Below are 109,187 nucleotides of genomic sequence, written 5' to 3' on the forward strand. Positions count from 1 at the left end.
GGCCAATCCAGCTATGGTCGTGCCATCAGTTAACCCGTCCCCAGGGTTGCTGACCCCTGTTGTAAACCTGCCATTTCACTCTTTCTTCTATTCTTCTGTTACGAATCACCCCTGACACTCATCTCCACCCACTCCACCCAGCCTGTATTCTCTGTCCGTTGTTTTTGGATGGTTGACCCCAGGTATTTCATTTCATCCACCTTCACTCTACTCCAGCGTCACCATTACAACAGCCCTGAATGAGCTGAAACACAGTCAGTGTAACAGTGTGGAAAGGTTCCCACTTCGTAACACTTCTGTTTGATCCTGTTATTTTCAGAAACTCTTTTTTAAAATTACAAATCTTATAAAAGGTTAAAAAGTATAGCAAAAAAATAGTTTGGGAATATAAGCAGAAAATTAAATTAATTACATTTTGAAGCATTTAATGTATTTTTATTTCATTTTTGTAATTAATTTATTGACTCCTTTTTCACCCTTATTTTATACCACGGCATCTTCGGTCTTCCATACTTGTCCACCTCCTGAGCCAAGACCACCTCCCAGTGGTTCAATATGAATTTACAGCTTTATTTAACTGGGCGGAACACGTCTCTTTGGCCCCTCCCTTGGATAGTGAGGGCCCTGACGTAGGCTTTTGAGGGTAGCAACAGTTGCCTCGAGACCCCGTCGCGCTATAGTGACTGTAGCCGTGGAGACAGTTACTTACCAACGGGCGCAACACTCAGCAACAGCGGCTGCAGCATCTGGAAGTCACCGAGCGAGAGGGAGAGAGTGGAAAGAGAGAGGGCACAACTTTTCTCAAGGCAAAGGTGACTATACGTTTGTAGAATTTAGAAACTAAATGAATCCTAAGTTCGAGGTCGAACGTGTTAGCAGGGGTCTGGATTATTTACAACACAACTTTCCCTTCTTTTGTGGTATCCGCCCCAAGTTGAGAACGGTTTTCCACTCTTCATTTGACTGACATTTACCAGTTGCAGGCGACAGCCTTTAGCCCGGGATCCGTTCCTTTTATCCTACTTAATTTGTTTTACACTCTGCCTTTAACATTATACTCCGTGTCATCGTTACTTCAACTCCAAATCGATTCAGCATCACTTTACACTTGTTGCTACGTTGTACCGTGTGCTGCGAGGTTTGAACGCACTTCCAGCTCAGTATCAGCGGGATGGATGGTGAAGCTACCGCTCAAAGCTACAGCTAATGCTAATTTGGACGACCAGCAGCCATGAGTGCAAGTTCTCTCGTTAGTTCGTGTGGCGTTGTTGACGGCGGCTGTGTGTTGTTCGCCACAGCACGGGCAAACTTCGTCGTTCCCAGAATCGGATTCAAGCAGGTGGAAAGGCTAGCTAGCTAGCCTTTAGCACGAGCGGCAGTTATGTTATGTTGCTCTAACCGTAACCAACGTCCGCTGCGTGCATCTTCTCACCGTGACAACTTTTATTTCTTCCGGGAGCTTGGCAGCTCTTTCGTAGCACTTTTCACTCGCAAGTTTTCTCTTAAAAGCAATGAAAAATATCGAACATTTAACCACTGATCAACTTCTGCCGGCGGGGTTACTACACCAAATTCTGACGCTTCCCCTGGTTTTTCCCACTACTAAATCACGTCATGAATCAAACTCTGTGACCTCTGATACCAAAATATAACTTCAGTAGAAAAAGTTGTGATGTTTGAGAAATGGCTTGAATAAGGGGGTATATTACAGCTAGGTGGTGCTATGATGGTTCTTTTATGTAGCTGTCTTGGATGAGAAACTAAGCGTTGAATTTGCTGTTTTCTGCGTGCTTTTAAAGCAGTGCATGCGATATACCGCTATGCATTTTATAATGACTAGATTTATGTAGTCGACCTATTCCCCACTCTTAAATTTGGAGTACACCCCCCCCCCCCCCCCCCCGTTTTGACAATGCCTTATTTACTGATCAGATTCAGAAGCAAATTGTGTGCTAATGGCCAAGGTGTTCCTAGTGCCACTGCCTCTTTGTTCAAGCAGAAGGTCTCACTAGGGTTGCTGTTTGATCCCTCTGCAGAGCCGAAGGTGCATATCAATCTGTGCTGTAGCATTTAAAGGAAACAAAGGAAGCAAGAGATTTTCAGTAGTTTTAGACTGTGTCTGTAACTGGTTTTCCAGGTCTTTGCACACCAAAGACGTCCCCCCGCTTTTGGGATTGTGTTTCTTCCTGTCCCACGAGGTACATTAATTCTAACGAACTGTCTTTTCCGAGACAGTTGTCAGGTGCTCGGTCATTTGTAGTGTTTGCTATTGAAGCATCAGGAAGCATCTTTGCACCATGAAAATTTCACTAATTGATGCCCTCTTTGCAATGATCCATAAACTTGGCAACACACACACAAAATCCTTGGATGAAGAATTCATTTTGGAAAGTTGAGCTGAATGATTGAGTGACTAACCAATATCTTGTTTCTTTAGGTCAAAAAGAGGTATGTTAAAATATAATGTTCATGAACCACGTGTGCATGAACTTGTTTCGGACTGTGTGTCAGAGAGGGAAGCTTATGTTTGATTGGTCAGACAACTTCCCACAACTACAATGAAAATAAATAAATGACTGCGCTGAAACCGTGCGTGTCCCCCCCAATTGAGCATGACACTGTTATGTTTACATGGCAACTTGATATACAAATACACCCAAGTCGTGGAAAGAAAGGGGTTGGAGCATGCCAGGGGAGGGGGGTGAAGTGTTATTCTTTTAAAAGTCAGTGTTTTTAATCGGGTTATTTTCATCCCCCTCTTTGTGGTAGGAGTGCATAGCTTCAGCCTACAGAGGCAGGTCAGCAAAGAGAATTAAAGTGGAGAGCAGCTGGGGGTTAGAGAGCTATTTGGGAATTGTTTACTGCACAGCTTGTAAAGTGTGGAAATTATTAATTAGCATGTTGCTTTAATTTCTGATGTAGTTTACTTTGCCATCTGTCTTTATCCTGAATTTCAGTGACCACACTTGGCTTTATTGACATTGCCTTCACCCTGAGATCGCTAACCGTAAGTGTTACATTGGGGTGTGATTTAGAGATATTAATGTTTCTTTTTTAGGCTTTCCTTCGTCTCTCATAGCCTTAATTTAAGCCATGTCCGGACTTGCGTGTATGATTTATTTATTTTTTTGCAGTGTCCACTGTTGCCTGTGTGCCATTTTGAGTGTTTGTAGTACAGTTCAGCTATCAATAGGACAGCTGCAGTGGTCTCTTGAGCAGGGGGGTGACCTGACACAGCTTTAAGTCACATGTTCTTTCTCTCCCTGTGTATGTGGTGTGTGCGTGTGCTTGCTCATGCTGTATTTAGCCCATCTTAATGAGGCCCCAATGCTGCCCCAGGGAGGAGTTCTCAATCCAATAGCTAGCTTCAGATACAGACACTGACCCGACCACTACTGTGAGTTTTGCTGGTGCTGTTTACAGTTGATCGTATTCCTGCAGACTTACATTTACCTCCCAGTGTGATAAGTGAACTGTTTGGCTTTCGAAACCTATCACTGTCTGATTTTTTTCCCCCCTGTTTTTAACACCACTTTTAATGGCTTGTCCCATAACTGCAGTCAAAAGCATGTCAGGATATCACAGAGCGAAGCAGAAGAACTAAGAAACAAATGCCTCGCGGGGCTTGTTAAGTGGAAATTAATAGTGCCATTTGTACACATGAAATGTTTTAATTTCATAAGCGCCATAATTCATTTATTTGTTAAGGGCTTTTCATTTTAACTGATGTGCTGCCATTACTGTTTTATAAGATTTGTTGATAGGAAAATTGTTTTAAGTATCCTCTTGACTTGCATCAAGTCTTCCAGCTGTAAAGATGTTGGAAATCAGTGGAGACTTGTGCTGCTAGGATACGAAGAAACAAATCCCACACTGAAAAATGCTGCCACTGATTGGCCCTCGTGTGGTGACAACAAGTTGAAACTCGTTGTGAAATGAAATGTTTTTCTGTGTGTGTGTGTGTGTGTGTGTGTGTGTCATCAGCGGCATTCTTAGCATTCCACCTGTTTGTATCGTAGCTACAACACTGGTAATTAAATTTCCTGCCGCAAACAGCAGACAAGGCAGTCACATTTGCATTACAAAGACTGCCCCCCCCCCTTCCTTTGAGTCAGAATAGTAGCAGACACACACCCCCCCCCCCCCCCCCCCCCCCCCCCCCATTCACTCCCCACTTTTCCTGTTTTTTTTTTTTTGGTTTTTTTTTGGGTTTTTTTTGGTTTTTTTAGTGCTAATTTGTTAAGGGATATTTATTTGAATAAAAGAGAACATGTTCTGTTAGTGCAAACCTGCTACAAAGTAACAACCAGAACCAAGACTAACGGTAGTCTTTTTGATTGAGAGGCCTTCAAACAGTATTTTTAGGCAGAAATGCTTTTTAGAAGCATTTACATGATAAGATTTAATGGGCAACGATTGCAGAGCATTCATTGGTGGAAGCATTCTTGATTCTGTTAAGTGGTAGATGTTTTTTTACAGTGAGATCTCATTATTTATCTTAGAAGACCCTTTTCTACTCTTTATCTTAAATGGAGAGCAAATGTTAGTCTTGGATTTTTCAGTGCTGGTGGTATCGTGTTTTCTGACAGAAGAGCGCTGCAGATTGTAAGGTAGGGCAGCAGGCCTAGCAGTGTGTTAGTTTGACTGTTTGTTCTGTGTTTACCATACAATTTAAGTAAGTTGTCCAGTGTTGATGGACAAGCAGTTTAAATTAATTTACATTGAAATCATTTAATTATATTGGTATGTGGCAACTGTACCGTTACAAAACTGATTATTATCTGTAACCAGTAGTCTGGCACAAACTGTTGCATGCAAAGTACACCTGTCTACATATGCTGTATGTATAGTACTTATACCAAAGAGCTGACAAATGAAAGGAAAAACCCTTAGCGTGAGGGGCTTCGGTGGCTTTATTTTGTTGTTGTGTGTGGAAGTAACCCGGCACAGGTTGGTTTCACTCCACCTCTGAGTCACTGTGAGTCAATACAAAGCTGTTCTGAGTGATCACCTTTATCCTGTGATGAAACATTTTTGTCCTGTGGGGGAGTGTTCTCCACCAGGATAACAATGACCCTATTCGTAGGACACTAAGAGTCACTGAATGGTGAGTATAGAAAATATAGTGAATGAAATGACCACCTCAATCTGCCGATCTCTGCCCAGATTAAACCTGGGGCATTCTGGAGCCGTTTGGAAGACTGGCGAGACAGGTCACGACCTGGAGAATCGAGGGCCAAAGTGCACTGAAATTGTTCTTGTTTGTTTGCCATGTGTTAGTCATGTGTAGATGTGTAGAAGGCAAAGGATGCGTTAAACACTTAAATCTGTGTTTTGATGGCAAGCACTCAGCCTGGTGTAGTATTCACTACATAAACAACAGACACTTGGATCTGTCTCAGATTTAAAGCATTAACTGATGACTCATTATTTCGTATCAAGTAGTGCCCCGCGTACATACAGTACGATGATTCTTGGTGTCAGATCTCTATGGCGCAAACGCTTGCCAAGAAGGTAGACTGCTCAAGTGAAACATGAGGCTTATCTCAGGTTCATCGGTCAAGATTGAGAAAGCTTGCTGCCAGCACCTGAGGTAATCTTCAGAGAATGTGCTTCCCTGAAGGAAAAAAAGGAAGTGCACGGGTTTGAAACACACCTGTTATAACAGAATACCTAAAACCAGATTTGTGTATTTTAGTGTAGCTACAGAGAAGGTGAAAATCCACGACCAACTTAAGCATTAGGATATGTCACCTTTTTCCAGTTCCTCCTTAAAAAACCAGAACTGAAAACATGAATCGATTTTTGTAGTGTATCTATAGATTTTTAATATTGCATCTCAATGACAAAATGGCATTATAATAAAAAAAGCTTCTAAAATACAGCTGTAGCTTCTCATGTTTTCTATAATTTGACAAAATGAAAGCATTTTGCAGGCCTGACAGGAGGATGTGATTTAAGTCTTGCTGTTACATGAGTGAAACTGGTATTATTGAAGATTCTACTCTGTAGTCATTAGCCTCCTTTGCTCTTAAGCAGCCAGGTGACTCGAGTAAACTTCCCTTCTTTGTGTTATCGGTGTGGCAGCCTTGAAACACATTAGCTAAATTCTCTCGAAGGAAAGAGGCGCCCACACACGAGAGGGTACTCTGATTACATTTCCCAGTTGTGACTGTCTCGCTCCGCTTCCCTGTCTTGTGTTGCTTTCTTTCAGTTGAACTTTTGTTGAAAATGTGCCATTTTCAGATCCTCAGCCTTAATCTTCAGATGTTAAATGGCAAGGATAAAAGGCTCGGGCGGGGGCATGGAAATCTGGAAAGGGTTAGAAGAGGTATGGCGTCGGGGAGGAAGTTGTGAGTGTAATGCATAGGCGAACACACACAGTCTCCATGGCAACAGTTTGATCTTTCTCTCTGTGGCTGTCATGCCTGCAGCACACATGGTGACGGAGTGGACAGGTTGCACTGATGACCAGAGGCGGGGAGGTGCGAGCTAGGGAGGGGAGGAGTGTGCTTGCATCAGAGATAGTGGCCGGTGCCTCCTTTTTTCTTTTCCTTCCCTCTCTCACTCGGTCTCTCGTTCTCTTTCGCCCACCCGCCCCCTCCCAGCTCTCCCTAAACTCTGCCATCTGCAGACCCCAAGAGCTGCTTTGATTGGATTAGCCATGAATTAATGAGACAGGCTTGAAGAACAGCCTCTGTTGTGGAAATCTCTTATCATATCTTAATTCGCTCTTTGTGCGAGCGCGTGTGCCTGTGTGATCTTATAAGTTCTTTTAATGAAATCAAAGAAAAGCTCAATGCTTTCTTTTTCAAAGCCACAGATTGTAATGAATTTGCTTGAAATGATGTCGCTGACTAAATGAGTCCCCAAATTGGGGGAGTGTATGTTAAAAGCCCTGAGAGAGACCTGTTGCTCATTCTGGAGAGATGTAGAGAGGTAATGCAGGGTTGTACAAATATCCTCCGTTTCAAACACAACAAGTGTTACTTATGCTGTATTTTCTCTTCCACCGAGTTGGAAAAAGTTTTGCTCGGTTCAAGCTGTTTACTGTCATCTGCCTGGACAAAGACTGAGCGTGGTTTGGATGTGTTGTTTTTGGGTGGCATGAGTGTAAAGCTAACCCTGACGAATGGACTCCTGTCTCCTCGACGGCCTAAACATGCCCTCCTCCTTTTGACCACCGAGTGTTTTCAGAAAACAGCACTTTGTCATGTCGCAGTCAACCTAATCCTAACCAGCATAAAGTCTGTACATTTTTCTATGACTGCAGCACAGAAATAACTCTGCCTCCATGTCCCCTGCCGTCTGAAATTAATAGCATACACACTATTTATTGTTGTAAGTTTCTACTTAGCGTGAGATAGAAGGATCAGGTGGGGGATGGCATTGTTTGGTTTGGGAAGTATTCTGTTGGTTGCGTAGCAACAGGCTCCTGGAAACGGGAGTGGACGGTGTTGCCACTAGCAACCGTTGTTGCTCTGCAAACAATGTGGGCCAGTGCAAACATGAGCCAAGACTGCGGGCTCCTGCTTTTAATTGAACATCTGTATGTGTTTTTCTCTGATTGAGCCCTGTGTAAGTTAGATCTGTCACTGACAGATGTTTACATTTTGTTGGCAATATAGGCCTGATTATTAATGACAGTTTGGGAGGCCTCCAGGGTTCCTAACATGTGACTTTTGTTATTTCTGTATAGCTTTTAAAACTCTGGTATCTCCTGAAAGCAGGGATTCTTTGTGTAATGTTGTAAAGTGCTTATCTGGGCTTTGCTTGAAATAAACCAGGCTTGCAGACCTGACATGAAAACAGACTTTTTGTGTGAAGTTGTCTCTGAGTAGGAGGCATAAAGATCTGACCGTAGCCCATCATAAGTAGTGGGTTTGCAGCAGCGAGCTGGCCCTCCTGCTGGGCTCTACCTTTGTGCCTTTCAGAGCTGCTGGTGGGGATTTTGTGTGGCTTTTAACCTTCTTCGAACGCTAAACAGACTCCTCTGAGCCACAGACTTTCTCCTTTCCCACCAACTCAGTGATTTTTTTCTTTTCTTTTTAATTTTTAAAAAAAATATTTGAGCGCAGTTTACCTTATCTAATTTAAGTCAGCACCTTCATAGACAAAAACACGCAGGTCAATGATCCTTTTCTTGTTTTGCTCACCACCTTGCTGTGCCGTCCACTCATTAATGGCATAAAGAAGCTCCTGAGGTTTGTCTTGCTTCCCGTTGGTGCTCTTTAATAATAGATTCTTGTCATTTGTTCACATTTGGTCCTTTTACATGTTTCAAATATTTTAAAGGACAATGTCTCTGTCTGAGTCAGAAGCATGCCCCCAAAAGAAAGACTCATACAACACTTAGGATTAGGTTGGTGTTTCAGTTGTGATTGACACACATCAGGAATTTCAACATAGGCCTCCTACGCTTAGTCTGTTAGTCATGTAAGCAGAACACTGTCTTTGCCTCTGGCACACATGGAAGTTGTCACTAGTGGCACACCCATATCTGTTATCATAAAGGTATTCTATCCCCCAAACTCTACATGTTGCCAAGTTACATTCGGTGTCCAAAACCTGAGAAGTAACAGTTAAAAAGTCTATTTTTGTTTATGATGGATTTTTGTGTTTGTTTTCTGGGGTTTTTGTGTGTTATTAATAAGTGTTGCATCTTAAACAAAGTTATGTTTCCTTCATGGTTTTTAAAAGTGCATTAAAATAGCTTACAGAGTGAAAGAACCGTAAGCTCTAAATGCTGTAATTAACATTTGATCAAGTACTTATGAGGGACAGTGCCAGGCGTTGTGCGATACAGTCCTTAGCTGGTCTGCTGGAGATTTACTGTTTCTAGTTATCATTTTGTAGTGAAGCATTTATCCTTATGGTCTGTGTTTTTAATGTCACGGCTTTGCGTGGTGGAGATTGTGTATCTGTGATATTCATGTTTTTTTTTTAGTTAAATGTATTTGTTCCTCGTTGCCATCAACAGTGTCACTGATCCAGGTTTTTGCTCTCGCGTTGCTAGTTTTTCCAAATGTTTTTTTTCTTTGGCACGTCCACAGAAAAGTTCAAGTTTGGTTTTGAAGTTTGTGTTTAATCTCTAAGGCACACTTACAACCCCTTAGTTACTAGTCGAAGTCTTTTGACTTACCTGAAAGTTAAGCGTTGAGAAAGCCAAGACACGTGTGTGGCTGCACTAATGACTCAGTGTGCAGATTACTGCAGACAGAGTGGTTTTTGTCAGGTCTCTTCAAGTGAATTAAAATAACGTTGTTGCGCACGCTGTGTGTTATGACTAATCGCAGCATGTCTAGAGCAGGTTGTGTCTTGCGGCCCTTGGCTATAACACTCTATCTGAACACTACCTACTTGTTCCCCTACTGACTTTTCCTGCTACCCCACATTTTCTGCCTTTTAAATTAAAGCCTGCTCTTCAGTTCAGCCCCCCCGTATCTCCCTCTCCTTTATTCAAATCATCCTCCCCCTACTCTCTTTGTGGTTGTACTCGAAAGTTCCTGTGCAGAAGCTTTATAAGGGGGCTAAAATAGAGGAGTGAACATGAAGGCGTGGGGGTGGGAGTCAGGGTGAGTTTGTGGGGAGGGAGCTGAGGGGGGGCACAGATTCCTCACCATAGCAACCGACAAACGTTTACAAAGCATTGAGGAATTTCCTCATATCAGCTGGATTATTGGAGCCCTCAGAGATCAGCTCTTGCTTGAAACAAACACTGGATATCATCAGGACCCTGGCAGGGGCTCGAACCCCACTGCTATTTTCATCTTTTCCCCCCATCATTTTTCTCTTTTGGGGCTTTTTTTTTTACCCCCCCCCCCCCCCCCCCCCCCCTCCCATTCTTCTCTTGTCCCTGCCTTGTTGCTCCCGCTCTTGCTCTGTCCTTTTTTTTTTTTTTTTTTTTTTTTTTTTTTTTTTAAAGAGAGCCTTTGTGTCACTCCATTTTTAGCTCCCCTTTGCTATGCTGTGCACATTGTCACCCAGTCGAAAGCAGAGTAGTGGCAATGGGTTTGGTCCCCACGAAGCACTTCAGTCCTGTTGGTAACTTCAACTCCTCTACTGTAATTTTTCCTCCTGGGTCTCCTCTGTCAGCAGGACGATGTGTGTCAGTAATACTGTTGGCCTATTGATCTTGTCTTTGATTAAAACTAAAGGTGGGCAGCCTCTAGGGTTCTGAGTGCTGTAGTGACTCAGCTTGATTTGGTAAAGCTAGAAACCCCCCCCCCCCGGGTGGCTCCACAAGAGTAGGGATGGGATGTAAGAGTGTTTATTTACTAAGGTGCTCATATTATATTCTTTCAAAGTTCTTTTTTTAAATTTTACCTGGAAGGGTATTTCTTCAGTCTGGTAGAAAATGACTTCTGGTGATGTCTTTTCTGATTCTCCTTAATGCTTCCCAGCATGCAGAACTCCGAGGGAGGGTCAGAAACCACGACCAGCGTGGCAGCGCTGCGGACGTCATCATCAGCCCAGGCTCCGGTGGTACAGCCTGTCCCAGCCTCTCAGCAGGTAGGATAATATATCTACCCTGCTGCTACTGTGATGATAGGACAAAGTCTGTCATGACTTAACTGTTCCGTGCCATCTCTTTCCAAATGTTAAGTATAAGGGAGAAGTTATTTTGGAAACCAGGCCAAGCCAGGAGCTAACGTTACATGGAATGCCAATGGAAATATAGCATAGAAGATCCCTTTTATAACTTCTGATTGGGTGTGCAGCGCCGAGAGCTGCAGCAGGCAGACCTGTCTGCTCGCGCACACGGTTACACTGCCCATGAAAAATCACACACTCGGACAAATAACTTGCTCTAACTGGTGCACAGAAAGGAGGAGTTTAGTGCTCTAAATGCTATTTTAACTTAAGTGCTTTAAGCTCATTTCATCAGGAATTGTATGACAAAAATCTGATGAGGACTGGCACGGTTTGTCTCTTGACTGAGACTACAGCGACGTCCTGCTTTGCCCACGTATTATTTCTAAAAGCCCACCCTAACACAGCAGGTTAAACCCTGCCCTGTCCAGCAGCACCGGCAATAAATAAGAATGTATTTTTAAATTGTGGTTCCAATTTGTAACTTGTCAGCAAATAAAGCCGCTACCGTCCACTCTGCCAACAGATGCCTCTCATATCAATTTACATTATTAGCTTCTGCCATGAGTTCTCTCTGTCTTGCCAGACCAGTACATCAAATTTGCTAATGTTTCGAGGCTGCAGATAAATGAGAATTATCAGCGCAAGCGCAAATGACAGTCGAAATTTCTGTCGTGTTGTTTTTATGTCTGTCTATTGCTATCGTTGCTACTTTATATTCAAAACCTGTATTAAAAAGAGATGTAAACCTGACATTTATAGATGAAGATGTTTGTTATTGTGTTGACTGTTGCATGTTTAGAATAATGCGTTTGTATGAATTTTAAATGCCCATCTATGTAATTCAGTTATGTCTCGTATTCACACAGAGAGTGCTGGTTCAAGCCACAGGCTCAGCTCAGAAGGGAGGACAAGTACAGCAGCTTTCAGTACCCAGGGCTCAACAGGTCCCTCAGCAGGTACACAGTACTGTACTTACTTGTACTGTGCTCTGACATTATGTACACCGCTTGACTTGACGGCTGAAGACCTGTGGAGTCTTACAATAAAGTAGGAAGAAGATTACATTTTAAATGACTCGCACATCCAGAATACCAGACTGGTAACGCGACCGTGTCCCCTGTTTGACCACGGCTTAGTTTTGTCGTTTACAAATACTAGTTATTCGTCAGGTCCTGTTCAGGTGACAGTTTATGTTTATAATAATGAAATTTAGTCCGAAGAGCTTCAGCTTTGGTCTTCAGTTAACAAACTAGGAAGTACACAACCAAATTGGTAACAGATCCACCTTTGTGTATTTAAACGCTCTCTAGCATGGCAGCCCGTTTTTTTGTTTTTAAGCACATTTCTCCTCTTGCTGTGCTCCTCATGGGTGTGTGAAAGTTTCTTTCTCTGGCTGAGCCTGGTCCACTGGCTGTATACATGAATAACATGTGTATACCTATAAAATGTCTCTTGGCGGCTTTTAAAATGAAAATGTTATTTTAAACTGTTATTTGTCCTGCTGGATAAAAGAACAAGTTTTGAATGTGTGTGTGTGGTGATGACAGTGTTTTTCTTGGCTTTTCTGTTGCCTATGTATGCTTACATTGTGCTTACGTGTAGCTCTGGATCCTAGACTATAATGTGATTTGTCCATTGGTCATCTGATCGCAAATAGGACTCTTCATCTTTATCATTCAGTGCATCATTCATTAGCACTCAAAACCTCAGGGTCACTTAGAAATGTTCTCATTCTTGGAAGAAAAGTTTCTTAATTTACGTGACTTTAAAATTAGAAGCATTGTAAATGGGATGTAATCAGTAATTAGTTTTTTGTTTTAAACTATGTCTGTCTAATTTTCTGCAGCTGTGTCTCCTGTGTTCCACTGTACAGAGTGAGCTCTAATGCAAAAACCTTATTAATCTTTAGATTAGAATTTCAAATTTGTTTGAGTTGAGATGAAAATCTTTGTGCTGGCTTTCGAGAAAGTGAAGTAGGAGGCTGTAGTGGACATCTGGCCAAGAAGACAAGTATCAGAGTCTCTAGTTAAAGAAATGGGCAAACTGCAGGTCCTCGACTGACAGCTTCATTAAACGAAACCCACAAAACAGCCTTCTCACTGTCAACAGAGGGAAGGCGACATTTAGAGCAGAGTCAGAGAGGAAAAGCAATATATGAAAGGACAAGATTAAGATGGGCATAAGAACATGCCGGACAGAAAATTGGAAAAATGCTTGATGTGCTTGGCCCAAAGATTTTCTACATCTGTGAGATGTAGAATAAACGAAAAGATGATGGAGCGCGGCTTACCATCTGTCAAGAGTGGTGGAGTGCTTTGGTAGAGGTAAAGTGGGAGATTTGCACAAGATAAACAAAGACTTGAAGGAGGAACGCTATCATTCCATTTTGCAACATCGTGGCTCACTCTGTGCGAAACCACATGTGCGATATGTCTTCATTGGTTCGAGCTGAAATCCGCTCGTACTGTTTCACCGAATGCAAAGTGTATGTTTTAATCTACTCTGTCTGTATGCCTGCAACAGCTGTCAGCGGCACGGTGCTTTTTGTGAATATGTCTTGAATGCCTTGAGGGAATTTCCACAAATTTGGCACAAGTCTTTACTCCACGAAGAACTGATTTGATTTTAGCAGTCAGGTATCAATGTCACTGTGATTTAATTTTCTTCCATTCTTGCAAAAGCGATAGGATCACCTTTAGTTTCTGGCACAGACGTTCACTTAAACTCAAGGATGGAACTGATTAAAAATTGGTAGTCAAAGGTCATTTAATGCTCTTCAGTTCATGCAGTTTACTATGTGTGTGGACAGACATGGATGTAAGTTGTGTTGATGCATTCTCCCATGGGTTTGTGGGAGACTGCATCAATGAGAGAATTATGCCGTTATCTTATTTTTTCCTGTTGCCCACTTGATTGCAGCTGGTTCTGATAAATAAATAAGAAATCTTCTCAGGCCTGTTTCCACTGATCGCTGCTTTCATTGTACTGTGATCTCCATGTAGGTGCAGCAGGTGCAGCATGTCTACCCGTCACAGGTCCAGTATGTTGGAGACAGTGGAGATGCGGTTTATACCAATGGAACAATGTGAGTCGTGCTGCATTTTTTTTCAAATGGGGAATAAAAAAATTTTTTTTTTAAAAATGCAGACAAAGATTTATTGTGAAACTGAAACACATTTACTACAATGACTCTGTCAGTGAAAGAACCCGGAGGACTGCTTTCTAAATCACACAGACACAGCGCTGCACGTATTTGGCTCCATCTCAAACGTGGAGTCATCTTGGATTATGGGGGGGGCTGGATAAAAGGAATAAGACAAATAATTCAATTCAATTTTATTTATATAGCGCCAAATCACAACATAAGTCATCTCAAGGCGCTTCATAGATACAGAGAAAAAAACCCAACAATCATATGACCCCCTATGAGCAGCACTTTGGCGACAGTGGGAAGGAAAAACTCCCTTTTAACAGGAAGAAACCTCCAGCTCAACCAGGCTCAGGGAGGGGCGGGGCCATCTGCTGCGACCGGTTGGGGTGAGAGAAGGAAGACAGGATAAAGACATGCTGTGGAAGAGAGACAGAGGTTAATAACAGATATGATTCAATGCAGAGAGGTCTATTAATACATAGTGAGTGAGAAAGGTGACTGGAAAGGAAAAACTCAATGCATCATGGGAATCCCCCGGCAGCCTACGTCTATTGCAGCATAACTAAGGGAGGATTCAGGGTCACCTGGTCCAGCCCTAACTATATGCTTTAGCAAAAAGGAAAGTTTGAAGCCTAATCTTGAAAGTAGAGATAGTGTCTGTCTCCTGAATCCAAACTGGAAGCTGGTTCCACAGAAGAGGGGCCTGAAAAATACAAATAATTGTCCAGACTACTTTATAACAAATATCTCTCAGATCAAAGTGCCATTAAAGGTAACTGATGCCTAAACGACTTTTATCCCACACTTTGATATTTAATGACTCTAGCAAAGCGAAATATTTGCACGACCTCGGTAATTTTTGCCGATGTCAACACAATTATGTAGTATATTAACAATACTGTTGTTGTTGTTGTTGTTGTTTCCCCGTGCGTTTGCATAAAGATTCCTCTTTGCAGGCAGAGCTGAAAATCAAATGTTCTTTAATTTCTGTGGCCTCTCTGCAGCCGAACAGCCTACTCCTACAACCCCGAGGCACAGTTGTACGGGCAAAGCAGTGGCGGGCCCTACTTTGACTCTCAGGCCGGTGGAGGTCATGTTACCACGGTGGTCTCCTCTGCCAGCGGCGGCGTGCCCACTCATGGCATGGTAGGCATCACCATGGACGTGGGCAGCAGCCACATCATCTCCAGCGGCAGCACCTACCTGATCCACGGCGGAAATATGGAGGGAAGCCGCAACCACATATCGCACTCGTCGCGTTCCTCCTCGGCTATGGTGAGCAACAGCCATCCCGCTGTGCTGTCATTCTGGTGCACGTTTACCAACTCGAACAGGATTAATAACAAAGCAAAAATGAATACTTAATGACTGAAAGAGTCTGGGGGGGGTCTAAATAATAGTTTTGGTAGGTTTCATCACTACCTGAGATAGACTGTGTCCTAACTCACCACCCAGTTTCCCAGGAACCTGCAGCCTGAGTCGGGGCCTCCTAGCTCTGTAGTAACGCACAGAGTGGTGCAGGCCAGTGAGCCCGCAGAACCGGGACATTGGCTTAAATAATTCAGCACTGCCTTGTTTCAGAGGTTTTCACAGGCACTTGAGCGCCCTACGAAACAAAGCAACCCTTGGGGCTCATTACCATTTGGCCAAGAGCCCTCGGGAGCCTTCTTAAGGCTTGGACCGCTGCCTGTTTCTTTTTCCTTTTATTCTGTCTCCAGTTTGGCTGCACTACCAAGTCTTTTTTGACTTGATTTTTCTTCTACAGCTCAACAGAATGTCCCTGGTTTTGTCGTTCACTTTGCCCGCCAGTTGGACTCCATTATTTTTCGTTGTCTAGTGAGAGACTAATATGTCAGCGTATTTTTCTACACTGACGGTTTTGCTTAAGTCGTAGTCACAGCTTACTCTGTCTGCCATTTAGCTCTTCAAATATTTTTCAGCTACATCGTTTGATAAACTGCGGGGTGGTAGGCATTGTTGACCTGTTGCTGAAAACCTTAAGCTGACCTGCGACCCCTGTTTGTGGTTCCTATTTGCATACATTAGAGTGTCTGACTGCAAACCTTCACTGAGCAGCTTAACCCTATGAGTCCCTTGATTTGCATGCTTTTGTCAGCCAGTAATAGATTTGGCTACAACACTGACTGATTTTAATAGAAATGCAGAGATCTGGCTGCTCGCTAACAGTCTTATTACCTTTATCTTTTTGTGTGTGTGTTTGTTTTTTTTCTTCATATACCCCTGCTTATTTCTGTTCCCTTTTTCTGTCTCTCAATCTCTTCTTGCCTCCTCCCCCTTCTGTGTCCACTTCTTTCTTTTTTTCTCTTTTTTGCATGCTTCTTCTTTCTTTAGCTTGAAATGGCGATTGAAAACCTCCAAAAGTCTGAAGGAATTGCAAGTCACAAAAGCAGCCTGCTCAACAGCCATGTAAGTCAACCAGGAACTTTCTTTGAAAAGGACGTGAGGGGGAAAAAAAGGAAAGAAAGCCGTGGCTGAATCTGTGGGCTGTGTGCTCTTCGTGTGCTGAGATGAACGCACTGCTACTTAATCTGCTTCTGCACTGTCTCAATGACACGCACACTTAATGTTCTTTATCTGAACTTGCATTTGCTATCACTCTTTCCTCAGTTATGTATCTTGTACATGTGCATTAATGCTCTGCGTCTGCATGTACTTAAGTCGACTGATGTTTCCAAATATTTCTGTTATTTTCACTTCTAAGTACAGCGAGACACACACTCAGATTTTATTACAGTGCAGCTTTCGTCCTGCCCGTCAGGTGTAATAAGGCTTAAGAATGAGATTCACATAATATCTCTGGGTAGGTTTTTATCTGCATGAGGACATTTGTGGTGTAGATTCCTTCACTCTTAACATAATTTTTTTTTTTTTTTTGCTATATTGTTTGCATAAATTTACTTTGATGTATTTTATTGGATTGCATATTGCAAATCATAATTTTGCTGATTATTTCTTCAGTTTCAGCCATTCTCCTTAGTTACTGTTCGTCATGCTGTAGTCGCTTATGTTCTCTGAAGAATACAGTTAGACGGGGGGGGGGGGCTGCAGTGGTGTCTCTGGTATTTATATCACTAAACTAAAACAGGCTACCGTGTGCGTGTTGTCTGTTTTGTGACGTGTCTTCACCAGGTGACTATAGCGCTAATTTTTATTTTTATTTTTTGTGACTTGTCTTCTGTGTATTTTTAGCTGCAATGGCTTCTGGACAACTACGAGACAGCGGAGGGAGTTAGCCTGCCCCGGTCCTCCCTCTATAACCACTACTTGCGGCACTGTCAGGAGCAGAAACTGGACCCAGTTAACGCAGCCTCCTTCGGCAAACTCATCCGTTCAGTCTTTATGGGCCTGAGGACCCGCCGCCTCGGCACCAGGTAGGAAGAGGTTGTTGCAGATGCTGATGATGGTAATCACATGACCATTATAGATTTGATGATGCTTAATGCTTATAGGCACTGGTAACCTGCTGATGGACCGGGCTAATGATAGTGATTACACTGATGGCAAGGCTTCTCATGACTGGTTTCTGGCTTTTCTCACTCTATCCACCAGAGGCAACTCTAAGTATCATTACTACGGCATCCGGGTGAAGCCAGACTCGCCGCTCAACCGACTGCAGGAGGACACCCAGTACATGGCCATGAGGCAGCAGCCAGTCCACCAGAAACAGAGGTCAGGTTTTTCTCCCTGTCTGCCTGCTGTAGCGTCCTTTCTTTACATCTCTGTGGCTCTGTGATGACTTTTACTAGTTTCTGAATAAACCTTCACTGACATCAGTCCTGTGACAGTTGGCTATGTTCATTTCCCTTTTGCTTAACCAAAAACAAGAACAGCGCTGCTGCTAGTGTGTGCATAATGCACCGTGTGTCCTGGAAACCCATGAGCCTCTTTTAGTGAAACTCACTCAGGAATAAACTCTTTAATGCCGCACATAATAGATCACTGCACGTCTTGGTTATCTGACACACCCACTGAACTTAGAAAACATATTTCAAAAACAAAAATGTCGTTGCCGCTGTTATCAAGTGGTGGAAGGAACACTTCGAGGACCTCCTAAATGCTGCTGTCGTGTCTTGTGTAGAGGAAGCAGAGACTGGGGACGACGCACTGAGGCAGCTAAACAACTACAGGGCCACTGGGGTGGATGAGGGTCGCCCTGAGTTCCTGAAGGCTTTGGATGTTGTCGGGGTGTCTTGGTTGACACGCCTCTATAATGTTGTGTGAAGATCAGGATTGGCAGACCGGGGTGGTGGTTCCCATCTTTAACAAGGGGATAGGAGGGTGGTCTTCAGCATTAGGGGGATCACACTCCTCAGCCTTCCTGGGAAAGTCTATGCCAGGATGCTGGAAAGAAGAGTCCGTCCAGTAGCTGAACACCGACTACAGAAGGAACAATGTAGTTTTTGTCCTGGTCGCAGAACGCTGGACTAACTATTTTTACACTTGAGGGTGCGTGGGAGTTTAGTCTACATGTGCTTTGTGGACTTGGAGAATGCATTCGACCGTGTCCCTCGGAGTGTCCTGTGGGAGGTGCTTCGGGAGCATGGGTTGCCAGGCCTGTTGCTATGAGCCATTCGATCCTTATAAAACTGTTGCCAGAGCTTGGTCCGTATAGCCGGGAATACGTCGGACTCGTTTCCGGTGGGTGTTGGACTCTGCCTGGCCTGCCCTTTGTCACAGGCTGCAGGGTTGTGAAGGCTGTACCGGTCCGTCGTGGTGAAGAGAGAGCTGAGTGTAAAAGCGAAGCTCTCGATTTACGTCCCTACCCTCACCTGTGGTCACGAGCTGTGGGTAGTGACCAAAAGAACGAGATTGTGGATACAAGCGGCAGAAATGGGCTTTCTGTGAAGGGTGACTGGCCTCTCACTTACAGATAGGGTGACAAGTTTGGCCACCTGGGAGGAGCTCACACTAGTGCTGCTACTCCTCCACATTGAAAGGAGCCAGGTTGGCTCCAGGGATGGCTCATGGGTGCCTCCTGCGCGAAGTGTTCTGGGAGGAGGCCCCAGGGCAGACCCTGGAGAGATTATATCTCTCATCTGGCCTGGGAACGCCTTGGTGTTCCCCTTGACAAGCTGGTGGAGATGGCCAAGTAGAGGAAGGTCGGGGCTTCTCTGCATAGGCTGCTGCCCCCACAACCTGGCGCTGGATAAATGGAAGAGAATGGATGGATAGTTGCCGCTTAAATCAGAAATAAACCCGCATAAATCAGTCTCGGTTTTGTACCGAATGCGATGTGTGCGTGTGCTCCTCAGTGTCCGATTCTTTCATTGTGCTTCCCCAGACCTTCAAAAATCACTAATGTACACGTTCCACCCTCTTGTGTCTACACAGGTTCAAGCCTCTGCAGAAGGTGGACAGCATGTCTGACAGTCTGTGTGGGAGCTCGCAGCACTGCAGCAGCACTCCAGAGCAGTCTGTGGCTGCTCAGAGCCAACACCACCAGCAGTACATAGGTAAGCACAGGCGCTCCCACTGAAACTGCTTAAGGTGGTTTAACTCTTATCTTCTCTTTCCAGATACAGTCTTTAATGCTAGCACTAGCTATTTTTATTTCACTAGCTGGGTCCACGTCCTCATTTTAGGTTTGACAGTGTTTTAGTAGGTAAAGGTGATGCTTGGACATGAATTGAGCTGCGGTTTGGGGACTGGTGACAGTCTAGCAGATCCCCATGCACTAAATAGAAATTAAGTTAAAGAATTGAGAACAAGGAGGGAGGGAGGGTCACGTAAACGAGAATGAACAGCTTGCAGAACTGAGGGAACCTATATAGATGACAACCGGAAAGAGCGTGTTTGGAGGCGTGGTCCCGCTCCTGAAATTCCGATACATAATCTCCAATAACAATACGTCATAGCTTCGTCTTGGCTTTATTAGAACATAGATTTTAAACTTGGGTGATAAATGTCAGACACTGTGACGCAGACCATATGAGCTGCACGTATCCATAAAGCAGTTGATGTCATATGTGTCATTACTCCTTGTTGCTGTGTGAGTGAAATGAGTGACGCCTGTCTACATTTATGCAGATATGTCTCACAGCCTGCCTCCGTTTCCAACTCCTGACTTGGGCACCCAGCCTCTGCCTGAGCGCATCAACATGAATGATATTAAGAAGTTGCAGACGCTCTACAGAGACCACTGCGAGGTGGGTCACAGTGAAGCCGTATTCTTTTCTGGATTTGTCTTACACGTGAACCTTTGTTCTTCAGTTTTGTAGCATCCCATTCCCAGTTACAGTACACTCTGCCCTCGCCTCGCCGCTTCAATTTCTCACATAGTTAAATGTTAAACAAACAATGAAAACCTTGTTATATATAAATACTGTACTGTAACTGAAATGGAAAAAAAACATGACTTTTCATCTATTACTTCTTTATCAGTAGGAAAAACTGTAAAACTCGTGGAAATATAGTTAAAAGTGCAAAATTTGTCCTCCTTCACTTTTATCATAGCTGTCCAGCGGGCCAATTTTGGCCCCCGGGCTTTATGTTTGACACCTCTCCACCAGAGTGTTCTGCACTTTACTTTCAGTGGATTAAGTGCCATGTTTGTGACACCTTCAGAGATCTGTGAATATACATAACAGACAGCGATGATGAATTTTTAATAAGCAGATGCATTTTGACAGTGAAAAAAGGTGTGTGTGTGTGTGTGTGTGTGTGTGTGTGTGTGTGTGTGTGTGTGTGTGTGTGTGTGTGTGGGGGGGGGGGGGTCTTTCATCTGCAGAAACAATTAATGCGTCCTGTGTAGTTTTGGTTTTAATCGTGTTATTTTGGTCTTTTGCACATCAAACACATGAACAACACATTTGAGTGGAGCCTATTACTGCACTGTTATAAATTCCAGCTTTGATATTTATTACCTGCTAAACAGGATGAAGCTGAAACAATGGAAGCCTGCAGTTTAATTAGTGGCATTATAAGCTGTAATGACTCATTCTTATGTCACAAACTCTTACGCATCAGTCAGCAGTTGAGTGTGAGATATCATATCAGCGAGCAGTGAGTTTCCTGCTGTTCGTTTTGAGTCGATCCCACAAACCTCCTGCCTTCATAAATAGTGATCACCTCGTCAGACTGACACCCATGTCAGCCCTCTACTCCGAGGTCAGGCGTCGCCCGGCTGCGGTGACCTGGTGTTGCTTTCGAGAATAAGAATCAATTCGACACCACTGACATTTAAATATCATTTAACTGATGTGCAGAGAAAGAGGAGGAAGACAGAGAGGTGCGACGGGAACCTTACGGGGTGAAATTTAGCATCGCCCTCAGCAACCTGTATCGAACCACATTGCAGAAGAGCAGAAATAATTCTGGACATTAAAGCGTGGGTCTTTACAGACAGGCGAGCGGCTGTGATTAAAAGCAGCAAAGCTTTGGCTTTATCGTATTATCCCTGCCCTCCCCTTGTCCAGCCTCACCACGCTCCCTTTGTTCCAGCCGTCTTTTCATCTCCGTGCAGCTTTCAAGACATGCCAATTAACCTTTCAGTGCACTGGGTGGACATCTTGGTGTCTTTGTGGTGGCCTCCCCTTGGGCCTTTGTGCAGCCTTGTCGGCGGACAGGCACACGGGCTCCTGGCTTTGGCAGCCGGCACATTTCTGTCAGTCTCGCTGCCTCTGCGTCTTTAATGTTCAAGCACTCGACATTTTATCCTGTTTTGTTATTTAAAAAAAAAAAAAAGTGTGTGTGTGTGTGTGAGAACACTGACCTATTAACACATTAGCCAAGGGTTTTACTGATATCATTTAATGTTACAACACAAATAATGATTATTTTAGCTAAAAATAATATTTTACTCTAAAGTGTAAAGAGTCTCTTTTCAAGTGGGCTGTAAAGTATCCAGTGTGGGGCATGTATTTATTAATGTCATGGTAACAGCCAAATCCAGGCGTCAGCCAAGCCTTTGGATGAACGTTTGAGAATAAATGATTAGTTTTCAGTAAACCTTGCAGGGTAATAAATCACAGGATCTTTTTGTGCGAGTGCACAGAAACAAGCAGTTAAGATTCAGGAAGCTCCACCGGAGGCCTGCTTGTCTGTCTGAGCTCTGCACATGAACACGTTGTTTTTTTTGTTTTTTTTCTCCTACACTTTAAATGTTTTTTATATTTGTGTGTGTGTGTGTGTGTGTGTGTGTGTGTGTGTGTGTGTGTGTGTGTGTGTGTGTGTGTGTGTGTGTGTGTGGGGGGGGGGGCGGCACATAAAACTGGACGCGAAAAGCTCCTGTTTAAGAGGGGATGGGAAATTCTCCTTTTTGTTTTGGAGTTCTGTGTTTGACCTGTTGCTGGGGGCAACTGTAAACACGGTTGCCATGGCGATGGCTGGAGAGGAAGCAAAAACATATCATGTGATTTGAGCCTACGCTGCTGTGTAACAAGATCCAGCAGCAAGTGCGTGTCCTGCCAGATAGAGAAAGCAGAGAATTTCACAGTGCAAATCAAACTTTTCAGTTCAGCAGAGGCTCGGCGTGGACAGTTTCAGATTGTCAGGTTGACCTTTTGCTTCAGGTGGAGTCCAGACTCTCACCTCCTCTGACCTGATGAACGGCCCCAAAAAATCTGCGCAGCGCTGGATTCGAGGGGGCGGGGGGTTATGTGCTGACTCTAGTTATAGAAGCGGCAAATCATTTTAGGTTTGAACCCTGCCACTGCTTCCTTTGTGCTCGAGTGTTCACTTGTATGCAGCATGCTCTCCTTTCAAAGGGGTTTCTGAACAGGAAAAAGGAAGTCACATGGGTTAGCGCAGGTCACTAAAAGTAGGCAGATGGAAGCATAAATCTATGTGAAATAAAATGCAAAAAGCATAAAACGACCCGTCCAGATGAAGCCCGAGCGTGGCCTTTAAGATTCTGCTGGTGATTAATGTGCAGGGAGCTGTGTTTGAGCTGGCTCATTGTCTAACCAGGAGGACCTGCAGTGAGAGAGAGAGGCAGCCCGCCTGGCTGTAGAAACTTTGTTGTGTGTCTGGTTGCCATGGTTCAGCTCTGTGTGTTTTGTCCCCTTCTTCCTCCCTCTCTTTTTCCCTCCTCTGTTCCCTCCCCCTCAATTCCCTCCCCTGCTTCCCCTCCTGCAGGCTACTTTGGATGTGGTGATGAACCTCCAGTTCCACTACATTGAGAAACTCTGGCAGACGTTTTGGTATTCAACACCGCCACCTAGTGATGGAAGCACAACCCTTCCCAGCAGGTCAGAAAGAAAAAGGGGGAAAAAGGCTTCAGTGTTTGACGCCAGGGCATTAAATGACCCTGTGATGTCATGTCTGTGATTACTGCTTTTTCACTCGAATTACGAGCAACAGTTTTGTTTGTGAGGCGGACGTTATTTTTAAAAGTGTGTGTGTGCGTGTGCGCGTGTGCGTGTGTGTGTGTGTGCGTGTGTGTAGTGATGATGAACCGGAAGGTGTGATTCCCACAGAGAAGCTGGTGGCTCTGTGTAAATATGAGCCTGTCAGGCTGTGGATGAGGAGCTGCGATCACATCCTCTACCAGGCCCTGGTGGAGATCCTGATCCCCGACGTGCTGCGACCTGTTCCCAGTCAGTACTGCTGAGGATTTCATTCAAATGATTAAAAAAAAAAAAAATTAAACAAGTAAAGCAATATATTGAGAGTTAAGACTGATGAGTGACAACAGGATGAATTTAGGACCAGGGGCTCGCTGTGTTGACGTACATGCTGACACATTAGAGGCATTTCTTTGTTTTCAGCGTACGGCGTTTACACTCTCGCTGAAAGGCTTTCTGCAGAGTGGGGACAGTAATGATAATCCAGGCTGCTCTCTTTCTTCAGGCACTCTCACTCAGGCCATCCGTAACTTTGCCAAGAGTCTGGAGGGCTGGCTGACTAATGCCATGACCAGCTTTCCACAAGAGATCATCCGCACTAAGGTATCAGCAGAAGTCTTTTTCAGATTGTCTGCATGCATGCACATGATTTATGTGAGCTATAAAACCCAGCAACTCTCCAAGTAGGCTTTTAAAATCATATTTCCACAAATGTTCAGCTGTGAACTTTTCAAACTCTCGTGTGATCAGTGTTTCATTCAACACTACAGTGATCTGTTTTTTATGAATGCACCTGCCCACTACCTACAGAGGTTGGATACAGTCTACTATTGTGCTTTATGTGTTATTACTGGCTGTGAAAGTCATGTACATCACTGTTCTTTATACGCTGCTGCTAAATGTCCATCTGTGTATCACTGCATGGTGATATGACCTTAAAAGTTTACCCAAAAATTCTTTTCTGAAGATTTCTTCAGTGAATTATCAGAAAACTGTGGAATCTTGTTTATCCATCCATCCACTTATTGGACACTGGGTTGTGGGGGCAGCAGCCCTCCCTCTCCTCCACCTTATCTGGGGGTAACACAGAGGCTTTCCATATAATCTCTCCCGTGTTTTCTGGGTCTACCCCGAGGCCCGAGGTATCACGTGGCGGAAACAGCTGCCCGAGCTGCCCATTAAGCATCCTCGTCAGATGCCCAAACCACCTCAGCTGTCTCCGTGTGATGTAGGTGACCAAGATGGCGAATGCAGCTACAGCCAGATTGGCGTCTCAGAATAGGCTGTGTGATTAATTCTAAGTCGAATATATTTTGCCTGAAACAAAACACAAACAAACAAAAAGGAAAAAATGGCAAAGATGAGAAAAATTGAAGAAGATTTGGAGGAAATTAAGCTGTCGCTTAACAGACGTCGAAAGAATAGTTAAGCAACGAGGAATGTTAACGACTTTAATGCACCAAATCAAAGCATTAAAAAGCTTGATTAAGGAAAAGGATAAAACAATCCAGCTCTTAGGAAGGAGAGTGGAGGAACAGCATGCACGACTGGAGGACGTGATTATTACCGGTTTGGAAACCAAACACAGGAGCTATGCAAGAGTTACTGAGACTCAAACATTAGAGCGTCAGGTAGTGGAGTTTTTGCGAGTAAAAAAACTTCCCCTGCATAGCAACAACATCGCGGCGTGTTACACCCTCCCCAGAAAGAATGCCAGGACACCTCGAGCAATCGTAGTAAAATTTGTGAATCGAAAACACAAAATTGAACTACTGAGGCAGTCCGGACAACTGAAAGGGAGTGGAGTATATGTGAATGAACATCTCACAAAAAAGAACACCGATATTGCCAGACAAGCCCGTGTCATGCGTAAAGAAAAGAAAATCCAAGCAACATGGACGAGAAATTGCAAAGTGATGATAAAGCTCAACGGAACACCAGAAGAAGCCAAGGTTGTAATGATCAGGGATCTTCATGATCAGGACAACTACGGGGGATGATTGCACTGCTGCGGTCGGACGGCAGAAGGTCTGTGATGTGTTTGCTAACAACTAGCCGAACTTATTCAATGAAAGACGCTATTTCCGACTGTCGGAGGGGGAAAATGGCAAAGTATGAGACAGTAGACTGGAAGAGTATTAGTGTGAAGCTGCAGGTGGATATGGAACTGGGATGGGAACTGGGCAGAGACGAGATATCGATCTGAGCCGCAGTTATTTATGGATCAGAAAGAACTGTATAGGTATGAGTGGTTTCTCAAAATATGTGGTGAAATACTTGTACGGATGTTAATGAGTATTTCATAAGGATAACAGACATTTAAAGAATACTCAATCACAATGACTGAAGATTCAATACATTTTCATTAATTCATTTCACCTGTTGAAGCCTCTATAAAAGTTTTGTTCTGATCAATGATTTTTTGAATAATCTGAAAGGCAAGTTTAAAGAGACAGCACTGTCAGAAACATGGATGGATGAGGAAAGGCGTTGGGACTTTCACATTGATGGGTATGAATTATATTAAATAGATCTAATAAGAAGGCAGGAGGTCCGGCACTTTTTGTTGATAGTGATTTGAAATGTAAACGGGTTGAGTATATGTCTGTGGCTATTGCTGATTTAATGGAGTGTGTGACAGTAGAAATAGAAATGGAAAGAAAGAGGAATCTAATTGTTACTTGTATGTATGGGAGGCCTGGGACACTGATGGAAACATTCACAGATGTAGTAGAAGATTTATTGAGCAAGGTAAAGGGAAATAAGACATTCTGTATTTGCGGTGATAATAATATTGATTTTTTTTAAAACGTCCAATCATAAGGCATCATCAGATTTTTTTGAGTTATTATTTGGAAGAGGGTTCTACCCTCTGATTACTAAACCTAGTGGAATAACTGAAAAGTCAGCTACTTCAATTGATCACATTTTCATGAATTGCTTGGAAAGTAACATAAGTGATCATTTACCTGTTTTTTTTTTTTTTTTTTGTTACTTTAGATTATAAAATGACATGAAAGGAGGACGTGTGTGTGGACAGATATATAAGAATTAGAAATGATGATGCAATAAATGAGTTCAGGCAAGACCTTATGAAAGAAGATTGGAATGAGGTTTATGTAAATGACGCCAATGCTGCATACGAGTCATTCTTAAATACTTATTTGGTTTTGTATGAAAATCACTGTCCACTGGTATTATATAAGCAAAAGAAAACTACTGGTAAACCATGGACAACAAAAGGACTAGAAAATGCATGTACAAAGAAAAATAACCTGTATAGAGATTATATAAAACTTAGAACAAAGCCTGCTGAAATATAAAGTTGATAAAAATAAGTTGGTATTAATTATGAGAGAGGCTAAGGAAGAGTATTATAATAAATTATTTTACAAAACCAAAAATAATATTAAGGGTACGTGGAATATCTTAAAAAAACTTATTGGGTAATAAATATACATCTTTAAATTTACCTACTTACTTTAATAAGAAAAATAAGGTCGCACGTGATATGAATGAAGTGTTGAATGAATTTATTTATTTTTTGTAAATATTGGGCCTAACCTGGCAAACTTAATTAGAAAACAGGATGATTCAGAATGGAGAGCAGAGTGGTACAGTCTGTGTTTTTAGAGGAAATCACTGAAAAGGAAATCATAGCTATTATAGCAGAATCTAAAAACGACATCCACTGACTGTGATGGGCGAGACGTGGTCATCGTAAAAAAGACCTTGGATTGTATAATCAAACCTCTCTGTTATATTTTTAATCTCATTTTATGCGGGTGTATTTCCTGACCGAATGAAAGTGGCAAAAGTTATCCCTCTTTATAAATCAGGAGACAGACAGTTTTAATAATTACAGACCAGTATCGTTGCTATCACAGTTTTCTAAAGTGCTTGAAAAACTCTTTGCACAAAGATTTGATAGTTTCATTGAAAAACATCAGCTGTTAAGTGAAAGTCAGTAGGGCTTTCGACGGAACAGATCAACAGCAGAAGTATTAATGGAAGCAACACATAATAAATATACTGTAGGGGTCTTCATTGATTTAAAAAAAGCTTTTGACTCTGCAACACTACATCTTGATTTCTAAGTTAAGAACTTATGATGTGAGAGGAATAGTGTTGATCTGGTTAAGCAGCTATTTAGATAATAGGTTTCAGTATGTGCAGTGTTTAGCCGACTCATCTGATGGAATGAAAAGAGACTGTGGGGTCCCTCAAGGTTCTGTTTTAGGACCAAAACCTTTTAATTTCTATATAAACAAAATTTGTGATGTGTCAGAAATGTTACACTTTGTTTTGTTCGCAGACGATACAAATTTCTATTGTTCTGGAGAAAACTTGAAAGAATTGGTTAAAATTATGGTTATTGAAATAAAAAAATAAAACAATGATTTGATGTAATGGTATTCGGAAACCATGTAAAGGAGGAAGCGATGGTATTATCTATAGAGGGAGTGATAATTGAAAGAGTGACAGAAATCTGTTTTCTGGGTGTAATGGTGGACGAGTTACCATGGAAACCTCATATTGAACATGTTAAAAAGTTGGCTAAAAGTATTTATATCCTGGGTAATGTTAGATATATTAGATTACAAGACAATGAGAATAATATATTTTTCATTGTTTCTACCTTATCTGAGCTATTGTGTTGAAGTATGGGGGAATACATACGTGACTAATATGAAACCATTATATTTATTACAGAAGCTTCGAGTTATGCATAATGTTAAATATGAAGAACACACTAATAGTTTGTTTATAAAATCAAAATGATTAAAATTACAGACATTAATTATTATGTTTAAGGCAAAAAATAAAACCTTAAGTTACAAAGTTTATTTGTATTGTGCGGCAGAAGGAAGTTTTATTTTAAGCATCAGTTTGTCGAACCACACAAAGGCAAATGTGTCCAACAGTCACAGGCATAAGAACAAATGTTTCTCCATTTAAAATCTGCTATAAGGATAAAATGATAAAGCAATATGAAGAAGTTGAAAATAACAGAATTTAATTGTTGAAAAAATGATCCTTTTAGTTTGAGATTTAGTGGTGTTGCTCATTGTTGAGTATATTGTTCTGTTTGTTTTGTTATGTGCAGAATATTGTCAGAGTGTAATTTTGGTTGCCTACTTGTATTGTCACAGACATCACAGGCAGGTGTCAGTAAGAATTTCTTCTTCTTCCTTTTCATGCATGGAAACAGTGTGACTTTAACTGAAAGGAAGGTTGTGTATGGGAAATGAATTATTGCTGTACCATGTGTGAAATAAATAAATAAATGTTGAAGCATCGCTGTGACATTTAAAATAGCCGTGCTTTTTATTTTTGGTGCAGATTTTCAGCCTGAAAACAAACGGTTCATCTGTTCGGTCTCATTCCAGTCAGACGGGCTCACGGTGTATTTTCTGTGCGCAGGTGGCCGTGGTCAGCGCGTTTGCTCAGACTTTGAGACGATACACCAGTTTGAACCACTTGGCCCAGGCGGCGCGTGCCGTCCTCCAGAACACCTCCCAGATCAACCAGATGCTCTCCGACCTCAACAGGGTGGACTTTGCCAACGTCCAGGTGAGCGGAAAACCTCACATCGAAAAGACAAATATTTGCGTTGCACACGGGAAGGGAATGTGTCGACACCGTGTTTGGGGTTTTGTTGCTGAATGTGGCGTGTTTGTTGTGTCTAACAGGAGCAGGCGTCGTGGGTGTGTCAGTGCGACGAAAGTGTGGTTCAGCGTCTGGAGCAGGACTTTAAGGTCACCCTGCAGCAGCAGAGCTCTCTGGACCAGTGGGCCACCTGGCTGGATAACGTGGTCTCTCAGGTTCTGAAGCCTCACCAGGGCAGCCCCAGTTTCCCCAAAGCTGCACGCCAGTTCCTGCTCAAATGGTCTTTCTACAGGTCGGTGTGGTTGACTCGTCTCCGTTCACACTTCCAGTATAAGCCGCCGACTGCGTGGTGTTTTTAGAAACGTTCTTTAGCTTGTAAAGCTCCCTGTAGCTCCTTGACGTGACATCTTTCCTTCTCTTGTAGCTCCATGGTGATCAGAGATCTGACTCTGCGCAGTGCAGCCAGCTTCGGCTCCTTCCACCTTATTCGCCTTCTTTACGACGAGTACATGTTTTACCTGGTGGAGCACCGCGTGGCTCAGGCCACTGGAGAAACTCCTATTGCTGTCATGGGAGAGGTGAGAGTGTTTAAAGAGCGAGGAAGGAATAGTTTAAGTTATGCAGCGACTGACAGTTTCTCATCTAAATTACAGTTCAGTGACCTGACCTCTATGATGCCTTCACTCATGGAAAAAGGTTCATCTTCATTTTTCATTTGATACAATTCAGTTTAAGTCCAGATGAACAGCATTAACCTTCTGGGTGCTGTTAGGAATGCATTTCACTGTATTGTAGTTTTACTGGTCACTGCTTTCACACTGACAGTCGCCGTGTGCGTCTCTGCAGATGCGTCTTTCTCAGATGAGATGAGTGATTTGGGCAGCGACGCCGATGCATCCAGAGGACCGACTGAACCGGCCGTGAAGAGAGAGAGGATCGAAATGAGCCACCCTCTGCAGGAGATGTGAGTCTGGTGTGAACGGGGTCAGACTGAGAGCCACACCGACCAGCATCTCACTCGTTTGTTTTTGTTTTTTTTAGGCCTTTCGGGTCGCCGCTCTTGGCCCCTGGGCCGAGCATCCTCCTGCAGTCAGTGTGTGCAATGTACATAGACAAGAGTGTAGCAATGTCAGCTCTCCGCCTCACTAGCATTTATAAATACGAGAAGCTCACGGGTTGTTTCTTTTTACGCCACTCTGCAACAGGTCTGAGCATCTTTGTTTTTGCGGCAACTGTCAATGAGTGTGTGCAGTACTTTTCCTTTTTTACTGGATGTGTGGTGTTGGTGATTCATCCTCCCTCTTTTTGTTTTTAAGACTAACTAGCTGTGCCATAGTGTCATTTGAGTGCCTTAGATTGCTAACTTTGAGATGTCTGTCCCTCAGCTGTGCCTCTACCGCAGTATGAATGTATCGTCTCCAAACCTCAAACATTCGAAGCACCTTTAACAGTGATTATGTGTAGGTGTGCTCTCCTCGTTGCCTTTGCCGCAGCTCGTAGCGAACGCTGGGCAGGCGGGGGGGGGGGTAATAACAAGAACATGCAACCTGTAGACCCAAAGGACCTTTCTCCTCAGTTGCTCCCACCGGCCGAGCCTCAGCTCCGGCTCCGTGTGTCAGGCAGGACCTCGTAATGTCGCAGTAGTCGGTAAGGCAGGAAGCTCCTGCTGTTAGCTTGGCTGTGTAACACGTTGACCCGTTTACCTCAGTAGATTTCTATGCTGTGCCTCATTTGGCTCACGCGATGAGGCAACTATTTAAAAAACAAAAAATGAAAGTAAAAAATGAAAAGTAGCCACTGTTTCGTGTCCCTCACCCGGTTCTTTTATAAAATGTAAATAGTTCTCCTCGTTCCTCCTCACGGTTTGAGTGTCGCGACGGCTCTGTGGCAGTTTACTCAGCTGCCACGCAGTCAGAACAAATCCACAGTAATCAGCTTTACGGAGACGGGACGTTAACCCCTGAACTGGAATCTGGACTCGCTCATTTCAAGACGAATCAAACGCCTCGAAACCAAAAACGATCTCGTGGGCGTCCCAGCCGACGCGCACTCCCCGAATCCTTTGACCTCACGCTGTTACCGAGTTCAAGTCTTACGTTTTGTTTGAAATAGAAAAATCCAGTGCGTTATTTGGGGAATTAATCCATAAATTATATATATATATCTATCTTTCTATGATGTAGACAGTGTGTGCTTCGTGGCCTTTGGTCTTTGCCTAATCTTTGTTCATGCTGTTACCTGGTTGGTCACATTGTATCAGAAAGAAATGCTTTGATGTGTAACGGATTAGACTGGCGTGTGTGATGAATCTGTATCCAATCTCAACTGTTCAATGTAATGAAATTTAATTATTACTGCAGCGCTGAAGCTCTCCGTAAGCTATTAAACTGACGTAAGGAAAAAAACTATAAAATCTATTTATATGGACTAATCTGATTTAATGGAGTTTTGTGTTGAAATTGGTTCTTTTTTTTTCCCTCCTCGTTTCCCTCACAGAGGATTTTGTTGTAGCAATGGGAATCTTTGAATTTGAGTTTAAGGCTTTTTGTAACTTGTGCCTGTCACAGTAATTTGCCTTAAAGTGCTTTGGGAAGAATAATTTCTATGTGTACTTTGTAATGTTTTGTAAGGCTGTTTTAGATTTTTTGACGGAGGATTATTTTTTATTGAACTAGGTTCTTACAAGTATACTGAACCCTTATTTTTGTGTATTTTTAAACCTGTTCTTGACTACACTTTAACTAGCTTAAGGACAGATGACGGTCTGTAATAAACTGCATAGTTCAGCTGTATTTTGTACCTGGTCACAGTGTAATAAATCGATGTAAACCAAAAAAAACCAAACGTTCCAGCACTTCTTTTATTTTTATCAAATCTCATCACAAACATCAGATTTACAAACAAGTTTTTTTTATAAGGTTTTGTACAAGATGTTTGCTCATAACTGACTCGATGCTGTAGAGATTTCATGGACAGTAAAGTTTTATTTTATTCACACTTTTCTCTAATTCAAGAAAAGTCATCAACAGCATATCTCAGTCTGCAGTCTTTTGACACAAAGGCGTACAGAACAACACGGACACAGATTTAATAGGAAAAAAGTTTTCTTCCTGGACGAGGAGGACAGCTGAACGTACGACGGCACACGGGATAAATTAGAGAAAAGAATTGGTCCGAGAGCAGCAGGACACTGACGGGAGGAAGCGAGTTCCTCGACTCAGGCGCTGAAAGTGCAAAGTTCTCTGAACCTTCAGCGATCCCCGTTCAGAAACCTGACGGTCCTTTAGTTTGATTCACAAGGAGCAGCCCGCCATGTACTTCCCTGTCAGAGACATGAACATAAATGAATAATCAGAAGGCAGAAAGGAAGCCACACATGCAAAATGTTTAGATTAAGAAATCAAACTATTGAGGGGAAAAGAAAAAAAAGAATAGATCCTATTTTGTTATGCTATCCATAAACACAAAGTGGACTCGAACTGGAGCTTCTCTATGATATCAGTCTCTTATTCAAGCATGGAGCTGGAGCCAGAAATCACCCGGCTTAGCACCAAGTGTTAGCCTAACTCTAGAGATTGCTAAAAATGATGTTGTTATCAGTATAAAGACTAAGTGTAAAAGCGTACAGCTGCTGTTGGCAGCCATCGTGCTAAACTGAGCTGCTTTCGATTTAAAGTATGAGAACGGCGTTAGAAAGGAAATGCTTAACTGTCCTGCACCTGTATATCATCGGCCACAAAATAATATCAAAATGACAGGAATACTAATACTCGCATTATTTCCATTACAGATAAAAAGAAAATCTTAAAAATAAGTTGAATGGTTCTCAGGTCAGTGCTGGGGGCTTTAAACACAAAGACATTCCTCTGAAAACAGCTGGACTGGACTGAAAGTGAAGGGGCTAAACAGCCAACGTCCATGGAGGTTTAAAAAAATTACAACAAAGTCTGTCTCCTTGAAGCAAAATATAAAGAAGAGTGTTTAACGACTAACACAGCACTGTAAAGTGTGTAAAATAAGATGAAATGCCACCACCTCCGGTTTTATTAGTAAAAAGAAACCTCGTGAGTGTGTTCAGAGTCACCTGTGGCGAATCTCTTCTTGACCAGCGACATGCGGTAGCGACTGCCCACCAACTCCACGTCCATGCCCGACAGCGAGGCCCCAGAGCCCACAAACTGAACAGCCAGGCTGGGTGGAGGGCCGCGAGGGACCTCCAGGCACTGCCAGCTGGCACACAGAGTCCCCGAGCCTGGAATCACATCAACACACGGCAGTGATAAAGAGCAGGAAAGACCTGACCCTTTGAAGTCGGTGACTCTCAAGGTCCGTTTACCTCACTGAGACACACACACACATTCTCGTTTTGCTATCTTAGTGAGGACATCTAATTGACATGTTTTCCCTGACAAGGAAAAATGAAGTCGAACCCTAACCTAACTGTAGTAGTAAACCTCCAATTATTGGTCCTCACAAAGATGTCTGAACAGGACGGACACACACACACACGCTTTGAGTTCAGGTGAAGAGCAGAATCATTTTGGGGCATCTGTCAGATATAAAGTACAAAGAAGGGGCGGAGTTTCTTAAAACACGACACCTAAATGTTTACATTTGTTTTCCATGTAACAAAAGAAGCCACATTTATAAATGAAAAACGTGGTTTTACAAAGAAGAGGGAAAACACCAAAGAAGCCTGGAAGTTGAAAGTAACCATGGAGCTCCAGAGTTTTGCTGACATCTCCTCATATCCACACGAGATCCACATTCAGCCGCTCAGATGTCTGCTTCGTTTGTGCCGAGCCTCTGGAAACGGGGGGACTGTTACCAGAGCTAAGGAGCAGTTAAGCGGCTCACCTGTTTGACTCGCAAACAAACAAATAAGCGAGAGTCGCAGAGGTGTGCGCGTTCACGTATGACGAAGCGTTCGAAGACGTACAAGAAGAAATGCTAGTTGAGCAACACCTGTTTATAAGACAGTCGGTGAAGCTAACTGATGACAGACTGTCAGGCAGCATTTATGCAAAGCTGCACTTTTACAATTGAACTCGTAAAGAAACAAAAAGGATTCGAAGGAGCAGGAAGGAGTTAAAGCAGCCTTTCAGTGCTTTGTCACCACCTCGCACAACTTTAACTATCAATGCTTTGTCCTGTGAAGTTTCCTTATCGGTGTCTGTGAAGCCCTTTGCTTCACATAGAGGTAATAATATATGATTAGAAGAATTAGGTACGCGACACAGAGGAGAGCTCTGGGTGTCGGGTACAAAGACGCACACGGGTGAAGAAAACCTTCAGCTTAAATGACTTAAATGTTCGACTTTCCCAGCTGAAATTAGAGCCGCCTCTCATTGTGTACCATTAATGTCATGCAATCAGTCGGCTCAGTATTCAGAAGCAGCTTCGCTCTCATTTTGTTCATCTCCACCAGACGGAGAAGCTGCCACGCACACCTCCGGGAGGAGGACACGGATGTTTGTGAAGTCACCGAGAGCAACGACTGTCAGTGATGCAGAGAGGAGAAAACGAATCGGTTAATGGTGTCGAGCATCAACTAATCGAGGTTTCTTGGTTTGATGGGGGTTAAAAACAGAGACGAAGGAAAGGTCAGAGCCCTGACCTTTGCTGTGGTTGGTCGGGGAAAGGTTGGGCAGTTTCCAGAGCAGCCGGCGTTCATCGGCGTTCCTGCGGAGGCAGAAAAAAGTCAGTGAGGCCAAAAACACTCTGAACCTCCAACCTTTAAACATCCTCCAAATGTCTCGGGTTATCGACCTCAGCCAGCCTATTAAACATCTTTAATACAGAAGACAACGACGATAACCGTTAATCTGGACGATGGATTTGGCGCCACCTGTGGCTGCAGGCTGTAAAAGCAAATGTGGTTTAATATCAAAGGTCACAGAAGTTAAACCAGCAGAGAAGTTGGCAGATGACTACACTCTGACGCTTTTGAGCCACTTTATCAGATTTTCTGCTGCTGTCTGCAAACAGCCTGAACAGTGAGACTCTTGGTAATTTTACTGAGAGGATTACATGTTATTTATGTAATGAACACATTTTGAACTCTTAAAGAAATATAACCAAAGGAAAGACGCCCAGCTGAACTAAAATGATCCAGCAAACAAAAACTGCTGTGAGTCGCCACCCTTATATCTCCTTTGGGCTTTTGGAGCCTTGACCTGACTTTTAAAAAAATAACTGGGGAAAAAAAGCTCGAAGCTGCTGAAAGAGGAAAAATAGATATTTGCAAAATTCTGCCTAAATATGTATTTTACCTGGTTACTGTGTGTGGCGGGGCGTGGTCTGCAGCGCTGCTGCAGGGGTGGCGGACGCACCTGAGCGGCACCCGCAATCACGCCTCGCCGCCTTTACGTCTGTGCTCTCTATGCTGTTGTGTTGGTGTGTCGGGCTGTGAGCTGCAAAGCTACAGCCGGCTGTGTGCGAACAGCAGCCGTGTGTGAAAAGTGGTCAATAAAGAGGCATGAAGCGTGTTCATGCAAACATCGTCGGGTCTGCCGTGGTATGTTTACAACGGGACTTCTGCTCCTGAACCTCTGCACACAGCGTCTGCAGGTCGGGGCTTTCATCTTTACGCAGGACTGTAAGCTGTCGTCTGTGAGGCGTGAGCGGCGTTTGTTTTTAACATAGTTCACGGTGGAGCTGCTGACATAATGTGGATCAGAAGATCCATAATTGGCCTACCTGGGGTCGAAAGTCTCGATAAATGCACGGCGTTTCGGGGGGTACACCGGCTTTCGCCAGTGTGACGCTTATTTTGAGCGATCAAAAAATAATAGAATATAATTTTATTTTTATATTTCAAAATCACAATAATCTTCCAATTTAGAACTACAAGTTAAAAAAGAACTAACATAAATAAAATACACTAAAGATAATTACTTAAAAAAAAACTAATTTATTTTCCCAAACCACGCGGCGCCGCACTAAAAGGTCTAAAGAGCCGCAGGTTGCCGACCCCTGCCCTCGGACCTGCCGTCCACATATGTGGACATCACATTTTGGGTTGTTTAGACCAAATTCTGCTCTACAACAGCCTGACATCTACTTACGAGGACATAGTGCCACTGTTCTATCGACAGTTTAAACAAATATCCTCATAAGTGGCGCTCAAGCAAAAAAATAATTCTTTGTTTTTACATTCATCATGTTCAGGTCTTAATGAGTTAATGAGGAAAATATGCTCTAATTGAGAAGCTGCAGTAGAAGCACAAGAAAGGAACATCCTGACATTATGGGGCTGTGTCTGACAATATTAGGATAATCCTGCACCTGTGTCACTGCACGGTATTTCAAAATCCCAGAAAATTTCAGAATCCATTGAAACCACTTTAAGTCATCTATAGATTGTATGGTTTGTGCGGAGTTGTCAGAAAAATGCTTGAGAGATGAAAAGTAGAACATCAGAGTGCATCATGCAAACTCCACACAGAGGAGCACTTCCTGTGAGGAGACAAAGACTATCGCTGCACCACGGCGGCGTCCTGATAATAAAATGACTAAAAACACAGAATAAACCATGATGTGTCACATTCGATACAAAAAGTGACTCGACATTAACAGGAAATATGGAGAGACTGGGTACAACTCCTAATGAAGCTCCGCCATTATTTCATTGGAGCGTAAGCCGGACGACGTTAAACTGACCTCCTGCCACGCTGAAGCAGTGGGAACGTTTAAGATTCGGCATCAACTACAATCATTTTTAGTTAGATACCAACCAGCCTACTGTTACAAAACCTGAATGCAGAACTATGAAACCTTAAAGACGGAGTCGCGTTACAGGACATGATCGTGTTGAGGGCCTAAAACAGCAGCACAGCGATGAGATTAAAAACAAAATCCATTTAAGAGGATTTCAGGGCTTTTCATGAGTAAATGTGTAACTCAGGACATTTTATGCATCCAGAGTCCTCCAGACATTTCTGTTTTCCTTCTTGTAGGGAGATCCAGCAGTAGTAGTGAAGTCTGCTAACCATGCACATATCTTTACCCATGATGCATAGTTCCCATACATTTATTACTTATAGCAGCTCTCAGGAAGTGTATATGCAGCATCTTTTCACTGTCCTGTCTTCAAACAGTCACAGGGCTACAGTGTGACTGAGCATCACCAGCATCATCGTATTGTTGGTGGTTGGTACTGCTCCAGCCTGCAGCACCAACCACTGAGCATCAGCGGTGCTGCAGGAGACCGCGAGCAGCAGCAGCAAGTTCCCACAGGAACTCTGAGGACGTCTCCTGGGCTCCGACTCGCCTCTGCTTCCTCTGCAAATCGATGAGAAGCACGAGTCCCGCCTCTAATCACGTTCTCCTTCAGCCAGGGCATCACAGAGCGCGTCCTTCCTGGCTGCATCACCGCGTGCTACGGAGGCTTCACAACCTCCTTCTCAAAGACCCGTAAACGTAGAACCTCGCCGCCCTCCCTCGTGGACAACATTTTCAACATTCGCCTCGCCCCCGCCACCCTTCATGCTCCATTTTCAGCCTCCGGAGCCTTTGGGGAGGAGGTACCGAAGCATTCGGGCAAGACTGCTGAACAGCTTCATCCACCAGACTGTCAGAAGACTGAGCTCTGACCTCCCCCCCTCTGACTGTAGCACGCTCTCACACAAGTTACTGCTGCTTTACTGCAACCACGTGCACCTCTGTCATACCTGCTGCATCTCACAAGCTGCTCTATTTATGTCATTATTTGGATGTCAACGTTTCGCTCTTTCTTTGTCTCCCTTGGGAGAAATTTGCTTTGGACGGAGGGGTCACACCGCTCCCTATAATCACACCGACACTGTCGTTCTGTGGCCTTCATGAGGCGTTCTGGATGTTAAAGTAGAACAAAATTAGGATAAATTAAAATACGCCAAAGAAGTCACGTCTGCTCACCAGGAGGCGGGCGGCTGGCACTGCAGGTCTGTGGCAGTGTGGTCCAACGGCAGCAGCACCTGGACGGCAGTGAGTTGGGTGGAGGGCGCGGTGGCGGGGCAGCAGTGGTAATCCAGGGAGACCCTGGTCACCGTGCCGCTCCGCTGACACTCGGCTGAGAGCAAAAGAGGCGCCCGACCCGGGTCCTGAGAAGACACCTGAGAAAACGAGGCAAAGTTATTTTCTGGGTGTCACGGAGAAGCGGCATCCTCGGTTTCTATCCTGACCTGATACTTGAACAGCCCGACGTTGTAGTACGAAGCCTGCGGGTTGACTTCGGCCTCTCGCTGCAGGTGCAGCTGCAGAGCCTGCATATTGAACCAGAAGTCTCTGGCGTCGGGGTCGCTCTGAGACGGGTCGCTGAGGAGCATCGAAGACAGCGACGATAAAGACACGAGAGCCGAGACTTAAAAAGCAACAAAAAGATGGCTGACCTGTAGAGAAGCTTTTGATTGGGCAGAAAGTGATCGATCTTTGAGATGTTGACCAGTCTGAAGCTGAGCACGGGAACGTTGGGATTGGCAGTGAAAATACGAGTGATGCCTGCTGGGAAGGACATCGTGAGGTCACCTGTGATCTTCACCAGACAGCTGAGGACGGAAGACGAGGCAAGTTAATAAGTAAGCGCACCGTCTGCAGTTAGATAACAAAATGAAGAAATAAAGAGCGCCACGCTGACCGATTGTGCTGTCCACCTTTGAAGTAGGCGTTGATGTATTCAGTAATGGCTGCTGCTACTGGCCACGCCTCCTGTGTGCTGAGCGATATGGGACTGGGGCCTCTGGACAGATGCACTGTAGAGAAACATTGCTCACATCTCTCGCTCTCACTGCGAGGTTTTAACTGACATTTTTAGACGTGCCCGTGTGGCTTACACTGTCTCTGTTGGTGGTCCTGGTGCTGGAAGGCCTGTCCCACCCCGGCAGGGCTCTGAGCTCGGTTCTGACCCCCCCACTCACTGGGACTGGAAGAGGAGGAGGAGGTGAGGGAAGGGCTGGGCTCTGGCAGTGGAGAGGAACACAGGGACCGCGACTGAAACGCACAGCCGGGTCTGAGTTAGTGCTGCTAATGACAGTCTTGCTTCTGACATTGAACGGTTAAGCCGTGACCGATACTCACTCTCTCACAGCCACCGAGTCGACCCGAAGACCTCTTGGCTCGGGTCGCTCTCGCAGGAGCGGCCGTGACGCCTTCGGCTGTGTCCTGTCTGAAGTTATGTTTGGAGCCTTAAAAAAGAAACACACACAAAGTGGATGAAAGCGGATCTAAAGGATGAGACACGCTCAAAACACCACGCTGACAAAATCTTATTTGCACTGCTTCAACAAAGACTTGCTGAACACGAGTTTGTGTTAAGACGAGCACGAGTGATTGACGAGCTGGAAAAGTGTTTGTTTTTCTCTGGGATGCCGAGAGCTTTGTTTGTTTTGTAGCTCATGTGAGAAAAATTATTTTCACATTTGAATAAATTGCAATCGACTACAATCCCGACAAAAAATATAAGTCAGGCTGAAAAGTTCTAGCTTTGCATATCTTTGGTAAACGTTCACACAAAGCAACAACAAAACAGCAATTTAAAAACATAAAACCACATGGCTGGAACCCTATGTTTCATACATAAGGCACATTAATCAAAACAAAACAGTCAGATAAGTCAAACTTTACTCAGCTCATTCTTCTTGCTTCCTCCACTTCAGTACCATTGATTCATTAATGTTGAATTCTCTTGCAGCTGCTCTATTCCCATGTTGTTGCAGTATATTAATGACTAACCTCGTATTGTGGATGGATTATCTCAGTTGTTCTCCTGACTGAAGTTTGGTCCGTTTACAGCATCCTGCCATGCGATTGCATTTGTCCCTAACCATCGGGAACCCTCATGTTAACTTTTATCAAGTGGAAAAAAGTTAGCGTTCAACCTCCAGCTTCACTGTTTATGCTAACATAGCTGTGTCGCTAGCAATCACGTAGCACATCATTATATACCAGCTAGCCCAACTTCAGTAACCCTACAAATAGAGAAGGGCGATATGGCCAAAAATATTTATCACGATATATATTTGAAAATTTGCGATAACGATATAACCGACGATATAATTGATGCGAGACAAAATACAACTCCACAACATTACTAGCGCAAAAAGACAACCTTCCATTTATTTTCATTTAAACAAGAAGCTGGTTTTTATGTACATTAAAGCTTTATAAAAATGTAACAGTGCAAATGCAAATTCCTTACTGACAGCTTAACCAAAGGCATTTCCAGTAGAAATGGGCTGACATATCCTGAGCATAACCATGTATAATATCCACTGAAGTTAAAAAGAGGTGCTTTGCAACATTAAACTGCAGTGTGCAGTACACATTTTTCGGACCATAAGGTGCACGGGATTATAACGCACATTAAGTGAAACAAAGCAGTCAGATAAATCAAACTTTATTAAACTCATTCTTCTTGCTTCCTCCACTTCTGTACCATTGATTCATTAATGTTGAATTCTCTGGCAGCTGCTCTATTCCCATGTTGTTGCACTATATTAATGACTAACCTCTTATTGTGGATGGATTATCTCAGTTGTTCTCCTGACTGAAGTTTGGTCCGTTTACAACATCCTGCCATGCGATTGCATTTGTCTCTAACCATGAAGAACCTTCACGTTCACTTTTATAAGTGGAAAACTGTTAGTGTTCGTCCTCCAGCTTCACTGTTTATGTTATGCTAACATAGCTGTGTCGCTAGCGATCACGTAGCACATCATTATATACCAGCTAGCCCAACTTCAGTAACCCTACAAACGTCACTGCTGTTTAGTTTCCTGTCTTCATTTATGTTGGAAGTGATAGCAGAGCTGTACGTTTGAACAGCTGTATAAATGTGGCAGCCTCTGGCGTGCGCACTCACAACAATGGCTGAGCTTAAATGGAGTCATGTGTGGACGTATTTTACCTCCACAAACAGCCGAGGCGTGGTTTGCGATACATGTGGCAAGAAATGTATCGCAAACCTCGTCAAACACCTCAGAGTAAATCATATCACAGAACATGACGAGCGTATGTTAAGATGAACTGAAGAGGAGGACAGGGACAGGTGCTGCTAGGGCGAGACAGACGTCTCTCACGGAGTCCTTTAGTGCTGCAGGCAGGCAAGGTGTTCAAATAGCCACAACTTCAGTTTTTTTTATTTCTATATGATGAATTCTACATTGTTAAGCGATAAGAACAAGTAATCTGATGTCCAGTAATCATTATGAAGCTATAATTTATAAGAAATAAAATGTTTTTGTGCAAAGTATCGGTCTCGGATCAGTATCGTCGACTCCACCCTGAATCTTACTTGGAAATCAGTGGTATCGCACATCACTACCTGAAACAGACGGAGTTTAGGACCCAGATGACTCCGCCAGGCTCCTGACTCCGACGATCCATCCGACCAAAGTCGGACTAAAACATTTGTGACGGATGTCTGAGCGCCGTGTAGCACGTAAAATCGGTCGAGGTCAGTAAGCACAACCAGAATTCACACATAAGGCGCGCTGTTGATTTTTGAAAAAATTAAAGGAGTTTAAGTGCGCCTTATAGGTATGGTATTTCAAAAAAGGCCCTAGATCAAAAGTACCTGCTGGTTAACTTTGTAGTATTGTCTACTTGGTTAAATGTGTTTTATCTCAGTCCTTCCGCTTAGCGTTTATTTTTCCCTGTTTTAATCAGACGCAGCCACCCTGCAGCCTCTAATGACCAATCAGGAAGGCATAACGTGCTATTAAATAATCAGACTGCATAACCTTCAACGTGAAATAAAAGAGCTAGCCCACCTAGAAGGGCCAATCACAGCGAGAGTCTGTGAAGCACTTTTCTTTCCAAGTGGAAAACAGCTGACTCTTTAATCTGTGAGCCAGAAAACAGCACAGGTGACACGAAGGTGTTACTAAATCCAGCATATGTGCATATTCATGCTTCATTTCTCTGACTACTCTGAGAAGAAACTGATTGCTACCTTTGTGACTAATTAAGGAGCGCCACAGACTGAGGCTGGAGGACAGCACGACTCTCGGCGTTTACTTTTATAATTAGAACTGGAAATGTTTTTAATACAGTCAGTAGAAACTTAAAAGAATAAAGCAGTACCCTTACGAGAGCTGACACTGCAGGACATCTGTGTGCTGAGATCCAGACAGTCTTGATCTTTGTCTGTTGAAAAGCAGAGATCCTCCTGGGGCCCCGAATGCCTCGTGAGGGGAGGGGCGTTCCTGCGCGGCTCACCTTCCGATGATCGGTGTTTTCTCCTCTCTCCGCCGCCACCTTCCCCTTTTCCGCTTGCTTCTTGTGATTTGGAGCCGTTGCCTTCACTAAATGGGTTGTGGAGCGAGTTCCAGTGCGTTAGCTCCTTCTTTGGCTGAGCTGACGGTAAAGTGTTCGAATTGGCATCGAATCCAAGTCTGGTGGCGCCGGCGGCGCCGCCGCTGCCGCCGCCACTGCCGCCGCCGCTGCCGCCGCCGCGTGGAGGGATCCCCCCAACAGCTGCCGCCAGCGACGACTGATGCGTCGGGCTGCCGATCATTGTGATTGCAAATGGGTCATCGGAAGAAATGGGAGGCGGGAGGCTGCGATCCCGCTTCCTCTCCCTCTCTTTCCGATTGCACGAGGAGGATGAAGAGGAAGAGGAAGTGCTTGGAAGTGTCTTGGTGTCGTTTAAGGTAACGGAGAAGGGGTCCCCTCGCAGATCCATTCCTCTGCCCTCCTGAGCAGTGCGAGGCGGAGGGCGCGCCCAGGCGTCCGACAGGTTTAACGTCTCCTGGGTGACGGTCCTCTCAAAGGCGGCGAGGAAGGGATCCTCGGGTGGGATGTGTTTGCAGTTCCACACTGATGACTCCATCTCTGGTGGGGCGAGGGACTGAGAGAAGGCGGGGAACCGCACCGACGAGGGGTCCTTATCAGGGGGAACTCGCGAGGGGCGCGACGGAGCGACAGACCAGACGGCGGTAGGGTCATCCTGCGGGTGAGGACTGCGTCCGGGGGAGTGGTCACGGAAAGCGGAAAGGAAAGGGTCCGACGGTCGACCCCGTGTTTGCTCTTTACTCTGCGATGCAGGAGGCCAGGCCGCCCAGCCTGCTGGTTCGGGGGAGGGTCCGAGGGGCTGATGGGAGGGTGAGTCGAGGCCAGAGTCCTCAACATTCTCCGGAGACGAGGAGTCGGAGGAGAAAGCAGCATCTGCCACACACAATCAACACATTAGTCGTGGGAACGGCGCCGAGACAGAATTTAGAGCTTTTATGTTCAGGTCGTCCAACAGTCCCGTCTCTCTGTAAGAAACAAAACACAAGCAACAGTTAAATGAAAGTAACCTTACATTCAGACGCTCCAAACGCGCTCCGCTCTCTGAGTTGGTCCCGGCTGTCGAAGCTTTTGGACTTGAAGGCCGATTCCAGCGGCGGTCCAAACAGACTGTCCGAGCCCGACGCTGTCGAGCTCAACCTGATGTAGCGAAGAAACGATAAAGAAAATCAGAGCGAGTGGCAGAGGGAGGTTCTCTGTCCGCGTACTTCAACTTCCTGCCAGAGGCTAAAGAGTAGCGTGTCGGGGAACTGGTCTAATCTGGCGAGCGTGTGCATGCGAGCACGAGTGGCTGTCTGTGATGAGACTGGTGGCCTGTCCAGTGTGTAGCCCCGCCTCTTGCCCTGTGACAGCTACCCTGACTGGGTAAGCAGTTAAGCAGCATATCGAGATTTCCACAGCGTAAAGGTGTGGGCCCAGTGCCACCCGGTCACGCGTATCATTCGCGCCCCTGTTTGAACTAAAACCTGCATCACAGTGACGCTATTGTGCTGTCACATCTGTCCACAATCATATAAACACCGGCCTAACGCTACTACATTTTGCCATGGTAACAAGGTAGAAACAATACGGGCCACACTACCACCGAGAAAAACAGTCGTTTCATCTGAGCGACGGAGGCGAAAGGACGAGGTAATTAGACGAATGAGCCTCACATTTAAACGAGCTTGCAAAGGTAAAATGAGATGGAAGAGGGTGAAAGCTTCAAAGCGCTGCACAGGCCGTTGATGATGCTGATGATGCCATTTAACCTCCAAAACAGTGTCCCCACCCTGCTCACAGCCAGATTTAAAGCAGGTAGAAGATGATGTGAAGGGCAAAGGTAGCTTACCTACTGTGATCGGGGCTGGAGGTGGACCTGCGAAGGCCCTCCTGCTCTCCATCTGTACAGACACACACGTCATTACGAGACATCGGGACTAATCAGCAGCACGCTGTCCTTCGTCAGAGCTTCTCAGAGGCTGGGACGAGCTGGGACGAGCTGACATGAGACTACATGAGACCCCCCCCCCCTCCCCCGCCAATATCTTCTCTGTAATAAATACCAGCAATTAGCCGGGTCTCACTGAGCTCCAGCCAGTGCTGCTGTCACTGCAGAGTAACGGCTTTAATCAGATGCTGATCATTAATCCTGCTGCCTGTGGATTTAAGAGGGAGATTCCCCACTGGTGGAGTGCAGCAGGTTGTAGACTCCCACTTGAGCCTAACCTCTGACAAAATAATGAACCAGTCTGCAATAAAACATGCTTCGGAGCACGAGCAGACTAACGACTGGTATGTGCAAGGTCAACCAAAGAAGAGATTTTCTGCCTAGATCAGATTTCTGATGATGAGTGCATCTAAAGTTTCCTCAGAGGTCAGTGTGCCATATGATTGCATTAGCAATAAATGTAATAAGGCTCTATATCAACAGTTACACACTACATAGAACCACTTTATAGAATCATATTTGTTTGCAGATGTTGGCAGCTGTCAGCAAATAGTTATCAGCTATTTTGAAACAAAAAAAGACTTTTTATCCATAACAGCAAATGAACTGAACAACAGAAAATGCCAATGCTATTTATGGCCTCCTCACAACAATGATAAGAAAAATAAACTGGGCCAACATGGCATGTTTGTTAATACAGAGACACACATGTTACTGTGATCTCTGGTCTCCCACTCAGAGACACAGGTCTCCGAGTGTCCAGCATTCAGAGGCTGCCTGAGGACTCATGTGAGAGAAAACCTGCTCACACAGACATGTAGAGCCAAACACTGTCAATAAGGCCTCTGCAATGTTCTGAAGACAGTTAAACCTGTCAGGTAGTGACGTCCAGCAGGTGAACATGCAGCTCCATGAACACGCACAGCTGTGGATTCCAGCTGCGCTCGTAGTTCTGCAAACTTTGACCCCACAGAGTCGAGCTGTTCAGTTCAATCAGCTGCGTTTCGATGTTGCATTAACTGGCATTAACTCAGCCAGTTAATGTGAGACAACCAGCTGCTCATTAAAGCTTCTGGTTTGATCAGAGAAGAAAACATTGGTCCAAACGCCTGAAAGTCCTGAAAACACATTGTGAATTCTGCCTCGAGTCTACGGATGTATCCGTGTGTTTCAGCGGTGCTGATGCTGCGCTGAGCCGACAGATGCTGAAGCATTTGAAGTGTTGGAATGTGGAAATTTCAACATCGCTTGAAAAAACTGCCAGCTAGCAACGTCCCTCTCACCGGTAGGCGAAGTGATTTTTAGCCAATTACAAGTTGAGTCTGGTAGTTGGGGTTGTTAGCTAAGATGCCGTCATTAAGAAGCGGCACAACTAATGTGTGTATGTGAGCTAATCTGCGATGTGCACCGCTGGCCCGGCCATTTATTTTTTAATGCACCTTCTCAGATTAACTCACTGTGTGTCGTGCCCAGGGCTGGACTGGGACAAAACATCTGCCCGGGCATTTTGACTAGAGACCGGCCCCCCAGGTATTAAAGCCATAAAGCCTTTGAATGAAAACAGACGCTGCTGTGACAGTGATGTACAGTCTTGTTGGTATATGTATGATTTCTATACATTTTACATCAGATAAAAACTTTGGTTGTGAGATTCAGATAATTATTTATTAAAAGCGAGAAATTTTAAATGAGAATAAGAAAGAAAAGTATTTCTTTGTGCCCCCCTCTCCCTGTTAATCGACCAGCATCTGGCCAATCCACCACCTTTCATTGTTTATACCACTACAAAATAATAATAATAATAATAATAATAATAAAAATCGGCCCATAAAAACGAAAGATCACCATCCGGCATTTGCCCGGTAGCCGGTGCGCGTCCAGGGTTGCCGACCCCTGACCTTAGACAGAAACACAGAGAGATGCTGCAGATACACAGATGATTCTGACTCGCAAAAACGAAGGACACCAACCTGAAAACACTCTTACAGATGTAAACAGAGACAGAACTGAAAACTATCAAGTGCCTTCACTACTCATTAATCTGTCCATTATTTTTCCCCAATAAGAAATTTATCTTTAGATCTTTATTGTTTATTCTGTGTAAATAAAGGACTGGACTGGATGTCTGGATACTGAAAGACTCACCCCTGCGGGAGGCAGCGTCCCCGTCTTCTGATCGGCCTCCTGCGGTACTCGAGTTTCCTGGAAACAAAGTTAAGAAATGGCACTTTAAACATTTCCCACTGCCTTATGTTACAAGCAGAGGTATTACTGCACACCAGCAAGGACTGGAAATGTTTTATTATTTATTTTTTAAAGCAGTTTAAATGCCAACATTCAAACTTACGGGAGAGATGTCGCTTGACCTGAAAGTCGAGACAGAGAGTGAGAAATATTCAATATATTGAGCTATGAAAAGGGTAGGAGCTGACATTCTGCTGGGTGTTTTTATTATTGTCAATAAATCCCATGAATATACCCAAAGGAACAAAGCTTTAGCTTCTTAATAACTTTGTGCTGATAAACAAAGTAGTCGTTTCCAAAACATGCTGAGGTTTTTTGTTCAAAGTTAAATGTGTTTGTCATCATATTGTCTCTTTGTGGAATTTACTAAGAGTACGTCTTCAGACTGTTTTGAGGAGGGTTAACGTGCACATCTCAAATATATCCTCATTTAAAGGAAATCAAAGCCAACCTGCTGCTTCGGCCCTCTGTTGGGTGGCAGCGTAAGCGCCCCCACAGTAGCTTTGAGCTCCTTCTCTGTGGCAACGGAGCTGCTGCGGTTGCTGCTGGCCACCGGTCGGATCTGAATGTGGAACTTCTTGGGCTCTTCGTCATCAAAGTCTGAATCGCTGGAGTAAAAGTTGGTCTCCTTCTCCTTGGAGCAGCGTGGAGGAGGGTCAAGGAAGAAACTACGTGATGGTTAAATGACACAAAGACTCTGCTGTTTTTAATTTCAGTTAAAATGATCCACCTGAGACTTGAGATTTCAGAAACACAAACAGGAAAATATAATTAAACCGGGAAACATTTCATTTCATTAAAATCTGAACAAAAACACAACCAGCAGCAACGAGGGGCCGACAGACGGACATGATGAACATAAGCAGGACCGCCGCTTCCTGCAGGTAAGTGGTGCAGAACTGTCAAACTGCCACTTCCTGCCACATCATTACCCACAAGAAAAGCCACACCCCCTTCCTCCTCTCCCCGGACTTCAATCTGCATATGAAAATGTTACGTGCACCTTCAGACTCTGATTAGTGTCTGCGGGGAGCTTAGTGGAGAGATGGCACAGGCAGGGAGAGCAGCCTCCTCACATCCACTCACACTGCCACCAAACATGAACGCAGCCGAGCCGAGGGGCGCGTCTGCGTCTACGGTTAATTTGAAAACGTCGCAGACGCGTTGGTTAAACTCCATCTCTCACCTTCTGACTACAAACCATTTAAAGATCACCGTAATCCTTCTCAGCTAAGGGGTCTCCCAGACTTCATGCAGTGATCTCAGGGGTTATAATTTGTCGTCACGCAACTTGAGTCAAGCTTTCCTTCGGTCACAGCAACGAAAGAGACGTGAATCATTTGGAGCAGCGATTGTTCTTCCAGTTTTCATCCAACAGATGGTCCTCGTTATATTTGTGCTCGTTCACATTTAGACCCAAGACTCAACAGGAAGTTTATCGAGATTTAGTTGATCAAAATCGCCGTCGTTTACTCTTTTGGAGAGTTTCTGAGCGGTGCTCAGACTAAGTTGGAAATACTAACGGGGAGGGCGGGAATAAGACCCCCGCTAGACTTGAACTGTGGACACTCTGGGTCATGGTTATTACCGGGCTGCTAAATAAAGACTTTTATGACATATGGTGGACATTCATCGATTAAATACGGGCATGAAATTGATGAAATAGTGCAGACATAAAAAAGACAATAGAGCGGCTGTAAGAAGCACTCAGCCTCTTGGGTTGGGAGTGTTCGTGTGCTGAAACTGTTACATTAAATCAAAAACGTTGATGTTCCAGAGAGAACAGATTGCTACAAAATGATCTGAATAAACCAAAAACTAAATAAAAACTCCTGAGAGGGCGAGACACCGCAGACAGGTGACGGAAAAAAGATTACAGACGATTCTTTAGGACACAAGTTATTAAAAGTTACTCTGAGCTGGTGCCATCGACTCCCAGTAAGGTCACGTGTTACAGAAGAGTCGCCTCCACGTTTTCAGCTCATTTCAAAACAGTTTCGTGAACACTGAGGCTTTTCTGTGGCGTCTTCTTTGTTTGCCACGCATCTGGATCCTCAGTTATTCTTTATTACAGGTTCAAAACAGAAATATTCCTTAATGGTCTTTCCTGGCCCTGAATGCAGGAGGAGCAAAAGGATATCATTCTGAGTGCTGTCAGCTCGGATGACGAATCCTTCGTCGTCTACTTCCAGGGGGGAATTCTGCGGGAATGAATGGGAACATACGCGCACAGAGGAGGGAGAGAGGGAGGCAGACAGCAGCTGGATCAGAGACAAGCGGCTGATATCTGACACAAAGAAGGGTTTTGTCACACGGTGTAACTGAGCACTCCGACCTGCGCGCACTGAGAGCTTTCCATTAGTGGGAATAATACAGCTGAAAAATATGACACACTGTTTGGTAGTCGGTGACTAACTGCTGCAGCTGCTGTGCATTAAACACATTCTTGCCAGCAGCTCGCTGAAGCAGCAAGAGCACTTCCAAGTTTGACGGAAATCGTTTAAGCAAGGCAGGACGTCTGGGAGTGAAAGCACGATAAAGACGAGAGGAAATCCAAACTAATACCTCGCCGACATGGGAGCAGTTATTTTTAGAGCGCGGGCTTATTAAGATGATATTTCATTACACGCGGTTTCAACAAACAGACCTCCGTGGGTCTGAGATGACGAGTGTAACCGAGACCGCCGACGTGTTTTTGAACAGGATCGCAGGGAAAGACGATAATTAAGGAGCAGGCGAGTGATCTAGTTAATATGACGAGGTTATAAAAGTCACATTAATAAGACAAATGCAGCTGCAGCTGCTGCTTAACTGCAGTAAGCCACGTGCTGTAGATGTAAAGATCAATGATTTTACATTAGCACTCAGTGATTACACGTCGCAGTCTGACAATAACGGCCTGCTGTTGGGCTCCGCGTCACCCGCTCAGCATCAAACATAAAATCAGTGATAAACTCTAGAAAGTTATACATGAAAAATGAGCCGTTTTTCTCGTTTCTTTGAGCTCTGCGTCAATGAGGTCGTGTTTGCGGCGGCGCTGGGATGTGTCGTCCAGTCTGTGAAAGCTCGGAAAGCTTTGAATGAGTCATTCAAAGGTCTCGTGTTTACAGGCAGAACCGATAAAACGTTGTAGAGCTGCAGAGTGGGGTCATCTTATCATCTGGCCTGCACCGAGGTGTTCAAGGTTAAATGAAAGATTTATGTGTTAAAAAAAAGCCTTAGAAACTGATTATTACAACAAAGTACTGTGTAACATTTTTGACCTCTGACCTTTCCTTTAAGGGAAATGTGTTGATCTGAAGGTCAAAGTGTTAATACTGTTATATAAAACACAACATACAGGGAATGATGCACGGGGATTCCTCAGATCATGTTACTTTGAACCTTTGACCTTTTCTTAAAGGTCAAATAAGGTCAAAGGTTCATAAATTGTCTCTTATCCTTAAAACATTCTGCTGCCTTTGTTTGTATTGGAAGCATTCAGGTAATAATCCAGGTATACGGGGATTCTAAATATAACATTTGACCTCTGACCTCACTTGTACATTTAAGATCTTATTTCTTCATCTCTAACGAAAATCTGGTCAAGAGAAAGAGAATAAACTGATCAGCTAGTTAGACTTAGTTATTCACGGCCAGTTACCTACAGATAACCACTGCAAACTTCTTAAAGTTCATTTAACCTCCTAGGACCTGCGTCCACATGTGTGGACATCTCATTCTGGGTCATTTAGACCAAAATACTCAATTTTGCTTTACATGGGCCTGATATCCACTTACGAGGACGTTATGCTGCTGCTGTTCTATCAAAATTTTAAACAAATATCCTCATACGTGGCTCTCATTTTTCTTAAAAACAAAAATAAGGTAAAAAAATAAAAAATAAATCTGGTAATTTGTTTTTTCATTCTTGGGCCCCAATCAGCCCAAATATCAAAGAGAAATTTAAGATGCTGTGGAAGAGTTCAGGTCTTAGGAGGTTAAAGATAACAAAACAAAATGAAAATATACAAAAAAAATTAAATAAAAAATAAACAGTTTACTGTTTGTTTACTTATTAATCTAATCATAACCTAATCTAACCTTTAAATAAAACACAATTTCATATCTAAACTTTAAGCAGCCACTGATTTAATTAAAGTCCATTGATCAAGAAACCAAACCTGTGTAATTAGATTACTCTCCGTCTCAGTCTGCTGGATGACACTGTGGCAGCGACCACAGGCCGAAGCTACACACCTCTGTTTACAGCACTTTGCGTATCCACCGAGTTGTGTACGCAAACACGTGCCCTCACGTGGAGCGCTGCACTTCCCCTCTGGCACAAGTTTGTTCCCAGAAGTACCGAAATAGACCGAGGAAACCCCACACCGTCAGGCACATTGTAAACACACACGCACACACACGCACGCGCACACACACACACACACGCACACACACGCACGCACACACACGCACGCGCGCGCACACACACACACACACACACACACACACACACACACACGCACACACACACACGCACACGCACACACACACACACGCACACGCACACGCACACACACACGCGCGCGCACACACACACACACACACACACACGCACACACGCACGCGCACACACAGGCCTTTAAACCTTTTGTGAAATACTCACCAGAGCCTCGGTCACAGCCGAATCGCTGCAAATAAGACGAACACGCAGGTGAATCAGAAAATCCCTCAGACACTCGATGTGTATTATTAGGAGCATTGATGCGCACACTCACGCAGAGTCTGGCTCTTTGTCCCTCTTGCCCAGACCGGGTATCCTGAAGGCCTTCGCCCGACTCTTTTTCCCTCCTTCGGGCGCCAAAGCTGTCATGTATTCCTCAAATCCAACCGCAGCTGCATGAAAATCACACACACATCCATCCATTTAAGCCAGTCACAGTTTGCTTCTGTGAATCAGCTTCCACGCTGCTGTTATGAATGTGGGCGTCTTCATATTTTGTTATGCAACTTCTGCAGCTGAATGTTTCCTCCTAACTGGACGAGCCAGCTCACAGTACCTGGACGATCTTTGCCCGTGCCCTTCTGCTCAGCAAATTTCTGAATGAGGTTATCGATGCCGATGTTCTCCACGTTCTGCTTGAATTCTTCGTGAACCTGCAGTTGAGAACAGCAGAAGGATTTATTTGGTTACTGACCCAGACCCAGGACACGCCGGAGAGATGTAATCTCTCCCAGAACACCTCACCCAGGAGGCGTCCGTGTCAGATGCCCGAACCACCCCAGCTGGCTCCCTTCGATGTGGAGGAGCAGCGGCTCTACTCTGAGCCCCTCACTGATGGCTGAACTCCTCACTCCGTCTCTAAGGGAGAGGCCAGCCACCCGTCAGAGGAAGCTCATTTCTGTCACTTTTATTCGTGATCTCGTTCTTTCGGTCACTACCCACAGCTCGTGACCACAGGTGAGGGTAGGGACGTAGATTGGCCGGTAAATCAAGCGCTCTCTCTTCACCACGACGCACCGCTACAGCGTCTGTGTGCTGATGTGTCAGTTCCTGGCTCTAATTTACCCACAAACACTGTTTGTTTAATATAAACTGCACATAAACCCCCCCCCCCAGCAGGAAACAGAGCACACGCTGTTTATGGTCATACTGGGAAACACTGGAATCACCATTCCACCTCTGACACATCTGCAAGGAGCGTGTGCGGTCCACTACCATCGGCTGTCACCACAAATCCTGAACCAGATTTGTGGCTCTGCTCGGCTCTCCCACCGAGCTTTAAACAAACGTAACTCCAGGAGGAAACGATGAAAGACGGCATGAAAAGAACGAGGCGAAATATATGAGAGCAGGATTTCACATGAACTCCAGCGTACCTGTCCCACCTGGACGTGGGTGTCTTCTATGGAGTGGGAGTAACCTTTGATGAGCTGTTTCATCTGCCGCAGATGAGCCTCCTCGATTTCCTGAAACTTCTGCTCGAACACACAGACAAAGATGGTGAGACAAGAAAAGCCTTTGCTTTACGGCGCCAAAACCCTCGTGTGGGGTTTGAGATTTAAGAGCTACTTACTGTGGGGCTTGGTTTTTTTCTGCATTTCGAGCAGCCACCACACTCTTCAAACTCGACCTTTATTCAATAAAATGGAAATAGCCTTTGAAAAAGAGCCGCGCTGCAGCTGGGCGGTCAGCCAGCTACGGAGGCACCGGCTCGCCAGGTCGTTAAACCTGCGATAATTCGAGAAGATTTAGCATTTGAGTTTGATCTGGCTCTTTATTCAGCCAGCTCATTTGTCGCTGTCTGCTTCAGGGGAATTGTCTTGATATAGGGGAAATTGGCTTTCGGTGGAGAAGCAAGCTTATGAGCAAGCTTGTGCCAGCTCCTTTACTCCAATTATACATGCAAGATCTGGGCTTGGAGAGCAAATATAAAATACTGCTGCTGTCAGCCTCAGGCAGACTCCTCATTTCCATCTGCACTGTGACACGGCTCAAGGTTTCACTGCAACGCTTCTGTGTATGCAACTGGTTTCTCCCTGAAACATCACAACAAACTGCTCTGGGTCTGAACCATCTCTGGTGCATTTGGTTTAGTTTGGCAGTGAGTTTGTAGATAACTAGCTTCAACAGTTAGTCGAATAATCGTTTAGGATGGCTGTTGCCAAAGCGGTCCAATCAATAACTCATGCCTCACCGCTGACTTTGTATCGTGTGAAGGTGCCCGTCTGTCAACTGCATCAACAAGCAAAATGCACCTTTACGCTTCTCCCTAAAGCCGGTGTTGTTTTTGGTGTACGGCACGCTGCCCTCGGCTTCTCTGGGGTTTCATATTTACAGTTCCTGCAGGAGGAATGTGCGTGAACACACACCGCGTGCGTTTTCTTCTTCTCTTGGTCGAATTAAAGGATTTTGATCTTATAAAAGCAGCCTTCCTCCACCCGGACGACCGTCTCCTGACACGTTGTTCTTCCAAGTACTTCCTCATAATTACTACCAGACCTTTTCCTTCAGAGCTATTACAACAGATAATTGGTCGCTGAGATTCTTGTCGCCATCTCAAATCTAAAACACAAAGCCGCTCAACGGGGTTTGTTGAAGATTTCCATGGTAACAGCAGCAGTAACCATGGAAGTGCAGAGCCGGTGATTAAAGGTAACGAGCAGGGTTGCGGGATGTGTGCACAGGTCGGTGGGTGTTTAGGAGTCGGGGGCAGAGGTTTCCTTTTTTGGGCAAAGCAGGATGTAGGATGACAAACGAACCGATAAGAGCGAGTTCTCGTGTGGTGGGAGGATACGGAGAGACAAATCCAGCCCGAGAGAAGCAGAAATGCATAAATCAGTAAATCAGAGGGTGGGAGAGAGAGATAAAAGTGGCTTTAGGCCCAGCTGGAGTCGGAGCTGACCTGGGCGGACTCGCTCATCTTCTGCTCAAACTCTCCTCCCACGCGGTTGTACTTCTCGATGCACAGCGCGAACGACTCGGCTGCTTTCTTTGACTTCAGCTCCGCCTAGTGAGGGGAAAAAGGAAAAAAGACAACGGCCCTTAAATACTGACCCTCGATCACAAGACGGACAAAAGTAAATGACTCCACAAGAGAACGAGACAGATTTGTTAAAAAATGTCTGCAGCAACACTGGAACACATCACATATACTCAGATTATGTAACCAGTCATCAGCTGGCTGTCCTGAAATAAGAACGACTTTGGTAAATGGTAAATGGCCTGTATTTATATAGCGCTTTTCTAGTCCCTAAGGACCCCAAAGCGCTTTACATATCCAGTCATCCACCCATTCACGCACACATTCACACACTGGGGATGGCAGCTACATTGTAGCCACAGCCACCCTGGGGCGCACTGACAGAGGCGAGGCTGCCGGACACTGGCGCCACCGGGCCCTCTGACCACCACCAGTAGGCAACGGGTGAAGTGTCTTGCCCAAGGACACAACGACCGAGACTGTCCAAGCCGGGGCTCGAACCGGCAACCTTCCGATTACAAGGCGAACTCCCAACTCTTGAGCCACGATCGCCCCTTTGTTACAACTTCTCAAATGTGACCACGTGCTACTTTCAAAACATATTTATGACACTTTTGAGTGTTGACAGTTGTTAAAGGGCTCACCTGTGAGCTCTCAGTGATGAACTCTGATGGCAGTTTGAGTCCTACTACGATAACTACAGATTAGTTTGTGTGTTCAGGTTCTTTCTTTCTAGCTTGCTTCAGAATAGTAACCCGTCTACACCACAAGCCTTTGATCACGTCGCTCTTTCAACACAAGCAGACAGACACAGGAGTCTTAACCAAAGGAACGTTTTTTGGATTGAAGGCTTACGGGCCAGTAAGTATCCTGAGTTAAACGGGGATTTTACAGCTTTCTCATGAACTTTATTAGAGACGCAGTTATGTCACCACGTTTCCCCTTTTTGTTCTCTTTGTCAGATTTGAATTCAATTTTGGTGAATCTTCGTCCTCTTTCACCTGCCAAGGTTTTAAAGACATCTCCTGTTAGTGTGTTCACAGACTGTTTTTACATGATACCTTCACATGAACAAAGTCTTTTGAAAAGGGAGCGCCGCCTTAATTCAATCCAGTTCCGTTTTATTTATACAGCAACAAATCACAACAACAGTCGCCTTAAGGTGCTTTATATTGTAAGGTAGACCCTACAAAATACACACAGAGAAAACCCAACATATGAACTCCTATGAGCAGCACTTTGGCGACAGTGGGAAGGAAAAACTCCCTTTTAACAGGAAGAAACCTCCAGCAGAACCAGGCTCAGGGAGGGGCTTGAGATTAATATTAAGTATGATTCAGTGCAGAGAGGTCTGTTAACACATAGTGAGAGAAGAAGAAAGACCCAGTGCATCATGGGAATCCCCCAGCAGCCTACGTCTATTGCAGCATAACTAAGGGAGGATTCAGGGTCACCTGAAGCCCCGGCTTGGACAGTCTCGGTCGTTGTGTCCTTGGGCAAGACACTTCACCCGTTGCCTACTGGTGGTGGTCAGAGGGCCCGGTGGCGCCAGTGTCCGGCAGCCTCGCCTCTGTCAGTGCGCCCCAGGGTGGCTGTGGCTACAATGTAGCTGCCATCACCAGTGTGTGAATGTGTGTGTGAATGGGTGGATGACTGGATGTGTAAAGCGCTTTGGGGTCCTTAGGGACTAGTAAAGCGCTATATAAATACAGGCCATTTACCATTTACCTGGTCCAGCCCTAACTATATGCTTTAGCAAAAAGGAAAGTTTGAAGCCTAATCTTGAAAGTAGAGATAGTGTCTGTCTCCTGAATCCAAACTGGAAGCTGGTTCCACAGAAGAGGGGCCTTGGAGTTTCTGGGTGTATAAACCAGTACGTATCCCTCCCAAAGAGCACCTCAGACTCCAGGAGGCGTTTCTTCTGAAAGACAGGTCTGACAAGATTATTAATATATGAGTTTTAATGAACTTGCAAGCAAATATATTTTAAATGTTAATTTTTACAGAACTACCACGACCTGTGGCCACAGATTAGCAAAGGCTGTATACGAAAGACGGCCATAGCTGCACTTTGACTGCTGCCATGTTAGTTTTTAGGAGACAGAAGTGACCAAATGATTAAAAACATTCAGCAAACAACAGCCAGGTTTACCAAACTGAATCCATACAGTGTACGGGAGTAAAGCACAGAGGCACTGACATCTTTAGATCATTTCTTAAAATATAAATAAAGAAATTCCAGTATAGAAGAATAATAAATAAAATCATCTATAACACAGCTGCAATGATGAGGAAATCTACTTTTCTACCAGGCTGTATGCATTGGATGCATTTAATGTGTAAAGTTGGGTATTTTAAACGATACCAAGATCTGCAGTTCTTCAAGGTTCCTGCAGCCACTTCCTGAGAAATAACATTTTAGTTGGTGTAAAAAAATAAACCAGCTTGCAGGAGATGAGAGATACAAGCCTACAGTGTCAGCTGCAGAGGAAGGAGAGACCAGTGTGTACAGCTGTGGGCAGCTTATAACCAGACAAAGTCAGAATAGCACGTCATATCAGATGTTCTGCAGCAAACACCCACACACGTACAATCTACTGATTATCAAGTGTTTCCCAAATTTAATCAGACCAAACTTTATCTGTGATGCTGACAAAGACGCTGTAGCTGTTATTTATCACTAGATCCTGAGAGATCCAGTCTCCATCATGAAGAGAACTGATAATTATGACTAATTAATGACAGTTAACTGACCACACTTATGTTCCAGTATTTTTTTTAATGCTGGCTGTTTTTATTTTATTGTAAAGATATTCTGTAATGTTCCTGTTATTGTATACTCTTACATTAGTTACAGCTCTATTAGTACATTTGTGTTACTCTGACTTAATGAGTACTTTTTGTGGACATTTCTGCACCTGAGAAATGTTTTTGGTCTTGTCACGGCTCTTTCTAACGAGGCTAGGTAACAGCACCGACTGCCATCAAGTACCAGGATGAAATGCTCTGACCCACTACGTGTCTCTACGCTGGTGCAAGGAGCCCAGGGTTCCTTCACGTGCACGCCAACGTCCGGCCTCACGTGGTGAGGGCATGCAGGCAGTTCCTGGAGGATGAAGGAACCGATACCACTGATTGGTCCCCACCCCGCCCGACCTAAATCCAACCGAGAGATCTGATGTGTTTTCAAACTGTTCTTTTATTTTTTTTGAGCAGTGGATTTTGGTAAATATTCTTCAGTTGATTGAAACTCGAGGTTGCTCATTCCTTTTCGAGCCACGCTTTCAGTTTATGAGATTTTCCAAGGCCAGCATGAAATATGTAGCCTGGCTCCCTCACGCTGCTGCAGACCTTCTCTATCTAGTTGATATTTACTTAAAACAAGAGATTTCTCATGCTTGAGACTTAACATCACCCAGGCATTCATGTTTTTAAATTATTGAATCTAATTCAAACTTTCTGAGCGAGATGATGCTGCAACAACAACAAACCTCTGCAACAACAGAAACATTTCATTTCATGGGACACTTTGCAGTTGGTTTCTGCAGTGAGAAAGGTTAGGCGAACCTTCTCCAGCTCTTTCTGAGGACCTCCCTCCTTCCTGAGTCGATCCAGCTCTAAACATTTGGCGTGGTAACCCTCCTTGGACTTCTGAAGCTGTCCGCTCTGAACCTGAAGCACCTGCACCGCCTCCACCGTCCCCACCATCTCCTCCTTAGTCTGGTTGATACACATAAACATGCATAAAGAATAAAGCCTACATATGGACATACTGTGCAGGGGATCATTGTACCGAGTACTTTTCAGGGCAAATGCACCAATTACATGAAGGAAAGGATGGTAACTGGATATGCTCTGAGAAAAGAGCTGATCAGGGCTGGCAGGACTGGGGTGAAGTGTTTTTTCCCCCTCACTTCAGATACGTACCTTGCGGTGAATTTTGACCTGCTCGTCTGCGTACTTGTTGATATCGCGGATGAGATCGTTGAACTTCTTCATCAGCTCGAGGTGGCAGAGGGCAAGTTTGTCTGAAGACACCCTGAAAACATCCCACATGGGAGCAAAAGTCCTGGAAAATATGCAGATAGTAATAAGAGATAATCAACATGTAATTCCACTGTTGTCCTAAAGACTCCTACATTTTCCACTACGCTTAAGAAATCGTGGACCACTGAGTATTTCATAGGTATATTTGTTCATGTCGGGCACCATATTAATAGTTTTTATCATCACTAACAGGACTAAATGTTTCCAAAAATGTAAAATTACATTTGCAGTTATTGTTTTACACAAATTTATTCTCATTTTGTTACTCAGAGATCACTGAAATTGATTTTCCTTCAAACATCAAGCATAACAGTCTGTCTAATATTCTGTTGGTCCCATTTGGTGCCGAAACAACCAGACCCATCGAGGCGCAGACTCCACTAGACCTCTGACGGTGTGCTGTCTGAAGATGTTAGCAACAGTAAGTTGGGAGGTGAGGCCTCCACGGATTGGGACTCGTTTGTCCAGCACATCCCACCAACAATTGACTCGACTGAGCTCTGGAGAATTCGGAAGCACCTCAAACTTGTTGTTATGAACCTCAAACCGATCCTGAACCATTCCTGCTTTGTGCCTGTGTGCTTTATCCTGCTGAAAGAGGTCATAGCCATCAGGGAATACGTTTCCCATGAAAAAGTGCACATGGTCTGCAAAAATGCTTAGGTAGGTGGTACGGGTCGAAGTAAATCCACATAGATGGCGGGTCCCAAGGTTTCCTAGCAGAACACTGCCCAAAGCATCACACTGCCTCCGCTGGCCTGATGCAGATATCTGCTAGATAGCAGATGAGGCACATGCATCTGACGATCCATGTGATATAAAAGAAAGTCTTCTTCCATTACTCTGTGGTCCAGTTCTGAAGAACATTGTTGGCGCTTTCAGTTGTGGACAGGAGTCAACACCCTGACTGAGCACCTCTGACACCTTTTATCAGAACCAGCATGAACTTTTTCGTCTGTTGATGGGACCACACAGGCCGGCCTTCACTCCCGACACACATCAGTGAGGCTTGGCTGCCTACAACCACGTCGCTGGTACGTCTGTTCCTTCCTCGAACCAATTTTGAGAGACACTGACCGCTGCAGACCAAGAACATCGATGGTATGGCTGATCGATGTATGTGGAAATCAATGATGCAGGGCTCTCACAGCCCTGTCTGACTAAAACGAATCACTGACCAGAGTGTGCAGAAGTGTGCTTTGTTGCATATACAGTGGGGCAAAAAAGTATTTAGTCAGCCACCGATTGTGCAAGTTCCCCCACCTAAAATGATGACAGAGGTCAGTAATTTGCACCAGAGGTACACTTCAACTGTGAGAGACAGAATGTGGAAAAAAAATCCATGAATCCACATGGTAGGATTTGTAAAGAATTTATTGGTAAATCAGGGTGGAAAATAAGTATTTGGTCAATAACAAAAATACAACTCAATACTTTGTAACATAACCTTTGTTGGCAATAACAGAGGTCAAACGTTTACTATAGGTCTTTACCAGGTTTGCACACACAGTAGCTGGTATTTTGGCCCATTCCTCCATGCAGATCTTCTCGAGAGCAGTGATGTTTTGGGGCTGTCGCCGAGCAACACGGACTTTCAACTCCCGCCACAGATTTTCTATGGGGTTGAGGTCTGGAGACTGGCTAGGCCACTCCAGGACTTTCAAATGCTTCTTACGGAGCCACTCCTTTGTTGCCCGGGCGGTGTGTTTTGGATCATTGTCATGTTGGAAGACCCAGCCTCGTTTCATCTACAAAGTTCTCACTGATGGAAGGAGGTTTTGGCTCAAAATCTCACGATACATGACCCCATTCATTCTGTCCTTAACACGGATCAGTCGTCCTGTCCCCTTGGCAGAAAAACAGCCCCATAGCATGATGTTTCCACCCCCATGCTTCACAGTAGGTATGGTGTTCTTGGGATGCAACTCAGTATTCTTCTTCCTCCAAACACGACGAGTTGAGTTTATACCAAAAAGTTCTACTTTGGTTTCATCTGACCACATGACATTCTCCCAATCCTCTGCTGTATCATCCATGTGCTCTCTGGCAAACTTCAGACGGGCCTGGACATGCACTGGCTTCAGCAGCGGAACACGTCTGGCACTGCGGGATTTGATTCCCTGCCGTTGTAGTGTGTTACTGATGGTGACCTTTGTTACTTTGGTCCCAGCTCTCTGCAGGTCATTCACCAGGTCCCCCCCGTGTGGTTCTGGGATCTTTGCTCACCGTTCTCATGATCATTTTGACCCCACGGGGTGAGATCTTGCGTGGAGCCCCAGCTCGAGGGAGATTATCAGTGGTCTTGTATGTCTTCCATTTTCTGATGATTGCTCCCACAGTTGATTTTTTCACACCAAGCTGCTTGCCTATTGTAGATTCACTCTTCCCAGTCTGGTGCAGGTCTACAATACTTTTCCTGGTGTCCTTCCAAAGCTCTTTGGTCTTGGCCATGGCGGAGTTTGGAGTCTGACTGTTTGAGGCTGTGGACAGGTGTCTTTTATACAGATGATGAGTTCAAACAGGTGCCATTCATACAGGTAACGAGTGGGGGACAGAAAAGCTTCTTACAGAAGACGTTACAGGTCTGTGAGAGCCAGAGATTTTCCTTGTTTGAGGTGACCAAATACTTATTTTCCACCCTGATTTACCAATAAATTCTTTACAAATCCTACCATGTGGATTCATGGATTTTTTTTTTCACATTCTGTCTCTCACAGTTGAAGTGTACCTCTGGTGCAAATTACTGACCTCTGTCATCATTTTAAGTGGGGGAACTTGCACAATCGGTGGCTGACTAAATACTTTTTTGCCCCACTTTATAATCACAGCAGTGATGTTGGACTGCAACAATGTAGCACGGAGTATACACGCAGCTACCAGACGACGCAGCTTAAAAACTAAACCTAAACTCTAAATAATGCCAAGAAAACTGTTTGTTGTCTTATAATGTGAAGTAAAAAACAAAACTCAGCTTATTTGGTTGTGTTTTGATAAGATTTGACTGACAACAGCCAAACAATCCACACACTCTAATCATGTTACTGAAATATGATTAGCACAGCAAAGTATTTCCACATGAGCCAAATCAGCTTTAAAACAAACAAATACAGAAAAACTTTTGAACCATTGCAGACTTGTGTAATCGTGTCCAGTGATTCAGTCCTAGAAGGTAATTAAACATACAAATATCATCCATCAAAGAGTAGACGACATGACTGGAACGATATAGGCTGAATGGCATCACAAATGTGGGCATTTGGTGCCACAGATGGTGCTCATCCATATCTCATATGCAGCCATATGACCATCACATCTATAATTACCAAACCAGCACCTTCTGGGAAATAAAATCTATACAGTAATTTTCTGAACCCCTTCACAGGACGCTGTCCTGCTGTTATATATCGTACATGAGGTACTCACCCTTGTGGACTTCCATTGCTGGCCATTTTAGCTAGTTTACTCATTGACTTAGAGTAAGTCTCCTCGATAGCAGCCCTTTAGGGAAAGAAAGTGAGAAAAACATATATACGTAAGCATGAACAGGACACATGGCTAGACTAATTTTATATCTCATCCACATATGCATGTATGCCTGCAAGGTGGAGCTGCACACCTTTTCTTAGCCTTCCTGTTATCCTAATAGCATGACAAGACTAATGATGCACAAACCCCCTGAAATGTAAATTAATCTAAATACCCTTTAGACCGATAAACCAAATGCACTCCAGTAGCACTTCCTCACAACGCCATTGCATCAGCTAATGGCCTCATATGTTATGCTCTCCATCTAGAGCTTACTTTGGCCCAGACACCAGGCATCTGCCTCCTGAGTCAGAGTCTGTGAGATAAAGATTAATTTTCATCTGTGTTGGGTAACTGTTACAAGGAGCCACATTTAAATGATAAATAGATGTTTACAAGGTTGGCCATAAAAATTTAATAACCATCTGTGGACCCTGAAGGGACAGCAGAGGAACATCGATCCAAATATCCCGAGAACAGAGGAACCTGCTGCAGAGGAGAACCGAGAGTCGTAAACAAACAGACTTATCGTTGCTCTTCGTCTCGTGCAGAGAGTTTGAATCAGTCTCACAAGTTATTACTTATATCTTAAATTAAACTGACCTTTTTAGGCGTTTGATTATCCGAAAGGATCCAGTTCTATTCTGTAGGAGGCCAAAGACTAGGCTTGATTTGTGGTAACAGGTTAATTCTATAATAAATGACCACTGTGATGTTTAGTAACTAATTAGCTCATTGAATGATATATTTAAAGGCTGATCTCTGCTACATTTTATTTAGACAACCGTCGTCTATCCTCAGACTCCAAGCTCTAGCCAATCAGATTGTCTTCCTTAAAGTAAATACAGTACTATGCAGAGAATGCAGAAACCCTGATAGTGTGGCTGAAGGGTTGCTCTGGTACTTTAACCGAGTGTTTCATAGACTCTCTTATATCAAAATGACCTTTCGGGAAAGTGGCGAGAGAGAAAGATTGAGGAAATTTATCAGGACAATTGCCTCGCCTCCATCCTGCAGGATCGCACACGGTTTCACCCACAGTGCTATTTCATTTCCTGACTGCTGATTTGTTGTCTGCTGCTTTCCAAGCAGATAAGTGAATTTCCCCTGTGAGGAATGTGCACAGCACTCTGAATCGATGTCAGGATTATATCGCTGGTCTGACAGTGTGCTCTGTACGCGTTAGCATCCAGCTGTGAGAGCACAAACTCCTCATTACTCCCCTCAGTGTGCTAACTGCAAATCACAAATGAGTTGACAGAGTATTTGACGTTACACACTCTCAACTTAGTTTTGTGTCAGTGTGCAACTGTCCCGTTTTTACATCCCAGACACGATGGCACCACCAGTTATTACTGACTCGTAGATGGCTCATGCTGATTTTGCTAAGAAAAATGACAACTAGATTTCATCTGACTGATTTATTTTAGTTTGCAAACCATTTAAAAAGGTCCCAAAGACGTGCACTGTGTCTACATGCATAGTAACTGATTACTAAAGTGGTAAACATGTACACAAGGAAAATATTTTGTACCGCAGAGCTCAATTTAATTTTATTAATACAGCGCCAAATCACAACAACAGTTGCTTCAAGGTGCTTTATATTGTAAGGTAGACCCTACAATAAAACACACAGAGAAACCCAACAGTCAGAGAGGTGTACACAGCAGGTGACCTCAGGTGTGTCTCACGAGTAGAAGCACTCTGGTTTATGTGAGGGTGCTGCCTCGACTGAGTGTACAAGGAGAAGGCCACATTATATTAAGTGGCTTTCTATGTATTTAATGGACAATGACCTGATGAATTTGAACATGCACACCACAGGGAGGTAAAAACTGTCACAGTTAGGTGTAAATATATACATCTGGATACATTTTTACCCGTTTCCTTAAACACTTTCCAATTATTGTTATACAATAGACGTGTACAAGACGTCTACACTCTCAGCTTTCATTTGAGGGCACCCACACTCAACATGTGCCACCCTCTTTTCAAAGGGACCAGAAGTAATTGGACAATTGACTCAAAGGCCATTTCATGGGCAGGTGTGGGGAATTCCTTTATTATGTCATTGTTGATTAAGGAAATCGATCACCTGGAGTTAATCTGAGGTGTGGTGCTTGCATTTGAAAGAACTTCGTAACGCAGACTTGGATGTCCACGGAAGATAACGGTGGTGGATGATCGCAGAATTATTTCCATTAACAACAGCCAACCAAGTAGTAACACTCTCCTCGAGGTCGGCGTATCGATATCCAAGCCTACCGCAAAGAGAAGACTGCATGACAGTAAATAAGAGGGTTCACTGCAAGGTGCAAGTGTCCAGAGACAGACTGCTCAAATACAGTCAAACTGGTTGGGCAGCGTTTCATAACACAGATCCTGAGGAGTTTATTAAAGCAAAGAAGAGGAATATTCTTGAATGGCCAAGTCAGTCACCTGATCTTAGCCCAGTTCAGCGTGGATTTTACTTGTTGAAGACTAAACTTCAGACACAAAGGCCCACAAACAAACAGCAACTGAAAGCTGCTGCAGTAAAGGCCCAGCAGGAGGAAACCCATCATCTGGTGATGTCCATGAGTTCAAGACCAGGCCGTCAACGCCAGCAAAGGGTTTTCAACCAAGTATTAGAAATGAGCATTTTATTTTCAGTTATTTAGTTTCTTCGTTTACTTTTGGGCCCTGAAATGAAAAGACTGTTAAAATGCTTTATTTTGTCACAACTCATTGAATTAAAGCGTAAAGTCTGCACTGAGTTGTTTCGTTTAAAACGTATTGTGGTAACGTGCAGAACCAAAATTAGAAGAAAGTCATCTCTGTCCAAATATTTATGTGACCTGACTGTATAGATGGCGCCATGTCCGATCCAATGGCGTCATGCAGTTTTGCTCTGCTCGTCGGATTATGATAGAAAAAAAGTTCAGAACTGCAGCGTGCAGTGTGTCGCCTGCTGTGGCGAGCTATGATGAGAGGTCATCCACATACAGTGCTCAGACCTGAGTGCTTGAGAAACAGGCACTTCAAAAGAAGCAGAATAGTGAGGTCAGAGGTCAAAGCACAGACAGACTTGTGTGCTCCACAGTACACGATCTGCAGACAGGATGAATCTGAACACCTTGTTATACTGAGAGATGAGATCAGAATGCTTTTTGGTATTTTCCAGTATTTCTTCCAACTTGGCACAATCTTTATATCCATGTACGTAGTAAAGAACGGTGGATTTTCCACCCAAATCTCATCACTTGCACCACCTCCCACACAGATATTCACAAATACACACAAACCTCACCTCTCTCGGACAAACTCGGCGAGTTCCTTGGTTGCCAGCTGGCCATGTTTCATGTTGTGGTAGAGCACATCAAAGCCGGCATTCTTCTCCCCCTGCCGAAAATAACACACAGACACACACGTCTGTTAGCAGTAAGTCGAGAAACAGCAAACCAACATGGCAAAAGTAACAAAAGCGATGCCAGTCGGGGCCTCAGAATCAAGTTCGCTCGAGTTTGAGACATTTTTCTCCTGATCGTCTGCTGTAAACACCAGAGACACTCAAAGGTTCAGGGTGAAAGTAAAAATGAAACCAGCTTCTACCATCTGGATAAAAAGAAATTATTAAAAGAAGTTAATGAATCGTGTGCGTACGGGCATGACGGGTAAATCGCTCACCTTCTATAAGCCAGTCCTGCACGTTACACACACGTGACCTTCAGTTATAGAAAAGCTATTCGAGCATTCGCGCTTCCAAAGGCGGCAAAAGTCATTTAACATATGGCCACAAATATTACTCATTTCTTTTGTTCTCCCTCAAAACATCACAGCGATTGGTCATCAGTGCACGAGGGAACTCAACGCTTCACAAAAAGACCTTTTGCGTGTTTAAAGTTTCCTTTTGATAACACGAGTGTCTCTCTGATGCACTTTTTAAACTGCTTTACCGCTCGACGGTCTTCATATTGTCATATCACAGCATTTTAGCGTTTGAACAGCACAACTTCAAGTTAAACGTAACCACAGCATCTGTGTGCAGAAGCTCGTCTGACTCACAGTCCATCATAACTAGGGATGGGTACCGGTATCCGGTTCTGACATAAACGGTAGTAACCAGACCGAAAAGCAGCGCACATATTTCGGTGCTTTTTTTTCCTGAGATGTCATACACTTTGGATTCTAGCCAATCATTTTACCTTTGCAAGCGTAGTAGGCGGGTCCAGGTACATACGTTCTTTTAGAGCAGAGCTACAGATTAAAGATGCCCAAGGCGAAGCGGTCAAAGTCTGGCTGTACTTCACAGTAAAAGATGCAAACTCAGCAGCAACAAGTGCTTTAAGCTGATACTGTGATACTGTCAAAGGAGGTAACACCTCAAATCTGATGAAACAGCTGGCGACGCATAGCGTCTTTTTTAAAAGCCGAGAAATGCGCCGTATTTGATAGCTTGCTGCGAGACCTCACACCGAGCACATCTACTGCGGGTGGGTTGTCTGTTATCGGACCCGGAGTTAGCAACATCCCCCAAAAACCCGAAGAGGAGAGTCCTGGCCCCTAGCCCTGCCAGTGTAGCAGAAATGATGAGGATGATGATGCAGCAGCAGCCGTTCTTCTCTGCGTGAGTAGCTTAATGTTGTTCGTGTGTAATTTACGTTGAGTAGGCTAACCACGTTATTACATTAATGCATGTAAGGTGAACTAGCAAACATCATCTTAGCTACATGCGGCTGTCTTCTTGTTTGATGGCAGATACTCCCTTCACCCTGGCCAAAAAGGCTAAAATGACCAAAGAAAAAGTGGAAAACAGCTGAACATGAGAGGTTTTTGGACCAATTTTGTGTTCTTGATTCTTTAAGCACCGGTTCGAGCACCGTTTAAGCACCGGCACAGTTTCAAAAGTACCGGTTTGGTACTGGTATCGGATAAAACCTAAACGATACCATCCCTACTCATAATTCTCAGGTTGTTGCCCGTAAAACAACAAAAGTGATCAATCGGGGTGAAAACCTCTCAGTTCGTTATCGTGTGAATCCCGTAGGAGGATCAGTGATTCTTGTGAGTTGCAGGTCGACAGACAGTCGAGTTAATAAAAGAACAATTTATTGACATTAATTATGAATGAATAACTAATGTGCTTTATCGGTAGTGTTCGGATGGATTTCCATAAGCACATGTAGCACAGGACACTCACACTGTGACCGTCTGTAAGTTTCAGCGGTTTAAATCCAGCCGTCCCTCACGGGTCCCTGCAGCTACTGACTCTTCTCACTGCTGTTTTCTTTCGTTGTCACTTTGTTCTGATCGCTGACAGTTTTATTTTTATTTATACCCTGCAGCATCGCACAGCATCAAATCATTTATACTGAATACACTGTGCCACTCATTTAGTGAATATCATTACACGCAGCCTTCTGAAAACATTTTTGCAAATTCATCAAAATAATTAAATTTTCTTTCAAAGACTGCTTTTCTTTCTTTTGTTATTAAGCCCTACGAGTTGGAAAGCATGTGCATGAAGAAACAACATGTTCGTGTAGCACACCTTCAGACGTTGCTGTATAAGCATCAGTACCAGTCCTCTTCAGGTACAACAATTTGTGCTCATAGATAGTTACTCCAAAAGCAGCCTGACCAGCTGAGACACACTCTAAATGTTAGACTATCACACAAAGGACCCACACTGTTCACCTCTCTCTCTATTATTTGGCATTTGTTGCTCTTAGTTCCAACATGAGCTGTGATAACTGAACAGATCGCTTCGTGCTGATATTCCAGGATCAACTACGCCACGTCTCGGGCTGCGAGCGGCTGCTGCAATCTGAGCTGACCAACATGACTCAGTGTTGTGTGAAAGAAGCACAAACAAACACAGAACTGGATTGTTGGTGAGATCAGTCGCACACCTTATGGCTCAGCAGATTTAGCACCGTCCCCATCGCCGCTGTAATTACACAAACCTCCCTCCGATTACATCTATGTAATCTGGATGAGAGCCCGACTGAGGCAGAGGCAGATTGCATCTTCAGCCTCACCACATTTTTCAGTCAGCAGACAGCAGGGTTGTGTGTGCAAGCAGAAACGCTGACAGCTGCTTCGCAGGACCTAAAAATATCACGCTGGGGAACAGACCACTTCCCAGGTACCAGGGGAATGGCTGGAATGCCAAGGAAGGGTCATCAGTAAATCACACGCACGCACAAACCAGACGTAAAGGAGCAGGACAAGGAAAAAACAGCTGAGAATGATCTCAGACGAGGTGCTGGCATCTGTCAGAAAACACAACAAAGTCAGCTTCTCACACGGTCACGTCCCCTGAGCTTTATTTTTATGATAGCCATAAAAGAGACACATGCACACTCATTTTCATATCTTGTGGGGACATCTCATTGACACAAAGCTTTCCCCAGCTGCTGACCCTGAACCTACCCATAACCCAACTGTAACCCTGACACTAAAACCACATTTTGAGTTTCAAAAATACCTTCAAACTTGTGGGAACCTGGATTTTGGTCCCTATGAGTAAAGTAAACTTCTAATTTTTGATCCCCACAGAGATATGAATACACACACACACACACACACACACACACTTAAAGCAGCTATACAGATGTTGCTGAATTTTGACAACATTTATGAGTCACTGCTTTTGCAAAAGGATCAAAACAAGATCAGATCTGGGTGAAAAAGTCAATCAGCTGATAAAGAAGAAAAAATTAACCTTGTATTTTCTTTGTGCCTCAGTAAAGTCCGAGTTATGCTGTTTCACAGATAAAACAAGCTTTGTGAAGTCTCAAACATGAAGATTAGAGAAACTCATTTGCAGCTTAATCATCAGAATAATCATCAGCGGAGCCGCAATCAGTTTAACTTTTGATCCTGTGTCTGACATAAGCAAAGATTAGGTTCACCCATAGGTTCATATGGGTACATCTGTGAGTACATTCACTAACATGATGTTTTATCTTACTCTTAATGTATCTGTGTAGGTTCTCAGACATCCAGGTCAAGCGACTAGACTTCATAAAGTTTCTTTAAGACGTTTCACCTCTGAGCCGAGAAGCCTCTCGGTCGCTTTTCTCTCCAGCTCCTTAGAAGCTAACATTAGGGTTAATCTAAGTGCAAACACACAAGACAATTTTAATTTTAGGCCAATATTCAACTCTTTAAAACCAGTTTCAGTTTATGGTTTGGATGAACCCGTTTTGCTTTTAGAAATAAAACTAGTGCAAGATACAATTTTAAAATAAATTTTAAAAAAAACAAAGACTTGACTGGTTACACTATCCTGACATAAAGACTCAGTCCTTTAACTTCACACAAAGTGGTTTCGTTGTACTGAGCACACGATGAAACGCCTACATCCTGTTTTCTGTCCTTCGTAACTTCAGATCCGTGTTTTCACCAAACGGCTGAATGTTTTGACTTTCACTGTCCATAAACAGCGAGTTGGACTAATGTCATGCAGGACTCGTTCCTTCCTCGCAGAAACTTTACACGTGCCACAGAAAGGTGAGCTGCCAACACACACACACACACACACACACACACACACACACACACACACACACACACACACACACACACACACACACACACACCTCTCAGTTCCATGCAAATAGAGCTTCCCCACAGTCTGTCACGGTGCCTTATAAGGTGAGCACCGTGTCTGATTATGATCACAGTCCTTAAGAACATTTGAATATGTGAGAAGCGAGTCTGAGCAAACTGTGCTAGGAGAGATACGAACTTTATTACAACAGCTTATTGCTCAGCACATTGAATTGTCTGTATTTACCTTCTCTAAGGCTCAAATATTTACTCATGTTCCCGTTTAGCCGACAACTCGGCGATCGCAGATTAAGTTGACAAAGACGAGGTCGTTTCTCAGTGACAAGCGTGCAGCGAACGGACCAGAAGGTTGTTTTTTTATTTAATTAAACCATTTCTTTCACTTTTTGCATGTACAGTTAGTTCAACACGATGACTTTCAGGAGCAGCTGTGTGACTCTGTGCTGCTCTCTGCACCACGGCAACGTTTCACCTCAGGTTTGCTTTACAAACCACTTTTAGCAGAGAAAGCAGCGCATTTTCCAAATCTGCTTCATTCTCTGCGACAGCTGGTCTTTTTTTGTCGTCTTGCAGTTTTCACATTAGATGGAAGAGACTCATTGTTGATGTAAGGAAATAAAAGGCTCTCCCGCCAGCAGGGCTGTCAGACAGTTTCAGCTTTGTACATCGTCTCTTCAGGGGACGACTGCCTGAAAACTAGAATATTCAGATCATGTGTCCTCAGCTGCAGCAGATCACGTGGATGAACTGGGTCGTTACTGATTATATGAAATGCTGATGATTGGGAAACTGTATGCCATAAGAAAATCTTTAAATATAAACTATGTTTTAGATCTCCCATGGAAAAACCCCCCAAAGAAAATAATGCTAATATTAGACACATTCGCATGAATTCAAAGCCTGATGAAACTTATTCCTTTGTGCTGAAAGCCAAGTTGTACCACCACCAATTCTATTTAAAACACATCATAACATGTTGGTTGTTATGGGCTCTGTGGTTCTTTTTCAGTCAATCCCACAAACAATTTTCAGCAACGAGTAAAAACCCACTAGAGATCCAAATGTTATCGGCAGCTGAAAATAGATCCCGCTGCACAAGTTTAGGGATTAATTTATTCATCTTCACTTCAGGATGAGTTCAGAATGAACGGGGCGAGTGCAGATCAGGTTGAAAAGAACATCATGGTTTTTGGTGCTTTCCTGCTTTGATTCATTGGCTATAACTAAACTACTGTATAGAATAAAAACAATAAATATGCAGGTTAGCAATAAGTATTCCTTAAAGCCTTCAGTGCGAGAAAAGCCTTCATGCCTGATATATGCGAACCCCCCTCTCTTCCCACCTCTCGCTGATCTCTTTTTCATCAATTAAGCTGACCGCTTTGGTCATGCATGATGGAGCCATTACCATGACAATGAGGAGCGGAAAAAAGGAGACGAGGGAGGGTTTCAAATCTGTATGTGTCCAAGTTTCTCATGAAGACACAGACTTGGCGGGACACTAAGGTCAGTAGGAGAAATGCTCAGATTTGTTAACAGGGAAGGTGGTGCAGGGAAGACTCCTCTAAAAGTGGTTTAAAATCAAGCGTGTTGATGAGTGTACTGACCATCACTGATTTGGCAGTTTTGGAAGCCAACATACGAGAGAGGCTCACAGGGTGTTGCGACTTTCATCCGTAAATAAAGCCGCGGCCGGCTGAGTTGGTTGTGTCCCTGTGACGCGCCTCCAATAATCCATAATGAGTCGAACTTGTACTTTGCGCATTTATTTTAAGAACAAAACAAAAACAAACGTTTGCGCTTTCAATCAATTTACAACTAGCGCATGGATTAACTGGTGTGCCAAAAAATGACGGTCAACAGAAAAGTTTGCCCACAAACCACTCACCCAACACCTGCTGCGAACACCGACATCAGGTAAATAGACTGTGACCACACCCACATACCATCACCTGAGACGCAGGTAAAGCTATACACCTGTGCCACCAAAACAAAAAGGAAAAACATAAACATTGACTTTGGCTCTTACACAGGGTTTGCTGTGAACTGCATGCAAGTGAGAAGAAGAGAAGTTCAGTCTTCTCATGGCTCACTCAGAGGCTGCATGAAGGTTTCCTGTGAGGTCACTTTCATCGAAATGGCAACAATGTTTAGAGTGAGTTCAGAGTTTAGTGTTACATTGTATTTCTCAAACGGTTTCCTGTGAACACGACATGTTCATAAGGATATAAACAGGATGTAAGAATAACGTGGCTCACATGACCTAAAAATGCTGTTCCCTGTTAAAACAGACAAAACCTTTAGTGTGAAACAGGGCGAGGATTTAGTCTAGCAAGTCCCCAGAGTTTACCCGCTACTGCGTCTGAAGCAGACGACACTGAAATAACTGAACTTATAAGCCTGCTGTTTCAGACAGTATATTAGCTCTTTATCTTAGTCATCATTTCAGTGTAATGTCGGCTTCTGTGTGCGAGAGAGAGCACGTATTCATATCTTTGTGGGGACCCAAAATTGGAATGCTACTATACTTGTGGGGACCAACAGCCCTTATAGGGACCAAAATCCAGGTCCCCACGAGTTGGAAGGCAATAGTGACTCAAAATGTGGTTTTAGTGTCAGGGTTACAGCTGGGTTATTAAGGGTTAGGGAAAGCAATATGATTGCAATTAGATGTCCCCATAAGATATGAATACCCGACGTGTGTGTGTGTGTGTGTGTGTGTGTGTGTGTGTGTGTGTGTGTGTGTGTGTGTGTGTGTGTGTGTGTGTGTGTGTGTGTGTGTGTGTGTTTAAACTGCTCTCTCTTGATTCTAATTAGACACATCTTCAGACTTCTTCCAGGCATTTATGAAACTAATTACAGACGGTGAACCTGGGCTGAGCTGCACTTTGCGCTGCACGGTCGTCTTCACAGCTGCTTCTATAACAAATACAAACGTATTCCTGTGCATCTCAACTGTTTAACCTGTGCTGCTGATTGGCAAATGACAGAAAGGGTAAAAGATTATATGGTGCCCTACACAGATGAGCCAAAGACAGCTTGAGGCATTAGCAAGAAATCCTCTGCTTTCACCTGATTGGATGCCTGCGGTTCTTGGCTGGTGGTTTTAGAAACGTCACATTAATTCAGAAATATTCTGCTTTTTAGAATCGGCAGCGGGTTTTACCTGCGTTAGGACTATTTGTGCTCTCTAACTCGCAGCACACAAAAGGACCAGAGAGAGACACAAAAGGACTCCCAGGAACTGCATTTGTAGATTTCTCTTTTTCCCCCAAGAATTTAAGCATACTGAGGTGAAGCGCTTGGCTCAGGCTTTCTGATATAATGTTCCCTTTTCTGACAATATCTAGAGCTGTGCCTTTAGCTCTGCCTAATATGACTGTGCAGTCTGACAGATGGATGGATCCAGTGTCTGAGCATATTCCTGCTCTTTAACACATTGTGTTGTATTGTTTCATCAATAGTAAGAAACAAGCAGAAACAAATGACACATAGTAGCACCAGGAACACACCTCCTCTAGAAATCCCAAACAGTCTAACGCAGGGAAGTCAAACTTATTTCACAGACACACAAACGCTCCTTTCTGTTACTGCAAAGAAGTTTAACTCCAGAAATAGAAATGCAATTTCAATATATCTCAGTTTTTCTACATGATAAAGTCATAAAATAGTAATTAATTAAAATAAATGTTAAAAAAAATATTTTCTATTGTAAATTGTGAAAAAAAGCAACTTTCTGGTATTTAACTATTTCGATTTGACTCGTTTACTTAGGTGTTGTATGAATGGCTGTCGTGGTTTATCAGCAGGAAAATAAAGTTAAATGTCTAAACTTTATAACTGCTATTCAGAGGCCAGATCGGAGTCTTTGGCAGGCCAATTCTGTCCCCGGGCCTTATGTTTCACACCCCTGGTCTACAGCATGGCGTATGAAGGCCGCAGTGATACTGCACGTCTTAAGTTCTTCATATCCAGCCTCGCCCAGCACCCACAGGAAGACCCTTTTTCAACACGTGCTGGTTTAAACTACATTTGTACTTTGCTGAATTATGTACAGAATAAATTTCTTCTGCTGGTTTTAGAGAACCAGTGCATTTATTTGTCTGCAATAAGGCAAAGCCAGCTATTTCCAGTCATCACAGATCAATTTTATTATGCTGTAGCAGTTTTCACAAGTCACGAGCAAAACATCATTTAAACGTGACAGGTCAGCACCACACAGTGATGCACTGAACTGTCCTGCACTGACGGGCTGCTGTTGACAGTAGCTGTAAACTTTTACAACCTTGCGTCAGACTATCACGGAGCCAGTTGATTGGCCGGTCTGTCAGAGCTGCTGCGACTTTCGCTGACTCACAGAAACTTTCTGCTGACCGAGCAGGTTGAGCGGCGTGAACGCTCCCACAGCAGAGAGGTGTCAATAACGTCAGCAGCAGGTAGCTGCAGCAGAGGCTCATCATCGCAGACGAGTAGGACGGTTTGAGCAAATTCACCTCTTTAAGCGCGTCTTTTTATTTTGCCTGCTGATTTTCTTATGTCATGTACACATAGATATATGTACTATTTATTTAATTGTTAACCAACCCAAACTATGCAGTCAGTTCACGAGGAACACGAATATTTGGAGATTACTGCCATACATAAAACAGATTTAACGAGTCTCATATTGATCGGTCTTGGCTCCTATTCTAACCTGGCACAGAGCATTTTTTAAAATGAACAACTGAGCAAGGACGAAAGGAGGTGGCAGGGAGAAGAGGAGCAGGGATGAAATGAGAGGAGGAGGGAAAACCCTGAAAGCAGGAAGATTTTCTCAGTGTGTTCACAGATCTTCACCCCACAAGAAACCCACATGACTCAAAGTGATGGCAGGGCAGCAACACTGGCATCATTAAACTGAGCTGCAGGCAATAATAGAAGTCCAGTGGGTGCAGCGTTTCTGTGCAAACAGACATATCCGCAGGCAAAGGAGGCATTTTTAAGAGACGACAGCAGACAATGCTGTCCTTTATACTGTACAGAGCTGCACCGCTCGCCGAGCTTTAAAGGTTTCTCTGATGCAGTTCTTCTAAATTCCCCTGGTAAGCACGCACACTGGCCTTCTGAGATCTATACAGCACTGCAGCGAATATTATTAAAGAAGCTAATACAGGTCAGCTTAGTAATGAATTCAGATTATGTGGCTATTTTCTAAAATACAGTCCTGATAAAAAGTTTAAGACCAGTTCAAAAATGGCAAAAAATGTTACTTTGCATGGTTGGATCTTAACAAGGTTCAAAGTCGAGCTTCAACATGCAGCAAGAAGAAATTTATTGAAAACAACTGTTAAACTGAAACATGCTGATCTACAGCTGATCAACAGTTTAGGACCAGTTGACCTTTAAAAGGCCAAATCTGTGCAACAATGTGGATCCATTGTCCTTTTCTGTCAGGTCGTCACACTGTCATGACGCTCTGATGGCAAAGGCAAAAAACCTTTTTGAACATGGTCGTGTTGTTGAACTGCATAAGCAGGGTCTCTTGCAGCGTGCCATCGCTGCTGAGGTGCACCGTGAGGTGAACAACGGAGTCTCAGGAGGTGCAGGAGCGTCAAACGGGCGCTGGCTGTGTCCAGACGTTGCAGAGAGCGTCCCTCGTGACTGAGGGCCCTCGTCTGTGTGGTAACCACTGGGTTTTTAACAGGACAACGCTACAGTACACAAGGGACTTCCTCCAGGAGAATAACATCGCTCTTTTGGACCATCCTGCATCTCTGATCTAAATCCAACAGAGAACCTTTGGGGAAGTTACAAAAATGGACGCTTCATGCGGCCGTCTTGGAGAAATGCTCCCTCTCACCTCATGGAAACACTTGCATCAAGGATGCCGCAACAAATTTTTGAAGTGATCAACAATAACGTTTTTGTTTTTTAGGTGTGGTCCTGAACTGTTGATCAGCTGTAAAACGGCCTGTATCAGTTTAAGCGTTGTCGTCAACGAATCGCATGCTCAAAGAAATGTTTCGTCTCTCTCCCGTTTCTTCTTGTTGAAGCTCCACTTGGAACCTTGTTAACATCCAACCGTGCAAAATAAGACTTTTTTGCCATTTTTCAAGTGGTCTTAAACTTTTTATCGGGGCTGTAAAACGATGCTAAATGGTGCAACTTTGTAGGTGATGGCATCAAATCAAATGTAATATTTCGTTTATAAGCTGGGAACAGACTAGATTGAGTTTGTGCTGCGTCAGGACTGTGAGGCGCAGAGGCACAAAATATATGCAACCTTCAAGATCACTGCGATTTGAACTTGTTTGAGATCAATTTGAAACCTTTTTATCTTTAAGATATCAAACTCACAAACTTGCCTGTCGGGGTGACGACAATAGCCCATATTTTACATCATCATTTAAAAAAACAAACAAACTGTAAAGCTTACTCAGTTAATCCATATTAGAAAATATACTTTGTTAAATAATAAATTATTTGAATTACATCAAAAGGAAAGAACAACAACAAACCATATGAAATTCTTAATTGGGAAGATTTAATGGCGACGTATTCTGCCAAAATTTAAGCTCCATATTTTGCTTTATTTTTGGACTTCAGTGAAGTAGCTCTGCATGATTCGCAGGTCCAAGTAATCCTTATTTATCTTCCTTATTCTGGGCCTTTGTGGAGCCGCTCGGTTCATCCACTGAAATAAACTATTTTAGCTTCTCTACCTTCGAGGCAAAGGGAGAACCAAGAGAATAAAAACTGTCTCAATCCTTTGGCACACTCGCAAAGTGATGACATCTGAGAGCCAGCAAACGAAATCAAAGCATACTGAAGAGATATTTTATATTCTATATACCTCGATGATTATTGCTAAGTGCGATTACGTTTCCTGGAACGATCGAGCGTGACGAATCCTTACAGAGAAACACATTCTGTTCCCAAGACTTAGCAGCGCCTTAATTTGCTAAGGATGCACTTAATTACAGCCGGTACGCTTCCTCCTGTGGACCATAAGCACAGCTTTCATTCAGTTAATGGGAAAGGACAGAGTGCTATGAGGAGGCTTTGTGAGTGGCTGTGAATGTTCTTGAGCCAAACAAGCCGAGGCTCTGTGTGTAGCTCGTCCCCGAGTGGCTGTGCTGCCTAATTAACTAGAGAGTGGTTTGTATTTCAAAGCCATTTGGCTCTGAAAGCAGGCTGAATGGGAAATATGTAAAGACACACAAGTACGTCACCTCATTTGTTCTTTAGATTTTGCTTTTCTACTTGCCTGGCTGTAAATCTGCAGTTCTATGTTCAGCACAAACACACAAAGACAATCGACAGCTCATATTCACCAGTAAAGAAAACACGAAAGCAAAGCAACACTACAGCTGTAAGAGACGGACAGATGAGCAGGAGAGGTAATAACAGCTGCTTACAGTGGGCTCAAGTTCAATAAATCATCATTAGGGATGGTACTGATAAGATTTTCACGATTCCATTTTCGAATCTCTTTAACGATTCGATTCTTTATCGATTCTTTTTTAAAAAGGAGAACACTAAGGTCGATCAGCTCAGAACTTTGTTTTTTATCTTCTCTTTGAACAAGATAGAAATTTAGGAGTAACATGGCCTTACAAACCCAGCAGTGAGATCTTAAGAGATCCAGCCTACGGCTCTTCAATGGGGTGTCACAGGGTCCCCAGGAAAACAAAATGTAAATGTAAAATAATAAAATAAATATTCTTCTGTAGCAATAACAAAGTATAACATCAATTATTCTGTAGCAATTACACAAGAATATCCAGTAATGTCCCTGCCTACAATTAAACACATTCACTTACTGAAAATCATCTGCTGTGGCAAATGGGTGCAAACCTTTGACCACAAACTGAGTCACTGCTCGGTGACGTTCGTCTATCCTGGCCTGAAAGGAGACGCTACCGGCAGACTGCAGCGAGAACTGCCAGCATCTGAGCCAGACTCTGTCTGTCTCTCTCATCATGGTCACTAAATGCACAGTAATGGTTTTGTAATAAGGCAGATCACGCTAACATAATATGCACTGTTGTTGATTATTGACCTGCCGCATTAACGGGAGAGGACGTGCAAACGTTACCGCTGCTGCTGGTTGAGATTCACGAGTCCGGAGCGGAATTAAAAACACGACATTCATTTAAGGTCATCGCGTGTTTGTGAGCAAATGCTTTTGCATGTTCGTAGTGTTTCCTCCCTTAAATGAAATCTCTACTTTGCAAGTATTGCAAGTTGCCCTGTTGTCATCCGTTCTCGTAAAGTAAAACCAAACTTTTGAGCGTTTGAGCCGCCGTGTTTCCTGCCAGGTAAATGACGCTCCGCAACGTGGTGACGTCATTCGGGGCGACTGGAATCGATAAGGGAATCGTTTGTAAAAATGGCAAACGATTCCAAGGAATTGAGACAGTGGGAACCGGTTCTCAACAAGAACCGGGTTTCAATACCCATCCCTACTCATCATGGGGTGAAGTTCAATGACGAGGTTCTCAAACTGCCTCAGTAATAAGGCTGCATGCAAAAATAAAATACTGTTTAATACCAATATACAGTTTCCAAATATGGGTGGTGTGACCGCACAGAGATTCCAACCATCAGCAAAAACCAGCTTCCTCTGAAGAATCACTTGCACTGAAACATAAAACAGACAACTGACTACTAAGTCAGTGATGGGAAATGAGGCATGATAGGAAATAAGGGGTGTGGCTACAGTTAACTATACTACTGGACTCCCCCGTCCGTGCAGGTTCTCTGGAGCTATAAATTAGTGGCTTTAGATGGGTCATTTTTCTTTTCTGGCCCTAAACCGCATGTCGGCTCAATGAACTAAACTTCGAGAGTCTCTGTTATAAACTGTGTCTTCTGCACCTTAATTGAAAGTCTGGAAATATTAGTTCAATGTGCAAAACTTTTCTGTCTGTTAGGCCAAAAACTAGGGCACACCTGAAATAGATGTACTAGGTAGGCTGGGACAGAAGCAAAGAGGAGGACAAAGAGAGAAGGAAAAAGCTGTCAGCTGACAAAGTCACAGAGGCATGTGGGAGACTTTCACTCCTGTGCTTCGTACATTGGTGTAAGACTACTAATGAGGCCGTTATTCACGGAGAAATTAAGCCAATTAATGCCATAATTAGTCATACTAGTTTTTTTAATACTTGCAAAACCGAGTGTAATCTAACCCGAGCTTATGAATCCTTTCGCTGTCAGGCTTTTAATTACCCTGTTTTTTCCTCTTACATGTCATGTTAGAGGATGATTCATGACATGATGTATAGTTAGTGGCGGTGAACACACAAGGCGAGACGCTGTAAACACCTGGCACCGGCTCGGGGAATCTGTTAAACGAAGCGTTTGAGTTTTTGTGTTCGCACAGTTGTGGTTCGCAAACAGACACAAGACCTAGATTTTGGAGGACTGCACGGGAGCACGTCTGTGGGCGACTTTTGCCGCTTGTTATCTGAAGAGAGACGTGTCCACAGACGCCTGCACGTTAATTTCTGTGTGCAAAGACAGATACGGGTGAAATGTGAAGACTGAAGGGAAATAACATAACTGGACTTTTCCTTTTGCAGCATTTTTTTGCATATAAAAATATTCAGGTTCCCACCAAAGATTTTGGATTTTGATTTTCCACCAACAGATAAATCGCCAGGACTGGGACAAACATATTTATAGCTACTTTTTTTTTTTTTTTTTAAAGTGGGTTTGAAAAGCTTTTATTTTTCTTTATAAACCAGCCAAAAGTAAAAGGAAATGCAGAACAGATGAAAAGAAGTGACAGGGAGAGTCATTCAACTTGCAATCTCTGACATTCACCAGAAAAATGTGTTTTTTAAATAAAATAAGTTTCCTCAAACCAAGTTGCCAAAAATCACTGATGCCCATCAACAGCATCTGCCACATAACAGTTATTTTAAATACATAAAGTCTTAACATAATAACTAGTAACTGCGAGTTAAAAGCCATTCATCACCATCATCTCAGCCTAGAAGCAGAATTTAAATGAGACTGCTTGAAAGCTGAGATCTAAATAAAAGACTGGTATCTATTGGTAACAAGCACTTCCTGTTTGTACCTGATGCACAACAGAGAGGCACGACTGTCTGTGGAGAATATGAATGAGAAGCTGGGTCAGTCATAGCTGTGATCCAGCTACCACAGGTGACCAAGTTCAGTTAGAGATCTTTGCACGTGCCCTGCAGCGTTACTCCATTTAAAGAGGTTTTCAAGACACTTACCCAGAAGTTGTTCTGAAATAATGCCATCTTCACTCAGAACGTCACAGCAATCTGTAAGAAAGAGGGAGAGCCGCATTAGAGAAAAGTGTGACGTCTAGATTCTCTCCCCCCCTTCTCTCCACATGCTGGAGAGGAAAATGACCCAGAGGATGTTTTGTAACTCTATAAAATGTGGAAATGTCAAAGATTCTCCTCTGCCCTGTGACAAACTATCAAAGTGTCAGCAAAACGCATGTAAACGATTTCAGCAAAGTCCAGCTTTGTAGAAACTCTTGAGACACTTTGAGCGTAGGAAGGGAACTCCTGAGGGAGAGCAGAGAGGAGCTTCACAGATGACTTCAAAGGATAAATTCAGAGAATGAAGGGAGGAGGGGTGACACGGGAGAGATGGGGGAGGAAAGAACAGGGGAGGAGAGAGAGAGCGATCGATGGAGTGAACGAGGCAGAAGAGACCAAGGTAACCTCCACGGAAAGAAGAAAAAAAAAGACGTGCATGTGCTGCACTTCATCGCAGCACAGCTACTGGTGCATTTAGGTTTGAACATGCATGCAGCAAACACTCTGCTTATCTGCTCAACATTTCTGGATTGCAACAGTTTATTACAATTTATTACCGACACACAAGCCCTGTCACACATGCCAACGCACGTCTGTGCGAGCGGTCGAACAGGAAAATCAAAGATCGCACGACATCAGAACAACATGTGACCCCCATCGCCTCAGAGCTTAAAACGACTTGTCGTGCGTCCAGCGTTTTCACGAGAGGTGTATTTTTAATTTGCTGGTGACAGGAGGAAGTGCACTGCAGCAGCAGAGCAACATGCACCTTTTAAGCCCCTGCATACACAATTATATCAAAGAAACACAAACACTTTAATGCAACGTGTACACAAAGCATCCTGCCCTTTGCAAGAGAATCCATAATGGGGCAAGAGTTTCCCCAGGGCTCACGCAGGGTTCCTGTTATCTGTTATTCTGCTGACTGTGTGTGTGTGTGTGTGTGTGTGTGTGTGTGTGTGTGTGTGTGTGTGTGTGTGTGTGTGTTGACAACAGCCCTCTCCTTCTATTGGCACAGATTCAGCTCAGTCCTGGTGACCTGGCATAAGACAACAGCCACACATGCAGAAACCAACACAGCAAGCCCTAGAGTGTGCATGCACACACACACACACACACACACACACCTGAAACTCCTCACACCTCAGTAATTAGCTCAGCAGCAGGACTGGAGGCCTGCAGACAGCTTTGTGTTGGGCAGAGGAGGAGAGCCCACAGGAGGGACGGAAATACTGCGGAGCAGCAGCTGCACGACTGATATCAATGCTTAGTGTATCGATTTCCAGCGAAACTACACTTTGCCAATATTTTCATATCTGCTGTACAGTGTGGAAACCAAACAAACTCCTGAAGATGATTAATGACCGACTACTGCAGCGCTGCCACCGTAAGATTCATCATCTTTGGCCTTTAATATGGGCGGAGTCAGCGGTGGAGGTCATACACCAGCACATCAATCAATTTATTTAATAAAAACCCAACAACTTCTCGTCAGTACCTCAAATGATTATCACTGGCCAACCTCGATATTTATAAAACGATATCCTAACCTTTCAGAGAAATGCTGGTCCTCGTTGTCAGAATATTTTAAAGGTTTTAACCCACTACTAATAAATCCTGCCTGAGCAGATTTCCACGGCAGCCGTGCAGCGGGACGGCAGATCTGACCAGAGCACCAGATGGTTTTTAGGCAAGCAGAAAGGGGGGCAAAGGGAGCACACCAGATAAAAACAGACGCGTCACAAAGACACCGAAACCTGCTCGTAGATCTGAGTTAATTACATATACTTTTAGCTCTAATCCTCACAGTCCTGACGCAGCACAAAGCAGAGGCACAAAGACACCATACCCACGGTGCTGGCATGTATAGAAGTAGCTGACATCCAGCATTCTCCGCCTGGTTCCAACTAAACGTTGAGCTGAAATCAGCTCTGGGGCAAACAGAGCCCTGGGAAGAAGTGGGACACTCTGTGACCCTGATTCCTCAAACTCCAGATCATTTTTTATTCAGGAAATAAATGTGGGCGCAGTTTTTGGTCCTGCCATGTGCAACATCTACTGACTGCTCGCACAAGCAGCGAACATGCTGAAACGCGTTATGCACCGATTAAACGCTTGACATTTGGAAACGTGAGTTGCTGTAATGTCACAGTGTGGGTGTGAGACTCACGCCTGACACTTTCTTATGACATATCGATAAAGTTTCACTGATCGCATCTACTGAATGCGTCGTGTTGAGCAGGGTGCAGCACCACCGGACCCACCCGGGATTGAAAGCTGCCGACTTGTACAAACACTTCTCAGTTTCTCTCCAGACTGTAGTGAAGCTTGGAGAAAGTAAGAAACAACCAGAAACAGAGACCGTTTGCCTTCACAGTAAAAGCTGTGCACACATTTCAAACTTTTATTGTGAAGGTGAGCAGACACCGTTTCTGGTTGGCGTCGCACTTTTCGCAGTTTCAATGCAGAATAGCGAGTAGTTTACGAGTGTCTGCAGACACGTCAGCATCTTCCGTGCAAAATACAGGCAACTCCAGGAGTCTGCTGGCAACCACAGCGATCGCAAGGTTTTCAGTGCAGCACCGTACACAAATCATTTCACACTAGTCACTGCGAGCAACCTCCAGCAACCACTCGTCAACTATTCACAGCTTGCAAAAAATTCACTGACCAGTCTTGTGTCCACTGTGGGCGGGGCCTAAACCTTAGCTTTACCTGACCATGTCAGTAAGAAGGCAAAAGTCCTCTGTGTCCTCTCGAGTGACTTATATTACTGGATACTAGTAGGACTGTAGAGTACAGTGAGAGGAGGTACAACTGTGCACCCTCCTCAATAATGGTTCTAAACCTAAAAATCATATAAATATATAAGATCATCGCACGTTTATAACATTTCACTAATGAAAAGCATGCTGGGTAATGCTAGGCAGTCAGGTAGCACGACAGTCTGTGAACAGCTGAGCAAACTGTAGCGGCAGATCAACAGGAGACCAGAGATGGATCAAAGAAACTTGTGACAAAGACAGGAGCTGCGTCTGCTGTCTGCAAGTTCCCCGGCTTTATAAAATCAGACTCTGGCATCTCGTCCACAAACGCCAAGGGGAACGAGGCGAGGCAAATCTAACGGATGTTTTTCCTGACAGAGCGACGTGTCCGTGTGAAGTTCTGCTGTGGAAACATTGACACCAACGGGCCAAATGTTTTCTGTTTAGCAACAAAAGAAGCCACCTGTCAAGGACCAACGTTGTAGTCATATGTCGAACAATCATGTGGTTTTATTTTATTTTTAATGTTGCCATTAAAGAGCGTTATTATTCCACACAGTCCTTATACATTTATAAAAGCTCAATTATGCAGAAATCATGTTAATTCTAACCTCCTTCGACTTTATGAAGCAACAGTCTTAAAAAATACTGTGATACAAATTTTCTCATAGTGTGAAACACTAAAGTTGGGCCACAGTTTCCAAGTTTTTTCCCCTCAACGAACCAAACTTTGTAGAATATGAATGTTTGGTCACTGATGCCGAGGTGATATTAGGTTAAATATTAGGCCGCTGGATCTGCAATAGTCAAACCAAACTAACAGCAATATCACGATCTGCTGCATCCAATATTTTTAATTTATTTGTGTTAGTGTTTTATTATCTTGGAGGATTGCACCAAAATATGTGGCAAAATTCAAAAATAGGCAACGGTGCTCATGTTCTCAGATTCCTTCAATCTCGTCCTGCTCTTTGGGACAATAAAGGTGGCTTAACCTCCTGAGACACGAACTCTTCCACAGCAGCAGTTTTAATTTCTCTTTGATATTTGGGCTGATTGGGACCTGATGAATGTAAAAACAAAGAATTACCAGATTTATTTTTTTTACCTAATTTTTGTTTCTAAGAAAAATGAGAGCCACATATGAGGATACTCGTTTACAAGCTTGATAGAACAGTAGCAGCATAACGTCCTCGTAACTGGATATCAGGCCCATGTAGAGCAAAATTGAGTATTTTGGTCTAAATGACCCAAAATGTGATGTAATAATATATAAATTAACAAATATTTACTCTGAAAATTGGACTGATTATCCACCAATTAAAAACGCACTGAAACCGTTTACATGCCTTTTTCTGAGAAACATGCGATGAAATTATTTTTAGAAATGTTTTTTTGGCAGAACTTCAAACGGCCTTTCATCGGCATCAGGTAATTCTGTTTTCTACACACCCGATCAACCCTTATTTTTGGCGTTGGCACTGCAGGCCGAAGACGAGCAGATGCAGAACGGCAACACAGGCAATGCAACTAAAACTAAACACGAGGAGGAAAATATATCTTTAACAGCCACACAGGGAGGAAATGCAGCCTTATCAATTAAAAACACTCTAACCTCGTCTTCTGCCACCCTCACACTGCCTGACAACACGCAGACGGCTGCCATGAAAAATTAGGCCTTTAAAAAGCAGATGGGAAGGAATGAAATAAGGTCTCATACAGGAACAAGAACTACCCACAGCAGGATATAAATGATGCATCCTCTCCGCCCATACTAAGCATTTCAGTTTTTATTTCCTTTCCCTTTGCCAGCGATGGCTCTACTAGCAGACATCTCTCTGACAGGAGGGAGGAGGGAAGGAGGGTAAGGGAAGGTCAACCCAAACTCCCGCCTCCTCACCACCTCCACCTGCCTTTCTCCTTCCTTTGCTTGAGAGGACAGAGGAACGAGTCCCCACGTGTCTCCTCGCGCTTTCAGACACCGGCATCCTCATCTGGCTCAAAAAGCAAAATAAAAATGGAACTGGGTTAAATGTAATGACACAGTTGAGCATAAAATAAAGATGCCCTGCTAACCTCGGAGGAGGCGCATTTGTCACAAGCTCTGGGAGCAAAGCAGGTGTTAAAAAACGAGGCAAAGGAACAGAGGAAAGGAAGAAAAAGGACACGTAGGCAAAGTGTGACTAAAAGATAAAACAAACGAGCCACAGCACAGAGTCGGATCGGTGAACAAACCTTCGAACAGCTGAAGGACGGGAAGGAAGCAATCAGTAAAGGTGTCAAAATGATGCTTTTCATCATCTATTAATACCAAACGAGTTGTACAATCAGAAACAGAAACCATTATAATCTCTGAATACTGACGAGACTTAATAACACCGGCTTTTAAACTGGACGAAATGGGAATGACAGGAAAATGTTGTCTCGAAAATAATCACCAGAATTATTTCTAATGAACAAATGCGTGAATTCATTTGCCAGAAACAGCAGTCAGTCTTACTGCTGTTACCCAAGTGCAGATGTGAGACGCAGTGTGAGAGAGGACATGGGCAGGCGGACCGAACTGATGAAGCGACCGGCGTCGGCTGCACTGCGGAGCAGCTCCGCTGTCCTTCGCTATCAGTTTTAAACCTGATTTGGTGAAGTGTGGAGGAGAGCTCATTTTGTGTCACCGCCACCAACAGACTCCAGCACTGCTCTGCCACATCTGCCAATGGGATGACTCACTACTGAGGACAGTAATTTAGAGCGAGACATCAGTGTGGGCGTAGGAAGGGAACTCCTGAGGGAGTTGGGGCACTGACCTGTAAAATCGAGTTTCATTACAAAATATTCAGACTTTGGATTGTATTTTTTCCCCACTTACTTTCTTCATCATTGCTAACAGAATGACACGTGGAATGGGACTACATGTTATATAAGCACCGAAGAAACAACTCATTAACTAATCAGCTAATACCAAAAATTATTTCCTCGCGTAGTCTACCACCTTTAGGGCCATGTGAGCTGTAGCCTAAGCAGAGAAACGCAGACTTTAGCAGCTCTACTCTGTGAGGCTGACATATAAATTGACCACTTTGCTTTTATACTCAGCTACCTCTTCAGCACAGTCCGTCACTGCTGAATCACACCAAACCATCTATGATCCATCACCCACAAACAAGAACCCGAGATACCGAAACTTTTGCCGCCTTTCTGCCGCTGAGAACCACGGTTTCAGACTTGGAGCTTCTAAATTTCATCACCAACACCTCACACTTGGCTGCAAACTGCCCCAGTGCTAGCTGGAGGTCTCTGTCTGATAAATCATCAGCAAAATGTAGAGAGGTCATCCCAAGGCCACCGAAGCAGAAACCCTCTGCTTACTGGCTGTGCCTCGAAATTCTGTCCACCAAATCTTCGAGTGGACAAAGAGTTGGCCCGGTCTCGCACAACCACGTGAAAAGTGCATTATCCCCCCCGGATTGAAGGAATCTCTTCTCCAGCACCCTGGCAAAGACCTTAAAGGGAGGCTGAGGAATGTGAGCACACGCTCAGATCCTCCTTTTGTTGTTACAATGTTACAGAGGAGTGTCAACCAGGACAGCTCCATGACATCCAGAGGCAGAACAATTACTGATCAAAAGAACTTTTCACATTTCTAATGGACGCACAGCTACAGAGGGACATTTTTAATTTAACATGAGCACTTTGACTTTTCAACACTAAAAACGGTCGAAATTGTCTGGTGCATTTGCTTTTGTAGGTTGAGTTTCAGCTTAAAACAAATTGCTCTGAGAAATAATAATTAATTTGGGAAGTTTTCAACAATAGTACTACTACTTTTACAGACAAGAACATTTATCACAGCAGAGACACTGATACACTTCTCTTGATTGATGGACAGTGGGGGGGGGGCTCTGTGAGAGGAGCGGTTCCTGTTTTAAAACTGCAATGAGACAGAAGAGACCCAGAAAGCTGCTCCGATACTCAGCTATACAGATGCATTCACTCTTTGATTAGCAGTTTAACAGTTTTCAGCTGTGCTGACCTGATAAAAAAAGGCTGTTTCCAATGATCAGTTATGATATAAACACGATAAACTTGGATTATGTTAAAGAGTCTCTGTAAACAAGAGTTTCATTCATAACATTTCTGGTTAGTTTTACTGTAGCATGCTGCAGTACTGCTGGGCCTGTTGATGCTGCAAACCATGACATTCAATGCTTTTATAAGGCGTTGTATGAACGCAAGTACGCAACACATATCACATTATAACACGATGATGTTATAAGATGCCTCATTCAGCTTTTGTCGATATAAACGAGACGATGTTGTGAAATTAAAATGGCATAATGCAAAAAAACCAACATGTCGCTAAAAGCTTTCTGACAGAACAACTTTGCTTCTCACTTCTCTTCTTCTGTCCTACAGCAGCTCTGATGTGGAGGTTTTCCTTGGTGAATTATCACGCAGACTGAGTGCTCACACCCAAAATGGTAGGGAGCTGTCGCAACGTCACTGTTTGCATGGATGATGGGCCCAGAAAATGTACCAGTGCCAAGTTTGTAGCTCAAATCCTGATTGTGTCGGAGGAGATTGTGGACAAAGAAACAAACAGAGAGAGATTTCCTGTTTTACAGTAAGGATAACAAGAATAATGAGATGACTAAATGACCACAAACCTTTGCACGATACAGTCTATGACAACAATATATTTACGAGGGCGAACCCAAAAGTAAGGTCTCCTATTTTTTCCTGAAATAAAACAACTGTTTATTTTCTATCATATTTGCATCATTTTAAAGGTTGAAGAATTATTTATTTTCGGTCGATCATTTTTGTAAACGCTGTGACAGTTTTAGGATGCCGCTATGACACCAGGCTGTAAACTCTCTACAACACTTGCAAAGTTTTTTACATCCATGCATAGCTGTCCGTATACTTCCATTAACTGTCAATGAATTTCAACCGCTTCATCACCTTTTTGGTTCAAAAATCAAAATAACTGCGCGATGTTCCATTTTCAAGATTGAGCATCCCAGCGAAGCCGCGCATGCTTGTTTGGGAGGAAGGACCAATCACAACAGTGGGGCCAACAGCCGTACGAACAGTTTCTCTACGTCTTTGGAGACCTGACTTTGGGACTCTCCTCGTACTTCTGAGAAACTTAAACCAAAAAAATATTTCACGTCTACTTGAAAAAACAAAACGAACTTTTCGTAAGTTCATCGTTGGACCGACTGCTTTAACTTTATGAGTCTAATAATAAACATTCAAGCAAATGACGTGCTCGGATGCTGGGCCGCCTTCAGGACTATTAGGATTTGTTGCAAATGGAAAATGTATGGGCATTAGTATTTCAGCATGCCGGCTTAATCTCTGGCAATTTGCAATGAGCGTTTTCATGTCTTGCTGATATCCTTTAAACAAACTCATTAAAGTGACTGATCACAAAAACAAAACAAAAACAGACAGCCGGGCTGCTTCTTGAGGCTGAAAGATTGGATCAATTGTCCACATGAGACCGTGATCTTACAGACGTACAAAATCCTCTTGGTGATTCATTGCTGGTCTATTATAAGAAAACATGATTGCTACAATTATAGACAACTACCTCAGCACCCACAAATTGCTGCCCACCAAACAAATGAGTCAACAAAAGTGTGCTAAAGCAGAGCCTGAACCCAACAATCAGATCGCTGTCACTACCGTGACAGAATTACACCCTGTGTTTAATGACGAAGCCACACTGTGCACAGCTATTCTCTTACAGTGACAAACGCTGCTGAACGTATGCACAGGCAACGACCGAGAGCAGAAGAGAGAAGCGGAGAGACGGCAAACACAATAAACAGGAGGAAAGCAGCGAAAGAAAAAGCAGAGTGATAAACACAACCCGGGCTGTCAGCTCCCCATTGTCCCGGCCTGAATGCGCTTTTGTTACTGCAGCACACAGCTCCAGTCGAGTCCAGTCTATGACAACGTGCCAGGCGAGCATCACTTCTAAGCTTGGCACGACCAGCTGCGTAAGGCCAGAGCCGCTCATCGAGCGCTATGCACGGCTAGAGAAGATGGCGTTTTTATTTTTGTTATATTCACATTAGGGGTGGGGGGAAAAAATCGATACTGTGTAGTATCGTGATATTTTGTTTGCTAATAATGTATCGATACAGGGACGGCAGAAATAGATATTTTGTTACAAAAAGGTTTTTGTGCTCTGACTTCAGAGCATGTTGATCCTTTTTCTGAGCAAGAATCCTGACACTGTCCAAATGTGTTTAACCTTTTTTTGGCAGCAATAAACATGACAGTTTACTTATTTTAATTTAAGACGTGTTTTATTTTAATTACGTTTAAAACTTTTTTATTTAATGTAAAATTATATTTTGTTTTAATTTACTTTCAAATTCTTCAGTTGCTGAAGGGGCTGCATAGTTTTCATATTGCATAGTTCAGAATAGCTATAATTGTACCAGATGGTTGCATTCAGTTAAGTTGGACTAGACTGTAATACAAACCGTTCAGTTTGTCAACAATAAAACTGAAATGAGAGAAAGACTGAGTGCGAGACTTTGATATTAGATAAAATGAATATTGATAAAGTTTACCTTTATGTACAGAATCTGAATATCGCAAAATATTTTTAAAAATTGCAATAATATCGTATTGTGTGTTAAGTATTGTGATAATATCGTATCGTGGGATGTATGGTGATTCCCACCTCTAATTCACATACGGCGTTCAGGAAGTGCTCTTTAAAAGGACAGCAGTGGAGGTGACAAGACGACTCTTTGAAGGGTAAATTAGTCAGAATTGAGTCATTTTTGCTTCTTTATAGCCTAAGGTTGCAACGAAAAACAAAGAAAAGCAGCAAATCTTTACATGTAAGAGTATATCTTAACTTAAAAAAGCTTTGTCTATCAAAAAAATAAAGATGTATATAAAACCAGTACTACTGCTGCTGGGAAAGCATCTAGAAACACTTTGGGGACATTTATCAAAAGAAATGCGAGTCCTCTACTACAGCGGTCCCCAACCCCCGGGCCGTGGACCGGTGTTGGGCCGCGAGAGTTGAGGCTCGGGTGTGAAATTTATGGTTTTCAGGGTTTTTTAACGTTAACTCCGTTTCCCTGGGTCTTTTGCCGCATTGTAGTTGCGCGTCTTATTTTGAAAGAAATATTTACCCGTTACCATAGCGACCAGAGAGCATTAAGGGGCAGAGAGGAGGACGTTACTGTCAGTGTTGTTGGCACATTTCAGGTGGACGCTGCTAATAAAGTTACACAATTGCAAAGTGAATTCGCCTTTATTGTTATATTTACAAAATACCACGGTTTTTGTCGTGGTCATTTTATGTTGTTGTATTTATCCGCGACACCTTAAAGGCCGGTCCGTGGAAATATTATCTGACATTAAACCGGCGCAAAAAAGGCTGGGGACCGCTGGTCTACTATGTACCCGGTATCACACTCGCAAAGCACGTGAGACTTGGTAAGATTAGGTGACATGGTGTAATATTCCTTTATATTGCAAACTGTACCAGTTAAAGCGCACATATTACAGGTGTGGTACTACGCTCAGTCATCTGAGACCAGTCCGGGGTGTCGGGTGATCTTTAAAGAATAGTCCAACAGTCCCGGTGAAAACCAGTTATTTTGTCTTGGATTACCACTCCTTAAATTGTTTGTTTTGTTTGATCAGCAGCTAAAAACATATTTACAGTATCAGGTACAGGAAAGAGTAAATTCCTCCTCCTGCAACCAACAACTTTTAGTTGTACTGCTCGACACGTTTCTTCATTAACGGAAAAATGAAACATTTTAAACCACCACCACACATAAAACAGCCCAATAAATACACTTGTATTACTCTAAACTACATGAAAAGACAACCTGTCACTGACTCAGAGTTTCCCTTCTGGTGGCTGATTTTAGTTTTAATCTGAAGTAATTAAAATAATCTTAAATTGAAGTCACTCTCCGTGTTCCTGTCATTTATTTTAATTCAATGCTTCTTCTCGCTCTGCTGAGCGCTCAGAAACAGACCCGGGCGAGAGCCGAAGGCGCGAGCTCAGTCCTCCATCCTGCCTCGGGACCCTCCCATCTGCTACAAGAGGAGCTTGGCTGGACTCGCTCGTGACCTCAGGCACAGGTCGTGGTTTTAGATACATTTTTTATTTTATTTTAATCTTGCTTTCATTCAAATTTCTTACATGTAACTCCAACTGCTTTAAAAGTATACAATATTTTACATAAAATATTTTACTGTAAAATAAAGAGCAGCTCAGAACTGAAAGTGTTCTCTTTATTACAAAAGAGCTTCACTCGACTGTTTCCTGTCTCAAGGTCTTGCCCTGCTTGGCAAAGACAAGGGAAGGCCTTGCGGTGCTCCAGCCTACATATGAAAACACACATGTATAATTGATCGTGTGGCTCTGTGTGCACATGAGCATTTTTGAAAGGTCGAGCCGAAGGACTGTTCAAACAGGTTAAAGCATCAGTTCAGTGCAGGCATCTGGTGCTTCCAAATTAAAATGCAGAACAGGGAGCTCTTTTTATTTGTCCTCTTCTGCCTGCAGGAGGAAATACCAGGTTGTAACGGAGTGTATGTGCTTCAGTAATTGGCTGTGTGCAGCAGGTGAGAGAAAGTGCGAGTCAGCAATGTTTGAGGGAGTCATGAGAGGTTCGGGTACTTTTTCACTGCCTGTATTATCTTCTCAGGTGGCCGGCTTACTCACTCGCTGTGGCTGCATAGATAATGACCAGTAACTACTACATATCTCACCTGGAATGATCCCTAGGTGCCCATGCTTTTGGTCTCCCACAACAATTTTACTGCGTTTGCTGTGCTGTTACACTGCAAAATACACAGAGACACTGGGAATCCTACAAACGAGGCTCATCTCATGCACCACCTTCCTCAGATAACATTAGCGGAGCAAACATTCACTAAATCGGCTCAAACAAAAAAACGTACAACACACTTATCTGGAAAAAGCGACCTTCTAATTCAGAGTAAACTAACGGCTCAGTCACGCGAGTGCAAGTGGGAGAGCAGCCTCCCTCCACCTACACAAAATAAATAGATACATAAATAAAATAGAAATGATATCTGCCTGATTTCTTCACATTCTCCAACCAACTGCAACCTGTGGTGACCTCGTGTTTGTCCCAAGCTTGAGGGTGCTGCACACTTATGGCCCCTTTTGATTAAGTCAGTTCGATTCCATCTTATTTACATGGTGGCAAATCAGAACAACAGTTGCCTCAAGGCACTTTATAGTGTAAGGTGAAGATCAACCCCCCTTGGGGAAAAAATTTGGCAAAACTGGGAAGGAAAAACTGCCTTTCAACAGGAAGAAACCTCTGGCAGAACCAGGCTGGTGAGAGACGGGACAGAAATAAATAAATAAAAAGGCAATTACGAGGGGATTGCACGAATAATGGTGTCTGACTTGGACCGAATGCAATCAGTCTCAGAGACAGAGCTGAAGATTTTCAACACTTACTGTCTAAATTGTAAGATGCATAGATTGTCAACATGTTGCCATCAGTCTATAGCAGGGGTAGGCAACTCCAGGCCTCGAGTGCCGGTGTCCTGGAGGTTTTAGATGAGTCCATGATCCATCACAGCTGATTTAAAGGGCTAAATGACTCCTCAGCATTTCTTGAAGTTCTCCAGAGGCCTGGTAATGAACTAATCATTTGATTCAGGTGTGTTAACCCAGGGTGCGATCTGAAACCTGCAGGACACTGGCACTCGAGGCCTGGAGTTGCCTCCCCCCGGTCTATAGGAATCACCTCAAGCTAGCTGATGTTACTCTGCTTATATTCCCATAGAACAGGAAGGTTAATCATCATATTGGAAAATGTTAAAAATCCCAATAATATCATATTGTGTGGTGTCTGGTTATTCCACCTCTTGTAAATACAGAAATCACCTGTTAGCCAACAGCTCTCCAAACGGTCCTGTAATGATCAGTCCTGGAGCACCACTATGTGAATACATCAGGGCATTTTTATATCCAGCGGTCAGTATTAAGTGCTTCGCTTAGCAGCAGTACGTAATATTTAGACAAAACAAACAACAACAAAAATAAATAAACAAATAAAATAACTGTGAAAGGACTAAATGTAGCAACACAGCTGGTAAGTTGGCAATGACGAGAAGAACTCGCGTTGCCAACTTATTCACTGTTCAGTGACATCAGTGAAGGAGACGGAGCCAGGCAGACCAGCAGAGACGGTTCGTGTGAATCCCAGACTTAAAATCACGAAAAGTCAAATATTTTATACGTGGAAAACACAACAGTGGCAGAACTGTGTCACCGTACAATATTTATCCATCTTGCACAGCACCTGTCCAGCACTCAGACAGACTTTCTGTCTTCAGCTGCTCCAGAGATACTGCAAAGCCTTACCAGGCACGTAATAACATCTGTAGGTTTGTGTGCGTCTTGAAAGATGCAGTGTTTCCTCACGCACGTGTGCATGCACGCACACACACGCACGCACGCACGCACGCACGCACGCACGCACACGCACGCACACACACACACACACACACAGGCTTTTACGCTGAGTAACTTCGACTCATTGAAACACTTTTGTCCATCTGTCTCTGATTAACAGAATCCAAGTCTATGTGAAACTGAATTTTCAAGCGTGACCTTCACCTTGATCCATTAGGTGATGACTGTGTGCAGGGCTCAGTAAAAATCACACAATACTCAAGGATGAGTAACAATTCTGGTTAAAATTGGAAAAATGACACCTAAAACGACAAGTATGACCTTGACCTTCAACACAGAGTGAAGACTCCGTGGGAAGAGCAGAGATTCTTTGCAACCGCCGTGATATAAGCCTTCGTCACATAATCAGCTAAACATCAGCATCTTCACAAGCAACTACTCAACGAATGCCAACGTAGCTGATTTAAGACTCAATCTATGATGATGCCAGCAGTTTGACCGAACACAGTGCGCATGAATCTAGATATCATACCGACCTTAAGACTCCCAGAAAGAAACACACCGTCAATAACCAAAATAAACCCACAACATCAAACGGCCTAATAAAAATGACAAACTTAGACCGCATCGTCATTTATGTTGAAACCAGTATACGCGTCCTTCTACATCGAGATCAAACTTTTGGTCCATGTGCAATCAGATTTTTAGGCAGAGATCGGTGCGGGGGTGTGAAAACACGCAGCTTAGTGAGCGAATGAACAGCGAGCAATCAAACGCAATCCGTTCTAATGACGTCTGTAAACAAAAGAATCGAGAAAAGAAATCCATTCCTCCCGACGCTGCTGCATTATACTTTATTTAATGATAGTAAAACACCTCCTTTCAGTATTTTCTCTGCATCCCACTCACCCTGACTCAGAGTCAGGAGGAAACAGAACCTTCTCCTTGTAGTCAAGGCACAAGGGAGAGTGTTGTTTACCTCTCATATCAAAAGATCCCAGCAGCCTTCAACTCTCAACTCCTGCCACTTGGTTTCAAAGACACACAGAGAAAGACAGCTGTGCTACAGTCTGAGGTTGCAAACACTGCGGCTCACGCTATACATGCTTGCAAACTAACATAAAGTCATGGCGAGAATGTCTATCAGTCAAACGGGGATTTCCACACAATGGTTTCTTTGGTGCAACCAGACAGTGGTTGATTTGCACCTCAAAAGTGATGCAACAGAATTAAATGAGCCTTTACTTGCACCTGAAGGTGTTTCACATGATGCATTTCCAGAATCAAGCAAAGTGGATTCAAGGTTAGGCTAACACCACTCGAACTACCTTTATTTGACAGCAGTCAACAGAGTGACAGAGAGGACGTGGAGCGAGGGGGTGGACCTGATTTACATGTGGGTTTGCTTGTTTACCGACAATCAGGACATTATGAAACTGCCAATATGTATTTTTCTTGAGTTGAGACTGAGACTCACGACAAGCTCCAAACATTACACTCATTGTGAAACTCTGGGCCAACACAAACATTTAACATGATAAAGTAGTCATTTGGCCACCAGCTGATGCTGATTTTTGTCGGTCCAATATTTTTGTTATTTATCTCCCCATCTGTCCAGGAGAACTGCCAAGTGCTCTTGCTATCATATTTGCAGATAACCAATATGAGTATCAGCTGATTTCCATGTTCTGTTGATATCTTGCTGCATCTCTCAGTTTAGTGTCTTTGAAGCTACAAAACAGACATGCAAACTGAAATGTACCTCACAGCCCAGAGAATATGTCCATATTGCTTAGAAGTATTAGACGAATTCCCTCATATGTCTTTAAGTTAGGTGTCACTCGGTGAAGCCTGACACACTTCTAAGAACTGACAGAGGATATCTAGGACAAAACATCTGCAGTCAAGTCAGTGAAGCCCCACAGCGGGTGTGTGATCTGTGATGTCCAGCAGTTAAACCCAGGACTGGTTCTGATCCACCTCGCTGGTCACGCACATGCAGCTGATATTAGCAGCTGCTTTCAGGTTATCACAGACAGACCTGTACGAGCATACAGTATTTTAAACTCTTAAACGCCAGTACCAATACCGGCCTATAAGTCAAAGGTTTCCATGATTGCATAAACTTGTCTAGTAACAATCATCACAACGACAGACAACCTGCTTCAGCATGCAGGAAACCCCATCGAGCAGTTCAACTCCCAATAACAACCCTGTGGCAATAAATTCACTCAAATGACTGCAAAGTAGCATCACAGAGCAGAAACAGCCTCTCAGTGCGAGACAGGATATTAAACACATTTATGTTAGCAGGACCAAAAACAAAGTGTTTCTGCGGAAACATTAAGATAAAGCTCAGCTTCTGGCCATAGCTTACATTTTATACCCACGTACTTGTCTCACCCAAGTTTCTCCTTCAGCGTTAGCTGGATTTCCCTCGCTTCATATGTCAAACAAGCGTGTCTACTACTGCCCGATATTTTCAATAGCGGTGCACTAGCGCAGTCTTTCTAGGCTATTTCTGCCTGCAGAGAATGTCACAAAGGAAGGCAGGAGGAAAAGGAAGAACGTATCACCTGCACGGAGTTTTCAGACACAGCTTATCGTACATTTTCCATCCCCGGGCTTTCAGCGGACCCTGAGCGGTTTGACGTTAGTAGTAGAAATTCACCAGGCAGTTTCCAGTGTGAGCGCAAACTCCCTCCCAGCTCAGCGCTGATTGGCTACTCCTCCCTTCAATCAGAGAGGAACGCGGAGTAGGCATAGCAACCACAAGAAGGCGGGTTTAATAGTGTATACCGGCAGCCCATTGGATCACTTCTCCACAAAATCGAGAATATACAATTTAATAGGAACCTGAACCCTTTATGCGTTTGTACAACAAATTCAACGAACAACTGAAGCATTTAAACGCTGATCATTTCTGTCTTTGTTCTTCATTCTCCATCAGCGTCGCCTTTGAAACTTTTGAATGGGAAACGGTAAATATTACCACTCAGACACTTTTCTGTTTCCACAACAGATGTTGCAGCTGTTAATTTAAACCAGGGGCCTCAAACTTAAATGAGCTGTGGGCCCCTGCCGGCACTGTCTTCTCATTTGAGGGCCACTTTGGTGTTCAAGTAGTGCAAAGAAACAAACAAACAAGAAAAAACCCACAAATATTTCTGAAAATGTGGTGTTTTGGTTGTTTTTTTACATTTCAAATATTGTATAACAGGACAAAACTGCAAACATTTTACACACACCAGTACCTCATGCCCAATGAATAAAGCCAAATGCCAATATAGTGAAGTGGAACTTTTCTCGGGAAAAGCATGTTTGGGATGTGTCCACTTAGAAATTAATAATAATAATAATTGTAAAACAGAAATATCCTCTGGGTTTAATTCTTTCACCATGGCTCCTTTATTGAGATCAAACCAACATTTTAATTCATAAATCCACTGGGAGGTAACCTCCAAATTAACTTCCACGTATTCTCATTGAACATCTAAAGAACTTTCAAGTTAACTGCAATGTTATTTTCCCAAACTGGTTAAACAAATGAGAATTTTCCTAAGAGGTAGGCCTTAACCACGTCTATTTCTGTTGTTTTTGAAGTACCATATTCACTAGCTACCTGACTTTGGGAGAGACTACCCTCAGCAGTGCAGTGGGAAAGAATCAGGTGGAAAAATAGAGACTACTTTAATCAACCAGAGACATCAGGTACATCCGGGCATGTGCCCAGAATACCCACTGGATAATCTGGCCCAGGATACAAGAGTGAGTGTCTGCAGCTGTCTGTATAACATGGTGGCGGCTCTGCCGTGGTTTGGGGCTGCATTTCAGCCAGTGGTACTGGAGCGCTTGCATTAAAGCATTAAAACTGATGTAATTATGAATGCTGAAGAGTATTCTAAGATTCTGTTGCACCATCTGGAAAACATCTGATTGCCAACAGCTTAATTTTTCAGCATGACAATGACCCAAATACACTGCCAATGCAGTTATGCAGTCATAGATTGGCCTCCCCAGATCCCAGAGCTCAACATTATTGAATCAATGTGGATCATCTTGATCAGAGAACAGAACAAAAGTCAGACAACATCCAAAGAAGAGCTTTGAATGTCCTTCAAGAAGCCTGGAAAACTGTTCCTGAACACTACGTATACCAAACACTGACTCATACAGCCTTACTCTACTTCCATGGACGTATGCATATATTTCCACTATATTTCAAATCAATGCATCTATTTTGATTTTCATGGAAATGTAAAGAAATCAGGACTGGCTCAGGGCTTCAATCATTTATCATCTCATGTCACCATCAGAGTAAATCTTAGCTGTAGCACAGTTAATGATGTCTGTGATTTAAAAGAGAATATATTTTTTTTGTAATAAGAATTCTCTGCTCTAACTTTAACAAGTGTTTAAAAAAGCAGTGATTTACAGGTTTACTAGCCAGTAGATCATGAAATAAAGAATTAACCTTGAAAGATTAATTTTAAGACATTTCCAGCCTGAATGCATGAATGAGTGCAGCAACCAAAATATTTTTTCAGCGGGGCAGGTGGCAGAAATATATTAACCCTCATGCCAGCCTCCTAATGAAAATCAGATGGTGGAGACACTGACAGAAGGCTTTCAGCAGGTGATGGTTTCAGGCTGACTGACTGCGAGAAGGTAAAACGAGTGTTCTCCATCAGTTCCTCAGTGAGGCCTGTAAGATACACATGAAGCTGATGGAGAGGGTTAAAATAGCAGTAGACTGCTGATTTTTTTTCAAAAGATAAGGACACAACTTTATTATATAAACATTCAATACAGTTCTCAGGGTTAAAAATGGTATGAGGGTGTAGTTGTGTCTCATTTCAACACGGCCCACTTCTGCAATTAAAAAAAAAATCTACCCATAAATGTGAACTGCAAAAATGCAGGTCCAGACTCAGCATGGCACTGCTCACATGGGGTCTGTAATGTTTGTGCAGCAGGAGAAACGTTTGTCAAATTAAGCCGACTGCAAGCAAGAATGAGCCAAGCAGGGAGAGCAGGAGTTATTTTAATACACAGGTGTGTCCAGACCTGCTGAGAGATGCATCAGGGAACAGCAGCCCTTATTTCTGCGAGAGGCATGAAATGCATAAAAGTGTGGCGTTGCTTTGGTTGATGCCCTCACCACATGCAAAGCTGCTGCCACTCACTGCTGTGCACCTTCACTTGCCCTTTCTGGTGCTGTTATACATCAGACAGGAGCAGTGAGGGTTTCTCTGCTGGAGGCGTTGATGCTCGATTCAACGATTAGCGGTGCAATATTGCAATCCACACCGGGTGCAGGAGAACATCATGTCAAAAGCACTGAAGTGCAGCTCAGCTTTAATGTTAGAGTCAGTGCTATTTCCTGTGAGATGGTTAGATTAGATCACTTCCACCTTCACAGTTTGCACGAGTCGACAGCGAACCACAAAGTCACGGAAGATATTTTAAGATGTCTTAACGTGAGACATAATAAACAAAATGTACATCACGTCGGGCATTTTTCACGCATGTGTTGAGAGAAAGAGGATCTGCAGGATGCTGGCACAGAAGCTGTGCGATCGCTCTTTTTGCAAGCAGTGTGACTGCCATTTCCTCCTCTTCCATCTGCAAACACAAATGAAACGGGGGATAATTATCAGAGCCTTTAATCCCCGGCAAAATCTCACAAATAAAATGAAACGAGCTGTTGAATTTAATTACGTATCATCAATCCCTGCCACCTGTTGCTGTGTCTATTCTTATCCCGCTCGACTGTCGCTTCTGACACCGGCCGATGTGCTCTCATTTGTCTCCCTCTAAAGGCTCTTTGTGAACATGTCCTCACTCGTAACATTAGTACTCTTTAAAGGATATATTTAAAGGCGCTGGAACGATTTCAGATGGCACATAAGGGAGTTTCGTCACTTCATGGCCATTTTTCTTTCTGCTGTCTACCTAATTTGGTCTGTTTGAAATGGAGTTTAACAGGAATTGAACTGAAACAGACTCAAAGTGATGGCCGGACACACCGGTTGTTGCATTATTTCTTGTTTGTTTATTTTGCATTCAAATAGGATGCTGCTCTGCTTCTAGTATCTAGCGAATGAGGTCCACGGTATGGCCACAGGCTCTGCATCACCTCTCCTCCAGTGCTTCTCCCTGCTCCTGCTCTCAGCAGGCACTTTCAAATCAGCTTAACTCCTGCTTGAACAGGCAGGCAATTAAAGCTGGCGAGACAGAGGACGGAGACCACTGCTCAAAAAGCACACACAGACAAAACAAACCTTCTTTCCCCCTAAGTGGTCCTCCGAACTCCCCAGGAGACCCAGAGCGCTATCTATCCATCTGTGGTAATAAGTGCCTTGTGCCACGTCTCAGTGATATCATTGCCTTTGTCTGGCTGTCCCTCAGGGCTGGGATTGTGTCTCTCTGTGGGCCCTGTTGGCCTGTGGAGAGGTGTTGCAGAGAGATGGCTGCTCATGTCTGTGAAGAGGAAGCGACATCTGTTGGTAAAGGAAACTCGAAACGCCTCTTAGATTAAATGATCATTTTTCTTTCGTTGCTTTCAAGAACATCCACCTATTCATGGATACTTTACCTACTTTATGTATTATTGTTTCTGTGCTTATTTTTTGGATGAGACAAGGAAGCAGATCCTCTCCCTCCATCTCACCCTATCCCTACCATCCTCTTCTGTCACAGCAGGACACGTCCTCCTTCACTACAGTCTTAGTCTTCCTCTTTCCTCCTGCCGAGCAGCCTTTAGCATCCTTTGTCTAATATATCCACTTTCCCCACTCAACCCAGGCTGTCCCTCCGTCATACTCATTTCTAATCTTATCCATCTCGCTCACTTTTAGCATCTTTGCCTCTGCCATCGGTGTAACTAATTACTTTGCTGCCCATCCAGATAAATTATATTTTTTTTTTACTCAGTTCTTAAAGGTATCACATTATTGGTTTCGATGCCCTGCAGGAGGGCTACATTTCTAAACTAAAAACAATCCGCACTCTGAAATAAGGTTTAAGAGAATCAGAATCAGAATCAGAATGGGTTTATTGCCAGATGTTGAGGTTTACAACATTAGGAAATTGCTGCGGTGCTTCAGTGCAGACAATAAGAATTAAAGTGCTATGTAGAAAGAAAGATATGTGCATGAGATATACATGAGATATATACATGAGAATAAGAATTATGAGTGCTACGTAGAAAGATATATACATGAGTGCAGGTGGTGATCAGTGCCAAACATGAAATGATGCAGTGACACAGCGTAGGGTCATGTGTTAGTGGCGGGGACAATCATGTGGTTATTGTTCATGTGTCCAACAGCAGAGGGGAAGAAACTGTTCTTGTGGCGAGAGGTTCTGGTGCGAATGGACCGGAGCCTCCTGCCTGAGGGGAGCAGGTCAAACAGACTGTGTCCAGGGTGAGAAGGGTCAGCTGAGATCCGGGCTGCACGCCGCAGTGTCCTGGAGGTGTACAGGTCCTGCAGAGATGGGAGTCTGCAGCCAATCACCTTCTCAGCAGAGCGCACAACACACTGCAGTCTCTGTTTGTCCCTGATAGTGGCTCCAGCGTACCACACGGTGATGGAGGAGGTGAGGATGGACTCAATGATTGCAGTGTAGAATTGCATCATCGTCCGTGTTGGCAGGTTGAATTTCTTCAGCTGCCTCAGGAAGTACATCCTCTGCTGGGCTTTCTTGATGACGGAGGTGATGGTGGGCTCCCACTTCAGGTCCTGGGTGATGGTGGTACCCAGGAAGCGGAATGAGTCCACAGAGGTGATGGGGGTGTCAGTCAGGATGATGGGGGGGAGTGGGGCTGTGTGCTTCCTGAAGTCCACAATAATCTCCACTGTCTTCTGGGCATTCAGCACCAGGTTGTTGTGGCTGCACCAGGACACCAGACGTTCAACCTCCCTCCTGTAGGCAGACTCGTCCCCGTCCGAGATGAGCCCAATGACGGTGGTGTCATCTGCGAACTTGATTAGCTTGACAGACTGGTGGGTGGAGGTGCAGCAGTTGGTGTACAGGGAGAAGAGCAGAGGAGAAAGAACACAGCCCTGAGGGGAGCCGGTGCTGATGGTCCGGGAGTCCGAGACATTCTTTCCCAGCCTCACATGCTGCTTCCTGTCCGTCAGGAAGTCAGTGATCCACCGGCAGATGGGATCAGGCACATTCATCTGGGAAAGCTTGCCTCGGAGATGGTCTGGAAGGATGGTGTTGAAGGCAGAGCTGAAGTCCACAAACAGGATCCTGGCGTAGGTTCCTGGGGAGTCCAGATGCTGCAGGATGAAGTGTAGGGCCATGTTGATGGCGTCGTCTACAGACCTGTTGGCTCTATATGCAAACTGCAGGGGGTCCAGGAGGGGGGCCGTGAGGGTCTTGAGATGGGAGAGAACTAGGCGCTCAAATGACTTCATGACCACAGATGTCAGAGCCACGGGTCTGTAGTCATTTAGTCCAGTGATCCTAGGTTTCTTGGGGACAGGGATTATGGTAGAGGACTTGAAGCAGGCAGGCACATGACATGCCTGCAGTGAGGAGTTGAAGATGCCAGAAAACACTGGGGCCAGCTCGTTTGCACAGTGTCTGAGGGTGGCAGGAGACACACCGTCTGGGCCGGGAGCTTTCCGAGCATTCAGACTCCTAAACTGCTTCCTCACATCTGCTTCATGAATATGAAGAGTTGTGGTCGGAGGAGGTGGTGTGAAATCCTCTTTTGTGTGGGGTGAGGGGGCGGGTGTTGCAGGTGAACAGTTTGAAGGTGGTGATGGCTCTATGGAGGGGGGAGAGGTGGGGGAATGAGTGTCCAAAGTGCCTCTATTGTTGGGGTCGTTGGAGGTGTGAAGGCTGCCTGATGGCTCGTCAAAACGGCAGTAGAAGTCGTTAAGGGTGTTGGCTAAGAGCAAGTCATCAGTGGAGTGGGGGGTTTTAGGCTTGTAGTTGGTGATATTCCTAAAACCTTTCCACACAGAGGCCGAGTCATTCTCTGAGATCTGCTGCTGCATCTTCTCAGAGTGCTGATGTTTGGCAATGTCCACTTCTTTAGTGAACCTGTACTTGGCCTCTCTGTAGCAGTCCCTGTCTCCGCTTCTGAACGCCTTACTCTTTTCCAGCCACAGCTTTTTGAGTTTAGGAGTAAACCAGGGTTTGTCATTGTTATAACTCACCCTGGTGCGTGATGGCACAATGCTGTCCTCACAGAAGTGGATATAGGAGGTGACAGTGTCCGTAAACTCGTCCAAGCTGTTAGAAGTAGCCTTCATTGTGTCCCAGTCTGTGGTCTCCAAACACGTGCGAAGCTCCTCCACAGCCTCGTTGCTCCACAGTTTTTTGGTCCTCACAACAGGTTTGGAGAGCTTCAGCCTCTGTCTGTACGTGGGGATCAGGTGGATCATGACGTGGTCAGAAAGTCCGAGTGAAGCGCGCGGCACCGCGCGATAGGCCCCGCTGATCGTGCTGTAGCAGTGGTCCAATGTCCTCTCCTCTCTGGTCGGGCATTTAATATACTGCTTGTATTTCGGAAGCTCATGGCTCAGATTGGCTTTGTTAAAGTCCCCAAGAGCAATGATGAGAGAGTCCGGGTATGTCCGCTCCATGTGGAGAATCTGCTCTGCGAGTGCGCACTGAGCTGCTTGCGCATCCGCGTCTGGCGGGATGTAAACAGCGGCCAGGATGAATGAAGCAAACTCCCGCGGAGAATAAAACGGTTTGCAGTGAATAAAAAGATATTCCAGAGAGGGAGAGCAGTGCTGAGCAATCACTGTTACATCTGTGCACCAGCCACTATTGATGTAGAAGCAGACACCTCCACCTTTGGTTTTACCGGAGAGAGCGGCCTGCCGGTCCGCGCGCAGCAGATGAAAGCCCTCCAGCTTGAGCGCGCAGTCCGGGATGTCCTCACTGAGCCACGACTCCGTAAAACATAAGACACAGGAGGAGGCAAAGTCTCTGTTCATGCTTCTCATCAGGGCCAGTTCGTCTATCTTATTCCAGAGTGAGCGTACATTAGAAAGGAAGATCCCAGGAAGGGCCGTTCTCAGTCCGCGTCTCCTCAAACGCACGAGTACGCCGGCTCTAACGCTGGAAACCTTTTAACCATCCAACCAATGTTCCCTCTAATGTTTCATGTGTCTGAGCGAACACACAAACTCCCTGAGCGGACACTTGGACCACTGTGAGCAGCAGCAGACGTGTGCACTGTGGTCACGCCAGCATCCAATCCATGCAAGTTACATGTTTATTAAAATAATCAAATTACAGCATTTACATTTATGTTAGACTACTTTTAATTAACTGCTTTAGCCCACTTACAGTGAAAAATTGAAAAAGTCTTGTTCATGACCTGTGCAGCATGTTAACACTATTGGAAGGAAAAATAACTTGAACTCTAATTTTGAAAACACAACTTTCTTTTTTCTTTTTTTTTATAAAGCTCTGACTTGTATTATGAGTCTGTGGTCTGGGAGAGAGTCTGTAACTCTGTCTGCAAATACAGTAAATAATGACCAATGCTGGGCAATTAATTACCCAGATAGCAAGGAGACATTGAACAGATGTTGATTTTCCATCTGAACCATCAGAATCGTCAGGATTGAAATGTCAACACAAAACCAATGTTGAAACAACATTGAAATACTGATGAAACCTGACACTGACATTGAAATAACATTGATTCACTGTTGTTCTGTCATCGTTGATTGTTGATCTATTTATAGTTGACAAGGTGACAACAATCACGTTGAAAAACCATCGATTTATGGTTGAGCGGGAAATTAAAGCTGCTACCATTGGACTATTCCGCAGCACCCCTATCACATTGGTACATCCCTCCAGGTAACCATTGTCTTGTACAGTAGAGCGGGACATTAGATTTACTCTCAGCGGAATTGACCGGAGAAGGCATCAGTTCATGCACTGCACTGGCCTGCACCACGATTAGTATAAGGTAGGAATGAATGACTTTTGTTCTATTCGTTATTTCCACGGTTGCATTTGAATAACAGTAAAACAAAAAACAAAAAAAAACTTGTTAATGTAAAGTTTCGGATAAAATGTGGGAGCCCGAAATTGTGTCTACTTTCATCTTACAATCCGGCAACAAATAAATTGCACTGCAAACAAAGTCTATCAACAAAGAAAACATTTTCGTTTCATACTTTTCCGTTATATTCCCTTACAAAGCTAGCTTTAACGCTTCGAGGGTTCCTTTGTTCTTGCCGTCGCCTCGGCGCTTGACCCAGACTTTCGCTCTGTAGTTGCTTTTTAGCATAGTACTACAAAAAAACTGTAAATCTGTGATATATGATTGATAAACGTAAAGGTAACTGTATAAATGTGTTCAATGACTTTGTTACTTTTAATGATTGGTGAGCACCCGCTTCGATTCGCACTCAATTCAAACTTTACGTTGCACGCTCACCTAACATGCGTTTGCAGCAGAGTGAAGCTGACCCCCCACCCACTTGAAACGTAAAGGCAAATAGGCGGAGCGGTTAGTGCTACGTTTGTGCAGATTTGTGCAGGTAAAATTAGCGTTTGTGCTGCTACGGTTTCCGAGATATTAAACTTTATTTTATATGTCATTCAAAGGTCACCATCCCCCCAGACTGCTCCAAAACGGGCCAAAATGGTCTACTTTTTTAGTGCTACGTTTGTGCTGATTTGTGCAGGTAAAATTAGCGTTTGTGCTGCTTCTGTTTTAAAGATATTAATGAAAATGTAAAGGTCAACCAGCCCCCCCACATTACCCAAATCCAACAAAAGTGGTATCAAACGTTTGTGCTACGTTTGTGCTGGTTTGTGCTGCAAAGATTTTCGTTTGTGCTGCTATCATTTTAAAGATATTAATAACAATTTCTAGAGGTCATCAGAGGTCAACCAGCCCCCCCACATTAATTAAATCAAACAAAATGGGTGTCAATCAACTGTGCTACGTTTGTGCTGGTTTGTGCAGGTAAAATTAGCGTTTGTGCTGCTTCTGTTTTAAAGATATTAATGAAAATGTAAAGGTCAAAAGGTCAACCAGCCCCCCCACATTACCCAAATCCAACAAAAGTGGTATCAAACGTTTGTGCTACGTTTGTGCTGGTTTGTGCTGCAGAAATTTTTGTTTGTGCCGTTATTATTTTAAAGATATTAACAAAAATTTCTAGAGGTCAACCAGCCCCCCCATATTAATGGAATCAAACAAAATGGATGTCAAACGTTTGTGCTGGTTTGTGCTGCAAAAATGTTTGTTTGTGCTGCTAGCATTTTAAAATGTTTAATAAAATAACGTCTTGATGCGTGCTTAATCATCCAGGTAAGTAAATCCCAAAAGGTTGATTCTGTTCATCTGGACATTTTCAGTTGGAGAAACGTTTCGTCACTCATCCAAGTGACTTCTTCAGTCTCAGCTGACTGCAGGTTTCCCCAACCTTATAAACACCCGTGAGTGAAGTTGCCCCCCCTACCTTCTTCAAATCGAACAAAATTGATGTCAAACATTTGTCCTGCAAATTATTTTGTTTGTGCAGGTTATGTTTCCCTAATTTTATAAACAGTACATGTACAGTGAGAGAGAGATGTTACATCTGTCTTCACTTGCATCCCAGTCATAGAAGCGTTGGAGGTCGTTCATAAGAGATTACAGGATCATCCCAACCTCAGCAACAGGACCACTCTCAGCACTGATCAGTTGTGTTTGCTTTTGGAACTGTCTTAATTCCACCTATTTTGCATAAGGGTCAGTACAGGCAGAAATCTAGGTGTGCCATGGGTTCCCACAGGCCCCTGGTCAAAGTCACCAAACCAGTTCGTAAGCAGGTACAGGTGTGGCCAGAAGGGTCCTCAGAGGCACTGCTTTTCCACCACAGGCCGCCACACACGACAACACCACAGACTTTCAGGAATATACAGAAACTGTCACTGCCTACATCCCAAAATGCATCGATGATGTCACAGAGACCAGGACTATCACTGTCTGGGCCAATCAGAAACCATGGCTCACAGGTCAGGTTTAAATGCTCCTAAAGTTGAAAAATGCAAGCCTTCAGAGCCGGGAATTAGGTGAGTCTAAGAACAGCAAGGGCAAACCTGTCACGTGGCATCAGCTACAGCAAAGCTTCAGCGACAGCAGAGATACTTGGAGGCAGTGGCAAGGAATACAAACCATCACAGACTACAAGCCCACTCTACAGACCGTGGTGACACAATCCCCAGACAGTGTGTGGAGATCCCTCCACCATCATTACTGAACCCAAGAAGTCATCTATCTCCTGCTTTAAGGACTACCGTCCTGTCAAACTCACCTCCATCATTATTAAGTTAAGTGCTTTGAACGGTTAGTCATGCATCAAATCAAATTATTGCTTTCCCCCAACCTGGATCCATTTCAGTTCGCATACCGGTCAAAACGCTCAACCGATGATGGAATTTCAACTGCCCCTCACTCAGCCCTCACACACCTGAACACTAGAGACTCATATGTCAGAGTGCTGTTCATAGACTTCAGTTCAGCATTCAACACCATCATTCCCCAGCAACTCATTCACAAACTGGATCTGCTGGGGATCAGCACCTTGCTGTATAACGGGCTGCTAGATTTCTTGACAGGAAGACAGCAGACAGTACGGGTCAACAGCAACACCTCCAGCCCAAGAACACGGAATACGGGGGCTACCCAAGGATGTGTGTTGAGCTCCCTTCTCTTCACTCTGCTGACCCACGACGAGATCTACTACAGGGGTGAAGTTAACCATCTGCCAGAGTGGTACAGCAACAACAACCTGTCCCTGAATGTGGAGAAGACCAACAGTGACTCTACTTCCTCTGCAAACTGAGAAGCACAAGAGATTCAACCCCCATTATGAGCACCTTTTACAGAGGCACAGTTGAGAGTATCCTCACCAGCTGCATCACTGTGTGGTATGACTCCTGCATTGGGTTCTGCAGGAAAAAATGACAACGGGTAGTGAGAGCAGCCGAGAGCATTGTGGGGACCTCTCTTGCCTCCCTCCCCAGGAGATCTACTGCACCTGCCTCATCTGGAAGGTCGTCTCCATTACAGGTGACTCCACTCATCCCTTCAACAGCGTCTTCAGTTTGCTGCCATCAGGAAGGATACTGAAGAGCCTCCGGGGCAGAACCAGCAGACTGAGAGACAGCTTCGTCCATCGGGCTGTCAGGATGCTGACCATCTCTAGATCGAGAAGGGGGGCCCAAGGGTACATCTTTCGCCATCCTACAATGCTGTGATTGTAGCCATTCCCCACTTTCTGTGAATGGTACTCATGGCCATTGATCAATAGGCTTTGATTAGTTGTCATTGATCAATGGTCATAAGAATTTGCATACTAACAATCATGGAATTAACCCCCCAGCACATTGTTCATTCAGTGGCGCTAGTTTCCTTCACTATGCAAATGTACTGTTTATATGGTTGGGGAAACCTGCAGTCAGCTGAGACTGAAGAAGTCACTTGGATGAGTGACGAAACGTTTCTCCAACTGAAAATGTCCAGATGAACAGAATCAACCTTTTGGGATTTACTTACCTGGATGATTAAGCACGCATCAAGACGTTATTTTATTAAACATTTTAAAATGCTAGCAGCACAAACAAACATTTTTGCAGCACAAACGTTTGACATCCATTTGTTTGATTCCATTAATATGGGGGGGCTGGTTGACCTCTAGAAATTTTTGTTAATATCTTTAAAATAATAACGGCACAAACAAAAATTTCTGCAGCACAAACGTAGCACAAACGTTTGATACCACTTTTGTTGGATTTGGGTAATGTGGGGGGGCTGGTTGAACTTTTGACCTTTACATTTTCATTAATATCTTTAAAACAGAAGCAGCACAAACGCTAATTTTACCTGCACAAACCAGCACAAACGTAGCACAGTTGATTGACACCCATTTTGTTTGATTTAATTAATGTGGGGGGGCTGGTTGACCTCTGATGACCTCTAGAAATTGTTATTAATATCTTTAAAATGATAGCAGCACAAACGAAAATCTTTGCAGCACAAACCAGCACAAACGTAGCACAAACGTTTGATACCACTTTTGTTGGATTTGGGTAATGTGGGGGGGCTGGTTGACCTTTACATTTTCATTAATATCTTTAAAACAGAAGCAGCACAAACGCTAATTTTACCTGCACAAATCAGCACAAACGTAGCACTAAAAAAGTAGACCATTTTGGTTTGTTTTGGAGCAGTCTGGGGGGATGGTGATGTCATCAGCAAAAAATATAACTTTTAATATCTCCGATACTGTAGCAGCACAAACGCTAATTTTACCTGCACAAATCAGCACAAACGTAGCACTAAAAAAGTAGACCATTTTGGCCCGTTTTGGAGCAGTCTGGGGGGATGGTGACCTTTGAATGACCTATAAAATAAAGTTTAATATCTCGGAAACCGTAGCAGCACAAACGCTAATTTTACCTGCACAAATCTGCACAAACGTAGCACTAACCGCTCCGCCTATTTGCCTTTACGTTTCAAGTGGGTGGGGGGTCAGCTTCACTCTGCTGCAAAAGCATGTTAGGTGAGCGTGCAACGTAAAGTTTGAATTGAGTGCGAATCGAAGTGGGTGCTCACCAATCATTAAAAGTAACAAAGTCATTGAACACATTTATACAGTTACCTTTACGTTTATCAATCATATATCACAGATTTACAATTGTTTGTAGTACTATGCTAAAAAGCAACTACAGAGCGAAAGTCTGGGTCAAGCGCCGAGGCGACGGCAAGAACAAAGGAACCCTCAAATAGGGCTGGGCCATATTATACCGTTCACGGTAATACCGGTATAATGTTAGGCAACGATAGGAAAATGAAATATCGCGATAGAATATGAGTAAAACGCGCATGCGCAGTGCCTTTGTTTTCATACGCACATGGCCGATTGTTGAGTGAAACAGATGAACCAGAATTGGTTTGTAAAAATGGTGCAACTTCAGTGATGTGGAACTGGTTTGGTGTTTGTCCGTCAGATACACGACAAAGCACATTTTTTTTTGAAGAACATGCAAGCGGCCGTCGGACTAAGATGCCCTTAAATCTGGGAGTAATCTGGGTCCTAAACTCCGTATTCTTCATCTTTAATAAAACGATCAGCATTGCTGCTTTACCAGGTGTAACTGAAGTTTAACTTCCAGGCATCCATGAAAACAAAATGTATTACATTTAACGGAGTTAGAAGTTAGCAGGAAGCTAGCGGAAGTTAGCTCGCTAGTTTCGCTAGTTACCTAAGCATGATATTGCATGTTCTGACTGAGAGATTTCTGAAAAAAATCAAACGTACAGCTCTGCTATCACTTCCAACATAAATGAAGACAGGAAACTAAACAGCAGTGACGTTTGTAGGGTTACTGAAGTTGGGCTAGCTGGTATATAATAATGTGCTACGTGATCGCTAGCGACACAGCTATGTTAGCATAACATAAACAGTGAAGCTGGAGGACGAACACTAACACTTTTCCACTTATAAAAGTTAACGTTAAGGTTCCTCATGGTTAGAGACAAATGCAATCGCATGGCAGGATGCTGTAAAAGGACCAATCTTCAGTCAGGAGAACAACTGAGATAATCCATCCACAATACGAGGTTAGTCATATACTGCAACAACATGGGAATAGAGCAGCTGCCAGAGAATTCAACATTAATGAATCAATGGTACAGAAGTGGAGGAAGCAAGAAGAATGAGTTTAATAAAGTTTGATTTATCTGACTGCTTTGTTTCGCGTAATGTGCCTTATAATCCTGGGCACCCTATGGTCCGAAAAATACGTACTGCACACTACAGTTTAATGTTGCAAAGCACCTCTTATGTCAGCCCATTTCTACTGGAAATGCCTTTTGGTTAAACTTTCAGCAAGGAATTTGCATTTGCACTGTTACATTTTTATAAAGCTTTAATGTACATAAAAACCAGCTTCTTGTTTAAGTGAAAATAAATGATAGGTTGTCTTTTTGCG

The 109,187-nt window shown here is 43.8% G+C and overlaps 2 protein-coding genes across 12 annotated transcripts; one reads left to right on the forward strand and one right to left on the reverse strand.

Annotated features, from left to right (window-relative positions):
- The first annotated feature begins 652 nt into the window (after nucleotides 1-652).
- rfx2 (regulatory factor X, 2 (influences HLA class II expression)) lies at nucleotides 653-30,086 on the forward strand. 8 transcript variants are annotated; one of them, XM_080887657.1, is made up of 18 exons: nucleotides 653-812; nucleotides 10,404-10,512; nucleotides 11,463-11,552; nucleotides 13,599-13,681; nucleotides 14,752-15,022; nucleotides 16,100-16,174; nucleotides 16,958-17,139; nucleotides 17,318-17,437; nucleotides 19,100-19,221; nucleotides 19,796-19,914; nucleotides 22,844-22,956; nucleotides 23,153-23,304; nucleotides 23,558-23,655; nucleotides 28,477-28,626; nucleotides 28,746-28,954; nucleotides 29,087-29,240; nucleotides 29,316-29,358; nucleotides 29,509-30,086. In XM_080887657.1, exons 2-18 carry the CDS (start codon nucleotides 10,405-10,407, stop codon nucleotides 29,628-29,630), a joined length of 2,211 nt encoding a protein of 736 aa, XP_080743783.1. In that variant the 5' UTR covers nucleotides 653-812; nucleotide 10,404; the 3' UTR covers nucleotides 29,631-30,086. The 8 variants fall into 8 exon arrangements, with proteins under 8 accessions (XP_080743783.1, XP_080743782.1, XP_080743777.1 ...); XM_080887651.1 differs by lacking the exon at nucleotides 653-812 and adding an exon at nucleotides 9,949-10,044; XM_080887650.1 differs by lacking the exon at nucleotides 653-812 and adding an exon at nucleotides 9,993-10,108.
- A 1,422-nt stretch (nucleotides 30,087-31,508) lies between these two features.
- Nucleotides 31,509-94,889, reverse strand: fcho1 (FCH and mu domain containing endocytic adaptor 1). Of its 4 annotated transcripts, none has more exons than XM_080887649.1 (27): nucleotides 94,781-94,889; nucleotides 78,930-78,980; nucleotides 64,433-64,524; nucleotides 61,042-61,116; nucleotides 57,499-57,640; nucleotides 57,139-57,291; nucleotides 53,494-53,598; nucleotides 51,968-52,066; nucleotides 51,148-51,244; nucleotides 50,866-50,983; nucleotides 50,754-50,778; nucleotides 48,246-48,306; nucleotides 46,557-46,750; nucleotides 46,209-46,227; nucleotides 46,007-46,063; nucleotides 43,763-43,814; nucleotides 42,947-43,071; nucleotides 41,731-42,807; nucleotides 38,719-38,825; nucleotides 38,475-38,631; nucleotides 38,279-38,393; nucleotides 38,034-38,189; nucleotides 37,827-37,959; nucleotides 37,561-37,757; nucleotides 34,280-34,344; nucleotides 32,747-32,914; nucleotides 31,509-31,984 (listed from the first exon to the last, which is right to left on the reverse strand). In XM_080887649.1, the coding sequence occupies exons 2-27, from the start codon at nucleotides 78,954-78,956 to the stop codon at nucleotides 31,956-31,958; spliced, it is 3,645 nt and encodes a 1,214-aa protein (XP_080743775.1). In that variant the 5' UTR covers nucleotides 78,957-78,980; nucleotides 94,781-94,889; the 3' UTR covers nucleotides 31,509-31,955. The 4 variants fall into 4 exon arrangements, with proteins under 4 accessions (XP_080743775.1, XP_080743772.1, XP_080743774.1 ...); XM_080887646.1 differs by having other exon boundaries at nucleotides 41,725-42,807; XM_080887648.1 differs by lacking the exon at nucleotides 94,781-94,889 and adding an exon at nucleotides 94,599-94,728 and having other exon boundaries at nucleotides 41,725-42,807.
- Between the last annotated feature and the right edge of the window lie 14,298 nt (nucleotides 94,890-109,187).

Source organism: Rhamphochromis sp. 'chilingali' (assembly GCF_963969265.1).
Source record: "Rhamphochromis sp. 'chilingali' genome assembly, chromosome: 7".
Lineage (NCBI taxonomy): Eukaryota > Metazoa > Chordata > Actinopteri > Cichliformes > Cichlidae > Rhamphochromis > Rhamphochromis sp. 'chilingali'.

Excerpts from the sequence above, each read along its gene's own strand:
- rfx2 (XM_080887650.1), top strand. The coding sequence starts at position 10,008 with ATGGGTTTGGTCCCCACGAAGCACTTCAGTCCTGTTGGTAACTTCAAC. Across the intron at positions 29,241-29,315 it reads CTATTGCTGTCATGGGAGAG|TTCAGTGACCTGACCTCTAT; the intron begins GTGAGAGTGTTT and ends TCTAAATTACAG. Across the intron at positions 29,359-29,508 it reads GCCTTCACTCATGGAAAAAG|ATGCGTCTTTCTCAGATGAG; the intron begins GTTCATCTTCAT and ends GCGTCTCTGCAG.
- fcho1 (XM_080887646.1), bottom strand. The coding sequence starts at position 78,956 with ATGGCATTATTTCAGAACAACTTCTGG. Across the intron at positions 64,525-78,929 it reads TATTTCAGAACAACTTCTGG|GGGGAGAAGAATGCCGGCTT; the intron begins GTAAGTGTCTTG and ends TATTTTCGGCAG. Across the intron at positions 50,984-51,147 it reads CACGGGCAAAGATCGTCCAG|CTGCGGTTGGATTTGAGGAA; the intron begins GTACTGTGAGCT and ends ATTTTCATGCAG.